The following is a 144,179-nucleotide window of genomic DNA, read 5'->3' as shown; positions in this document are numbered from 1 at the left end:
GGCTGGATCCGCCCCTGGGTTGGTACAGTAGCAAATCAGGAAACCTCTATCCAGAGAAATCAATTCACGAGTTAAACCTGGCAGACCAAAGAGAACGTCTTTGCGAAAACAGTCCAAGTATAAGGATTACTGCGTGTGTTCGGATAGAGACTGAAATGTCGGTCGTCATCGGAAAGAGTCCAAGTATAAGGATTGTTGCGTGTGTTCGGATAGAGAATGATTTGTCGGTCGTCATCGGAAAAAGAGCGAGTGCATAAATTGTTATAAAGGCTTACACAAAGATTGCTTGAATAATCACGAGCGTATTGAATAATATATGTATCATACCATATTTACATTTAGATATATATTATGGTCAATGGGTTTGTTTTCTCTTAACAAATTTAATAACAAAATAAACAATTTGCAGGCTTGCTGAAAATACAATGTACCAAAGGATAATCAATCTCCTATAATTTAAAACAAACTGGCAACACCATAACGAAAAATAAAAAATAAAAAAAAACAATAAAAAGGCAAACAATAAGTCTACACAAACTACCTGAAAACTGAAGACTGAACAAAACCCTACTAAAGCTGAAAAAACATCACAAAGGACAGCAGATACTGCGCCACATGTGCCCAACTTTGCTTTTATTTCTCATAAAATATATATCAGTTGATCAGTTTAACCAGACATAATTAAAAAGTTATTGCACAGGTTTTTCAGATCCGTGTCATGGCTTCAAGCCCTTGCCGGGTCAAACCAATAACTTGAAAACTGGTATTAGCTTTTCCGCTAAACACGTGATATTGTATAAGAAGTAAAAATATAGACTGATCAGCCAGAAGTCAGAATAATCAGTTCGGGTAGAGCAATTGTGTTCCTGATGTCTGTTTGACTGTTTGCCTTGTGAACTAGAACGTAAAATAAACCGACCCAGCGGATCGATCTTTAAATCTTCTCGTCCTAAATATGCATGTATCCTTCTACTTTAGAAATAAATCGTTCCTGTTTATTGTTAAAAGAAAACAATTTCTGAAATCAGTTAAAAAATATGCCCCCGGAAATGCAAACGTAACTGCCAAATAATGATGTCCACAACTTCCAACAAGTGGCAAACACATTCCTTAGTCTTGATTGGGTAAAGGACATAAACGAAAACCAGTAATGAAAGCAAACTAAAATTAATTAAACTCAAGTTTAACTCAAGTTTGAGAATAACATATGTATAAGAGACACACAGCATAACTTGATTTATCATAATGATATGTTATCTTATACGGATAAACTATTCGTCAAATGCGTATTTAGTAAGAAAACTATGATTTACCCGCACCTTTTAAAAAAAAAATACAATATTTTAAGAATTTGGCGCGCTTTGAGCATTTCAATGAAGCACCGACAATGGAACTTTACGAAATAATACATTTCATATCATCAGAGTATAAAAAAACACTGTTCCAAAATCGGCCCCATGTAACTGAACGTCGTATGAAAAAATGACCCAAACGTAATACATGACTGTATAGAATTAAATTTAAACCGATACTCTTTAATTCTAGATGTCTAGTAGTGTATTTGTTGTGTTGTTGGTTTACGTATTTATTTTTATATATACCTTACGTATCCTTGAGTTATACTATCGACCGCTGTATGTCAGAGATGCATACCCTACGCATCTTTAAGTCATACTATCGATAGCTGTACGTCAGATATGTATACACTACGTATCGCTTTAGTCATACTATCGATAGCTGTACGTCAGAGATGTATACCCTACGTATCCCTGTAGTCATACTATCGATAGCTGTACGTCAGAGATGTATACCCTACGCATCTTTAAGTCATACTATCGATAGTTGTACGTCAGATATGTATACATTACGTATCCCTTTAGTCATATTATCGATAGCTGTACGTCAGAGAGGTATATACTACGTATCATTGAGTTATACTATCGACCGTTGTACGTCAGAGATGTATACCCTACGCATCTTTTTAGTCATACTATCGACCTCTGTACCTCAGATATGTATACCCTATGCATGTTTTAAGTCATACTATCGATAGCTGTACGTCAGATATGTATACACTACGTATCCCTTTAGTCATACTATCGATAGCTGTACGTCAGAGATGTATACACTACGTGTCCCTTTAGTTATACTATCGATAGCTGTACGTCAGAGATGTATACCCTACGTATCCCTTTATTTATACTATCGATATATGTACGTCAGAGATGTATACCATACGTATCCCTTTAATTATACATGTACTATCCACAGCTTTACGTCAGAGATGTATACCCTACGTATCCCTTTAGTTATACTATCGACAGCTGTACGTCAGAGATGTATACCAGACGTACGGTGACCTATTGTTGTTAATGTCTGTGTCATTTTGGTGTTTTGTGGACAGTTGTCTTATTGGCAATCATACCACATTTTCTTTTTTATAGTATCCTTTTATTTTACACTATCGATAGCTGTACGTCAGAGATGTATACCATACGTATCCCTTTAGTTATACTATCGATAGCTGTACGTCAGATATGTATATCCTACGTATTCCTTTAGTCATACTATCAATAGCTGTACATCAGAGATGTATACACTACGTATCCCTTTAGTCATACTCTCGATAGCTGTACTTCAGAGATGTATGCACTACGTTTCCCTTTAGTCATACTGTCGATAGCTGTACGCCCGAGATGTATACACTACCTATCCATTTAATTAACTATCGATAGCTGTACGTCAGAGATGTATACACTACGTTTCCCTTTAGTCATATTCTCGATAGCTGTACTTCAGATATGTATACACTACGTTTCCCTTTAGTCATACTCTCGATAGCTGTACTTCAGAGATGTATTCACTACGTTTCCCTTTAGTCATACTGTCGATAGCTGAACGCCCGAGATGTATACACTACCTATCCATTTAATTAACTATCGATAGCTGTACGTCAGAGATGTATACACTACTTATCCCTTTAGTCATACTATCGATAGCTGTACGTCAGATATGAATACACTACGTATCCATTTAGTCACACTATCGACAGCTGTACGCCAGAGATGTATACCCTACGTATCCCTTTTGTCACACTCTTGATACCTGTAAGCCAGAGATGTATGCACTACCTATCCATTTAATTAACTATCGATAGCTGTACGTCAGAGATGTATACCCTACGTATCCCTTTTGTCATACTCTTGATACCTGTAAGCCAGAGATGTATACACTACCTATCCATTTAATTAACTATCGATAGCTGTACGCCCGAGATGTATACACTACCTATCCATTTAATTAACTATTGATAGCTGTACGTCAGAGATGTACAATGTATACACTACGTATCCCTTTAGTCATACTATCGATAGCTGTACGTCAGATATGAATACACTACGTATCCCTTTAGTCATACTATCGACAGCTGTACGCCAGAGATGTATACCCTACGTATCCCTTTTGTCATACTCTTGATACCTGTAAGCCAGAGATGTATACACTACGTATCCCTTTAGGCATACTATCGATAGCTGTACGTCAGATATGAATACACTACGTATCCATTTAATTAACTATCGACAGCTGTACGCCAGAGATGTATACCCTACGTATCCCTTTGGTCACACTATCGATAGCTACATACGAAATGTATACTATTTTCATACTATCGACAGCAGTATGTCATAGTAGATTGAATACAGCTACGTCGTACATAATTCAGGACAAAATAACTATAAAGCACCAACCATCCATCGTGTGTTGTTTGGTTGATATACCAAGAACTGTTTATTTGTCTTATGACAATCATACCTTATCTCCTTATTTTTATACTAAGTACTGTTTATCTGTCTCATTGACAATCATACCACATCTCCTCATTTTTATACTAAGTACTGTTTATCTGTCTCATTGACAATCATACCACATCTCCCAATTTTTAAAACAAAAATTGTTCAAATAGCCTCTCCCGCCGGGTTCGGGGATCTGAACATCTCTTCTTTTAATGTCAATATTGACTTACCATTGAACTTTTACTACAAAAGGAAGTTTGTATTTTATAAGTAGCCAATGACTTACCATTGAACTTTTACTATAAAAGGAAGTTTGTATTTTATAAGTAACCGATGACTTACCATTGAACTTTTACTACAAAAGGAAGTTTGTATTTTATAAGTAACCGAGGACTTACCATTGAACTTTTACTACAAAAGGAAGTTTGTATTTTATAAGTAACCGATTGACTTACCATTGAATTTTTACTACAAAAGGAAGTTTGTATTTTTTTAACTTGAAGTAACCGATTGATGTCAATATTGACTTACCATTGAACTTTTACTGCAAAAGGAAGTAAATGTATTTTATAAGTAGCCAATGACTTACCATTGAACTTTTACTACAAAAGGAAGTTTGTATTTTATAAGTAACCGATTGACTTACCATTGAACTTTTACTACAAAAGGAAGTTTGTATTTTATAAGTAACCGATGACTTACCATTGAACTTTTACTACAAAAGGAAGTTTGTATTTTATAAGTAACCGATTGACTAACCATTGAACTTTTACTATAAAAGGAAGTTTGTATTTTATAAGTAACCGATGACTTACCATTGAACTTTTACTATAAAAGTAAGTTTGTATTTTATAAGTAACCGATGACTTACCATTGAACTTTTACTACAAAAGGAAGTTTGTATTTTATAAGTAACCGAGGACTTACCATTGAACTTTTACTACAAAAGGAAGTTTGTATTTTATAAGTAACCGATTGACTTACCATTGAATTTTTACTACAAAAGGAAGTCTGTATTTTTTTAACTTGAAGTAACCGATTGATGGCAATATTGACTTACCATTGAACTTTTACTGCAAAAGGAAGTAAATGTATTTTATAAGTAGCCAATGACTTACCATTGAACTTTTACTACAAAAGGAAGTTTGTATTTTATAAGTAACCGATGACTTACCATTGAACTTTTACTACAAAAGGAAGTTTGTATTTTATAAGTAACCGAGGACTTACCATTGAACTTTTACTACAAAAGGAAGTTTGTATTTTATAAGTGACCGATGACTTACCATTGAACTTTTACTATAAAAGGAAGTTTGTATTTTATAAGTAACCGATTGACTAACCATTGAACTTTTACTACAAAAGGAAGTTTGTATTTTATAAGTAACCGATGACTTACCATTGAACTTTTACTATGAAAGGAAGTTTGTATTTTATAAGTCACCGATTGACTTACCATTGAACTTTTACTACAAAAGGAAGTTTGTATTTTATAAGTAACCGATGACTTACCATTGAACTTTTACTACAAAAGGAAGTTTGTATTTTATAAGTCACAGATTGACTTACCATTGAACTTTTACTACAAAAGGAAGTTTGTATTTTATAAGTAACCGATGACTTACCATTGAACTTTTACTACAAAAGGAAGTTTGTATTTTATAAGTAACCGATGACTTACCATTGAACTTTTACTATAAAAGGAAGTTTGTATTTTATAAGTAACCGATGACTTACCATTGAATTTTTACTACAAAAGGAAGTTTGTATTTTTTTAACTTGAAGTAACCGATTGATGTCAATATTGACTTATCATTGAACTTTTACTGCAAAAGGAAGTAAATGTATTTTATAAGTAGCCAATGACTTACCATTGAACTTTTACTACAAAAGGAAGTTTGTATTTTATAAGTAACCGATGACTTACCAATGAACTTTTACTACAAAAGAAGTTTGTATTTTATAAGTAACCGAGGACTTACCATTGAACTTTTACTACAAAAGGAAGTTTGTATTTGATAAGTAACCGATGGCTTACCATTGAACTTTTACTACAAAAGGAAGTTTGTATTTTATAAGTAACCGATGGCTTACCATTTAACTTTTACTACAAAAGGAAGTTTGTATTTTATAAGTAAGCGATGGCTTACCATTGAATTTTTACTACAAAAGGAAGTTTGTATTTTATAAGTAACCGATGACTTACCATTGAATTTTTACTACAAAAGGAAGTTTGTATTTTATAAGTAACCGATGACTTACCATTGAACTTTTACTACAAAAGGAAGTTTGTATTTTATAAGTAACCGATTGACTAACCATTGAACTTTTACTACAAAAGGAAGTTTGTATTTTATAAGTAACCGATGACTTACCAGTGAACTTTTACTACAAAAGGAAGTTTGTATTTAATAAGTAACCGATGACTTACCATTGAACTTTTACTACAAAAGGAAGTAAATGTATTTTATAAGTAGCCAATGACTTACCATTGAACTTTTACTATAAAAGGAAGTTTGTATTTTATAAGTTACCGATGACTTACCATTGAACTTTTACTACAAAAGGAAGTAAATGTATTTTATAAGTAGCCAATGACTTACCATTGAACTTTTACTACAAAAGGAAGTTTGTATTTTATAAGTAACCGATGACTTACCATTGAACTTTTACTACAAAAGGAAGTAAATGTATTTTATAAGTAACCGATGACTTACCATTGAACTTTTACTACAAAAGGAAGTTTGTATTTTATAAGTAACCGATGACTTACCATTGAACTTTTACTATAAAAATAAGTTTGTATTTTATAAGTAACCGATGACTTACCATTGAACTTTTACTATAAAAGTAAGTTTGTATTTTATAAGTAACCGATGACTTACCATTGAACTTTTACTATAAAAGGAAGTTTGTATTTTATAAGTAACCGATGACTTACCATTGAACTTTTACTACAAAAGGAAGTTTGTATTTTATAAGTAACCGATGACTTACCATTGAACTTTTACTACAAAAGGAAGTAAATGTATTTTATAAGTAACCGATTGACTTACCATTGAACTTTTACTACAAAAGGAAGTAAATGTATTTTATAAGTAACCGATGACTTACCATTGAACTTTTACTACAAAAGGAAGTTTGTATTTTATAAGTAACCGATGACTTACCATTGAACTTTTACTACAAAAGGAAGTTTGTATTTTATAAGTAACCGATGACTTACCATTGAACTTTTACTACAAAAGGAAGTTTGTATTTTATAAGTAGCCAATGACTTACCATTGAACTTTTACTACAAAAGGAAGTAAATGTATTTTATAAGTAACCGAGTGACTAACCATTGAACTTTTACTACAAAAGGAAGTTTGTATTTTATAAGTAACCGATTGACTTACCATTGAACTTTTACTACAAAAGGAAGTTTGTATTTTATAAGTAACCGAGGACTAACCATTGAACTTTTACTACAAAAGAAAGTTTGTATTTTATAAGTAGCCAATGACTTACCATTGAACTTTTACTACAAAAGGAAGTAAATGTATTTTATAAGTAGCCAATGACTTTCCATTGAAATTTTACTACAAAAGGAAGTAAATGTATTTTATAAGTAACCGATGACTTACCATTGAACTTTTACTACAAAAGGAAGTAAATGTATTTTATAAGTAGCCAATGACTTACCATTGAACTTTTACTACAAAAGGAAGTTTGTATTTTATAAGTAACCGATGACTTACCATTGAACTTTTACTACAAAAGGAAGTTTGTATTTTATAAGTAACCGATGACTTACCATTGAACTTTTACTACAAAAGGAAGTTTGTATTTTATAAGTAACCGATTGACTTACCATTGAACTTTTACTACAAAAGGAAGTTTGTATTTTATAAGTAACCGATGACTTACCATTGAACTTTTACTACAAAAGGAAGTTTGTATTTTATAAGTAACCGATTGACTTACCATTGAACTTTTACTACAAAAGGAAGTTTGTATTTTATAAGTAACCGATTGACTTACCATTGAACTTTTACTACAAAAGGAAGTTTGTATTTTATAAGTAGCCAATGACTTACCATTGAACTTTTACTATAAAAGGAAGTTTGTATTTTATAAGTAACCGATGACTTACCATTGAACTTTTACTACAAAAGGAAGTTTGTATTTTATAAGTAGCCAATGACTTACCATTGAACTTTTACTATAAAAGGAAGTTTGTATTTTATAAATAACCGATGACTTACCATTGAACTTTTACTACAAAAGGAAGTTTGTATTTTATAAGTAACCGATGACTTACCATTGAACTTTTACTGCTAAAGGAAGTAAATGTATTTTATAAGTAGCCAATGACTTACCATTGAACTTTTACTACAAAAGGAAGTTTGTATTTTATAAGTAACCGATTGACTTACCATTGAACTTTTACTACAAAAGGAAGTTTGTATTTTATAAGTAACCGATGACTAACCATTGAACTTTTACTACAAAAGGAAGTTTGTATTTTATAAGTAACCGATTGACTTACCATTGAACTTTTACTACAAAAGGAAGTTTGTATTTTATAAGTAACCGATTGACTTACCATTGAACTTTTACTACAAAAGGAAGTTTGTATTTTATAAGAAACCGATCCTAATCAAGTTACTCCCCTTTTCTTATGAACCAATTTATGGAAAATAAGTTATTTACATCTTAGAAACTAGGGGATGCGTATTTTATATAAATTGGCCTTTTTCATTGTTTCGGACGAAATATTTTGGCCTTTAAGAATGCCTACTTCAGAATTTGTTTTCTATCCCGTTGTAGTACTAACAAGTAGTTATTTTATAAAGCAGAGTCTATAACCCTCAGCCATAAAGAACGGCCGTAGAAATGAGTTGGAAATGTGGTATCACCCAATGAATCTGGCTTTTTTCATTGTTTAGGACGAAAATTGTCGGTCTTTGAGAATGCTTACTCAAGAAATTCGATCCTATCCCATTTTAGTACCATCCAAAAACTATTCATTAAAGCAAGGTTTACATGATTGTATAATGCCTTGCCACAAAGAACTACTTAGACAATGAATTGGAAAGTGGGTACCACCAATGCGTATTTTATAGAATTTTTCTTTGTTCAATGTTTCAGATGAAATGTTTCGGCCTTTTAGGATGCTTAATCAAGAAATTATTTACAATCCCATTGAAGTACATATACTATCAAATAACTGTTTTAAAAAGCAGAGTCTATAATTCATAGCCATAAAGAACGGCAGAGACAATGAGTTGAAAAGTGGGTAACCCCAATGCGTATTTTATAGAATATGGCTTTGTTAAATGTTTCGGACGAAATTTTTCGGCCTTTGAAAATGCTTACTACAGAAATTCGATCTTATCCCATTTTAGTACCATCCAAAAAATATTCATTAAAGCAGAGTTGATAATCCCTTGCCACAAAGAACTACTTAGACAATGCATTGGAAAGTGGGTACCCCCAATGCGTATTTTATAGAATTTGGCTTTGTTCAATGTTTCAGACGAAATATTTCGGCATTTTAGAATGCTTAATCAAGAAGTTATTTGCAATCCCATTGAAGTACTATCAAATAACTGTTTTGAAAAGCAGACTATAATTCCTAGCCATAAAGAACGGTCGAGACCATGAGTTGAAAAGTGGGTCACCCAAATGCGTATTTTATAGAATATGGCATTGTTCAATGCTAGCTTCGGACGAAACTTTACGGCCTTTGAATATGCTGACCCCCGAAATTCTATTAATTACTATCCCGTTGTAATACTATTCAATAGCTTATTGTCAAAGCAGATTCTTTAATGCCTAGCCACAAAGAACGGCAGAGACAATAGTTTGGAAAGTGGGTATCCCAAATGCGTATTTTATAGAATTTAGCCTTTTTCGAGGTTTCGGGCAAACAATTGCGGCCTTGTAGAATGATCATCCCATAAATTCGATACTATCCCGTTGTAGTACTATTCAAAAGCTATTAATTTCAGCAGAGTCTATAAAACCTAGCCATGAAGAACTGCCAAGACAGTGGGTAAATTATAAATGCTAGTTTCAAAACCGTAATTGTGAGTTAGAAATCTATAAATAAAGTCCAATTTGTTTTAATGGGATATTAAAATCTTTCATTTTTTATATAACACTTTTTTCGAACAAAAAAAAAGGCAAAAACCAAGATTTTGAAAAAGATAAAATTGTCGCTCAAGTAGTTTTCCAAACCCAATTACAGAATGACGAATTGTTGGATAGCTTTTTATAAAGAGAATTGCAGGATGACGAATTGTTGGATAGCTTTTTATAAAGAGAATTGTTCGATAGCTTTTTATAAAGAGAATTGCTGGATAGCTTTTTATAAAGAGAATTGCTGGATAGCTTTTTATAAAGAGAATTGCTGGATAGCTTTTTATAAAGAGAATTGCTGGATAGCTTGACACTGGAATCGAGAGGCTGACAAATTTCTTCATCTGAAAAAAGAGAAACAAATGTGATGTGGTCACAGTCTGTCCCAAAATCCTTTCTAACTACTAGTCCATAGACCAATATTCCGGCATTGTGCTTATGTGTAAACAATATTTTGCAAATACTTAATAATCTGAGTAAGAGTCTGGGGCATCGGACTAGTAGCTTAGTCAACTTAGTTGGGGTAAAACATATTGTGTGACAACTCAACCCTCCCCTGTGTTCTCTAGACAATGACAAAACCAAATTGCAGAATGACGAATTGTTCGATAGCTTTTATAAAGAGAATTGCAGGATAGCTTGACACTGGAATCGAGAGGCTGAAAAATGTCTTCATCTGAAAAAAGAGAAACAAATGTGATGTGGTCACAGTCTGTCCCAAAATCCTCTCTAACTACTAGCCCATAGACCAATATTCTGACATTTTGCTTATGTGTAAACAATTTTTATCAAATACTTACTAATCTGAATAAGACTTGACTAGTCTGGGGCATCGGACTAGTAGCCTAGTCAATTTAGCTCTAAAATCACTCAACCTCCAACTAATTGCAACACAAGCTTTTTTTAGTGCAAATTATAATGTGAACTTGTACTTGTTCTGTGACAGCGTAAAATTACATATTTATGTGATAGCAGAAAGTTGCATATTTCTGTGACAGTGTAAAGTTACATATTTCCGTGACAGTGTTAAGTTACATATTTCTGTGACAGCGTAAAATTACACATTTCTGTGACAGCGTACAGTTACATATTTCTGAGACAGCGGAAAGTTACATATATCTGAGACAGCGTAAAATTACACATTTCTGTGACAGGGTAAAGTTACATATTTCTGTGACAGCGTAAAGTAACACATTTCTGTGACAGCGTAAAGTTACATATTTCTGTGACAGCTTTAAGTTACACATTTTTAAAGTTACATATTTATGTGACAGGGTAAAGTAACATATTTCTGTGACAGTGTAAAGTTACATATTTCTGTGACAGCGTAAAATTACATATTTATGTGACAGCAGAAAGTTACATATTTCTGTGACAGCGTAAAGTTACATATTTCTGTGACACCGTAAAGTAATATATTTCTGTGACAGCGTAAAGTTACATATTTCTGTGACAGCATGAAGTTACATATTTCTGTGACAGCGTAAAGTTACATATTTCTGTGACAGGGTAAGTTTTTTGTAACATTGTTTTGTACTGTGTTAGACACCTTAGAATTTACTTACCCGTGCTGAAGCCTGGTCAAATTGGACGTCAAGTTGGTTACTTGTTCCCTATTCCCTATTCGTTACCTATTCCCCATTCCCTATTCGTTACCTATTCGTTACCTATTCCCTATTCGTTACCTATTCGTTACCTATTCCCTATTCCCTATTCGTTACTTTTTCCCTATTCCCTATTCGTTACGTATTCCCTATTCCCTATTCGTTACCTATTCGTTACTTATTCCCTATTCCCTATTCGTTACTTATTCCCTATTCCATATTCGTTACTTATTCCTTATTCGTTTCCTTTTTCGTTACTTATTCCTTATTCCTTATTCGTTACTTATTCGATTTTTGATATCCTTCCCCCTTTTTAATTGTTTTTATCATATACTTAGCATTGATATGATAGCTTTTGCATATGTGTAATGGACGGAAGTGCACAAGCCATATCTTCCCACCCGGGCTGATAACCCATATCAAGTGCATCTCGTGCACAAAACCCATAGCAGTGCCTCTCGTGCAAGTTACTTCCGGTGTTTCCGGTATCGGTTGTTTACTTTTCCATTGTGACGTCAGATGTTTTTTATGACGACGTCATTTACGGGAACTTTTGTGGGGATATTTTAATACTTGCTAACAAATGCCATTGACAATTATGAATCATTTTATAGTAGAACAAACATGGAGTGATAATGATCGTAAAACTCTTCCAAATTTTCAATGTTTCAAAAATCAAAATGCCTCTATAGGAAATGTTACCAGAAATATATAAGGAGTTAATGATGCTGTTGTTGGACAACTATAGTATATTTGATTCATAATTTTAATTTTCTTTATAAAATGTTTGACTGTTTTAGTTATTGCATTAGTTTATTTGCCTTACATAAAACTATTGTCGGAAGTATATGATAAAGCGATTAATACATGGCCTTTCCATATCAGCCTGGGTATCATCCCTCGACCCATATCAGCACCTCGACTCCGTCTCGGGCTGATATGGGGGTCTCGGGATGATACCCAGGCTGATATGGAAAAGACCATGTATTAATCTCTCTATATTCTTATCTCTGGTTATAGTTCTAAATTTGTTGAGGTAAAATGACCTTTTTATGACCTATATATTTATATGTGTTTGTGCTCAACCGATCCTGTTGCTTTATGTTCGATACGTATGTGTATCTTATTTGATTTTTATACGTTCTACCTTTTAAATGTTTTTTATTCGTATGTTTGAAGATCTGGTTCTTGGTTCGAAGAGGTGAAATCACCTTTTAGCGCTTGTATAAAAATGAAGACGTGGTATGATCACCAATGAGACAACTCCCCACAATAGATCAAAATGACACAGAAATTAACAACTATAGGTCACGATACTGCTTTCAACAATAAGCAAAGTCCATACCGCATGGTCAGCTATTAAACATGTTAGCGGGGTGTACATCGTTTCGGAGCTTGACTAATACCTTGTTTATAACAGGCGTATTATACGTTGCACCTTTTAGAAAATGATTTTCAATTGTGTTCTTGTCACTGGTGGTAAATTTGGGTTCTAAGAGGTGATTTAACCATATAAGCGCGTATGTACCTGTTTTAGCGCTCGACTGTTACCCTGTTACTTATTCGTTCCTTATTCGCTTATAAAACGTGTGTTATACGTTCCAATTTTAAAAAGAAATATTTTCGTGTATCTGGTGGTTACTGCCGGTTCTTAGAGGTGAAATAACCATATTAGCGCATATGTACCCGTTTCAGCGCTACACTGATACCCTGTTCTTTATTCGTTCCTTATTCGCTTTTAATACGCGTGGTATACGTTGCACCTTGAAATAAATCGATTATCGATTGCTTACATGTCTCTGGCGGTAATTATGTGTTCTCTCAGGTGAAAAAACCCTATTAGCGCATATGTACCCGTTTCAGCGCTACACTGATACCCTGTCCTTTATTTGTTCCTTATTCGCTTTTAATACACAGGGTTTACGTTGCACCTTGAAATAAAATGATTTTGAATTCTGCTCATGTCTCTGGTGGTAACCATGTGTTCTTACAGATGAAAGAAGTTCAAATAACCCTATTAGCGTGTATGTATCAGTTCCAGTACTCGGTTAATACTCTGTTACCTATTCGTTACTTATTCGCTTATAATACGTTTGTTATACGCTGCACCTTTTAGAAAAGGATTTTCAATTGTGTTCATGTCTCTGGTGGTAATAATATGTTCTTAGAGTTGAAATAACCCTATTAGCGCGTATGTAGCCGTTCCAGCGCTCGGATAATACCCTGTTACTTATTCGTTTCTTATTCGCGTCTCATACGTTTGTTATACGTTGAACCTTTTAGAAAATGATTTTAAATGGTTTTCTTGTCTCTGGCGGTACCTATGTGTTCTAAGAGGGAAAAATCCCTTTTAGCGCCTATGTACCCGTTTCAGCGCTACACTGTTATCCTGTTACTTATTCGTTCCTTATTCGCTTATAAAACGTGTGTTATACGTTCCAATTTTAAAAAGAAATATTTTCGTGTCTCTGGTGGTTACTGCCGGTTCTTAGAGGTGAAATAACCCTAATAGAACATATGTACCCGTTCCAGCGCTCATCTGATACCCTGCTACTTATTCGTTCCTTATTCGCTTTTAATACGCGTGGTATACGTTGCACCTTGAAATAAATCGATTATCGATTGCTTACATGTCTCTGGCGGTAATTATGTGTTCTCTCAGGTGAAAAAAACCTATTAGCGCATATGTACACGTTTCAGCGCTACACTGATACCCTGTTCTTTATTCGTTCCTTATTCGCTTTTAATACACAGGGTTTACGTTGCACCTTGAAATAAAATGATTTTGAATTCTGCTCATGACTCTGGTGGTAATCATGTGTTCTTACAGATGAAATAACCCTATTAGCGTGTATGTATCAGTTACTGCGGTCGGTTAATACCCTGTTACCTATTCCTTACTTATTCGCTTATAATACGTTTGTTATACGTTGCACCTTTTAAAAAAGGATTTTCAATTGTGTTCATGTCTCTGGTGGTAATAATGTGTTCTTAAAGTTGAAATAACCCTATTAGCGCGTATGTACCCGTTCCAGCGCTCGGATATTACACTGTTACTTATTCGTTACTTATTCGCTTTTAATATGCGTGGTATACGTTGCACCTTGAAATAAATAGTTTTTCAATTGTGTTCATGTCTCTAGTGGTAACAATGTGCTCTTACAGATGATATAACCCTGTTAGCACGTATGAATTCGTTCCAGCACTCTGTTAATACCCTGTTACTTATTCGCTTTTAATACGTTTGTTATACGTTGCACCTTTTAGAAAAGGTTTTTCAATTGTGTTTATATCTCTGGTGGTTAAAATGTGTTCTTTGTGTTGAAATAACCCTATTAGCGCGTATGTACCCGTTCCAGCGCTCGGATAATACCATGTTAATTATTCGTTACTTATTCGCTTATAATACGTTGCACCTTTTAGAAAAGGTTTTTCAATTGTGTTCATGTCTCTAGTGGTAACAATATGTTCTTAGAGATGAAATAACCATATTAGCGCATATATTCCCGTTCCAGCGCTCGGTTAATATCCTGTTACTTATTCGTTCCTTATTCATTTTAAATACGTTTGTTATACGTTGCATCTTGAAATAAGTCGTTTTTCAAAAGTGTTCATGTCTCTAGTGGTAACAATGTGCTCTTAGAGATATAATAACCCCTTTTAGCGCGTATGTATTCGTTCAGGCGCTCGGTAAATACCCTGTTACTTATTCGTAACTTATTCGCCTATAATACGTTTGTTATACGTTGCACCTTTTAGAAAAGGATTTTCAATTGTATTCATGTCTCTGGTGGTAATTATGTGTTCTTAGAAATGATATAACCCTGTTAGCGCATATGTACCCGTTCCAGCGCTCGGTAAATACTCTGTTACTTATTTGTTACTTATTCGCTTTTAATACGCGGGGTATACATTGCACCTTGAAATAAATCGTTTTTCAATTGTGTTCATGTCTCTGGTGGTAACAATGTGTTATTAATAATAAAATAATCCTATTAGAGCGCGTGTACCCGTTCCAGCACTCGGATAATACGTGCTGGAACAAGTAAATACGCGTTAATAGGGATGTGTCATCTCTAAGAACACATAGTTAACACCAGAGACATGAAAACAATTGAAAACGATTTATTTCAAGGTGCAATGTATACAATTCATATTAATAGCGAATAAGTAACAGGGTATACTCTGAGCGCTGGAACGGATAGATACGTGCTAATAGGGTTATTTCACCCTTAAGAACACATAGTTACCACCAGAGAAACGACAATATTTCTTTTCAAAAGTACAGAGTAAAACACACCTATTATTAGAGAATTAGCAGGGTATCAGTCAGGCGCTGAAACGGGTTTCATACGTACTAATAGGGTTATTTCATCTATAAGAACACATAATTACCACCAGAAACATGAACACAATTGAAAATCGATTTATTTCAAGGCGCAACGATAAAAGCGATTAAATAAAAAAAAGCGAAAATGTAACAGGGTATTTAATTTAACCGAATGCTTAAACGGGTACATACGCCCTAATAGGGTTATTTCATCTCTAAGAACACATTATTACCACAAGAGACATGAACACAATTGAAAATCCTTTTCTAAAAGGTTCAACGTATAACAAACATATTATAAGCGAATAAGTAACAGGGTATTTACCGAACGCAGGAACGGATACATACGCGCTAACCGAGTTATTTCATCTCTAAGAACACATCGTTACCACTAGAAACATGAACACAAGTGAAAAACGACTTATTTCAAGGTGCAACGTACAACAAACGTAATTAAAGTGAATAAGGAACGAATAAGTAACAGGGTATTAACCGAGCGCCTGAACGGGTACATATGCGCTAATATAGTTATTTCATCTCTAAGAACACATTGTTACCACCAGAGACATGCACACAGTTGAAAATCCTTTTCTTAAAGGTGCAACGTATAACAAACGTATAATAAGCGAATAAGTAACGAATAAGTAACAGGGTACTAACCGAGCGCTGGAACGGGAACATACGCGGAAATAGGATTATTTCATCTCTAAGAACACATTGTTACCACCAGAGACATGCACACAATTGAAAATCCTTTTCTTAAAGGTGCAACGTATAACACACAAATAATAAGCGAATAAGTAACGAATAAGTAACAGGGTACTTACCGAGCGCTTGAACAGTTTCATACGTGGTAAAAGGGTTATTTCATATTTAAGAACACATTATTACCACTAGAGACATGAACACAATTAAAAATCATTTTCTAAAAGGTGCAACGTATAACAAACGTATTATAAGCGACTAAGTAACGAATAAGTAACAGGGTATTAACCGAGCGCTGGAACGGGTACATGCGCGTTTATAGGGTTATTTCATCTCTTAGAACACATTATTACCACCAGAGACATCAACATAATTGAAAATCCTTTTCTAAAGTGCAACGTATAACACATGTATAATAAGCGAATAAGTAACAGGGTACTAACCGAGCGCTGGAACGGATAGATACGTGCTAATAGGGTTATTTCACCCTTAAAAACACATAGTTACCACCAGAGAAACGAAAATATTTCTTTTAAAAAGTACAGAGTAAAACACACCTATTATTAGAGAATAAGCAGGGTATCAGTCAGGCGCTGAAACGGGTTTCATATGTACTAATAGGGTTATTTCATCTATAAGAACACATAATTACCACCAGAAACATGAACACAATTGAAAATCGATTTATTTCAAGGCGCAACGATAAAAGCGATTAAATAAAAAAAAGCGAAAATGTAACAGGGTATTTAATTTAACCGAATGCTTGAACGGGTACATACGCCCTAATAGGGTTATTTCATCTCTAAGAACACATTATTACCACAAGAGACATGAACACAATTGAAAATCCTTTTCTAAAAGGTTCAACGTATAACAAACATATTATAAGCGAATAAGTAACAGGGTATTTACCGAACGCAGGAACGGATACATACGCGCTAACCGGGTTATTTCATCTCTAAGAACACATCGTTACCACTAGAAACATGAACACAATTGAAAAACGACTTATTTCAAGGTGCAACGTACAACAAACGTATTTAAAGTGAATAAGGAACGAATAAGTAACAGGGTATTAACCGAGCGCCTGAACGGGTACATATGCGCTAATATAGTTATTTCATCTCTAAGAACACATTGTTACCACCAGAGACATGCACACAGTTGAAAATCCTTTTCTTAAAGGTGCAACGTATAACAAACGTATAATAAGCGAATAAGTAACGAATAAGGAACAGGGTACTAACCGAGCGCTGGAACAGTTTCATACGTGGTAAAAGGGTTATTTCATATTTAAGAACACATTATTACCACTAGAGACATGAACACAATTGAAAATCATTTTCTAAAAGGTGCAACGTATAACAAACGTATTATAAGCGACTAAGTAACGAATAAGTAACAGGGTATTAACCGAGCGCTGGAACGGGTACATGCGCGTTTATAGGGTTATTTCATCTCTTAGAACACATTATTACCACCAGAGACATCAACATAATTGAAAATCCTTTTCTAAAGTGCAACGTATAACACATGTATAATAAGCGAATAAGTAACAGGGTACTAACCGAGCGCTGGAACAGTTTCATACGTGGTAAAAGGGTTATTTCATATCTAAGAACATATTATTACCACCAGAGACATGAACACAATTGAAAATCAATTTCTAAAAAGTGCAACGTATAACAAACGTATTATAAGCGACTAAGTAACGAATAAGTAACAGGGTACTAACCGAGCGCTGGAACGGGTACATATGTGTTTATAGGGTTATTTCATCTCTTAGAACACTTTATTACCACCAGAGACATCAACATAATTGAAAAAAGATTTATTTCAAGGTGTAACGTATAACAAACGTATTATAAGCGAATAAGGAACGAATAAGTATCAGGATATTATCCGAGCGCTGGAACAGGTACATACGCACTAATAGGGTTATTTCATCTCTAAAAACACGTTGTTACCACCAGAGATATGAACACAATTGAAAATCCTTTCCTAAAGTGCAACGTTTAACACATGTATAATAAGCGAATACGTAACGAATAAGTAACAGGGTACTAACCGAGCGCTGGAACGGGTACATACGCGCTAATAGGGTTATTTCATCTCTAAGAACACATTGTTACCATCAGAGACATGAACACATTGAGAATTTATTTATTTCAAGGTACAACGCATAACACACGTTTTATAAGCGATTAAGGAACGAATAAGTAACAGGGTATCAATGTAGCGCTGAAACAGGTACATATGCGCTAATGGGTTTTTTTCACCTCAGAGAACACATAATTACCGCCAGAGACATGAAAGCAATCGATAATCGATTTATTTCAAGGTTCAACGTTTACCACGCGTATTAAAAGCGAATAAGGAACGAATAAGTAACAGGGTATCAATCGAGCGCTGAAACGGGTACATATGTTCTATTAGGGTTATTTCAACTCTAAGAACCGGTAGTAACCACCAGAGACACGAAAATGATTCTTTTTAAAATTGGAACGTATTAAACACGTTTTATAAGCGAATAAGGAACGAATAAGTAACAGGATAACAGTATAGCGCTGAAACGGGTACATAGGCGCTTATAAGGTTTTCCCCCTCTTAGAACACATAGGTACCACAAGAGACAAGAAAACAAATGAAAATCATTTTCTAAAAGGTGCAACGTATAACAAACGCATGAGACGCGAATAAGAAACGAATAGGTAACAGGGTAACAGTTGAGGGCTGAAACGGGTACATACGCGCTTATAGGGTTACATCACCCGTTAGAACCCAAATTTACTACCAGTGACAAGAAAACAATTGAAAATCATTTTTTTTTAAATGTGCAACGTATAACACGCGTATTATAAGGGAATAAGGAACGAATAAGTAACAGGGTATCAGTAGAGCGCTGAAACTGCTACATACGCGCTGATAGGGGTATATCACCTCTTAGAAACGAAATCTACCACTAGAAACAAGAAAACAATTTAAATCCTTTTTTTAAAAGGTGCAACGTATACCATGCGTATTAAAAGCGATTAAGGAACGAATAAGTAATAGGGTATAAACCGAACGCTGGAACGGGTACATACGCGCTAATAGTGTTATTTCATCTCTAAGAATACATAGTTACCGCCAGAGACAAGAACACAATTGAAAATCATTTTCTAAAACGTGCAACGCATAATACGCGTGTTATAAACAAGGTATTAGTCAAGCTCCGAAACGATGTACACCCCGCTAACATGTTTTATAGCTGACCATGCGGTATATGGACTTTGCTTATTGTTGAAGGCCGTATCGTGAACTATAGTTGTTAATGTCTGTGTCATTTTGGTCTATTGTGGGGAGTTGTCTCATTGGCGATCATACCACATCTTCATTTTTATACAAGCGCTAAAAGGTGATTTCACCTCTTCGAACCAAGAACCAGATCTTCAAACATACGAATATAAAACATTTAAAAGGTAGAACGTATAAAAATCAAATAAGATACACATAAGTAATAGTAATAAGTAAGAATAGGTAACGAATAGGGAATAGGGAATAAGTAACGAATAGGGAATAGGGAATAAGTAACGAATAGGGAATAGGGAATAAGTAACGAATAGGTAACGAATAGGGAATAGGTAACGAATAGGGAATAGGGAATAGGTAACGAATAGGTAACGAATAGGGAATAGGGAATAGGGAATAGGTAACGAATAGGTAACGAATAGGGAATAGGGAATAGGTAACAAATGGGGAATAGGGAATAAGTAACCAACGTCAAGTAACTGTACAGTTTTTGATTTGTTTATCTGTGTCATTATATGAGGGTGTGGATGGGGAGTCCCGGTTCATTTCTGTATTCTTTAATATTTTCGTTCGTTATTCTTTATCTTTAAAAATAATGGCTATCCTGTAATAACTTCTGGACTCTGGACATTTTTCTTTTCTGTAATCATTATATTTTTACCCAATTTATCCATTTGAATGCCTTGAAAAAAATTGCTCGGTGACCCCATTTTTCTTTTAGTAAATCTTTTACATGTATAATGATAAGCTAACTGTTAAAGTCTTATCAAATTTTAATTACTTTTTAACAGTTTTTGAGAACTTTAACTTGTCCATCATAAAGCTATGAAAAGTCAAGAGAGAATATTTTCCCGCCAAAATGTCAATGGCTAATATCTCGAAAACAAGCAAGGTGACCTATAAAATGCTATATATTTGTTTTGCTCTTTGGATTCCTTTATTAACCCCCTATCTATATAAACTAGTGTTTTGAAAAGTTAATTATTTTGAAACTGAGAAGCGAGCTCCCTTAACGAAGCTTTAACCAGGAGATAATTTCTTAGCAAACAAAGGATTTGACATATCAGAAAGCGTTAAGACTTTTGTGTTCGGAAGTGTAAATCCTGCAAAGGATCAGGTCAATATTTTTTTTCTTGAAATATGAAAAGTGCACATGTCTGTGTTCGCATGTATGCATACAAGTTGAAATTGTGCAAAACAAATATACTATTCTACAAAAAACAGCCAATTGACTTCTGAAACTACATGTGTCACTGAGGTGACGAAGGAAAATGTGACTTTCTGTAATTACATATGTCACTGATTGGTCAGTTGTTCAACGACTCCCCCTCTTCTTCTTCTATTCATCTTTCATCTCTTCTTCCGTTTCAGAAAACCATAAAAAACTGATGTTTACTTTCTGGCGCATGTCTGGTAAATGTGTCCAAATTTATAATTTATTTAAAGTATTAGTATTTTTGTTTTGTTTTCCATAATAAATATTTTTGTTATGTTATATATTTGTTATATATATACTATCAATTTTTACAATTTTTCTTTGTTTTTAGATTTTTCGTTTTTATTTAATTTTTCTTATATATTGTTTTTTTATTTAACTTTTGATTTAATATAAAATCATGATTGCCTGTTTACTTCAGGTGTGGATAGGTATCAAGGAGCACATCGTGAGTGAGTATATCCTTGAAGGTTTCTGTAGTGGTTCTTTTAGTTATGTCGGAGGATAATTTGTTCCAGTCTTTATATATAATGGTTTGAAGCTTGGTGCAGTCGTTTTGAGATTTAATTTGTCTGTAAATTATACTGTCATCTGCGAAGAGTCTGATGTTGCTATTTTGGATGTATTCTGGAAGGTCATTTATGTAAATAAGGAAAAGTATAGGTCCTAGCACTGTACCATGTGGGACACCCGATATGACTGGTATTTTTGAAGATGACAAAGTTTTCTAAAAGTACTGTTCGAGTTCTGTTTGAAAGAAATGATTCGACCCAGTTTATGATTTGTTCTGATATACCAAAGTATTTCATTTTGTATAGTAATCTTTTGTGTGGTGCTTTGTCAAAAGCTTTAGCAAAATCCATGATTATGAGATCTGTTTGTATGTTCTTGTCATTTTTTTGTGATAATTCATGAATCAGAAAGATAACTTGGACTCACATGATAGTTTTGCCCTAAATCCATGTTGTAATTTATAAAGTGTGTTATTGATTTCTAGATGTTGCATCATGCTGCTTGTAAGAATATGTTCAAGTAATTTGCAAGCTATGCATGTTAAGGATATAGGTCTGTAGTTATGTTTATCCCCTTTTATAATACAGGTGTGACGCGGTTTGCGTGGTTCCAGTCAGATGATACCGTTTGCCTGTTTCTAATGATCCCCCAATTCCAGACCCTCACTCACGGAGGTGGCAAAGTAAAAGATCCTCATTGACAGTTTTTCAAAATCATTTTAAGACAAGTCGGATTATTTTTTTTAAGACAAATCACACTTGTTTAAAAGACGAATCGGATCAAGGAAACGGTGTGCCGGGTCGTACGTACCGGGTGTTGCTAAACGGCGGAAACGGAAAACGGAACGGAATACGGAACGGAAAACGGAAACAGGAAGAATTAACATCTTTTCTTTTTGGTTATTTTATCTACATAGTCATGTTTTATATAGTATACACATGTTCAAAAGGAAAAAAAAACCAGAGGAATAAATTTAAAATAAAAGATTTTAAAGCAAAAAGTATTGAAATAATTACCAGATGATGAGACTACAGTATGTTTTTGAAATATTTGATAAGGTCATGTGTAATCGTTCGTGCGATTCAGGATAGTCTGTTCGACTTTTTTTTTTTATAAGTTTGATCAATGTCAATAGCAACCCAACAACACAAAAAAAATTTCTATAGGCCTTAACAAAGATTTACACCGGCATCGATTCTTATAGGTTGTAAAGTAATAAACTTTTAAGAAATAAGTAATAAACTTTTAAGAAATAAGAAATAAACTTTTAATAAATAAGCCTAATAAATCCTTTGCATCTTTTTTTTTGTGCTTCTTTTTTAATTGCCTTGATTCAAGATTAGTGATGTGGTGTATCTTGTTGCGTTGTTCTGCAAGTGGCTGCTAGCTTGAGCTGGGTTGTTCTGCACTGGTGATTTTCGTTGAATCTTTTCTTGTATAATGCGGGAAAGGAAACATAAAAGAAACAGGACAATGGTGTATGGAAAAAATCCGATATGGAAACCAGGGAACTAGAATAGAAACTTGTATGTACTTTATTTTTAAGACAAAAATGACAAAATCTCTCACTACACAAAGCCTTTCTCGCTCTTTTACAATACTCAAGGATTTGTATAGTAAATCCTTTCAATTTTGAAGTATGCTGTTTAGTATTTACATAGAAAAGCATTATATCTTCTAGAATTTAAATCAATTAATACGAATTAATGTGCAAAAAGTGGCGAACAATTAGAAGCCTACACTGCATGGATATATACGATTTGCACAGTGCCCTCACCAAGTTAGTCGTAGTAATATCCTAAGGTTTTCAAAATCAAATTGTCCACGCTGCTTTAAATAGCATGCCGCTTAATTCTACTCTGAAAATTCAGTTCCTCTCAAACAGCCGTGACTTTTGTTTCATAATATTACAATTGTAAATAGTGTCCCTTAATCGGTATGCTGTTTTACTATTATAGTAGAAAACATACAAAGATAGGCAAAAAATACGAAAGGGTTATTCAAGCTAAGAAGTCGAAAACAAACCGTCAAAGCCATGACTAAAAACGAAAAAAAGGTCAAAAAGACCAAAAGACAAACAGACAAACAATTAATTGTATACAAAATGCAACATATAAACTAAAGGCTGAGCAACATGAACCCCACCAAAAACTTGGGGTGATCTCAGCTGCTCCGGAAGGGTAAATAGATCCAGCTTCACATGTGACGCCTGTTAACATAGACATGTATTCATATACATTCACACAAAAGTAATATTGAAATTTGAAAAGAACTTTTACGTATATTGGTAGTCTTTAGTGATTTGGTGCTATGTCAAGAAAACTGAAAACTCATTCTGCTCTGTGCTATTTTTATGACGGAAATGATACTTTATTTCACGCTACGCATTTGATCGTTTGGGTGTTTCTACTGGCCATACACACGATTTTCCAAGATATCACTGATACCATTTACTAAATAACACCTGACCCGATTTTCCAAGATATCACTGATAGTATTACTAAATAAGACCTGACCTAGAACAGTTCCTTGAGATCCTCAAGAATCAACGGCATGTTGGACCTGTTTGAGGTTGTTCAATTTACCACGACTCTTTGCCTGCGTACGGCCTTCAACAATGAGCAAAACCCATACCACATAGTCAGCTATAAAAGGTCCCGAAATGACAATTTTAAACAATTCAAACGAGAAAACTAACGGCCTTATTTATGTACAAAAGATAGGCAGCCTGCAGTAATTTAGTGGTTGTCGTTTGTTTAAGCGTTACATATTTGTTTTTCGATCATTTTTTTATGCTTAAGTGAGCTTTTCTCGTCACTTGGCGTTCGTCGTCCGATTTTGCTTTGTTAACTTTTACAAAACTTCGCAGTCTCTGAAACTACTGGGCCAAATGTTATTGCCGCGTCTTTTAGGGAGTCGCCTGATAGTCTCGGTTAAACTTTGCAACAATTACCATTGGTGTATCTAGTTTAAAAACTGTATTGGATAACCCTGCCTGTCAGCCAAGTTAGCCGACATAGCTAAAATTAAAACATAGGGATAACATGCAAGTGCTGTCTTTTAAAAAACGCTATGAATAACGAAAACCTGATGTGAAAAACATGTTTAATCTGACATCGGACTCGGACTTCTTTCAAAATGAGTTTTACTGTGTGTATTGCTTCATATGTAGTTTATTCTACATTGGCTAGAGGTATAGGGGAGGTTGGGGCCCAACAAAACATGTTTAACGCCGCTGCATTTTGCGCCTGTCCCAAGTCAGAAACCTCTGGCCTTTGTTAGTCTTTTGTGTGTTTTTTTATTTTATTTTTATCTCATTTGTATGTTTTGGAGTTTAGTGTGACGCCCATTTCCACTGAACTAGTACACAATTTTATTTAGGGGCCAGCTGATACCACCTCCGGGTGCAGGATTTTCTCGCTGCATTAAAGACCCATCGGTGGCCTTCGGATGTTGTCTGCTCTTTGGTCGGGCTGTTGCCTCTTTGCCAAATTCCCCGTTTTCATTCTCATGACTTCTTATAAATAGGAGATAGGAGTTATCGACCTTCTATGACGAATTTTCTCGCTCGCATGTTCGCCTGTTATATTGAAATAGAGTGCCCTAATGATAAATAGATAGAAACTTTAAATTGCAAAAATTACCAGCAAGACGAGATCTAATGATTTTCATAGTTCTTTATTCAGTTCAGTTTTCCGTTTCCGCCGTTTAGCAACCCCCCCCCCCCTGAATCAACCACTCAGAAGCCGTCACAGTTAAGCCTTCTCAAAATGGACACAATCAGTGTTTCCCATTGCTTCTAGTTGTTTTAGAAAAGGTTAAGAATCACCTTTAAATCGGCCCAATCGGTGTTTCAAACTGGTCCGATTTGTCTGTCAATCTTATCCGAGTTTCTTTAAAGCTGGTCCGAGTTTTCTTGGTCCGACTTGTCCTAATACCGTTATTCAGTGTCTCGTTTTGACAAAAACTTCCTGCTCTTCTCGGAATTTAAACTGCTATCGACAGGCTGCAAACAATTCTTTTTCACCAAGAAGACGTCATTTCAATGGCTTTAAAGGGTAAGTTTTTAATATTTCTGTTATATCTGACTGAATGACACATTTATTTTAGGTGATTTTAAAAATATTTTTGAGTTTGAACACAGTTTGAGTTTGACATATTTCCGGGTTTCCATGATATCTCTCCTTCTTTGTATTAATGTTCTGAACAATGACTGAGAAGACATTTTCAATTGAACATTTAACTGAGTAATTTTATTTTCTTCAAGGTAAAAGTATTTGTGAAACCAAATTTGAAAGTTATAAGTCAGTACAAAACGTGCATTGAACTATTGAATAGTTTTTAGACACCAGGCGGCGCTGATGTTTGTCCACATTTTTGTAAACAAGTATTTTTTTTATAAAAAGCTTGTCTGAACACTTTTTTTTCTATCCATGGGAAGAACCACTATCAATGTATATTTAGGAGAAGGTACCCAACTACTTTTTTTCACCTCTCCTCTTCAAAACCGTATTTTAATGTCAATTCAAGCTCAAATTTCAGGTTCATACCTAGTCCAAATAATTATGACGTGGGTCTCATTGGGGTCTAAGCATGACGTGGGATTGCCTATTTTTTGTAAGCCTGACACCTGAAAGTCAAACTATTGTGTCGTGTAAATGGGAAATGACGTCTAGCGGGACCCGGGAAATGACAACAAAATAAGAATTGCTTACGTACATAGTGTAAGCGGGATACGGGAATCTGACAAAACAATGTGGGATCCAGGATCGGAACCCCCTAATGAGACCCCTATGACTTCTGGCTAGGCTATTTTATTTTTTTCTTGGACGCCTTTCTACGACGTCATAACGCTGAAGCCATTTTTTACGTCTGGAGTTTGAGAGCAAATTTTGGGGGGAACTTTGACACCCAATTTTGAGAAGAAATTTCATTGCTGGTTAGAAATTTTTACGTAGTTACAAAGTCCTACCTTTTTTAGCTCACCTGGCCCCAAGGGCCAAGTGAGCTTTTCCCATCACTTTGAGTCCGGCTTCCGTCGTCGTCCGTCGTTTACAAAAATCTTCTCCTCTGAAACTACTGGGCCAAATTAAATCAAACTTGACCACAATCATCATTGGGGTATCTAGTTTAAAAAAGTTGTCCGGTGACCCAGCCAACCAACCAAGATGGCCGCCATGGCTAGAAATAGAACATAGGGGTAAAATGCAGTTTTTGGCTTATAACTCAAAAATCAAAGCATTTAGAGCAAATCTGACATGGGGTAAAATTGTTTATCAGGTCAAGATGAATTGGACAACTAGTTGTTTGGTTGCTGCCCCTAAATTGGTAATTTTAAGGAAATTTTACTGTTTCTGGTTATTACTTTGAATATTATTATAGATAGAGATAAAGTGTAAACAGCAATAATGTTCAGCAAAGTAAAATTTACAAGTAAGTCAACATGACCGAAATGGTCAGTTGACCCGTTTAGGAGTTGTTGCCCTTTATAGTCAATTTTTAACCATTTTTCGTAAATCTTAGTAATCTTTTTACAAAAATCTTCTCCTCTGAAAATACTGGGCCAAATTAATCCAAACTTGGCCACAATCATCATTGGGGTATCTAGTTTAAAAACTGTGTCCAACCAAGATGGCCGCCATGACTAAAAATAGAACATAGGGGTATAAAACAAAGTAGTATTCTTATCACATGATTGGGGTATAAAACAATGTAGTATTCTTATCACATGATTGGGGTTAAAAATAACAAAGTATTCTTATCACATGATTGGAGTATAAATCAACGTAGTATTCTCATGATTCTTATCACATGATTGGGGTTTAAAACAACGTAGTATTCTTATCACATGATTGGGGTTTAAAACAACATAGTATTCTTATCACATGATTGAGGTTTAAAACAATGTAGTATTCTTATCACATGATTGGGGTTTAAAACAACATAGTATTCTTATCACATGATTGGAGTATAAATCAACGTAGTATTCTTATCACATGATTGGCATGATTGGGGTATAAAACAATGTAGTATTCCTATCACATGATTGGGGTATAAAACAACGTAGTATTCTTATCACATGATTGGGGTTAAAAAAATGTAGTATTCTTATCACATGATTGGGGTATAAAACAACCTAGTATTCTCATGATTCTTATCACATGATTGGAGTATCAGGGGTTAAGAAATTTTGTTAAAGCTCACTAGCCCAGGGCTTAATGTTAGCAGGATTTTACTAGCCCTGTTGGAAGAACTATTAGCCAGGGATCTCCATGACCTGTTTAACGATGGCGCCCCGCCATCGTTCAAATGTCTTGCGCCATCGTCAAATGACTTGCACCATCGTTCAAATGTCTTGAGCCATCGTCAAATGACTTGCGCCATCGTTCAAAACTGTGATCGTTTTTATAGCTAGTTTTAGTGGCGTAGCTAGGCCATTTTTACGTGTACGCCCAAACCTCGATTAGAGTTCTGAAGGAAAAAAGAATCGTACAATAACAATATGTCACACGACCTCAATCAGGGTGACATAACTAATTTCAGCTGATCTATTGATTGTTATCCCTCATATCCAATTTATTATAAATAAATCGAAATATTTATATTTTTCCGTGTTTGTTTTCAATCAGATATTAATCAGAGCTCCAGATAAGCTGCGTATTTGCGTGATCACGCAATAAAAATAATAAAAAACCCAATGCAATTGCCCATTGCAGGGTTCAATAACCCAATTATTTTAAGGAAAACCCAATTATATGCCCAAACCATGAGTTCTCAACCCTTTAATTGGCTACTGTTTGCGTTATTTACCCTTATTTGTTTACAGTCGTCGCGTTAAATCTATGTTTATAATATTTATAATTGGAAATTTCCTTTCGTTCTAAAAATAGATCCCTGCATCAAGTAGCTGAAATGGGTCCCTGTTGGAGTTTTCCGTTGATCTATAGGTACACGTGTTTTTGAAAACATTTCGGTCTTCTCTGCGTTTATCCAATTAGCGTGTGTCATTTAGTCATATTTTTATGCATTGCTCGAGATTTATCATAAGGGAGCTACCATTTGATTTTTATGGGGGGGGGGGGGGGGGGGGGGGGGGGAGGAAAAATTTTGTCCTGCATTTTTTTTTAGCTGTAATCTCTGTCCTGCCTTTTTATTTTTCACTCTGTTCGGTCCTGCCTTTTTTTTTTTAGTTTATCCTGACTTTTTTTACCTAAATTATCGTCCTGACTTTTTTTTTTTGCAAGTGTCTCATCCTGCCTTTTTTTTTACTCAAAACTCCTGTCCTGCCTATTTTTTTCAAATTTCATCCTAGCCCCCCCCCCCCCCCCCCCCCCCCCCCCCCCATAAAAATTAAATGGTAGCTCCCTAACATACATTGAATTAAAACGAAAGTGAATGTCCGGTAAAAATATTTAACAGAAGCATGTTTTCTGCTTCTTTTGAAAAGCTGAGGGAAAGTTATGATAACAAGACTCAGCCAGTGTTTTAGGAAGCGTCCATCGAAAGCACGGGCGTGTGTGCGTACCTTCTAACGAGAACATTGCTAATAAACACGGGGTTTCGTCAAAACGAAATCAGTTGGAAAAAGGCCAAATGATAAAATCAATTATGACATGATAAAGCATGAGAAACCAAAAGTTCAAATAAAGACAACTAAACCCAGATTTATATAAATTGAATAAACCAAAATCAATCAAGTATAATTAGAGTATTTTTTTTTATTATTTAAATTTTTACGGTTAATTAATGAATACACACACAGGCACTGGTCTCAGAATTTATTATATAAAGGTGAATAAACCAAATAAAACAGCTAGCAAATAACCCTAACCCTAACCCTAAACCAAATAAAACAGCTAAACAAATAAAGAAACATATTTAAGATGGAAAAAAATCTGGGGTTGATATTGCCTAAATATTCAATATTGTGTTGATGAAAAAACCCAATACATTCAGGAGCTTGGTGGTGAAAAACCCAATTTGATAATAACATGAGGGGTGAATTGGAATTGATAATGCAATTAAAAAACTTTATCACCCAATTATATAAGAAAATGGTGGGTGAAAACCCAATTTGTGAATTCTTATCTGGAGCTCTGTTAATAAAATTTGATTAATGGTTTCATTTGTGTAGTACAGTGGTAAATTCAAAAGAGACACATAATTTAAAGAATAAGCATATTGCTTACCGAATAGATAAGAATGACCAAAAGAATGACAGAACAAAGAAATATAGAAATGACGACCCCCCCCCAAACTCCCTGTTGCCCCCAATCCAGACCCTCGTATATCAATGTGACAGATAGTTCCGTTTACTTACTCTAGCTGTTTTTGTCTTCAAAAAGAATATTTTTTTGGTGTACAAAGTGTTGTTAATATACCATGCCCTCTCAGCCAAAGTCGTAATCTAATTTCAAAGAAAGAAAGTATTCGAAAGCATGGAAAGCTTGCCTACCTGTGCAATATGTTATTAAACGGTGGCCAGATCGTGTGATTTAAATTGCACAAAAATACGACCGCCTGATGGTATAAAACTAAAAAATGAAAGAACAAAATGTTGCTTCAGAAATTAACCATAAAAAAAATATTTCAAGAAAGTTTAATTAAATTCGACGAATGTTTAAAAAAAGTAATTGATAATCATGATAATGTAACAAATTTTAACTTTAACCTGTAAATTTATGCAAAAAGAAATTCCTTTTATTCATAAAATACGGGAAAACTCATCATATATAATTTCGCCACTTTGCTCTCCATACTTGTTTGACCATAAACAGTTTTTGTCCAACTACCGTAAAACTTGACGAAGGTTTGACAAAGTTATTGATACTTTCAAACTTTAACCGAATAATGAACCTACATGTACATAGTTATATTATTGGCACCGCCGACAAAAGTTTGGACCAAAATGTCTCTTTCGTGACATAAATGTCAATGACTCGACAAAAAATTCAAACCAGATATCGAATCTTAGCACATAAGGCAGCAACCATTTGATTTTCTGGGGAGGGGGGGCTATGGTTTTTTTTCGGAAAAAAAAGTTTGTTTCCAGTTTTTGGAGAAAAAAATAATTTGTTTTTGATTCTGAGAAAAAAAATTGTTTCACCCTCAGCTGCCACTATATGTAATGCTAAAATTGAAAGAAATAAATTGTTTTCGACTTGTCTCGAAAAAAATAGATTGTTTTTCGCCATAGGCGAAAAAAAATATTTGTCCAGAAAAAAAAAACATAGCCCCCCCCCCATGCCCCCCCCGAAAATCAAATGGTTGCTGCCTAATGGATTGCTTTTTAAAAAAAAAAGGAACGTGAATTAGAATTAAGACTTTGACAGAAAATGAACAAATATATACATGTAATACATGTAATATGATACTAATTTTCGTCACTTTTATTCGCAATTACAAGCCATTGAAGAAAGACGTAGAAGGTTGATGTACTGTTAACCAATTCTTTAATTATTACTTTTTTTTACCAAATTCAAGTGTACGCCCGGGCGTTTTGACGTAAACGTAGCTACGCGCATGATAGCCTGACGCCATTTTTTTTAGCAATTATAATCAAATGCATGTAATTGCATAACCTTCAGGCTTTCTTTATAGTGTAATCCAGTTCTAACGCCTGAGGGATATCCGGATTAAGATCGCTAATTACTTGTACCTGAGCTTGTACAGGTAGATCAACAAAGCAGACAGGAGAATATTATCTGAAGATAGACGATTCATTTGTCGAATTATTTAATTAAGTTTCCGCAAATGCTTATGATAATTCAGATTAAATAAATAAATTAATAGTCCAGTTACAAAGTTAAACAAGTATAACACGTGCTTTTATTTTGACTTGCGCAATCAGCATCCCCCTTTTTAAGAAGTACAAAATAAGACGTAAAACAGTAATTATTATTTCATCGCAAATGACTCGAGTACTGCTGTATTGTAACGATAATATAGACATGATAGAATTACTTTAAAAGTTAAAAAGTAAAAACTTTTAATATTTCCTGTAAATAAATATCGTATTGTAATTCCGAATTCATTTCGTAGTTTACAATCAAATTGATACATCCACGTTTCTGGTTCCTATTCAGACTCGAAAGATGCATGTTGCATATGGCTAAGTATTCAGTAAAGTGCTGTTTCAATGGGTGTCCCAGAAAAATGCATTTTTTCATATTTTAAATTTTTTTGAGTTTTAATGCAGGTAGCTAATGACTCCACTGTATGATGAAGCGATAATATGAACAGTTTCATACGAAAAAGTTTATTGTTGAATAAAGTATTTTATAAATGAAGTGTTGAATTCCCTGTTTTTTGCATGCTTATTTTGTGACATGGTCGAATGACCCAAAATCAAAATTGTTTTATAAACCTTTTTAACCGGATTTTTATGACAAAAATGTCGGTTATTGATTTGGGGATGTACGGCGGGAGGGCGGCAATCAAATGTTGTCCGTGCATTAACTCATGAACTGTTCAACCAAAGCTTTTAAAATTTTAATATGTTGTTACTGACAACTAAATGAAGGTTAAGTTCAATAATGGCAATTTTGACTATTACCGTTCAGGAGTTATGGTTCTTGAAAGATTGAAAAATGGAGTTTCCAGTCGTGTCCATGCATTTACGCATGAACTGTTCTACCAAAGCTTCCCAAATTTTAATATGTTGTTACCGATGACAAAATGGAGGTCAAATTCAATAATGACGATGTTGACTTTTACGGATCAGGAGTTATGGTTCTTGAAAGATTGAAAAATGGAGTTTTCAGTCGTGTCCGTGCATTTACGCATGGACTGTTCTACCAAAGCTTCCCAAATTTTAATATATTGTTACTGATGACAAAATGGAGGTCAAGTTCAATAATGACGATTTTGACTTTTACCGTTCAGGAGTTATGGTTCTTGAAAGATTGAAAAATGGTGTTTCCAGTCGTGTCCGTGCATTTTCTCATAAACCATTCAACCAAAGCTTTTGAAATTTTTTTATGTTGTTACTGATGACAAAATAGAGGTCAAGTTCAATAATGACGTTTTGACTTTTACCGTTCAGGATTTATGGTTCTTGAAAGATCATAAAATGGCGTTTCCATTCACGTTGTTGCATTTACTAATGAACCATTCAATCTAAGCTTTTCAAATTTTAATATGTTGATACTGACTACAAAATGGAGGTCAAATTTGATATTGACGATTTTCACTTTCAGCATTCATCAGTTATGGTTCTTGTGATATTGCCAGGACACAAATAAATGTTAATAAATCCTATTTGCTGTCGTTGTGACCTAGGCTTCCAAAACGGTCATATATTCCGGTCATTTGTATAATGTCCGGTAAAAGTCCGGCTGGGCAAAGCATGAAACGGTCATATACTTTTTATTTTTCAAGGCTTTTTCAGTCATTTTTACATAATTCACGATCTTTTTTTGACCCAACCTTTTGCCTTTAACATCAACACATTTCCGGTCATAAATGTGACATGATGATTAATTACTATCAAAACAACACCTACTTCAATACTTTCTAATTTTAATCAAGGCTAATTAGTAGTTGGACAGCTGAAATCTACCTGTTCAGGTGACAGGTGAACTATGTTCAGTACCGGACATCGTATAAATTGATCAGTTTAATCACAATTATTTTCTTACATTTCAGCGGTTTGTATCTAATTGATTTCGTTTAAAAGATTAAAATTATTAGAAATTAATTTATCAACATGATTTGATGAAAAATTTTAGGGTTTTAAATAAAAAATCGTCAGAACTATGTTGTATGAACTAGAACACGTGTGCGCATGTGCACAGGTGGGAAATTTAATAATGCATCCTACATTTCTTCAAAAATGCTAAAATTATCAATGATACCTGTATCTAATGTTCAATTCAAGTATTTTGTTGAAGAAATTATTATTACGTTAATTTTGACATCATGGTTTTTATAGGACCGCAAAAATTTAAATTTTTCGTCGTATATTGCTATCACGTTGGCGTCGTCGTCGTCCTAATACTTTTAGTTTTCGCACTCTAACTTTAGTAAAAGTGAATAGAAATCTATGAAATTTTAACACAAGGTTTATGACCACAAAAGGAAGGTTGGGATTGATTTTGGGAGTTTTGGTCCCAACATTTTAGGAATTAGGGGCCAAAAAGGGCCCAAATAAGCATTTTCTTGGTTTTCGCACTATAACTTTAGTTTAAGTAAATTGAAATCTATGAAATTTTGACACAAGGTTTATGACCACAAAAGGAAGGTTGGGATTGATTTTGGGAGTTTTGGTTTTAACAGTTTAGGAATAAGGGGCCAAAAAAGGGCCCAAATAAGCATTATTCTTGGTTTTCGTACAATAACTTTAGTATAAGTAAATAGAAATCAATGAAATTTAAACACAAGGTTTATGAACACAAAAGGAAGGTTGGGATTGATTTTGGGAGTTTTGGTCCCAACAGTTTAGGAATTAGGGGCCAAAAAGGGGCCCAAATAAGCAGTATTCTTGGTTTTTCGCACCATAACTTTAGTACTACAGTGAAACCTGTCCAAACCGAACACCCACGGGACTTTGCGTTTTGTTCGGTTTTCACAGGTGTTCGGATTGTAGAGGTAAACGGAACTGGACAAAAAAATAAATGTTGCATACACTGACAAGGGATAATAGGTGACACAACAGACGATAGTTTATTTTTGTGCTGATTTAGATGTAAATGTAAAAATAAAAGAAGATGAAGATAGATGTTTTGTTACATTTTTGTTTATAAATCTAACGCCACTCCGTCAATCACGCTCGTCGTTGGGAGGTGTCCGACGTTGATCGATATTGCTATTTAGAATTATTTTCTAATCCGTTAATTCAATGACCAATTCAGATTCACAGTCACTGTCAAATGACGATTCCGTAGTTGAATCAGGAACTTCATTGTACACACGAGTTTTCGGACGCAACTGGTCACCTGCTGGTTGATACCTTGGCACACAATAACAGTGAAAAAACAGCAGGAGTCCAGTGTATTCTCGGACTTTATCGTTGCTGAATAGCTTACGGAATTCTTCCGGAGCATTCGAATCAAATATATAGGGCCTCTAAAGGGAATCCAGCAATCGAAATCCATTGACCTTGTTGTGTTGCACGACTTTTTAATCAAGTGAAAGGCCTTAAAACTATAATTTAATTAAATAGTTTATCTACAGAATGGCAGTAACGATTTTGTGGCCGTAATAATTTGAGTAAAGTGCATTTAATTGATCTGAGGGATAGTTCCTTTCTTGTCCTTATCGGCGATGGGGTAGCTGACCAGTTTAACGTGTCTTTAAAAAAAATCACTTTCTACATGGACACAGACATGCTCATTAGTTTGTAATAACAACTCACAAGTTCATTAAACCTCAAATACCCTCGGGAATACTCTGTCATCCTGTGTTTGTTTAATTGAAACAAGCAAATCATTAAAAATATTTTATTGTTTTGTTTGGTATTGATCGATTTTGACAGGTAATTTTTAGATACAAATTTACTAACGAGCCTTCAAAAAGCGTTCGGAATTCGGTGTTGACAGGGTTCGGTTTTTTCAGGTTAGATTAACGTTAATTGATAGGGAAATTTTGTGGGACTTTGAAAATTGTTCGGTTTAAACTGAAATTCGGTTTTATCAGGGTTCGGTTTACCCAGGTTTCACTGTAGTAAATAGAAATCTATGAAATTTAAACACAAGGTTTATGACCATAAAAGGAAGGTTGGGTTTGATTTTGGGAGGTTTGGTCCCAACAGTTTAGGAATAAGGGGCCCAAAGGGTCCAAAATTGAACTTTGTTTGATTTCATCAAAAATTGAATAAATTGGGGTTCTTTGATATGCCGAATCTAACTGTGTATGTAGATTCTTAATTTTTGGTCCCGTTTTCAAATTGGTCTACATTAAGGTCCAAAGGGTCCAAAATTAAACTTAGTTTGATTTTAACCAAAATTGACTCCTTGGGGTACTTTGATATGCTGAATCTAAAAATGTACTTAGATTTTTTATTATTGGCCCAGTTTTCAAGTTGGTCCAAATCAGGGTCCAAAATTAAACTTTGTTTGATTTCATCAAAAATTGAATAATTGGGGTTCTTTGATATGCCAAATCTAACTGTGTATGTAGATTCTTAATTTTTGGTCCCGTTTTCAAATTGGTCTACATTAAAGTCCAAAGGGTCCAAAATTAAACTAAGTTTGATTTTAACAAAAATTGAATTCTTGGGCTTTTTTGATATGCTGAATCTAAACATATACTTAGATTTTTGATTATGGGCCCAGTTTTCAAGTTGGTTCAAATCAGGATCCAAAATTATTATATCAAGTATTGTGCAATAGCAAGAAATTTTCAATTGCACAGTATTCAGCAATAGCAAGAAATCTTCAATTGCACAGTATTGTGCAATAGCAAGCAATTTTCAATTGCACAGTATTACGCAATAGCAAGAAATCTTCAATTGCAAAGTCTTGTGCAATAGCAAATATTTTCAATTGCACAGTATTGCGCAATAGCAAGAAATATCTAATTGCACAATATTGTGCAATAGCAAGAAATGTTCAATTGATTGGAGTTATCTTTCTTTGTCCAGAATAGTAGTTGAATCAACATAAATCATTGTTTTATACAATATACAATGTATATTCACTTTTACTACCAACTGATAAATTAAAACAATCTTTACCATTCAGTGATAACAAGCACTTTATTTTACATTTTAATATTTTATGATGTATTTAAATGAGTAGTTATTGTTGCAAACTCCATTAGGAATTTGAACTGAGATCAGTTTTGGAAAAAGGGAAAGGGGGATGTGAAAAAAAAGGGGGGGGGGTAAATTTTTCTCATTTCAGATTTCATAAATAAAAAGAAAATTTCTTCAAACATTTTTTTGAGAGGATTAATTTCAACAGCATAGTGAATTGCTCAAAGGCAAACAAAATATTTTAAGTTCATTAGACCACATTCATTCTGTGTCAGAAACCTATGCTGTGTCAACTATTTAATCACAATCCAAATTTAGAGCTGAATCCAGCTTAAATGTTGTGTCCATACTTACCCCAACTGTTCAGGGTTCAACCTCTGAGGTCATATATAGCTGCGCCCTGCGGAGCATCTGGTTCGTAATTGTACTGAACAGTTCGGCCCTAAATATACCGTCCTAGATAGTGACTCCACTTCAGCACTTGTTCATTCACATGACTTTGTACCATATTCCATTTAAAATAAAGATTATTTTTATTATACTTAATAAAAAACTGCATATTATTAATAAATATTTGTTTGCGACATCCTTGATTTATTTTCATAATACCGTTACCGTGACGTATCAACTTTTGGCCGATATAATTTGGGACGATATTGTCACCTCTATGTCATGTATGTGAGCTTACATAATCTGTGCTCTTGGAATATTTCTGTACCTTCCCAATTCAATGCCTAGAGAATGATCACTCAGTCTAAATTTAACTGTCTATGTATAAAATTATTGCAATTTAAATATTCCTCAGACTGACAATTAGTTTTTAATTTCCCATTAAGACAAAGTTTGGATTTTGAAAGTTTATTTAAAGTAGTGTTTTCATATTCCCCTGAAACACACTTTTTAATATTACATTTTAACACGTTTTTGATTGCTTAAAAGTTACATTAATATAAGAGTAATTTTCTGGGTTTATTTTCATATCTTTAAAAATTTTATCTGCAAATGAGTACCAAGAATAAATTCCTGCAGAATGTAAATTTATGTTTCTTTGTAAAGATTCTTTAACCAGGGGATTAATATCATTATAGATAAAGATAAACTGTAAGCCACAATAATGTTCAGCAAAGTAAGATTTACAAATAAATCAACATGACTGAAATGATCAGTTGACCCTTTTAGGAGTTATTGCCCTTTATAGTCAATTTTTAATCATTTTTCGTAAATCTTAGTAATCTTTTACAAAAACTACTGGGCCAAATTAAACCAAACTTGGCCACAATCATCTTTTGGGTATTTAGTTTAAAAAACGTGTCCGGTGACCCGGCCAACCAACCAAGATGGCCGTCATGGCTAAAAATAGAACATAGGGGTAACATGCAGTTTTTGGCTTATAACTCAAAAACCAAAGCATTTAGAGCAAATCTGACAAGGGATAAAATTGTTTATCAGGTCAAGATCTATCAATTTTCAAATGAATCTGACAACCCATTGTTGGGTTGCTGCCCCTTAATTGTTAATTTGAAGGAATTTTTGCTGTTTTTAATTGGTTATTATCTTGAATATTATTATAGATAGAGATAAACTGTAAACAGCAATAATGTCCAGCAAAGTAAGATTTACAAATAAGTCAGCATGACTGAAATGGTCAGTTGACCCCTTTAGGAGTTATTGCCCTTTATAGTAAATTTTTAATCGTTTTTCGTAAATATTAGTAATCTTTTCAAAAATCTTCTCCTCTGAAACAACTGGGCCAAATTAATCAAAACTTGGCCACAATCATCTTTTGGGTATTTAGTTTGAAAAATGTGTCCGGTGACCCGGCCAACCAACCAAGATGGCCGTCATGGCTAAAAATAGAACATAGGGGTAAAATGCAGTTTTTGGCTTATAACTCAAAAACCAAAGCATTTAGAGCAAATTTGACAAGGGATAAATTTGTTTATCAGGTCAAGATCTATCAATTTTCAAATGAATCTGACAACCCATTGTTGGGTTGCTGCCCCTTAATTGTTAATTTGAAGGAAATTTTGCTGTTTTTAATTGGTTATTATCTTGAATATTATTATAGATAGAGATAAACTGTAAACAGCAATAGGAGTTATTGCCCTTTATAGTAAATTTTTAATCGTTTTTCGTAAATCTTAGTAATCTTTTCAAAAATCTTCTCCTCTGAAACTACTGGGCCAAATTAATTAAAACTTGGCCACAATCATCTTTTGGGTATTTAGTTTGAAAAATGTGTCCAGTGACCCGGCCATCAAACTAAGATGGCCGCCATGGTTAAAAATAGAACATAGGGATAAAATGCAGTTTTTGGCTTATAACTCAAAAACCAAAGCATTAAGAGAAAATCTGATGGGGTTAAATTGTTTATCAGGTCAAGATCTATCTGCCCTAAAATTTTCAGATAGATCTGACAACCCTTTGTTGTTGGGTTGCTGTCCCTGAATTGGTAATTTAAAGGAAATTTTGCCTTGTTAGCTCTTCGGGTCAGGAGAGCTTTTCTCATCACTTTGCGTCCGACGTCTGGCGTCGTCGTCGTCCGTCGTCTTTAACTGTGACAAAAATCTGCTCATTCTGCTTGATAACAGCAATAATTTTCAGCAAATTAAGATAGATTTACAAAAAGTTTATATGACCAAATTTGTCAATTGACCCCTTAAGGAGTTATTGCTCTTTAAAGACAATTTTACACAATTTGTTCATCAAGTTTGCTAACATTTAAAAATCTTCTCCTCTGAAACTACTGGGCCAAATACCTGCAAACTTTAATTGAATGTTCCTTTGTTACACTTTACACTATCAACACATGTCAACATTCAATGATAATCAGTAAAGCAGACAAAACAGAATGTGCACTTTTGTTTACAGGTTTTCATCTGTGTATATATTTAACATTTTTTATAAAACTTTATTTGCAGTTTCTTATCATGTTAATTGACTGTTGGCAGAAGGGGTATGTAATATAAAGTGGCATAAAGTCCATGAAGACAGACTTAACATAACATACTGAAGTTGAAATTAGAGTTTAACGAAGGCCCACGTGTAATCCTTTATTGACAGTTGCAGAACTTGGACCAACAGATTTCACTTTGGGTATTTAATAAAATTGATAATTAGCTTAAGACAGGGGCTTTAATACTTTACTTTAAGTTTTTTTTTTAATGATTTATGCTGAAACTGGAGATGTTTTAACAATCATGACAATATAAAAATACTGAGATGCGATATGATTGCGAATGAGACAACTCTCCACCAGAAACCAAAAGTGACATAACTAATTTAGACAAATGGTTGCTACAAAGACTTTTTCTGATTAAGGGCTATTCTCCTTAATTGATTGAAAAATAACTGTTAATGACATTTCTGTGTAATAACTTGCATTCAATTATGAAATTGCCAATTTTCACTTATAAAATATTATACTACTCAGTAGTTATGGCTCTTGATTGTTTTAACGTGACACTAAAATGTAGGCAAAATCTGAAAGTACAGCATCTATTTAAAATAAGAGTGATTTTGTTCTAAAATTATATAATACAATTTTTTTTTATGGTGGTATGTTACATAACACAAATTTGGATGTTAATCATAATTTAGAGAAATAACAGATTTGATCAATTTCAATAATTAAACATATTGGGACAATCTAAATATGACATCATAATTACAGTTTCATTATTCCTCATCAAATAACAACTGAGTACAAATTTGATACAATGTTTTCTCTTTCTTTTACAGGATATAATGGCAAGTTGGGATAAGGTAAGTTTTTCTTCTAAAAAGTCATATGACCTATATTGTGAATACACTGTACAAAAAGATACAGGCATGTAGTATTCTCATAGTCAGACCTATGTTGTCAATAAACTGTACAGAAAAATACAGGCTTGTAGTATTCTCATAGTCGGTCAGTGTCATGTGACCTATGTTGTCAATAAACTATACAGAAAGATACAGGCGTGTAGTATTCTCATAGTCAGTCAGTGTCATGTGACCTATGTTGTCAATAAACTGTACAGAAAGATACAGTTGTGTAGTATTCTCATAGTCAGTCAGTGTCATGTGGCCTATGTCATGTGACCTATGTTGTCAATAAACTGTACAGAAAGATACAGGTGTGTAGTATTCTCATAGTCAGTCAGTGTCATGTGACCTATGTTATCTATAAACTGTACAGAAAGATACAGGCGTGTAGTATTCTCATAGTCAGTCAGTGTCATGTGACCTATGTTGTCAATAAACTGTACAGAAAGATACAGGCGTGTAGTATTCTCATAGTCAGTCAGTGTCATGTGACCTATGTCATGTGACCTATGTTGTCAATAAACTGTACAGAAAGATACAGGTGTGTAGTTTTGTAAGAAGGAGAATAGGAAAAAATCAATATCATTACAGTGAGAAGAATTTCAATATACAAAATTCCAGGGAACAAAAAAAAGAGATGTAAGATATCACAGGATATTCACAACTCTTTTACAATGTAAGTTGAAGAGAAACTGACAACGCCATGGCAAAAAATGAAGAACAAAAACAATTCAAACAACAATCTTCAAAGTATTACATAAAAAACTAAAGATCAAGCAATACAAACCCCAGCAAAAACTGATGCATACTACAGTTGTCTATAAAGTCTTTTCTAAAAAAAACTATAGACAACAATCTTACTTCGGTTTGGTAATCACTGTATTTGATATAAGCTATGGAAACTGTAAACATGTAGCTTATTAAATTCAATTATTATATTTATGATACATTTGTATGTTCTAGAGGAAACTGTTAAAACTTTGTTTTGCTTACAGAAACTTCTTACAGCTGCAGAGGAGGGGAATATAAAAGAGGTAGAATCATGTGTAAAGAATGGAGCTAGTTTGGAATGTAGAGATGATTATTGGGTAGGTGAAGTAAAATGTATTTATTATATATAGTAAACACAATATGAATCAGTTAAACATTGCTCTTGTTAGTGTTCAGTGATTCAATGTTAATTTCTGATTATTGCAAATAGTCTTCAAAATATTAAGAAACATGATTAGACATCCCAAATGTATATAGAACTCTTGTATTCCACAAAAACAGTGCAAAACAATATATCACAACACCAATATAGTCAACTCCAGTATTCAACACAAACAGTGAGAAACATCAGTACGCAACATTAATGTATACAACTCCTATATTCAACACCTATACCCAAGTAAAACAGCGAAAAACACATTAAGTACATGAAGTAGAAAGAGAATGCCATGGCCAGACGAAAAGACAAAAAACAGCTACAAACAATCTAACTTGAAATATTGTGATTTACTTCATTACACTGATGAATACCACTCCAGTTTGTATGTCAAAGGGTTGCTGTCTGATACTTCTTAACCGTATACAACTGACATATTGTGATTTACTTCATTACACTGATGAATACCACTCCAGTTTGTATGTCAAAGGGTTGCTGTCTGATACTTCCTAACTGTATACAACTGAAATATTGTGATTTACTTAATTACACTGATGAATACCACTCCAGTTTGTATGTCAAAGTGTTGCTGTCTGATACTTCCTAACTGTATACAACTGAAATATTGTGATTTACTTCATTACACTGATGAATACCACTTCAGTTTGTATGTCAAAGGGTTGCTGTCTGATACTTCCTAACTGTATACAACTGAAATATTGTGATTGACTTCATTACACTGATGAATACCACTCCTGTTTGTATGTCAAAGGGTTGCTGTCTGATACTTCCTAACTGCATGAACTGTATACAACTGACATATTGTGATTTACTTCATTACACTGATGAATACCACTCTAGTTTGTATGTCAAAGGGTTGCTGTCTAATTATTTGTAAGCATACACAACTGAAACATTGTGATTTATTCATTTCACTGATGAATACCACTCTAGTTTGTATGTCAAAGGGTTGCTGTCTAAAACCTCTTAACTGCATACAACTGAAATATTGTTATTTTTTTTTATTATACTTTAAGACACTTAACATTCACTTTCATGGTATTCTACTAAAAAATTCCTTTGGTTTTACATAAATCTTGCATCATCATGACACAAGACATGACACAGGATCATACAACAATCATTTACCAATTCTGTATTAAACATGACATGTGGCACCTGATTATACAACAGTCATTCACCACTCCTGTACTGAACATGACATGCGACACCTCATCATACAACATTCACTACCACTCCTGTTCTGAACATGACATGTGACACCTGATCATACAACATTCATTAACCACTCCTCTACTGAACATGACACATGACACCTGATCATACAACATTCATTAACCACTCCTGTACTGAACATGACATGTGATACCTGATCATACAACATTCATCCACCACTCCTCTACTGAACATGACATGCGACACCTGATCATACAACATTTGTTACCACTCCTCTACTGAACATGACATGTGACACCACATCAAACTACATTCATTAACCACTCCTGTACTGAACATGACACATGACACCTGATTATACAACATTTATTACCACTCCTGTACTGAACATGACATGTGACATCTGATCATACATCATTCATTAACCACTCATGTACTGAACATGACATGCGACACCTGATCATACAACATTTGTTACCACTCCTGTAATGAACATGACATGTGACACCTGATCATACAACATTTGTTACCACTCCTATACTGAACATGACATGTGACACCAGATCATGCAACATTCATTAACCACTCCTGTACTGAACATGACATGTGACACCTGATCATACAATATTCATTACCACTCCTGTACTGAACATGACATGTGACACCTGATCATACAACGTTCAATTAACACTCCTCTACTGAACATGATATGAGACACCTGATCATACAACATTGATTTACCATTCCTGTACTGAACATGACATGAGACACCTGATCATACAACATTTGTTACCACTCCTCTACTGAACATGACATGTGACACCTGATCAAACAACATTCATTAACCACTCCTGTACTGAACATGACATGAGACACCTGATCATACAACATTTGTTACCACTCCTCTACTGAACATGACATGTGACACATGATCAAACAACATTCATTAACCACTCCTGTACTGAACATGACATGTGACACCACATCATACAACATTCTTTTACAACTCCTGTATTGAACATGACATGTGACACCTGATCATACAACATTCAATTAATACTCCTGTACTGAACATGACATGCAACACCTGATCATACAACATTCGTTACCAGTCCTGTACTGAGCATGATATGTGACACCTGATCATACAATATTCATCCACCACTCCTCTACTTAACATGACATGTGACACCACATTGTACAAAATTCATTTACTACTTCTGTACTGAACATGACATGTGACACCTGATCATACAACATTCATTCACCACTCCTGTACTAAACATGACATGCGACACCTGATCATACAACATTCAATTAACACTCCTGTACTGAACATGACATGCAACACCTGATCATACAACATTCGTTACCACTCCTGTACTGAACATGGCATGTGACACATGATCATACAACATACATTTACCACACCTGTACTGAACATGACATGTGACAACACATCATACAATATATAAATAACACATAGCTGAGAGGGTGATAGAGCAGATTGGTACCCCGAGAAAACATTGTCAACCGCGGCGAAGCCAAGGTTGACAATGCTTTTTCAAGGGGTACCAATCTGCTCTATCACCCTCTCAGCTATGTGTTATTTAATTTATTATACTGAACGTCCTACCATTTTTGTCTTTTACAGATTAATTTTATTTCAAAAGGATTTTCTATGACGTCACGTACATAACAACGTTACGAGTATTAAAAATAAACAACAAGATGTTTTTTATTTTTTATTTTGACAGTTAAATAATAAAATTTGATCCAGAACGTAAGACTTAAGCATTGTATTCATCTACTTGATGTAAATTCAATCCATTGTCCTTTAAATTGTCGATTTTTGATTGGTTTAGACGAGAGGGTAACATTCAAAAAAATTGTCACCCTCTCAGCTATGTGATAGAGTAAAATGACACCCTCGTATTAGCCAATCAAAATATGGCATTTTAACGTGAAGTATAATAACATTCATTAACCACTTCTGTACTTAACATGACATATGACACCTGATCATATAACATTCATTTACCACTCCTGTACTGAACATGACATGCGACACCTGATCATATAACATTCATTTACCACTCCTGTACTGAACATGACATGCGACACCTGATCATACAACATTCGTTACCACTCCTGTACTGAACATGACATGCGACACCTGATCATACAACATTCGTTACCACTCCTGTACTGAACATGACATGTGACACCTGATCATGCAACATTCATCCACCACTCCTCTTCTGAACATGATATGTGACACCTGATCATACAACATTCTTTTACCACTCCTGTACTGAACATGACATATGACACCTGATCATACAACATTCATCCACCACTCCTATACTGAACATGATATGTGACACCTGATCATACAACATTCATTTATCACTTCTGTACTGAGCATGACATGTGACACCTGATCATACATCTTTCATTCATTACTTCTATAATGAACATGACATGTGACACCTGATCATATGACATTCATCCACCACTCCTCTACTGAACATGACATGTGACACAACATTGTACAACATTCATTTACCACTCCTGTACTGAACATGACATGTGTAACCTGATCATACAACATTCATTCACCACTCCTGTACTGAACATGACATGTGACACCTGATCATACAGCATTCAGTTACCAGTCCTGTACTGAACATGACATGTGACACCTGATCATGCAACATTCATTCACCAGTCTTGTACTGAACATGACATGTGACACCTGATCATACATATTCATTTACCACTTTTGTACTGAACATGACATGTGACACCTGATCATACAATATTCATTTACTACTCTTACTGTATACTGAACATGACATGTGACACCTAATAATACAACATTCATTCACCAGTCTTTTACTGAACATGACATGTGAAACCTGATCATACAACATTCATTTACCACTTTTGTACTGAACATGACATATGAGACATGAGCATACTACATATATTTACCACTTCTATACTAAACATAACATGGGTAACCTGGTAACATTTGACATAGTAATCACATACTTACACCAACATGTGAAATTACAAAATCACTCTTATACTCAACACCAACATGTGACATATCAATGACACTTTTATACTCAACACCAACATGTGACATAACCATGACATGCTTATCCTCAGTACCAACATCTGCATAGCATTGACATTGTTTTACTAAACATCATCATTTGACCTACCCATGACACTATTTTCCCTAACACCAACATGTGACATATCACTGACACTCTTATACTCAACACCAATATGCGACATATCACTGACACTCTAAACTCAACACCAACATGTGACATATCACTGACACTCTTATACTCAACACCAATATGCGACATATCACTGACACTCTAAACTCAACACCAACATGTGACATATCAATGACACTCTTATACTCAACACCAACATGTGACATATCACTGACACTCTTATACTCAGCACCAACATGTGACATACCACTGACACTCTTATACTCAACACCAACATGTGACATATCAATGACACTTTTATACTCAGCTCCGACATGTGACATATCACTGACACTTTTATACTTAACACCAACATGTGACATATCACTGACACTCTTATACTCAACACCAACATTTGACATATCACTGACACTCTTATACTCAGCACCAACATGTGACATATCACTGACACTCTTATACTCAACACCAACATGTGACATATCACTGACACTGTTATACTCAGCACCAATATGTGACATATCACTGATACTAGTGTACTCAACACCAAGATGTGACATATCACTGACACTATTATACTCAGCTCCGACAAATGACATATCACTGACACTATTATACTCAGCACTAATATGTGACATATCACTGACACTCTTATACTCAACACCAACATGTGACATATCACTGACACTCTTATACTCAGCAGCAACATGTGACATATCACTGACACTCTTATACTTAACACCAACATGTGACACATCACTGACACTCTTATACTTAACACTAATGTGTGACATAACCATGATATGCTTATCATCAGCACCAACATGTGACATATCACTGACACTTTTATACTCAACACCAATATGTGACATATCACTGACACTATTATACTTAACACCAACATGTGACATATCACTGACACTCTTATACTTAACACTAACATGTGACATAACCATGACATGCTTAACATCAGCACCAACATGTGACATATCACTGACACTCTTATACTCAACACCAACATGTGACATATCACTGACACTCTTATACTCAACACCAACATGTGACATATCACTGACACTCTAAACTCAACACCAACATGTGACATATCACTCACACTCTTATACTCAACACCAATATGCGACATATCACTGACACTCTAATCTCAACACCAACATGTGACATATCAATGACACTCTTATACTCAACACCAACATGTGACATATCACTGACACTCTTATACTCAGCACCAACATGTGACATACCACTGACACTCTTATACTCAACACCAACATGTGACATATCAATGACACTCTTATACTCAGCTCCGACATGTGACATATCACTGACACTTTTATACTTAACACCAACATGTGACATATCACTGACACTCTTATACTCAACACCAACATTTGACATATCACTGACACTCTTATACTCAGCACCAACATGTGACATATCACTGACACTCTTATACTCAACACCAACATGTGACATATCACTGACACTGTTATACTCAGCACCAATATGTGACATATCACTGATACTAGTGTACTCAACACCAAGATGTGACATATCACTGATACTATTATACTCAGCTCCGACATGTGACATATCACTGACACTATTATACTCAGCACTAATATGTGACATATCACTGACACTCTTATACTCAACACCAACATGTGACATATCACTGACACTCTTATACTCAACACCAACATGTGACATATCACTGACACTCTTATACTTAACACCAACATGTGACACATCACTGACACTCTTATACTTAACACTAATGTGTGACATAACCATGATATGCTTATCATCAGCACCAACATGTGACATATCACTGACACTTTTATACTCAACACCAATATGTGACATATCACTGACACTATTATACTTAACACCAACATGTGACATATCACTGACACTCTTATACTTAACACTAACATGTGACATAACCATGACATGCTTAACATCAGCACCAACATGTGACATATCACTGACACTCTTATACTCAACACCAACATGTGACATATCACTGACACTCTTATACTCAACACCAACATGTGACATATCACTGACACTCTTATACTCAGCACCAACATGTGACTTATCACTGACACTCTTATACTCAACACCAACATGTGACATATCACTGACAATCTTATACTCAGCACCAACATGTGACATATCACTGACACTCTTATACTCAACACCAGTATGTGACATATCACTGACACTCTTATACTCAACACCAACATGTGACATATCAATGACACTCTTATACTCAGCTCTGACATGTGACATATCACTGACACTCTTATACTTAACACTAACATGTGACATAACCATGACATGCTTAACATCAGCACCAACATGTGACATATCACTGACACTCTTATACTCAACACCAACATGTGACATATCACTGACAATCTTATACTCAGCACCAACATGTGACATATCACTGACAATCTTATACTCAACACCAACATGTGACATATCACTGACACTCTTATACTCAACACCAACATGTGACATATCACTGACACTCTTATACTCAACACCAGCATGTGACATATCACTGACACTCTTATACTCAACACCAACATGTGACATATCAATGACACTCTTATACTCAGCTCTGACATGTGACATATCACTGACACTCTTATACGTAACACCAACATGTGACATATCACTGACACTCTTATACTCAACACAAACATGTGACATATCACTGACACTCTTATACTCAGCATCAACATGTAACATATCACTGACACTCGTATACTCAGCACCAACATGTGACATATCACTGACACTCTTATACTTAACACCAACATGTGACATATCACTGACACTCTTATACTCAACACCAACATGTGACATATCACTGACACTCTTATACTCAACACCAACATGTGACATATCACTGACACTCTTATACTCAACACAAACATGTGACATATCACTGACACTCTTATACTCAGCCCCAACATGTGACATATCACTGACACTCTTATACTCAGCATCAACATGTAACATATCACTAACACTCGTATACTCAGCATCAACATGTGACATATCAATGACACTCTTATACTGCTCACAAACATGTGACATATCACTGACACTCTTATACTCAGCACCATCATGTGACATATCAATGACACTCTTATACTTAACACCAACATGTGACATATCACTGACACTCTTATACTCAACACCAACATGTGACATATCACTGACACTATTTTACTCAACACCATCAGGTGACCTAGCAATGACACTCTTATACTCAGCTCCGACATGTGACATGGCAATGACACTATTTTACTAAACTCCAACATGTGACATATCACTGACACTCTTATACTCAGCACCGACATGTGACATATCACTGACACTCTTATACTCAGCTCCGACATGTGACATATCACTGACACTCTGATACTCAACACCAACATGTGACATATCACTGACACTCTTATACTCAACACCAACATGTGACATATCACTGACACTCTTATACTCAGCATCAACATGTAACATATCACTGACACTCGTATACTCAGCACCAACATGTGACATATCACTGACACTCTTATACTTAACACCAACATGTGACATATCACTGACACTCTTATACTCAACACAAACATGTGACATATCACTGACACTCTTATACTCAGCTCCAACATGTGACATATCACTGACACTCTTATACTCAGCTCCAACATGTGACATATCACTGACACTTTTATACTCAGCATCAATATGTAACATATCACTGACACTCGTATACTCAGCATCAACATGTGACATATCAATGACACTATTATACTGCTCACAAACATGTGACATATCACTGACACTCTTATACTCAGCACCATCTTGTGACATATTAATGACACTCTTATACTTAACACCAACATGTGACCTAGCAATGACACTCTTTTACTCAACACCATCAGGTGACCTAGCAATGACACTCTTATACTCAGCTCCGACATGTGACATGGCAATGACACTCTTTTACTAAACTCCAACATGTGACATATCACTGACACTCTTATACTCAGCACCAACATGTGACATATCACTGACACTCTTATACTCAACACCAACATGTGACATATCACTGACACTCTTATACTCAACACCAACATGTGACATATCACTGACACTCTTATACTCAGCATCAACATGTAACATATCACTGACACTCGTATACTCAGCACCAACATGTGACATATCACTGACACTCTTATACTTAACACCAACATGTGACATATCACTGACACTCGTATACTCAGCATCAACATGTGACATATCACTGACACTCTTATACTCAACACCAACATGTGACATATCACTGACACTCTTATACTGAACACCAACATGTGACATATCACTGACACTCTTATACTCAACACCAACATGTGACATATCAATGACACTCTTATACTCAGCTCTGACATGTGACATATCACTGACACTCTTATACGTAACACCAACATGTGACATATCACTGACACTCTTATACTCAACACCAACATGTGACATATCACTGACACTCTTGTACTCAACACCAACATGTGACATATCACTGACACTCTTATACTCAGCATCAACATGTAACATATCACTGACATTCGTATACTCAGCACCACTATGTGACATATCACTGACACTCTTATACTGAACACCAACATGTGACATATCACTGACACTCTTATACTCAACACCAACATGTAACATATCACTGACACTCTTATACTCAACACAAACATGTGACATATCACTGACACTCTTATACTCAGCTCCGACATGTGACATGGCAATGACACTCTTTTACTAAACTCCAACATGTGACATATCAATGACACTCTTATACTCAGCACCAACATGTGACATAGCAATGGCACTCTTTTACTCAACACCAACATGTGACATATCACTGACACTCTTATACTCAGCATCGACATGTGATATTACAATGACACTCTTATACTTAGCATCGACATGTGATATAGCAACGACACTATTATACTCAACACCAATATGTGACATAGCAATAACACTCTTATACTCAACACCAATATGTGACATAGCAATAACACTCTTATACTCAACACCAATATGTGACATAGCAATAACACTCTTATACTCAACACCAACATGTGACATACCATTGACACTCTTATACTCAGCATCAACATGTGACATAGCAATAACACTCTTATACTCAACACCAACATGTGACATAGCAATAACACTATTATACTCAACACCAACATGTGACATACCACTGACACTCTTATACTCAGCATCGACATGTGACTTAGCAATGACAACTCTTATACTCAACACCTATATGTGACATAGCAATAACACTTTTACTCAACACCAGCATGTGACATAGCAATAACACTCTTATACTCAACATCAACACGTGACATAGCAATAACACTCTTATACTCAACACCAACATGTGACATATCACTGACACTCTTATACTCAACACCAACATGTGACATATCACTGACACTCTTATACTCAGCATCAACATGTAACATATCACTGACACTCGTATACTCAGCACCAACATGTGACATATCACTGACACTCTTATACTTAACACCAACATGTGACATATCACTGACACTCGTATACTCAGCATCAACATGTGACATATCACTGACACTCTTATACTCAACACCAACATGTGACATATCAATGACACTCTTATACTTAACACCAACATGTGACCTAGCAATGACACTCTTTTACTCAACACCATCAGGTGACCTAGCAATGACACTCTTATACTCAGCTCCGACATGTGACATGGCAATGACACTCTTTTACTAAACTCCAACATGTGACATATCACTGACACTCTTATACTCAGCACCAACATGTTACATATCACTGACACTCTTATACTCAACACCAACATGTGACATATCACTGACACTCTTATACTCAACACCAACATGTGACGTATCACTGACACTCTTATACTCAGCATCAACATGTAACATATCACTGACACTCGTATACTCAGCACCAACATGTGACATATCACTGACACTCTTATACTTAAGACCAACATGTGATATATCACTGACACTCTTATACTCAACACCAACATGTGACATATCACTGACACTCTTATACTCAGCATCAACATGTGACATATCACTGACACTCGTATACTCAGCATCAACATGTGACATATCAATGACACTCTTATACTGCTCACAAACATGTGACATATCACTGACACTCTTATACTCAGCACCATCATGTGACATATCAATGACACTCTTATACTTAACACCAACATGTGACCTAGCAATGACATTCTTTTACTCAACACCATCATGTGACCTAGCAATGACACTCTTATACTCAGCTCCGACATGTGACATGGCAATGACACTCTTTTACTAAACTCCAACATGTGACATATCACTGACACTCTTATACTCAGCACCAACATGTGACATATCACTGACACTCTTATACTCAACACCAACATGTGACATATCACTGACACTCTTATACTCAACACCAACATGTGACATATCACTGACACTCTTATACTCAGCATCAACATGTAACATATCACTGACACTCGTATACTCAGCACCAACATGTGACATATCACTGACACTCTTATACTTAACACCAACATGTGACATATCACTGACACTCGTATACTCAGCATCAACATGTGACATATCACTGACACTCTTATACTCAACACCAACATGTGACATATCACTGACACTCTTATACTGAACACCAACATGTGACATATCACTGACACTCTTATACTCAACACCAACATGTGACATATCAATGACACTCTTATACTCAGCTCTGACATGTGACATATAACTGACACTCTTATACGTAACACCAACATGTGACATATCACTGACACTCTTATACTCAGCATCAACATGTAACATATCACTGACACTCGTATACTCAGCACCACTATGTGACATATCACTGACACTCTTATACTTAACACCAACATGTGACATATCACTGACACTCTTATACTCAACACCAACATGTAACATATCACTGACACTCTTATACTCAACACAAACATGTGACATATCACTGACACTCTTATACTCAGCTCCGACATGTGACATATCACTGACACTCTTATACTCAGCTCCGACATGTGACATGGCAATGACACTCTTTTACTAAACTCCAACATGTGACATATCACTGACACTCTTATACTCAGCACCAACATGTGACATAGCAATGGCACTCTTTTACTCAACACCAACATGTGACATATCACTGACACTCTTATACTCAGCATCGACATGTGATATTACAATGACACTCTTATACTTAGCATCGACATGTGATATAGCAACGACACTATTATACTCAACACCAATATGTGACATAGCAATAACACTCTTATACTCAACACCAATATGTGACATAGCAATAACACTCTTATACTCAACACCAATATGTGACATAGCAATAACACTCTTATACTCAACACCAACATGTGACATACCATTGACACTCTTATACTCAGCATCAACATGTGACATAGCAATAACACTCTTATACTCAACACCAACATGTGACATAGCAATAACACTATTATACTCAACACCAACATGTGACATACCACTGACACTCTTATACTCAGCATCGACATGTGACTTAGCAATGACAACTCTTATACTCAACACCTATATGTGACATAGCAATAACACTTTTACTCAACACCAGCATGTGACATAGCAATAACACTCTTATACTCAACATCAACACGTGACATAGCAATAACACTCTTATACTCAACACCAACATGTGACATAGCAATAACACTCTTAGACTCAACACCAACATGTGACAGCAATTACACTCTTATACTCAACACCAACATGTGACCTAGCAATAACACTCTTATACTCAGCACCAACATGTGACATAGCAATTACACTCTTATACTCAGCACCAACATGTGACAGCAATTACACTCTTATACTCAACACCTATATGGACATAGCAATAACACTCTTATACTAAGCATCAACATGTGACATAGCAATAACACTCTTATACTCAACACCAGCATGTGACATAGCAATGACAACTCTTATACTCAACACCAATATGTGACATAGCAATAACACTTTTACTCAACACCAGCATGTGACATAGCAATAACACTCTTATACTCAACATCAACACGTGACATAGCAATAACACTCTTATACTCAACACCAACATGTGACATAGCAATAACACTCTTATACTCAACACCAACATGTGACAGCAATTACACTCTTATACTCAACACCAACATGTGACCTAGCAATAACACTCTTATACTCAGCACCAACATGTGACAGCAATTACACTCTTATACTCAGCACCAACATGTGACAGCAATAACACTCTTATACTCAACACCAATATGTGACATAGCAATAATACTCTTATACTCAGAACCAACATGTGACATAGCAATTACACTCTTATACTCAACACCAATATGTGAGATAGCAATAACACTCTTATACTCAACACCAATATGTGACATAGCAATAGCACTCTTATACTCAACACCAATATGTGACATAGCAATTACACTCTTATACTCAACACCAATATGTGACATATGCTCACAAACATGTAACCATACCACCCTTATATTTATTAGAAACATGTGACATGCACATTAATTGTAGCAATCACACTCTTATCCTCAACACCAACATGTGACATATCACTGACACTCTTATACTCAACACCAACATGTGGCATACCAATGAAACTTATCCTCAGCACCAACATGTGACATATCACTGACACTCTTATACTCAACATCAACATGTGACCTAGCAATGACACTCTTATACTCAGCACCAACAAGGGACATATCACTGACACTCTTTTACTCAACACCAACTAGTGACATATCAATGACACTCTTATACTCAACACCAACTAGTGACATAGCAATACCACTCTTATACTCAGCACCAACATATGACATAGCAATGACACTCTTATACTCAACACCAACAAGTGACATAGCAATGATACTCTTATACTGCTCACAAACAAGTGACATATCAACATTTATAGGCAACGCAAACAAAAAGTAAAAACACGGCTTTTGAAATTCTTTACTTATACTCAACACAAACATACACCACTGCTATATTACCATAATAAGCAACAGCACATATAATTTGAAGCAACTGTTATACACCACACAAACATTTTACATGGAAATACCTCTGAATTCTTTTTAAGCTTTGATCAATATTCTGAATTAACACAAAATACTGTTAATCGGACAGGTTTAATGGACAACAAAAATTTGTTAGAATTATATAAAGTGGGGCCTCATTTTTCCTGTTTCATTAATTTGAATCAGAAAATATAATTTGTTTTTATTTTTCTTGAAATAATTTTTTTTTAACTTTGTTAATCAGACAGATTTAATAATAATAATAAAAAAACTTGACAGAATTATATAAAGTGGGGCCTCATTTTATTTGTAACACAGAACTGAATCAGATAGTAAAGGTTTTATTTTGTTTCCTGACGAAAAAATATTTTGTAAACATCTGATTTTAATGAGTTGATGAGAACAAGTTGTGAAAACATCTTTAGTCAGATAATGTTAATTCTACAGATCTAATGTAAAACATCTTTTAAAAAGAACAAATACTTGACGGAATTATATATTTTTTTTTAATCTGACAGTTTTGATGGAAGTTCTGACATCTCACAATAAAACATGTTGTTTATTTGTTGTTTATGTAGAATATAAATACAAGTGTGACTGGTCATTTTATTCAGTTTTGACCACTGATTCATGTGATATATATTTTGTTTATATTTATTACACAACATTGTCCAGTTTATGACACAAGTTTTGATGTCTGTTATATGTTGATATTACAGTTTAGAGGAGTGACACCATTAATGGTGGCGGCTCAAAGAGGACACCTGGAGGTAGTGACGTACCTCGTCAGTCAGGGCAGTCAGTTAGAGGCTACATCCACCATGGTAATGATAGATATAATCACCTTACTCTGACAAAACATCACTTTATACAGAATCTACACAAAATCATGTTGTTAATCAGACAGATTTAATGGACAACAAATATTTGTTAGAATTATATAAAGTGGGGTCTCATTTTATTCGTAACACAGAACTGAATCAGATAGGAAAGGTTTTATTTTGTTTCTTGACAAAAAATTATTTTGTAAACATCTGATTTTAATGAGAAGTTGATGAGAACAAGTTGTGTTAACATCTTTAGTCAGATAATGTTAATTCTACAGATCTAATGTAAAACATCTTTTAAAAATAACAAATACTTGACAGAATTATATAAAGTGGGGTCTTATTTTTCTTGTCTCTTCGTACTGAATCAGAAAATATAACTTGTTTTTATGTTCCTTGAAAAAAGTTTATTTTTTAACTTTGATCATTCTACCGAATCATTGTTAATCAGACAGATTTAATGAACAACAAATATTTGTAAGAATTATATAAAGTGGGGTCTTATTTTTCTCGTCTTTTCATACTGAATCAAAAAATATAACTCGTTTCAATGTTTCTTGAAAAAAGTTTTTTTTTAATCTGACAGTTCTGATGGAAGTTCTGACATCTCACAATAAAACATGTTGTTTATTTGTTGTTTATGTAGAATATAAATACAAGTGTGACTGGTCATTTTATTCAGTTTTGACCACTGATTCATGTGATATATATTTTGTTTATATTTATTACACAACATTGTCCAGTTTATGACACAAGTTTTGATGTCTGTTATATGTTGATATTACAGAGTGGACTGACACCATTAATGTGGGCGGCTGGGGGAGGACACCTGGAGGTGGTGACGTTCCTTGTCACTCACGGCAGTCAGTTAGAGGCCACATCCAGGGTAATGATAGATATAATCACTTTACTCTGACAAAACACCACTATATACAGAATCTACACAAAATCATGTTGTTAATCAGACAGATTTAATGGACAACAAATATTTGTTAGAATTATATAAAGTGGGGTCTCATTTTATTCGTAACACAGAACTGAATCAGATAGGAAAGGTTTTATTTTGTTTCCTGACAAAAAATTATTTTGTAAACATCTGATTTTAATGAGAAGTTGATGAGAACATGTTGTGTTAACATCTTTAGTCAGATAATGTTAATTCTACAGATCTAATGTAAAACATCTTTTAAAAATAACAAATACTTGACAGAATTATATAAAGTGGGGTCTTATTTTTCTTGTCTCTTCGTACTGAATCAGAAAATATAACTCGTTTTTATGTTTCTTGAAAAAAGTTTTTTTTTTAATCTGACAGTTCTGATGGAAGTTCTGACATCTCACAATAAAACATGTTGTTTATTTGTTGTTTATGTAGAATATAAATACAAGTGTGACTGGTCATTTTATTCAGTTTTGACCACTGATTCATGTGATATATATTTTGTTTATATTTATTACACAACATTGTCCAGTTTATGACACAAGTTTTGATGTCTGTTATATGTTGATATTACAGAGTGGACTGACACCATTAATGTGGGCGGCTGGGGGAGGACACCTGGAGGTGGTGACGTTCCTTGTCACTCACGGCAGTCAGTTAGAGGCCACATCCAGGGTAATGATAGATATAATCACTTTACTCTGACAAAACACCACTATATACAGAATCTACACAAAATCATGTTGTTAATCAGACAGATTTAATGGACAACAAATATTTGTTAGAATTATATAAAGTGGGGTCTCATTTTATTCGTAACACAGAACTGAATCAGATAGGAAAGGTTTTATTTTGTTTCCTGACAAAAAATTATTTTGTAAACATCTGATTTTAATGAGAAGTTGATGAGAACATGTTGTGTTAACATCTTTAGTCAGATAATGTTAATTCTACAGATCTAATGTAAAACATCTTTTAAAAATAACAAATACTTGACAGAATTATATAAAGTGGGGTCTTATTTTTCTTGTCTCTTCGTACTGAATCAGAAAACATAACTTGTTTCAATGTTTCTTGAATTTTTTTTTTTTTCAACTTTGATTATTCTACAGACATGACAGAATCAACATAAAATCATGTTGTTAATCAGACATGTTAAATGGACAACAAATACTTATTAGACTTATATTAAATAGGGTTTGCTATTATTTTTACCTGTTTTGTAGAACTGAATCAGAAAATATATATTTAGTTTATATATCTTAATCTACCATTTATCAGTTTATACACAATTATAATTGGATATTTTCTTCTCTGATGTTATATTTCTTACATTTTGACACCTCTCTTGATTTATTATCACACACCGTCAGGGTTTCCGCTGGCGGTCGCCATTTTCGCAATTTGCGAAAAAATAATAATTGTGGCGATAAAAATTCGTCATTTGCGAAAGAATTTGGCGAAAGAAATATATAAACCGATTTATTTTCCTCCATCTTGTTTATTTACTTTTTTTCGAGTTTCTCGGACTTTATCCGATCAGACAATACTCGGAATTCACCTTGACCTCATTAAGATTTAGACAGAAAATCAATAATCAGCTGATTGCATTTTATAGCTATCGACAACAAAGGACTAATTAATAAAGGTGTTGATTGAATTGTTTCACAAAAGGATATGGTCAAATGGCTTCCGCTATAAATGTCACATACAGAATTTATTTACATCTTTGCGACGCACGTGTTTGAAGCAAACTTTTGACATCTCTCCCTTTAAAGATAGTTTTGAAAAGAAAGCTGTTGTGACGAAAATTGTTCAAAAGCAAGAAAAATCTCCGATTTAAAACTTTAATCCTTTTATCCTTTGACATTAATAAAGTCGTTTGAGTGACACATGCACGTGTTTCAAGCATAGTTGTACGTCTCAACTTTTTCATTTACGATAGTCAAGAAAAGATAACTGCTGTTATGAAAAAATCTATCCAAAAGGCTGGGAACAACCCCTCAAATGAGAGTAACCCTTCAATGTAATGACTACACATGAAATGAGGGATCAATTTCATGTGATAAAAGCTTTTGTTTTGTTGTAAAAATTACTTCTTAGTACAAAAGGGCACAACAGGAAAAATATATTTATGTTACTTGGCGAAAAAAATAATAAAGTGGCGAAAAACATATTGTTTTGGCAAAAGAGGTGGCGAAAAAAATAATTGACCCAGGGGAAACCCTGCACACCGTTAACATGTTTATATTTTTATATTGTTATAGGTTGGATACACAGCTTTACATCATGCTGCTGGGAATGGACATATTGATGTTACAAAATTGTTATTAGATCAAGGATGCAGTCCTTGGGTGAAAACAGAAAAGGTAATATTCAGTTTTATATACCTATATGGAGTTATTTTCTTTCAGAACGTCAGGTCATTCTTTTTCAGAATCAACCCGGACGATATCAAGTTTCAATGATATATGTTCCAAGGCATACAATAATTACATGTGTAAGGTCATTATTTTCCTTGATAAACATACAGTCTATGATTTACTTCACAACTTTATTCGTCTTATAGTTTTTTGATGCCGATTTAGAAATTTGTTTTTTTAAAGATCAATCGATAATAGGTGTAAAAGAAACTTTCATTGTAGTCCTGCAGTTTAATTATAGAAACAAATAACGTGAAGTTTTGTGGATTTATCGCTACAATAAACATGATAAAGAAACATTTTCATATACATGTGATGAATTTTAATGTAGACTTTCATAAAATAAATCCAGATTTAACATATTCGTGTGTAAGATTTTGAAAATCTAATTGAGTCAAATTGAATAGGTTGATGGATTTTTGGTTGCTTGCTTAACGTCCAGTGGCAAATATTTCATGCATGTTCAGAGCGATACACACTGAATAGGAAATCATACTGTGACCTACATGTATTTATATTCGTCTTCGTGTCAGTTCTTAACTTTTTAAAATTTATGTATACCTTTTACTCTATCAAATGAGCAAATAATAAGATAATCTTACATTCTATTGAATAAAATTAACGTAACTCACGCGAGAGTCGGTTGCGGAGGGTATATAATTATATCCTGATTATCTTTTAATAAAATGTATTTCTATTCAAAAGACAATCTTTTTTTCATTTTTCATTCGATTCAAGTAAAGTTGTTAAAAAAAATAATCACTTTTCCGCGATATAAATAACAAAACAAATAGAAAATAAAACATATCCCACCCTCCTTTTTTTTTGGGGGGGGGGGGAGGGGGTCAGATCATCGTTTCTGTATTTCGATATGTTTTAAGTTTTTTTTACTTTTTAACTTTACTGCCAATTGATCTTTATTATATTCAACCTAAACATGCATCAAATATTTGCCACTGGACGTTTAACAACCATGCAACAATAAAACACTATTTTCTTTATATTTCATCACCTCTATATTCTTTTATCTATATGTTTTGGCCTCACTTCCAGACTTACTTTTTTGCACATTATTCTAATATCTGCAAAACACCTTCATATCTTCATAAATGGTGACCTTTTGCATAGCCTCATACATGTACATGGTAATTGAAACAAGAACAATACAAACAATATAACTGCATGCTTCGGCTTTGAGAGAAATGTGTAAGTCCTAGATTCTGTTACAAACTTAATTTTAACGAAAATCAAATAGCATTTTATTGATGATTATTTAAATGTCAGTTAATTTTTCCTGGACGGGGGAAGGCATTAGGGGAAAGGGGAGGGGGAGTAAAACAAATTGTTGATTTCCCTTGAAAATAAGAGGGGAATGAAATATGACATTCCGTTTAAAAAACATATCTTCTAAGTTATCAAAAAATAAACAGTTTAATTTGTTGCTGAATAAATTCACAAAAACAAAGTTTTGGAAAAAAACGTACATTTACAGGAAATGTTTGTACCTATTCTTCAAATACACAGATCAGAAGTTTCACCTGGTAATCGATCTTAATCGGTATTGTATTATAAACCAATACAAATTTGCACTATTCCAATCAACATGTAAATGTATTTTACATAAAAGCTTTTTCATAAAGACATTACACACAGGTGTCAATATTTACACACCCACCGATAAGTTGTCATAAATCACGCATGGGGACGCTGATATTAATTAAAGGCCACTTTAAGAAGTCTAATCAAGCTGTGACAATTTCCGCACTAGATAAGAAGTTTCAGTAACAATAAAATTATGTTAGAAAAAAAAATTGTTGACCTGAACTGGGGGGGCACGTGCCCCCTGTGCCCCCCCCCCGGTAAATCCGCCACTGTTAGAAGTTACTATTCTTAAAATGTTTAATAAAGGTTATTTAATTTATAATAGCCATGATTTTGGATGTGAAGGAATTTTATTTTTAGATATTACTATTTAATGTTGCTGATGGAGGCTTTTTAATTTTAGGCATGATCATCAGGGGCGTAGCTAGGTATTCATCTAACTGTAGGCACAAATCGGCAGGGGGTCTGGGGGCCGCTCAAGGCCCCCATCAGGTCCAGGACAGAGCCCTGGTAGGGGGTTCAAGGGGGGGACGAAGCCCCCCGACGGAAAACGAATTTCAGCGTTTTGGCTGCAAAGTTTTATGCACAAAAATATTAAATTTTCTGGTTATTTAATCATGGTAATTATAATATACATGATGAAAAGTTCGACGAATTATGAATAATTTACCATAACATCAGAACGGTGAATTAAATAACGCAGTACAATTGGAAAATCAAATATTAAAAAAAAATATTTGTAATATGTACTGCCCAGCATAGATCCGCGTATCCCTTTAATTAAGCAGTACACCCTGTTTGGTATTTTCAAAACTATTCCGTTATGATCGATATATACTTAATTGATAGTACTTATTGACGATCCTTCATTAAAAAAAAAATAGGCACATGCACGTAAACACTCAGTGATATTACTATATAATAACACTATCCTTTTGGCTAGAAAGACATCAACCATCAATCTTTTGACTCTTTTAAAAACCTTCACCCTAGCCACACAAACACATACACACATAGTCGATGCATAATGCAAAAGTTCTGTTCTGTTCATACTAACGTAACAAAATTCAAGAAATTCGTATTTCTTTATATCCCGCTCTACTTGCTTAGGAATTTGAATAATTGTGGTCATTACACGTAGATCTGAGAGTACTCAAAACTACTGGAAGCTAGTTGATAGATTGATTTTTAAACATTCAGTGTAAAATATTTATGCAAGTTTAGAACAAAAAAAACCAAATTGATTATTTACAATAAACACTACAGAGAGCTTAGTCCTGTAATAGGTGTTGTACAGGACGAAGGTCTGGAAATTTTAAAAATGCCAAGCATTGGAAAATGAGGGATTATTGGATAGGAGCAGAAACTTTGCCTTTCAGTAGACCAACTACGAACTCCTCAAAGAGTGGCATTCTCTCTACAACTAGGCATAAGATTAAATGTCCCCATTCTGACCAGACGTGACTACGTATTTATACATCCTACACAGCCAAACGGACGACCAACATTGGCAAGTCGATGAAGACAAAGTGGAAAGCTAGTTGAAAACTAACAACAACTAATTAAAAATTCATGTGTCTAAGTTGAGATTCATTCAAGTTTTTGTTGATAGAATTGAAATGATCTGAACCAAAGTTCTAGTTTCTAGTTTATAGTTTCTATATAAGGTACACACATAAAAAAAACCCATTCAATTCTATCTAATATTCCATTCACTAAGGACGAGAGACTAGTGTACACATGACATTCGATAATTAGAGTTGTGACAACTGCACTGGAGTTCATCTACATATAACGTTGTTTATTTTAAATTTTTTTAATGAAAAAAAAATATTTGTATAAAAATTATGTGTAGGCACGTGCCTAAAGTGCCTAACGGCAGCTACGCCCCTGATCATGATGTCATTTTCTATTTTAAAAAATAATTTATTTTAGCCATGATTATCATGATTATGTATGTGAAGGAATTTTATTTTTAGATATTACTATTTAATGTTGCTGATGGAGGCTTTTTAATTTTAGGCATGATCATGATGTCATTTTCTATTTTAAAAAATAATTTATTTTAGCCATGATTATCATGATTATGTATGTGAAGGAAATTTATTTTTAGATATTACTATTTAATGTTGCTCATGGAGGCTTTTTAATTTTAGGCATGATCATGATGTCATTTTCTATTTTAATACTGTTAATACTGATGTATTTAAAAGGGTTTTTGTGGTTGCAAAGTCCTAGCTGTCAATTTATTTTTAGAAGTTTCTTTTAAATGCTGATGAAAGAAATTAATTTTTTGATATAACTATTAATTGTTGCTGATGAAGTTTTTTGTCGAGCCTGCAACTGTTGTTGCAGAAAGTTTGACTTAGGGATAGTGATGTGGCGGCGGCGGCTACGGCGGATTTAGCTAACTTCTTAAAAGCTTTATGTTTTAGAAGGTAGAAGACCTGGATGCTTCATACTCTGTATTTATGGTTTCATGGTTCAGTGGTAATAGTTAAGTTTTTGTGTTTTGGACTGTTTTTCTTATACTGTATGCAATAGGTCTACTATATTTGGTGTATGGAATAATTGTAAGGTGTACATGTCTAGCTGGCAGGTGTCATTTGACCTTGACTTCATTTTCATGGTTCAGTGGTCAAAGTTAAGTTTTTGAATTTTGGACTTTTTTTTCTAATACTATATGCAATAGGTCAACTATATTAGGTGTATGGAATTATTTTATGATCTATATGTCAGTCGTACAGGTTTTATTTGACCTTGACCTCATTTTCACGGTTCATTGCTCAGTGTTATTTTTTTGTGTTTTGGTCTGTTTATCTTCAACTATAAGCAATAGGTCAACTTTATGTGTTATGCATTTTTCTAATTTCCAGACAGTAACTTGTGATTAAGTGTATGGATCTCTCTAAAATTGTACTAAAACGTTCCATACTTCAAAGGAAAGGCTGCAATTAAGTTTGATGGTTAATGCTAAAAGGGGGATTCAAAAAGTTTGGGGGGAAGTGGGGTTTCCAATTTTTTTTTAAAAGGGTTCATATTTTTTTTCAAAATTTTCAAAATTTCAAATCTTTGAAAAGTTTCAAGAAGAAATTTTCAATTGCACAGTATTGTGCATTAGATTTGTAAAATCTTTAACCACATTTATTTTGTGTCAGAAACCTATATTATGTCAAAAATTTGATCACAATCCAAATTCAGATAGTATCAAGCTTGAATATTGTGTCCAAATTTGCCCCAACTGTTGAGGGTTCGACCACTGTGGTCGTATAAGGCTGTGCTCAGCGAGGCATTTTATTCTCATTGTTGAAGGTCGTACGATTGCCTATAATTGATTACATTTAAATCATATGAACTTTGGTGAATAGTTGTCTGATTGGCAATCATACCACATCTAATTGTTGAGCCTGCGACTTTTGTTGCAGAAAGCTCGATATAGGGATAGTAATCCGGCGGCGGTCTTAGCTAACTTCTTAAAAGCTTTATATTTTAGACGATGGAAGACCTTGATGCTTCATACTTTGTATATAGATGCCTTATGTTACGAAGTTTCCGTCTGTGACATGTCCATTGTCCTCGACCTCATTTTCATGGTTCAGTGACTACTTGAAAAAAAAATAGAAATTTTTTGTAATGTTAGTTTCTCTCTTATTATGAGTAATACGATAACTATATTTCATATGTGCGTACCTTGCAAGGTCCTCATGCCCGTCAAACAGTTTTCCTTTGACCTCGACCTCATTTCAGGGATCAGTAAACAAGGTTAAGTTTTAGTGGTCAAGATCATATCTCAGATACTATAAGCAATAGGTCTAGTATATTTGGTGTATAGAAGGATTGTATCATGTCCAACGATATTCCCGTGCTTGCATTTCATATAATGATTTTCTTGATAAAGGGTTACTGCTCACAAGGAAGCTATTAAACCAAGAGTTCCCTTGGTAAATTTTACGGACGCCATCACGAGTTGGTTGACCGTTATGGAATAACCGTTTCACAAATGATATCAGATATGTTCCTTACGTTTTAACTACAATCCCCTTCCCTTTCATGAATTTGACCTACCGAATTAGACTATTTACCGGATTTGTAATCACATAAGCAACACGACGGGTGCCGCATGTGGAGCAGGATCTGCTTACCCTTCTGGAGCACCTGAGATCACCCCTAGTTTTTGGTGGGGTTCGTGTTGTTTATTCTTTAGTTTTCTATGTTGTGTCATGAGTACTATTGTTTTCTGTTTGTCTTTTTCATTTTTAGCCATGGCGTTGTCAGTTTGTTTTAGATTTACAAGTTTGACTGTCCCTTTGGTATCTTTTGTCCCTCTTTTGTCTTCTGACCTTGGCCTCATTTTCATAGTTCAGTGGTTATAGTTAAGTTTTTGTGTTTTGGTCCGTTTTTCTTATACTTTATGCAATATGTCTACTATATTTGGTGTATGGAATGATTGTAAGGTGTACATGTCCAACTGCCAGGTGTCATCTAACTTTGACCTCATTTTCATGGTTCAGTGGTCTAAGTTAAGTTTTTGAGTTTTGGTCTTTTTTCTAATACTATATGCAGTAAGTCAACTATATTTGGTGTATGGACATATTTTATGATGTACATGTCAGTCTCACAGGTTTTATTTGACCTTGACCTCATTTTCACGGTTCATTGCTCAGTGTTAAGTTTATGTTTTTCGGTCTGTTTTTCTAAAATTATAAGCAATAGGTCAACTTTATTTGTTGTATGGAAGGATTGTAAGCTGTTCATGTCTGCCTGGCATGGTTCATCTGACCTTGACCTCATTTTCACGATTCATTGGTCAATGTTTAGTTTTCGTGGTTATGTCTGTTTCTTAGTAACTATAAGCAATAGGTCAACTATATTTAGTGTATTGAATGATTGTAAGGTGTTCATGTATTTCTTGTTTGGTTTATATGACCTTGACTTCATTTTCTTGGATCATGTTAGGTTTATGTAATAGTTGTAGTAAAGCTTTCATTTTAATGATTTAGGACTATCAACATAATATCAATGGTTAGTAAAGAAGGCGAGACATTTCAGCATGTGCACTCTTGTTTTTATGCTACTATCTGATTCACGCATGCCTGCTATTTATGGTTATTATTTTGTATTTAGGGGTGCATCCAGTTGCATCATTTTATCAAAAAGATATTTACCCGACATAACTTAAAGAGAGTCTTTACTTAACTTTTTTTGTATACAAATTATGAAACATCTTCTCGCAATTTTTACTAAGAGTAATTAATCTTCATATTTAGCAAAATATGGCCTTGAATCTTAACTGTATTATAAATATGAAATAAGCCACAATTTGTTTATTAAAATGCTTCTTAGTCAAACACCCAAATAGTAGGTAAAATCAGTCTCCAGATATAGACTCGATCTAAGGCAGCACATTTTAAAGATTCTGCATTCTGCTTTTGCATTGTTTGGGCATAAAACACAAGTAAATCTAAAAACACATATAAAAATAAGGAGATGTGGTATGATCTCTTGTCAAGAGACCAAATGACACAGAAATTAACAACTAAGCATTCGTGTTGTCAGATTAAAATATCTTTAACACCCCAGTCCAGAGATACATTATACAGAATTTACCATATCCGTACTTATTGTGTAATAAGACATGTGTCCAGGTAAACAGGCTAACAACAAGTACTTGGTATTTCAAGTAGAAATACATTCCTAATGAATAAAATGGACCTATTTGAGTTGGGATAATACTAATTTAGTTTGAATTTTAGGTTTGGATTCCGCCTGGGTTCCTGCTATTTTTAAGCGGAATCCTCCTAATTTTCTCATACGGGAAGTCTGCTACCAATAGTTATGCACACGTTTTAGAATTTCGTTTTTGTACCTTTTTGCATGGACTGGCTCATATATATATGTCTCTTTTTTTGCATGAAATTATTTTAAAAATTTTAATTCGTATCGCTCGACTGTATATTTTCACTTTTAGGGAATTACGTCCCCTTCAAAAATCCTGGATCATCCCTGTGTTGTTCTGCTTTTGGGGCATATTATCAAAATTATAGAATATTGTATTAACCTTAACTCAGGACATGGACCGTGGCAACTTTGGATTTTGTTTGATATCGTCGAATTCAGAAATACTAATTGTTTACCTTTTCTTCTGGACCAAATCACTTCTTTACTTTAAAATTTACCCCAATATATTTACAAAGTAATTTCATCCCCTTTCTAGCTTTTTCAGTCTAAAACATGTAGTTAACGTACGATTTTAATTTTTTCTAAGGGGGAATGGGGGGATGGAATAAGTCTTTATTGTCATATACATGTAAGTATACATTAAAAATCAACCATATATTTGTGACAAATACAACAGGCTTTTTATCTCGCCTTGATGGAAGCAAAAAGCGAGACATAGGTATGCTGTTTCTTGCGGCGGCGGCGTTGCGACGGCGGCGTCAACAATGTATTAGTTTGTGATTAGGTCTAGTTCATGGTGAACCACTAGTGGTAGGTCTATGATATTTGGTATACAGTTGTATTAGCATTGGCACATCTCATTACCATATAGATTATTTGGCCCCGCCCCCTCAGTCAAGGTCTATTGACTTTGAAACTTTTCATAGTTTACATGTATTAGTTTTTGATTAAGTCAATATATGGGGAACCACTAGTGGTAGGTGAATGATATTTGGTATGCAGTTGTGTAAGCATTGGCATATCTCATTTCCATGGAGATTATCTGTCTCCGCCCCCTTAGTCATGGTCTATAGACTTTGCAAATTTTGCTAAGTTAACCATGAAACCAAAATTAAATATATATTTAGAGATGTATGTATGCGAGTGTAATGGTGGTGGGGGAAGGGGTGTCAGTTTCTATAGTATCTTTGAATTTTTTGCCATTTCACTCTATTCTTTATTCTTCTGCCAATTGGTCTCTATTATATTCGTCCTTAACATGCATGACATATTTGCCACTTGACGTGAAGCAACCAACAATCAATCAATCTATTTTTTATATTTCATCACCTCTTTATTCTGTTATTTATTTTTTATCCCATTATTTTCTTTTCAGTAAACCCATTCATATCCTCATAAATGGTGGCGCAATCATAGCCTCATACATGTTCATGTACATGGTAATTGAAACAGGAAAAATATACCATCATATATTATTGTATGCTTGGACTAACGGATAAGTGTTTTAGTCCCAGATTATGTTCTCAAGTATGTCTTATAAAAATAAAATGGCATTTCATTGATGATTATATATTAGACAATGCCAACCCAATCCATTTTTTGTGGGAAAGGGGGGAGGGGAGTTTTTTTTTTTAACATAGCATTTGTTAGTTTCCTTTGAAAATTGGAGGGAAAAGAAAATACGACATTCAGTCTTAAAACAAATCTTGCATGAACAAAATTTTTATTGTTGAATAATTTTGATAATAAAAAATCACAATAAATGGTAATGTTAGAATTTTGTTATGAAGACATATGCCATATATCGATACTAACATTCTTGGCACTAAACAATGTATTTGTAAAGTTCGTATAAAACACGTGCCCCCCTGTGCCCCCGGTAAATCCGCCACTGATAGTATTATTGTTCATCAGTAGAAAGCAATTATGCTTTTCGAAAAAGACAGTTTTGTTGTGTGGGAAGAATCAGAAAAGTGTTATTTTTCTAAATTCTTTTTGTTAACGTGGACTTCGTAGTGAAACTCGGTTTGAATTTTACAATATTGAGTATCCTGAAACATGAACGCGGACTTTGCAAACGTTTCGACCAATGAAATTCATTTGAATATGCAACACGGACTTCAACACCTGGATGAAATATTTTATTTAGATCAGCCAATCAAATAAGTTTTTAGTGATTACCGCTAAAATATAGTTCATTAAAGTTACAGCAACTTTGCGGAAATGTTTAATTTCTATTATTGTTTTAAAATGTTTGTCAACTTTTGGTCTGTATAATTATATCAAATGTCACAAACGTAAAAGTAAGTTATTTAAGTGCATCAAAAGGCGTAAGCCAGGACCGACCGTGTGAGGGCTTAATAGCCATTCAATGTCGTTAAACCCACCATCAATATCACAGACTGAAATTTATCTTATATTTTCCATAATCTATGTTCATTTATTTGCAAGAATTCTTTTACGTGCAGACAGCACGATAATTCCGTAACACAATCGTAACCACGCTTCAATTTTCGTTTTATATTTACTGCTTTTCCACAATTAACGCACGTTTTGCACCATTGACCGGTATTACAATTTACACAGTTTGAAAAGTTCATTGAGCTGTTACTTTATTTACAACTTTTAGCAAGACTAAACTGTTTACTCAATGAATTAAACAAATGTCAACATTATCTATATCAATTTTTATACGATCGCAAAATTTTGCGGTCATATAATGGTATGACGTTGGCGTTGTCGTCGTCGTCGTCCGAAGACACATTGGTTTTCGCACTCTGACTTTAGTAAAAGTGAATGGATCTCTCTGAAATTTCACCATAAGGTTCAATATCACAAAGGAAGGTTGGGATTGATTTTGGGGGTTATGGTACCAACAGTTAATGAATTAGGGGCTAAAAAGGGCCAAAAATAAGCATTTTTGTAACTTCCAGACATAACTTGTGTGTTAGTGTGTGGATCTCTCTGACATTGTACCACAAGGTTCCATATCACAAAGGAAATGCTGGGATTGAATTTGGGGGTTACTGCCTCCAAATTTTAGGAATTGGGGGCAAAAAAAGGGGCAAAAAAACAAGCATTTTTCTAATTTCATGACAATAACTTGTGTGTAAGTGTATGGATCTTTCTGAAATTGTACTACAAGGTTCCATATCACAAAAGGAAAGCTGGAATTGAGTTTGGTGGTAATTGCACAAAACGTTTAGGAAAAAGGGGACAAAAATAAGCATTTTTCTAGTTTCCAGACAATAATATGTGTTCGATTGTATGGATCTCTCTGAAATTGTACTGCAAGGTACCATACCACAAAGGGAAGGCTGGGATTGATTTTGGGGCTAATTGCCTCAAAATTTTAGGAATTTGGGGCCAAAAAGGGGCAAAAAACAAGCATTTTAAGCTCACCTGACCTGAAAGGTCGAGTGAGCTTTTCTCATCACTTGGCGTCCGTCGTCCGGCGTCCGTCGTCCATCGTCCGTAAACTTTTACAATAATCTCCTCTGAAACTACTGGGCCAAATTTAACCAAACTTGGCCACAATCATCCTTGGGGTATCTAGTTTAAAAAATGTGTCCGATGACCTGGCCATCCAACCAAGATGGCCGCCATGGCTAAAAATAGAACACAGGGGTAAAATTTATATTTTGGCTTATATCTTTGAAACAAAAGCATTCAGAGCAAATCTGACATGGGGGTCAAATTGTTGATCAGGTCAAGATTTATCTGCCCTGAAATTTTCAGACGAATCGGACAACCTGTTGTTGGGTTGCTGCCCCTGAATTGGTTATTTTAAGGAAATTGTGTAGGTTTTTGGTTATTATCTTGAATACTGTTATAAATAGAGATAAACTGTAAAAAGCAATAATGTTCAGCAAAGTAAGACCTACAAATAAGTCAAATGATCAAAATTGTCAATCAACCCCTTAAGGAGTTATTGCCCTTTATAGTCAATTTTTAACAACTTTTCGTAATTTTTTGTAACTTGTACACAAATCGTCTTCTCTGAAACTACTTGGCCAAATTTAACCAAACTTGGCCACAATTATCATTGTGGTATATAGTTTAAAAAATGTGTCCGATGACCCTGCCTACCAAACAAAATGGCCGACATGGCTGAAATTAGAACATAGTGGTGAAATGCAGTTTTTGCTTTATATCTTTGAAATTAAGACATTTAGGGCAAATCTTTCAAGATTTAAATGTCCATCAGAATAGGATCTATCCCCTCACACATTTTCAGATGAATCCGACAACCTGTTGTTGGGTTGCTGCCCTAAAATTGGTAATTTCAAGGAAATTTTGCAGTTTTTGGTTATTATCTTGAAATACTATTATAGATAGAGATAAACTGTAAACAGCAATAATGTTCAGCAAAGTAAGATCTACAAATAAGTCAACATGATCAAAATTGTTAGAGGAGGACCCCATAAGGAGTTATTGCCCTTTATAGTCAATATTGAACAACTTTTCGTCATTTTTGTAACTTGTACAAAAATCTTCTTTTCTAAAACTATGGGCCACATTTAACCAAACTTGGCCACAATCATAACTAGGGTATATATATATAAAAAAAGTGTCTAATGACCCCGCCTACCACCCAAGATGGCCGACATCAGTAACAACAGTAACAGGTGAGCGACACAGGCTCTTGAGAGCCTCTAGTTCTAGTTTCACGACAATAACTTGTGTGTAAGTGTATGGATCTTTATGAAATTGTACTGCATGTTCTATGGTAAAGATCGTGTCCACTCTATATCTTGAGAACCGTTATGATTTCAAAGTTTATACTTGACATGTATATTAACCAACACCAGAGGGTGTGTCAAAAGTCAAGGTTAAACACTTTGGTTTCAGTTGACAACTCAATGTCCTATGGTAAAGATACACATTTTTTACCACACATTATTTCAGCGGGGCCCACAGAGATGGCTCCCATCTCAATGATGTCTAGATTATTCATGCTCTTAAACAGTAAAATCTCAAATATTGTTCATGTATCTCTTTATTATGTCACTCCATATTTGTTGTTGGTTTAGGTTGACTGGTTTAATGTCAAGTATTGTATAGGTAAAATTAGTACAACAATTGCCTATTATTTATAGAAGATGTATATTTGTATGATTGATAAAAGAGTTTTTGATTGTATTTCAGGGTGAGACTCCTTATGATATGGTAACAATAGAAAGCGATGATTCTGAAGAGATAAAAAGTAAGAAGAAAGAAGTGATGGACTTCCTAAAGGTAAATATTATGTCTTAAAGGGAAATTCCGCGATTTTTTACTTATCATCTAATTATGTTCATCTTAACATAAAAAACACATTTGCAAAGTTTTAAATTTATATTCCTTCTAATAACGGAGAAAATCAAGTATCTGTAACTTTTTTGGTTGAATTCTCGAGTGGGTCGTGACGTATTAGCCCGATTTATTGAATTCTGGGAAAAAATAAAATCTGTTTAACTCTTATAGCTTATCGACAATATACGTAATTAAAAGCGCACAGCTGACGAATGGTCGTAGTTATTAACCACAATATAATAATGAACGAAAATGAATATGCATATACCATTTTGTATTGATTGAATTAAACTCCTATAAAATTATCTCTAGTAAATGTTTTTGAATAAATTTAATTAATTATTGTTGAGATTTTATTCATAAAATATTTATTGAACATTTTTACTGATATTGAACTGAAAATATTTCAGTTCTATTTATCGTTGTTGTTTTGATAATCATTTCAATGCAACTAATGTGTGAGCAGAGTGTGTATATTATTTTGTAAAGGTCGACTGTATTTTTCTCGGCTTGAGGTCAATTCGTTTACCTTGTAGCTATTTAGCCGCAGGTGTGAGTTCAAGCGTACACCGGTATAAATGTTGTTATTTGGAAAGGATAAACAGAAAGGATTAGAAAGAGTATGATGTCACGATGTTAATACACTTAGATTTAATACACGATGAGAATAAAGATTCAATAATTAAATTGTGTAAATTAATTGAAAATAAAATTCAGATTCGTAAATCCGAAAATGTATAAAAATAAAAGGAAACAATTTTTGATTACTTTCTTAGCGGCAATTGGCGTAAAGATTCAAATATGAAGTAAAAATTAGTAGTTTTAATCTTTAATAAAAACTAAATGCAATATTACCCAATTTGATATACCATTGTACATCTGTTTGATATCATTGACTTTACCGGAATTTCTTAACTTGTATTCAAATGTGGCTGTGTTTAAATGCTAATAAAACTATTGCAATTTTAAAGTTTTTAATTGACAAAAAAATACAACATACATGTTTGTTTTTTTTAGTTTCTTTTTAACATTTTATTCTTACATAATTAAATTCATTAGACAATCATTTACACGAACTTTTTGTGAAAAAATACCAATTATCTAAGCTAAGGCATTATTTTTTTTAAGGATTTTTGAGGATTTTTTTTTAATTCTATGATAATATTTGTGCAATGTTGAACATGATAGCCGTCATTAATCCAAATAAGTCATACAGTAGTTGTAATAAAAGTTATATCTTAGTCATGCATAACTGATATTGACGAATTTAGAATAGTTCGTCCATACATCGTTGTTCTTGAAACAATCATTATTAGTATACACTAGAACACACCCGTGATATCACGGGTCCGTGACTGAATTAAAGTATATAACTATGCGCAAGCCTTATTTTAGTATTAGTATTGTCATCTGATAATTTCATGCCGATTATAAGATACACAGTTTTTCTCTGCTTTCAAGTCTTTCTGTTTGAACCCGTCGAACTGAAACAATAATATTAATTATTTGGAAAAAAAAAAAAGGTCCTGGAATGGCGTATTTTTTAATCAACAGCATTGTCCTATATAAGTTATAAATAAAGTTGAATTCTTTGCTTCGCTGTTTTACGTCATGCCCACTAACAAATTGAAAACTTTACCTATACGCCTTATTTTTAGTCCAGATTTTTAGTATTCGTATTGTTATCTTAGAAAGTCTTACTGATTAAAATACTACAATAGGTAACAATTTGACAATTTAGTAGTGTCAACCCTGTGGTTATGACCCGTGTATATAGCATATTAATCCTGAATACAACGTTTGGTGGTGCGCCTGTCAGATGCGGAACGTACAGATAAGGTAATAGGTAACAGGTAACTATACTATTGGTATCGGTAGCGGACTCGACCCGGAACTTCTTAATTATTGGCAATATTAATTACGTGGAAAACAAAAGGGCCTGGAGTGGTGTAATTTTTAATCTACACCTTTGTACTATATTAGTTATATATAAAGTTGAAATCTGTGGTTCGTCGTTTTTACGTGATGACGGCTGACAAATTGGACCTCGTAATTTTAGTATTATAGATGTAAGTTTCCTGACGTATAAGAGCCATTGAGGATGAGCTCCAGAGAAAGCAGACTAGTAGCGTTTCGTTCGTTTGTTTGTTGGGAAAGGAGAGGAAATGCAACCGCTTGTACAGATAAACGACAGAATTACCATACAAGCATTTATAATCAACACAATCAGAAACAGTTCCCATCGTTAGACGGGGAATATGAAGGCTTTCAAGAATGAACAAGTGACATGTCTAACTCGAACAGTTGGAAAACGGACTATCGACATCGACCGCTTGTTCTTGATATTTGAAATTGTATGCATATATACGTATACGTTTATGATAGTGATGAGTTCTGGTGTCTGACAAAAACTAAATTCCTTCATGGTTATATCTTGCCATACGTTTATATTGGTTTGTAAGGTGATTACTCAAAATCGTTATTTGAAAATCCTGTTTGTGAGATGTATATTCATTTCAATACAGAAATTTCGTCTATATATTTCACAAGTGTATAACACGGAGAAGCTCTGAAGGTTCATTACTCCCATTTTGTTTGGGTGTGAACCATCGATGTTGACAGCAATATCAAAGAATAAGATGATGTATAGAAAGAACTATGGGCGTCATGTGGCAAATATTACATGCATATCGGACAATGAGTTGTCAATCTGTATGAAAAGATTTCCAATACAACCATATTATTGAGAAGGAATGTTTACATGCTATACTCTCGTACTAGTATTACAGGGTTCTTGTGGCGTTCACCTTAGACACACATCTTTTTAACGATGTTTAAAAAAAAGACAGAACCAATTTAATGTCATATTTCTCTATTTTTTAAATATAACTAAAAGTCTTTCATCTGACAAGAATACCCCTATTTAGCGGACAAGTAATTTATTCTTTTTTCTGTTATTGAATACCAAGAAAGAAAAAAAAATCCCGAAATTAATTTGAAATTTTGATACTCAAAAGTTTCCCAGCAAAATATTCACATCCCTTCGGGATAATTAGTGTTCGTCCAGTGGCATATATAACAATTGTGATGACGAATTCCTTCCTTTGTTCGAGAACAATCTTATTTCACTATGTCCACAACTTCAATGAACCAAAGCAAAAGTTATACATCGACCTGTATTTAAATCAAATTGGTTCTCTTCTTCTTCTTCTGGTATATTATTATAATAGTCTATCGACATTCGATGATTACATACTGTTGGCATACGTGGACTAGTCTATTTACAACACTTTTACCCCTATTTATTCAAAATATATATTTTTTTCTTATGTTCAATGTATACATGTATATATTTTAAATTGCGCTATAGTTCCGTTACTTTCTATCCAGTCGTATTAACGAATCGTCGGCAAGTGCGTACATTTTTTTAAATCAATATTTCTGGTATGTTCCAATCTGTCCTTCACTTTTGACAATGAGTATATATTACATTTTCCCAAATTCACCCTTGGAAAAAATATTTAAATAGATTTTAATTTCATCAAATCTTATATTTTGGGTATTATTTATATTTTTATGAATAATATTCTTTACACCAGAAATGTTATTTATAAACAAGCGTATGAGTTTGGTAATGACAAGTAAGACAGAGTTGTATATTATACATCTGATAGTCTAAATGTTATCAGCCGTGTACACTGATCAATACCTGCAGAAGTGAAACGATGCGTGAACTTGCAAGCCCGACAGGAAATCGCTGGAATACCTGGACGTGTCACCTCACACCCCTCACAATACCTTTGGAAGTAATACCTTTAGCCATGCTGGTGATCAGAAGAGGGAAGATCAAAATTTATTTGAAAACAGTTTATTACTTTAAAGAATTATGAACAAATTAGATTTTCGAAAACAATTTTCACGGAACACTTATATATATGATTTCAACTTTGACTTTTTACCTAATTCCAATATTAACAGTTTAAAAACAACAGACCATGTTCATTTAAAAAAAATAAGAACATTTTCCGTATCAAGTTAATTTGTCAGATAAAACAATCGTACGATTGACAAAATATTGACACGCAATTACGACTACATCGGTTACTGTAGTTTTTGTCCTTTGTGGTTTATAGACATATCGGGACTTTTAATCGGGGAAGACGACAAAATGGCGGAATGCAGAGAATTGATACTCTAAATTTAAAATCGATGGTGATCTCTTATCTAACGGAATAAAACTTTAATATCTATAAATTTGAGCATTTCTATATAGAATGGACATAATATCAATTTTTGATTTTTTTGCGAAGTTTCCCTTTAATTAATAAGAGATATTTACAAATATGTTGACAAATTGTTAGAGACACAACAGACTTGGTACATTCAAGTTACAATAAAACGGTTGCCTGTTGTTTTCAATGTCATTGTAGGATTTGTTGTCAGTTAACAATGTACCCGGTAAGTTGACAATTCCAAGCTTGTTGCCTAATATAGATGTTGGCATATGCGAAAGACAAATGTTTGAAATCAGTGTCTCATCTGATGGATGTCTCTTATTTTTTGTGTCATCAGCTGGCTATCTCCTAGGTATATACATCACATCATCTCCTTTTATGTATACATAATGTGTATCTCTGTGCGGAAAAGTTGATTTACATGTTGATGCAAATATGTAATAAACATATACTAAAACAAAAAGCACATCTTAACAAAATGTTGAGTATGCTGTCAACCTGTGTATAGATTTTAAAGCTGTCAGTATGTAGCGGGTAGACAAAGCCACCTACATAGATAAAACTTCTATGAAATGAGTAAACTCAGTAGCGTTAACTCTCCTGCACATATTTTTTAAATTACATACAAAAACAAATAAATCACATCATCATTAAATAGGCCGTGTGCAGTAAATTTTACTCACGTGTGATATGGCTTAGAAGGAAAAACAATTACTGTGGCAATTAAACATGTGGTAAAGATGTCAGACCACCAATTCATTCACTCCAATTTAGAATGTAAAGTTATATACTAAAGTAGTCCTTCCCTAAAAAAAATATAGTGCTTTTGATGTCATTGTTTATAATTACTTAAACTAAACCAACAAATTTGCAGAAATGAAATTTTTTTGTGAAAGAGAAATATATTTAAACCATTTTTAGACATAATTTACTTGCCAATGAGTTTGCATTAAAAATTGAGGATTAACATGATTAAAGGGATAATTCGCGATTTTTTACTTTTCATCTTATTATGTTCATAATACCATAAAAAACATATTCACCAAGTTTTATTTTGATATGAAATCTAATAAAGAAGAAAATTGGGAATTATTAATTTTATTTCTTGAAACTTCCTGACTTATGTGACGTAGTTTAAGTCTTTGATGCATGCCGGGAGTGAAAATATCTCATTTAAGTCTTGATCGTTAACCATTTAATAACGCGATTTAAAGCGCATCGACGACTTTTGGTGTAGCTATTAACCAACGAAAAATAAGTAATAGCCATGCAACTTTTAAAATTAGATCGTGTGGATATTTTAAAACGAATTTTAATAATAAGATTAATTCATACAATAGAACATTTTTATGATTTTTTTTTCTACAAATACTTTAAACAAACATATGAAATTGACATGATCAATAGTGTATTAAAAATACATGTTTGTATTCTGACCTTTTTACTTCATTCCATCAAACATTTTCACTTGCTTGTACGGTGGAAATAAAATGTGTATTGTTTTGTGACACCTAAAGAATGTTGAATGCGTAGGTTAACTCAAGGTAATTAAAAGATAAAGCATAATGTAATTCTAATCCTTTTATCCTCATTCAGTGAAATCTAGGCGTCACGGTTTACTGGCATTGCAGTTGTGAACAACATTTCGTATGAATTGTAAACGGGAGTCAGTCAAAGTTTAAGACACAGAAATGTAAAAAATTAATTAAAATTAATTAACGGGAATAATAAGGTCGCACAATAACTGTATAGCTGTTGTATATTTTTATACTTTGCATAAGCATGGTAAGATCACTTTTAAATGAATTATGACTTTTGATTAATTCAGTAACGATAAAATACTTAATAATTTTAATTGAAGTATAAATTCATAAATAGAAATAGCCTTCTAATCACGAGTGTATGAACTACAAATTATACTATTTTTGATTAGGATCGGCCTTAAATATTTCAAACAGATCATTAACAATTGCAATTATATAATTTAGTCCATCCAAAGTTATGTTTAATTACCTATTTAGGAATTACTGTTCTCATCAAAATATTTCAAATCTCACAACGCTCGAATACTTCAGATATTTGAAAAAAGATGTTTTAAAAAATTGACAGAAAATTTAAGAATCTTTTTGCAATGGAATCGAAATTTACGAACATATATGCTTTTCACGTGTGAAAAACATCAACAAAATTTATACATAATCGGGAATGTCCTTAACAAAATAGTCTTCGTCTCACACCGTAACTATATCGGGCCCAACTATATATAATACTTTAGCTATTTGACCAACGATGTATAAAAAAAACCAGAACGAATTTAATGTCATCTTTTCCTATTGTTTAATGTAATTATAAGTCTGTTTCAACTGGCAAGAATACCCCTAAAGCGGACAAGCAGTTTGTACTTTAAATTGCTGTCACTGAATATCAAGAAAGAAAATAAATCCCGACATCCGTTAGGGATTATTAGTGTACGTCCAGTTGCGTACATATTACATGCATGTCGGAACAATTGTGATTATGACGAATTTCTTCCTTTATTCGAGAACAATCTTATTGATATATAAATGTCCATAACTTCGATGAGCCAAAGAAATTTATATATCGACCTGTATTTAAATCTCTACTTCTTCTTCTTCTTTTGGTATACAATAGTCTTTCGACATTTGATGATTACATACTGTTGGCATACGTGGACTAGTCTATTAACAAAACTTTTACCCCAATTTACACAAAATGTATGTTTCTTTCTTATGTACAATGTATACATGTATATATTTGAATTTGCGCTATAGTTCCGTAACTTATTATCCAGGCGTATTTACGAATGGTCGACAAGTGCGTACATTTTTTTAAATCAATATTGCTGGTATGGTCCGATTTGTCCTTTACCATTGCCAACGAGTATAAATTACATTTTACCAAACTTACCCTTGGAAAAAATATGTATGTAGATTTTTATTTCATCAAATCTGTTGTTTATTTTTAGGTATTATTTATATTTTTATAAATAATTTTCTTTACACCAGAAATGTTTTTCATAAACAAGCGTATGAGTTTAGTAATGACTAGTATATTATATCACTTTCAGACACGCAAGATAGAGATGCATATTATACACCTAATAGTTCAAAATGGAAAGTTATAAGTTATCGGCAGTGTACACTGATCAATACCCTAAGAAGTGAAACGATGCATGAATTTGCAAGCTCGACAGGAAATCGCTTGAATACCTGGACTTGTCACCACACACCCCCCCCTACAATACCTTTGGGAGTAATACCTTAAGCCATGCGGGTGATCAGTGGAGTGAAGATCCTAATATATTTGAATAAAGTTTATTACATAAAGAATTATGAACTAATTAGATTTCCGAAAACAATTCAAGTTTCACGGAACACTTATTTATGATGTGAAATTTTTACTTTTTAACTAATTCCAATATTATCATTATTGTTAAAAATAACAGATCATGACGTCGATCATGGTTATTAAAAAAAAAAGATAAGAACATTTTCCGTATCAACTTAGTTAACTAGTCGGATAAAACAACCGTACGATTGACAAGATATCGGCACACAATTACGACTACATCGGGTTACTGTAGTTTTGGTCCTTAGACATATCGTGGGTGAAAATCGGACAAGGTGACAAAATGGCTGACCACAGAGAATTGATACTCTAAATTTAAAATCGATGGTGAAATCTTATCTAGCAGAATAAAACTTTAATATCTATGAATTTGTGCATTTTTATACAGAATGAACATAATATCATTTTTTGATTTTTTTTGCGAAGTTTCCCTTTAATTCACTCCATACTATATTTATTTAAGATTTCCAGAAAAACCAGGAGCTATGTTTAGTAGTTACCTTCGGTTATTGGTATTTTACTACAAGACATTAAACATGAATTATAATTGGCAGGTAGAAAGATTATACATGTACGATTCAGTATACTAAGAGTAACACCTGCTTTCTATGAAGTTAAAAATATTATAAAGCTGTAAATGTTGAAAAAATTGTTGGAATAGACAGGCTCTGACAGGGATTTCGAATTAATGATCTGACACCTTTAAAGAAATAAACATGGTATCACAAAAATCAGAAAACAGCCTAACACCAGAATTTGTCCTTTCTTTTGCAATTAAACAATGGGAGAAATAAGAACAAATATAGTAACACATACTTTAAGAAATTATGTATTTTCTCCATTATGATTATGGTTGATAAAACTACTGTTTTTAACTTGGCAATAGCTGCTTCTGAACGAAATCGAAATAAATAAATAATCATAAACCTAAATTATTTGAAAAAGAAAGAATATTACAAAATTTTAGTAAAATTTTATTTGTTGTCCCTTATTTTAGTTATTCAGATTGATGATCCCAATCGCCGTAACACAACCATATCTGTGGTCTTTTATTCCCTCTTTCTCCATAAAGACTGGTTGTCAGAATAATTTGTCTGACGTGTGTATTTCTTGATCTTGTGCATTTCCAAACATTATGGGCAAGTTTGAAATTGTTCTTACAATCTTTATTGTCAGTGGCAAAAATAGGACTTTAGGATAGATATAAGATGTGGTATCGATTGGCAATGAGACAACTCTTCACAAGAGAACAAATGACCCAGAAATTAACAATGAAAGGTTACTCTACTAGTTTATTACATGTTTTTCTTTTTTAGACTGCCATGTCAAAGACATCCCCAGAATTGACTCCTGACAACCATTCACAGGAACCTGCAGCACCAGTAGTTGGAGGTAATCATCTAATATTAATTATTCAGATACTGGCTGAAATAATAATTACTTGTTTCTAATTACGGAGACCTTGATGTCTGCTAACAATGGCGGTACTATCATTCCTACTGGTTCATCACACAAGGCAATTGTCTATGTTAATTATTATATAAACTGGCTGGAATGACATGAATGATGTATTGTTACTTATTTCTAATATATAGAAACCTTGATATCTGCATATAACCTGTATAATGTTAAAAAAAAAAAAAAACATTAATAGGAAAAGTAAAGTAGGCTATTGATGAAGATTGATTGATTACAGATCATATTAACCTTAACATAAACTTCTCTCATTCTCATCCAATTTAGGGACTGTGGAATATTTATCTGAGGGTGGGACCGGTTCTTTCCTCAACCTGTTGATTACAGATCACAATAACCTTAAATTCATTCTCACCCGATGTATATAACATTTTCAACCTGTTCAGTTGACAACCAAATTCAGCCATCGGCTCAACTGGATTTTACAGAATAAGTAGTTTTTGGCAAATTAATACATTGACACATAAACGGATAGACACATTGACCAGTTGACCTATTAACAAATGGACATATTAATCAATTGACACATTGGCAGATCAGCATATCAAAATTGAGGTATCAAATTCAAACATTGACACATAAACATATCGACACAATGACCAGTTGACACATTAACAAATTGACATATTGATACATTGACAATTCTAAAGCTTTTTACACATTGACACATTGACAATTCTAAAGCTTTTCACACATTGACACATTGAGAGATCTACACAAAAGCATACTCATACATTGATATATTGCCATGTTGACACACTGACAGATCATATAAAAAACAAGATGTGGTATGATTGCCAATAAAACATCTCTTCATAAGAGACCAAATGACACAGAAATTAACAACTATAGATCACTGTACAACCTTCAACAATAAGCAAAGCCCGTACCGCATAGTCAGGTATAAAAGGCCCTGAAGTGACAAATGTAATTCAATTCAAACGAGAAAACTAACAGCCTAAATTATGTACAAAAAAAATGAACGAAAAACAAATATGTAACACATCAACAAACGACAACCACTGAATTACAGGATCCTGACTTTGGACAGGCATATACATACAGCATATGGTGGGGTTAAACATGTAAGCGGGGTCCCAAACCTCCCCTAACATTGGACAGTTGTGTAACGGTACAACATAAGAACGAACTATAAAAATCAGTTGAAAAAGGCAACACATTACCAGATTTATACATCAACACATTGACATATCGACACACTGACAGATCGACACATAAACAGGCTCATACATCAACACATTAACAGATGGATTCATCAACACATAAACATATCGTCAAATTGACATGTCAACACATAAACAGATTTATATATCAACACATTGACATATTTAAACACTGACAGATTAACACATTAATAGACCGAAACATCATAATTCTGACAGATCAACACATTTACAGACTTCTACATCATAACACTGACAGATCAACACATTAACAGACTTCTACATCATAACACTGACAGATCAACACATCAACCGACTTACACATCATCACACTAACAGAACAACACATTAACAGACTTCTACATCATAACACTGACATATCAACACATTAACAGACTTTTACATTATCACACTGACAGATCAACACATTAACAGAATTCTACATCATAATACTGACAGATCAACATATTAACAGACTTATACATCATAACACTGACAGATCAACATATTAACAGATTTCTACATCATCACACTGACAGATCAACCCATTAACAGACTTCTACATCATAACACTGACAGATCAACACATTAACATACTTCTACATCACCACACTGACAGATCAACACATTAACAGATGTATACATCATTACACTGACAGATCAACACATTAACAGACTTGTACATCATAACACTGACATATCAACACATTAACAGACTTATACATCATCACACTGACAGATCAACACATTAACAGACTTCTACAGCATAACACTGCCAGATTAACACATTAACAGTCTCATACAGCAACACATAGACATATAGATTTAACTTATTGACATATTGAAACACTGACAGATAAACATCAACACATTTTAGGAATAACAGTACTGTAGTTGAAGAGTTGCCACCGTCAATTGTAGATTTGACGGTCGCAAATGCAGTTTTACTGGCGACGCGTAGCAGAGACAGTAAAACAGAGATTTGCGACCGTCAAATCAAAATTGACGGTGGCAACTCTTCAACTACAGTACTGTTTTTCAGATTCTAATGCATTTCAAAAAGAAATAATACGATTAAACTTTGAAAAATGTCTAAAATTGACAAATAAAAAAAAAAACGCAAATCTTCATGAATGATTTTGGCGCAAAGACGTCATGGGTAAACGTGACGTCATACAAATGAAAAATTACAAACTGAAGGTTATTACGTTACCTGTACGTTTCAAAATCGGATAAAAAAAGTTTATAATGACGAATTCAAGGTAGATGTTGTTTTAATTTTGATTATATAGTAGTAATCGAACATTTGTTGATTCAATCATTTCAAAATGGTTGTCCCTCCTTAGTTACGCATGGTCAACTGTAGATTTGACGGCAACTTTTAGCCAATGAAAAAAATTGTTACATACAAATTGCATTAGAATAACATATTGACACACTGACAAATCAACACATTAACAGACTCAAACATCAACAAGTTGACATATCAACACATTGACACATCAACACAATAACAGATTCAACACATGACGTATCGACACACCAACAGATCAACACATTAACAGCCTCAACCATTCACAGATTGACATATAGACACATTTACAGACTCAAACATCAACACATTGACACATCGACACACTGACAAGTCAACATTTTTACTCATACATCGACACACTGAAAGATCCACATATTACCAGACTCATACATAAACACATTGAAATAATTACACATTAACAGATCTATACATTAACAGATCTATACATTAACAGTTCTATACATTAACAGACTCAAAACTCAATGCATTGAAATATTGACACATTAACATATCTATACATTAACAGATCTATACATTAACAGATCTATACATTAACAGATCTATACATTAACCGATCTATAAATTACAGTTCTATACATTAACAGACTCAAAACTCAATACATTGAAATATCGACACTATGACAGATCTACACAATAGTACATTGGCACACTAACATCGACATATTACAAGACTTTAACATTAACACAATGACATATCAACACACTGACAGATCAACACATAAACAGATTCAAACATCAAGGCATTAACACACTGACATATCATAAAAATAAAATTGAGAATGGAAATGGGGAATGTGTCAAAGAGACAACAACCCGAACAATAAAAAAACAACAGCAGAAGTTCACCAACAGGTTTCAATGTAGCGAGATATTCCCTCACCCGGAGGCGTCCTTCAGCTGGCCCCTAAACAAATATATACTAGTTCAGTGATAATAAACGCCATACTTATTTCCAAATTGTACACAAGAAACTAAAATTAAAATAATACAAGACTAACAAAGGCCAGAGGCTGCTGACTTGGGACAGGCGCAAAAATGCGGCGGGGTTAAACATGTTTGTGAGATCTCAACCCTCCCATATACCTCTAACCAATGTGGAAAAGAACGCACATTAAAATTCAGTTCAAGAGAAGTCCGAGTCTGATGTCAAAAGATGTCACCAAAGAAAATAAACAAAATTACAATAATACATAAATAACAACAGACTACTAGCAGTTAACTGACATCAACACATTCACAGATTCAAACACCAAGGCATTAACACACTGACATATCAACACATTAACAGATTCAAACATCAAGGCATTAACACACTGACATATCAACACATTAACAAACGTATACATTAACACATGGACATATCAAAACATTTATAGACTGATAAATCAACACATTGACATATCGACACTTTGACGGATCAAAACATTAACATACTCATTTATTATTTTAATGACAGAGAGAGCGTTGGCAGCAAACTTCTAATTAAGGATATTTAAAGACCACTGTGACTTTATAGGAAATATGTCAGAAGTCATTGCTGTAAATAACACATCTCCAGCATCATAAGAAACATATATCCTTGTCTAATAGTATTATTTACGATAAATTTATTGAAACATTGTCCAGTGTCAGAGACAAAAAGTGGAGAAATTATCTTTGAGTGTGTGTATGCATACATTTTTTTCACAAACACGATGAAATTTAAACTTTCAAACTTTTTTTTTTTTCAGATCCCATCGGAAAAGGGCAACAGTCTGCCATGTTAAATCGTTTATTAGGCAAGGGCAGCTATGAATCATTTGATATGAGATGCATGGTAACCGGCCAGTTTTCCGTTGGGAAGTCTACTCTTGTGAAGCTGTTAGCTGGTGATATTCTACTAGATGGTCGACAGCCGACTGACGGCATTTCTCTCGTAGAAGGTCGCTGTGGCCTCGACATTGAGACGAAAGAGTGGATTCTAATTGATCCAGGTGAGAAAATACACAATTAGAAATATCTTACCACATGCTGTTGTGTGGACCTCCCTATCAGCAGACATGCTATAGCACTGATTTTAATCACATTACATTGTAGCCATATGTTTTGTGAGTTCTATTCAGGCACCAAGTTAATTCAAATTGAATTTTAATGTTAAAATTATGGAATAATTTGACATTTATTTTCGATAATCAATAATGTCATCAATCCATCAGTTAAAACATGACTCTCTTTAGAATACATTAATAGCATTATGTGAATGTTACACTTGATAAGATTGAATTTTGATCTTAATTATGATTTTTTTCGAGCCTTCGACTTTAGTCGAAAAAGCGAGACATAGCGATCCTACATTCCGTCGGCGTCGTCGTCGGCGGCGTCCACAAATATTCACTCTGTGGTTAAAGTTTTTGAAATTTTAATAACTTTCTTAAACTATCCTTGAATTGTAGGAAACTTGGACAGAAGCTTGTTTATGTTCATAAGATAGTATCCAGAAGTAAATTTTGTAAAAATAAAATTCCATTTTTTCCGTATTTTACTTATAAATGGACTTAGTTTTTTTCTGCCAGGAAACATTACATTCACTCTGTGGTTAAAGATTTTAAAATTTTAATAACTATCTTAAACTATCCTGGAAATGTACAAAACTTGGCCAGAAGCTTGTTTATGATCAGGAGATAGTATCCAAAAGTTAATTTTGTAAAAATAAAATTCCATTTTTTCCGCATTTTACTTTTAAATGGACTTTTTTTTTTCTGCCAGGAAACTTTACATTCACTCTGTGGTTAAAGTTTTTAAAATTTTAATAACTTTCTTAAGCTATCCTGGAATTGTAAAAAACTTGGACAGAAGCTTGTTTATGATCAGAAGATAGTATCCAGGAGTAAATTTGAAAAAAAATAATTCCATTTTTCCCATATTTTACTTATAAATGGACTTAGTTTTTCTTCCAGTTAACATTACATAGTCTGCAGTTAAAGTATTTTAAACATTTTTAAGATTCTTAAACTAGCCTGGATTTTTACCAAACTTGGCCAGAAGCTTCTGACAATCAAAAGATAGTATCTAGAGGAATAATTTTATTGATTTTTTCATCATTTTTGATGAGTGTGTGATTAACAGCAAAAGTAGGCGAGACACTGGGTTCCGCGGAACCCTTACAAATTTTTCTTATATTCTTCACTTGGTTTTGACATCCTGTAGCTGTTTTGGATTTGATTTGCCTGATGTATTAAATTTAATTTCAGACTCTTATAACGCCCTGGATGTTGTATACAACAAAGTGTTAATGACCTCCCTCAAAGAAGAGGAGAGTGAACTCACTGAAAAGTTCAATCAGGCTTCAGATACAAGTCCAACTGGTTATGCCAAAGCCACACTGTCCTCTATGCCCTCAGAAAAGTCGGCAGCAGCACAATCTCTACCACCTGAGAAATCCTCCAATGTGCCTCTCACGGTAAAACAGATGGGAAAGAAAATGAGAACAAGAATGACTAAAGAGGAAATAAGAAGGAAAATGGAAAAAGTCCTCAAAAGTGGGAAGTATAAGATGAAAGTTGGGCGTCTTATCTTCTGGGACTTTGGTGGACAATATGTTTATCTAACAACACATCAGACCTTCATGACGTTCCGGGCGTTGTTTCTTGTAGTATTTGATGGGAGCAAAGATTTGCATGAACAGGTCCCTGATGTGATGTGTTTTCCAGGGCAGCACATGACACCAACGCCAGCAGGTAATATGCATATTAATTACACACAGATAATGCAAACAGGATACATTTTTATAACAGCAAGGTGATATCTTTTCTAAATATTTAAGCAAACCTCAATGTTTACATAATTTATTTACATTGTCACTTTTAGCTTGTCACAAACTACAATATTAACCTCAGTATGTTTCGCATCTTGCAGCATTGATATGAAGTACTGTGGATTCATTCTTATTTGTGATTCACCAATTTTCGTGGCTTTTGTGGGGTCACAGCGAACCTTGAATTTAAGAATTCAACGAAAAATTATCACGTGAAATGTGTTTGGATTCGGATGCTTATTTCCGGTTATATTGTGCAGTTCTCTTATAGTGTTGACTAGCGATAAACATTTCAAATTAACACGTGTTTTATTGAAAGAAGATAAAGGTATTTTGTTCAATTATATATTATGAAAATAAATGCAAGTTGTTAATTACCGTGTCATAGATTGGTTTACTTTGATTAAAAGTTTACAGGATTAATTACGATAAAATTGTTTATTTTCACACCTTTTACTTATATGATTGTTCATTATACCGTGATGAGGGGAAATAAGCGTTCAATCATATATCAATCATACAGTTGAATGCCTCATAAAATTCTGACAAAAATTTGTAAATTGTAAGACAAACAAACTATTAGTTGTCTCTGTCCACGATTGTAATTGAAGTTTTCAAGGAACACAATCACTTAGAATGGCCAAGTGAGGATTTTGACAATTCAAAACCTTTTCAATGATTTTTTTTAATCATTGATCAAACAAAGGAGATTATATGATCTCCTAAATCAAAAGGGATATCACGAATGAAGTCTCTGTTTTTATTTTAATCAGTGATCTGCGAATTTACGTATACCACGAATTGTCTTTTTTTCTTTTCAATCCACGAAAATTGATACCCATGAAAATAAATGAATCCCCAGAAAGCAATAATATTTATTAAATATACCAAGTTTAAATTCTTTTCGGAAATTAAAGCATAGACAAAAAAAATAAGTGAATTCTCACAAAAAAGGAGCTGATGATTTTATTATATGAAGTATAGATTTTATCATAAGCATGAACGGAGTGCTGCACTTATTGTCAGACAACATCATATTTTTTAAAATTCAATCTTGAATTTGTTCTGGGAGAAATTATATTAAACAATTTTGTCGAGCCTGCAACGTTTGTCGATGAAAGTTCAACATAGGGTTAGTGATCCGGCGGGGGCGGCGTTAACTTACTTCTTAAAAGCTTTATATTTTAGAAGGTGGTAGCCTCGGATGAGTCACACATTTTATATAGATGCCTTATGTTACAAAGTTTCCTTCTGTCACATGTCTATTGTCCTTGACCTAATTTTCATGGTTCAGTGACAACTCAAAGAAGAGTGGAGATTTTTTTGTATTGTTAATTTCTCTCTTATTAAAAGTAATAGGATAACTATATTTAGTATGTGCGTACCTTGCAAAATCATCATGCCCGTCAGAAAGTTTTCACTTGATCTCGACCTCATTTCATGGATCAATGAACAAGGTTAAGTTTTGGTGGTCAAGTCCATATCTCAGATACTGTAAGCAATAGGTCTAGTATATTTGGTGTATTGAAGGATCTCCAACTGACAGGTGTCATCTGACCTTGACCTCATTTTCATGGTTCAGTTGTTATAGTTAAGTTTTTGTGTTTTGGTCTAATTTTCTTATACTGTATTCCATAGGTCTACTATATTTAGTGTATGGAATGATTGTAAGGTGTACATGTCCAACTGGCAGGTGTAATCTGACCTTTGCCTCATTTTTATGGTTCAGTGGTCAAAGTTATTTTTTTTAGTTTTGGTCTTTTTTTTCTAATAGGTCAACTATATTTGGTGTATAGAAATATTTTATGATGTACATGTCAGTAATTAATCAATAGGTGAACTATATTTGTTGCATGGAAGGATTGTAGGGTTTATATGTCTGACTGGCAGGTATCATCTGACATTGACCTCATTTTCTTGTAACATTGGTCAATGTTAAGTTTTCATGGTTAAGTTTGTTTCTTAGATACTATAATCAATAGGTCAATTATATTTAATGCATAGATTGATTGTAAGGTGTACATGTCTGCAAAGCATGGTTCATCTGACCTTGACCTCGTTTCATGGTTCATTGGTCAATGTTTATTTTTTGTTTGTTAAGTCTGTTTCTTAGAAACTATAAGCAATAGGTCAACTATATTTAGTGTATTGAATGATTGTAAGCTGTACATGTATTTCTGTTAGTTTATCTGACCTTGACCTCATTTTCTTGGATCATGTTAAGGTTATTTAATAGTTGTAGTAAAACTTTATATTTAGGACTATCAACATAATATAAATGGTTTGTAAAGAAGGCGAGAAATTTCAGTGTGTGCACTCTTGTTGTTATTTCTTAAATCTAATTTTGTTAACACTTTGTATTAAAATAGCAGCAAAACAAATGTTATCCTTAATTGTGTCAAAATATGTTCTTTTGTTGTAAAAGTAAGTTAAGCAATGTAAAATTCACATTAATGGCTTAGTCATCAAGCAATGTTAAAACAAATGTTTTCCTATAGAAATTCAGATTGTTTTAAATGAGTAAACCTGAAAACATATTTAATGTTAGAATGTTTACATACTGATTCCTCAAAATATCTATTCAAAGACTAAACATAGTAGTTTTTTGATGAGAAGGATTTATGACGTTGGTATTTTGAAGGTGTTGTTTTGTTTAAACTAAAACTGAACACATTTATAAAAACAAAATAAATAGCATATGATATATTGTAGTTTGTCCGTCTATCCATCAACATTTGATACAAAAATTAAAAATTTTCTTTTTATCAGTTCTTACTTTAACGCACGTTTTAATTGAAGGAATAAAGCTTCTTTTAGCTTTATATGATTTTCAAATGATGTAATTCGAGAGTTACAGATCTTTTTTCACTACATAATTTTAGTATGATTGAATCTGTATTGAATGACATACATCGTTAGAAACCCACTTATCCACATCCCCATTTATTGCATTGAGTTAAACATTTCTATATAATGTAACCTTCTTAGAACTGATTGAAATTAGTCCTAGTTTATATTGAATATTTCATTAACATCAATTTTGGAAAAATGAGGATTTCCTTAGTTTTCAGTTTTGACTTCTTAAAAAAACTGATTTTGAAAATAAATCTTAGGAAATGTGGACTACTTTTCAACAATATTACCTGGTTTTAAATGTCTGTTGCAAGGTTCGGGGACACAGTTATCGTCCTTTGATTTTCCTTGTCTACAAATAGAGTCCCTCATGTGACAGTGTATAACTTGCAATTTCTTTTCAAAACACCATCCAGATTTATTTCTTTATAATTTATGCCTAAAATAGTAAGTAGGGGGATGGAATTACTTTTCAAATTGGGACATGAATTTGTATACGACCGCACACATTTTTATACGACCGCAAAAAATTAAAATTTTGTGGTTGTATATTGGTATCACGTTGGCGTCGTCGTCGTCCGTCGTCGTCGTCCGAAGACATTTGGTTTTCGCACTCTAACTTTAGTAAAAGTAAATAGAAATCTATGAAATTAAAACACAAGGTTTATGACTGCAAGAGGAAAGTTGGGATCGATTTTAGGTGTTTTGGTCGCAGCAGTTTAGGAAGCAGGGGCCAAAAAGGGCCCAAATAAGCATTTTTCTTGGTTTTCGCAGATTAACTTTTGTATAAGTAAACGGAAATCTATGAAATTTTAACATAAGGTATATGACCACAAAAGGAAGGTTGGGATTGATTTTGTGAGTTTTAGTCCCAACAGTTTAGGAATTAGTGGCAAAAAACAGGTCCAAAATAAGCATTTTTCTTGGTTTTTGCACAATAACTTTAGTATTAGTTTATAGAAATCTGTGAAATTTTAACACAAGGTTTATGACCACAAAAGGAAGGTTTGGATTGATTTTGGGATTTTTGATTCCAACGAATTATGGGCCAAAAGGGTCCAAAATTAAACTTTGTTTGATTTCATCGAAAAATGAATGATTGGGGTTCTTTGATATGCCATATCTAACCGTGTATTCAGATTCTTAATTTTTGGTCCTGTTTTCAAATTGGTCTACATTAAGGTCCAATGGGTCCAAAATTAATCTTAGCTTGATTTTAACAAAAATGATTTCTTGGTGTTCTTTGATATGCTGAATCTAAACATGTACTGAGATTTTTGATTATGGGCCCAGTTTTCATGTTGGTCCAAATCAGGTCCAACATTATTATATTAAGTATTGTGCAATAGCAAGAAATCTTCAATTGCACAGTATTGTGCAATAGCAAGAAATTTTCAATTCCACAGTATTGCGCAATAGCAAGAAATCTTCAATTGCACAGTATTGTGCAATAGCAAGAAATTTTCAATTCCACAGATTTTATGAAATATTCTTTGAAAATTGGAGTTATCTTTCTTTGTACAGAATAGTAATTGAATCAACTTAAATCATTTTGTTATACAATATACAATGTATATTCACTTTTACTACCAACTAATAAATTAAAACAATCTTTACCATTCAGTGATTACAAGCACTTTTTTTTACATTTTAATATTTTATGATGTATTTAAATAAGAAGTTATTCTTGCAAACTCCATTAGAAATTTGAATTGAGATCAGTTTTGGAATAAGGGAAAGGGGGGGGGTGTGAGAGAAAAAAAATTGGGGGGGGGGGGTAAATTTTTCTCATTTCAGATTTCATAAATAAAAAGAAAATTTCTTCAAACATTTTTTTGAGAGGATTAATATTCAACAGCATAGTGAATTGCTCAAAGGCAAAAAAAATATTTTAATTTCATTAGACCACATTCATTCTGTGTCAGAAACCTATGCTGTGTTAATAACTATTTAATCACAATCCAAATTTAGAGCTGAATCCAGCTTGAATGTTCATACTTGCCCCAACTGTTCAGGGTTCAACCTCTGCGGTAGTATAAAGCTGTGCCCTGCGCAGCATCTGTTTCGGGATTCGTATAATGCTATTATTTCGTCGTCGGACAACATATTTGGTTTCCGGACAATAACTTTAGTTTAAATGAATGGATCTCTATGAAATTTTACAAGAAGATTCAATACCACAAAAGGAAGGATGATTTTGGGGTTTGTGGTACCAACAGTTTAGGAAATAGAGGCCAAAAAGGGGCCAAAAACAACCATGTTTGTAGTTTCAGGAAAAAATAACTTGTGTGTAAGTGTAGGAATCTCTCTTGCATTGTACCACAAGGTTCCATATCACAAAGGGAAGGCTGGGATTGAGTTTTGGTATAATTGCCCAAAACATGCAGGAATCAGGTGCAAAAAAGTAGCCAAAAACAAGCATTTTTTGTAGTTTCTAGACAATAACTTGTGTTTAAGTGTATGGATCTCTCTAAAATTGTACTAAGAGGTTCCATACTACAAAGGGAAGACTGGGATTGTGTTTGGGGATATTTTTCCAAATTATAGGGGGGCAACATTTGGAGGGGGGATTTTTTTCCCCAATTTTTATTGTCGAGCTTGCGACGTCGCAAAAAAAGTTTGACATAGGGATATTGATCCGGCGGCGGTGGTGTCAGCTAACTTCTTAAAAGCTTTATATTTTAGAAGGTGAAAGACCTCGATGATTCATACTTTGTATATGGATGCCTCATGTTACGAAGTTTTCGTCAGTCTCATGTCCAATGTCCTTGACCTCATTTTCATGGTTCAGTGACTACTTGAAAAAAAGTTAAAAAATTTTATAATGTTAAATTCTCTCTTATTATAAGTAATATTTGGTATGTGCGTTCCTTGCAAGTTCCTCATGCCCGTCAGACAGTTTTCACTTGATCTCGACCTCATTTCATGGATCAGTGAACAAGGTTAAGTTTTGGTGGTCAAGTCCATATATCAGATACTATAAGCAATAGGTCTTGTATATTCGGTGTATTGAAGGACACTAAGGTGTACAAGTCCAACTGGCAGGTATCATCTGACCTTGACCTCATTTTCATGGTTCAGTGGTTATAGTTAAGTTTTTGTGTTTTGGTCTGTTTTTCTTATACTGTATGCAATAGGTTTACTATATATGATGTATGGTATGATTGTAAGGTCTACATGTCTAGCTGGCAGGTGTCATCTGACCTTGACCTCATTTTCATGGTTAGGTGGTCCAAGTTAAGTTTAGATTTATTTTCTAATACTATATGCAATAGGTCAACTATATTCGGTGTACGGAAATATTTTATGATCTATATGTCAGTCGCGCATGTTTTATTTGACCTTGACCTCATTTTCATGGTTCATTGCTCAGTGTTAAGTTTTTTGGGTTTTGGTCTGTTTTTCTTAAACTATAAGCAATAGGTTGACTATATTTGTTGTATGGAAGAATTGTTAGCTGTACATGCCTGTCTGGCATGGTTTATCTTACCTTGACATCATTTTCATGGTTCATTGGTCAATGTTTAGTTTTCTTGGTTAATGTTAAGTTTATGTGACAGTTGAAATAAAGCTTTATGTTTAGGACTATCAACATAATATCAATGATTAGTAAAGAAGGCGAGACATTTCAGCGTGTGCACTATGGTTCATATTTAATTCTTTTTCAAAATTTTTCAAATTCCAAATTTTTTGAAAAGTTTTAAGAATAGATTTTTAAGATCTTTTTAAATTTATTTTGTGTCAGAAACCTATATTATTTCAAAAAATTGATCACAATCGAAATTCAGACAGCATCAAGTTTGAATAGTGTGTCCAAATTTGCCCCAACTGTTCACGGTTCGACCTCTGCGGTCGTATCAGACTGTGCCTAGCAAGCATTTACTTTGGTAAAAAAGGGATTTGGTCCATTTTGAAAAAGCCAATAATTAGTATATATAAAGCTGTCACACTGGATTATAGATCCTCTTAACCTTTAATTGTCCACAGTTTGAGTTAGAACTGATGGATATTTCTATAATTTTTACATAATTTGTCGCAAAAGTGGTACACTATATATACTATACAAATCTATTTGGATAGAGCAGGTGTGATTTTTTTAATTTTTAATTTTTTTGTTTAAAAGAAATGCACTACGGAATTCCTGTGTTCTTGGCCATAAATGATAATTAAAAAAAGCAAGATAGCGATTAGAACAAACACAAAAATCCAAGGGCTGTTCCATAAAATCTTAAACAGGACCGCAACTTGAACTGGCCATTATTTTGGTTGTGTGAAATATTAGTTTGTATACGTTTTTATTGTATGCAGGTCTTAAGCGTTGTTACCTTTTTATAATATGCATTCCTTAAACTATGTGTTAATAAAACAGTCTGAAGAACAAATACAACAATATAGAATATACATATACACTGAAATAGTTGTCACCTTTTGACAGAGAATCCAACTTAAGCTGTTTAAATAAATGAGGTTGACTAAGTATTCAGTTTTTTTTTTTTTTTTTAAATAATGGGTTAACAAGACAAAAGACAATGAAAAACTTTTAAAAGTGTAGTATCACAACTATGAAAAATGCAGAATATATATACCTTTTTATACTTCTTTTATGACAGATTTTGATTTTATTTTGTAGTATTTTTGCAATATTGGGTCAATTCCATCCTGACCTATTGTAAGCTTGTTTATGCAGGCATCCCAAAGATCTTGTTTGTTGCCACTCACAAGGACAAAGTACCATTGGTGAGTGATCTAGTGTAAGCTATATGGTAGTAAGTTATTGTCATTTTGAAAACTTAGAAATGTGTACAAATTGCCCCAATTGCTAGCATAAAAACCAGGTTTAATCCTCCATTTTCGACATTAGAAAAGGCCTGTACAAAGTCAGGAATATTACAGTTGATTGTGTGAGCGTTTGATTTTGCCATTTGATTATTTTGATTTTTTTTTTTAACTTTCCAAGGAGTTCAATATTTAAATAAGAGCTTGTATTCTTATAATGATGTTTTGTCTATAAATCTTAACTTGACCAAAAATTTTGTTAAACTACACTTTTAAAAAAACAAGATCCTTTTTGAATTGTGGGTAATTCCCTTAAAATCAGATTACGGGGCCTATAAATAAAGTAGAAGATATGAAGTACTACTTATGGATAAGGAAACAATATTTGGTATGTAATTGTATCAATATTCCATTGGATAGTCATCTCATTTCCATGGAGATAAGTTGGCTCTGCCACTCTTAGTCATGTTTTTTTTACGTAAAATACAATTTATCAGTTTACATGCTAAAGTTTACACGCTAAAGTTTAACTAAACTTATTTTTATTTCAACAATCATGTTGTCAATATGAAGCTTTATTATTAAGAATAGTAGTACTGCACCAGATGCACTTCTCAACAATTAATATTTTCTCGGTCATGTGTCAGGCCAAACCATAATACCATTGTTAAACAGATGATGAAATAAAATATGATATACAACACATCTGGAGAAGAAATGCATGATTACGATACATACTTTATTTTAAAAGAAGATCATTTTTGTTTAACTGCAAATTCAAATAAAACATTTTCCGTATTTTCACGCAAATCCTGAAGTACTCTATACTAAACTATTGATACCTTCTTGGCTTGTTTGAAGTGTATTGCCAATCTATTAAATGTTACTTATTTTTTTTTACAAGTGGTATCTTTTAAATTATAGAAGCAAGGTTAAAAGTGTAATAATTTACCTGTAAGAGTAGATATATCTACTTTGCAGATTTAAGATAAATCTAGCTATTTTCTTGTTGGAATGTTCCATCATTGAAGATACACAAACATTATGTTCCCGACATATGCTCTTTACAGCCTCAAGTTTATTTATCCGGAACATTTTTATGTTTTAATAGGAGAATGTTGAGACACGACGGGAAGAGCTTTACAGTGGAATTGAGGAGTTGTTTAAAGACCATGAGGGAAAACATCATCTGGTCCTAAGACCTCTAATATTTGTCAATGCCAAAGATCAAGCTGACCCAGAAATAGAAGTTCTGAAGAAAACAATAACAGAACTTACATTCGACCACCCATGTTGGGGTGAAAGGATGCCGAATGCATGTGTTCCACTGGAGCTCGAGATCGCTGAATTGGTGGCAGAAGGGAAACAAATTCTGTCTTTGGTTGAAGTTAAAGAATTAAATGCCATCAGTGAGGTGTCTGTCCTGTCTCCTGAGCAGCTGACCGATTTTCTACATTATCAACATTCTCTAGGGAAAATTGTGTATTTTGACACCCCACAACTGAGAGATAATGTTATCATCAGTCCCCTTCTTATGGTGGAAGTTATGAGATCTTTTATTACTGGTGTGTAAATACTTTCAATGTGATATAATAAAGATTAGTAGTAAAACAACAACATACTCAAATATTGTTTACCAGACATTTAGAGCACTAAGTATTGTTAACTGGTGACCTTCACTTATCTGTTAAACTTTGTAAGAACTTTTTATTATACAATTAGTCAAAATTAATCTTTTCTTTAGGTATTCATAGCGTCACTTATTCTTGTTAGATTATGGCTAACTATTTTATTATGTATATATCCTCTGGATAGGATGGAGGTTTTAACTTACGTTTTGTAAAACATGATTGCAAATTTTAAAGTCAAAACTGAAACTGATATTTCATAGTTATTAACGTGTAGGTATAACTAGAGAACTACATGGTTTCTAAATAAAATATTTGTAATGGGGTAATTATGTTCTTCAAAATGAGAAAGGATTCTATTTTGATCATGGAATACCTTTTATAAAGAAAGTTTAAATACTCCTAAAATAGGACATTATTTTGAATAGTGTTACTTTCATGCACTGACCTAGGTGAGCAGTATAACTTTCGTAGTACCTTTTAATATAAGTAAATTTTGTATTAGCTCACCTGGCCCGTAGTGCCAAGTGAGCTTTTCTCATCACTTGGCGTCCCTCATCCGTCGTCCGTCGTCGTTAACTTTTACAAAAATCTTCTCCTCTATAACTACTCAGCCAAATTTAACAAAACTTAGCCACAATCATCATTTGGGTATCTAGTTTAAAAAATATGTCCGGTGACCGGGCGAACCAACCAAGATGGCCGCCATGGCTAAAAATAGAACATAGGGGTAAAATGTAGTTTTTGGCTTATAACTCAAAAACCAGAGCACTGAGAGCAAATCTGACATGGGTAAAATTGTTTATCAGGTCAAGATCTATCTGCCGTAAAATTTTCAGATGAATTGGACAACCCCTTGTTAGGTTGCTGCCCCTGAATTGGTAATTTTAAGGAAATTTTGCTGTTTTTAGTTATTATCTTGAGTATTATTATAGATAGAGATAAACTGTAAACAGCAATAATGTTCAACAAAGTAAGATTCACAAATAAGTCAACATGACCAAAATGGTCATTTGACCCCTTTAGGAGTTATTGCCCTTTATAGTCAATTTTTAACCATTTTTCGTAAATCTTAGTAATCTTTTAGAAAAACCTTCTCCTCTGAAACTACTGGGCCGAATTAAACCAAACTTGGCCATAATCAGCATTGGGGTATCTAGTTCAAAAAATGTGTCCAGTAACTCGGCCAATTATTCAAGATGGCCGCCATGGCTAAAAATAGAACATATGGGTAAAATGCAGTTTTTGGCTTATAACTCAAAAACCAAAGCATTTAGAGCAAATCTGACAGGAAGTGAAACTGTTTATCAGGTAAAGATATATCTGCCCTGGAATTAATAGATGAATCGACTAACCAATTGTTAGGTTGCTGTCCCTGAATTGGTAATTGTAAGGAATTTTGCTGTTTTTGGTTATTACCTTGAATACTATAATAGATAGAGATAAACTGTAAACAGCAATAATGTACAGCAAAGTCAGACCTAAAAAAAAGTGAACACAACCAAAATGGTCATTTGACCCCCTAAGGAGTTATTGCCCTTCATAGTCAATTTTTAACAATTTTCACTCATATTTTCCACTGAAACTACTGGGCCAAGTTCAATATAAATAGAGATAATTGTAAGCAGGAAGAATGTTAAGTGAAGTAAGATCTAAAAACACAATCTATCTCTAAAACACAATTTTGTCATGAATCCATCTGTGTCCTGTGTTGACCAAGGTGAGTGACACAGGCTCTTCAGAGCCTCTAGTTTTGATTTGAAGTCATAAGATTGATTTTTTTTCTTCATTTTCATAGATGTTGAATTCTGGCCTAAAGAAGATAAAACAAGAAAAACCTTCAAGAAGATGTCAAAAAATGGAATGATACAAAAAGTAGACCTCTACCAGATTTGGGAACAAAAAGAATTTTGTCAGATTTTACCATTTAAAGAGTACATATTCGATATGCTGATACACCTTGATATCGTATCTGAACAGCGTAGATATGATACAAAAACAGGAAACCGGCTACCAGTAGAACACTTCTTTGTACCCTGTATGCTTACCCAAAGAAATGATACAGATTTCTTGTTACAAGAATGTACACCAGAGAGGACTGTTAGTTTGGCCTTCGTTTTTAAAGGAACCATCATACCTCCAGCCTTACCAAACCGTCTAATATGCGCATGTCTCAGTATGTGGACATTAAAACAATACAGAGGAAGAAAACTTATGTTTTCGGGGTTTGTTGGGTTATCAGTTGATAAAGAGCATGATATTGTTGTCTGTGTAGAAGGAAATAAGATCTTATTGCATCTAGTCCACAAGCGCTCCAAGGGTTTGATAATACCTGATATAGCCACCAGTGTCCGGGATTGTTTGTTTGTTACTTTAGAGAGAATTTCCGAATTTTATCAGTCTTCCATCCATTGTAAAGCTAGCAGCAAGTTACCTTTCCACACCGAGTATTCCTGCTCGAAACTAAACTGTTTCACATCAGAACACAAGATGGTTTCAGAAGCTGAGGAATGTTTTTGTGAACACGGTGAAAACATTAAAACTAACTGGAGTATTTGGAACAAGAAAAGGGTATTTATATACTTTTATTGGTACATACATGAGAGATATTTAGAATTGTATGTCTAAGCCTCCGCATATGTCGCCAAGTTCTCTTATTGCAGAACATTGGTATTATATTTGCATTATACATGTATGTTAGACATTCAATTTTTCAGCTCTATATAAGAAATAATATATGGTATATGATTTTCAACATGACAATTCTTCATCATAAACCAAATGACGTAAAATTCAGCACCTAAGGCCTTCAACAAGTAGCAAACTATATGCCATATACCAAGCTATTTTAAGTTGTTATGTAAACATGTTCATACATTCAGAGACAAATTTATATCTGTACCAACTTGCTGATGTTGGTATGATAGTAACTAAACATAAAATGTATCAGACAGAGGGACAAAGGATGATATTGTTGATATGACATCTTTTTACCTTTTTTTGTAAGGTAGATGAGCAGATTGATATTGATAATATTTACTTGACTTTGCTTGTAGTAACTATTAGCATTTGCCAATATTGTATATTTTTTTATTATATGTGTTTGTGTCATTAGTTTCACACATTTTACAAAGTGAAATGTATTTTTGTGGACCGATGAGCAAGTAGGTTGCTTACAGGAGTTATACGAATACTTGTAAAGTTATTTTCTATTTTGCAGGAACAAAAGCAGTGTGATGCTAATTGTCCAGGTAAATGTATCATTTATCTCTCTGCAATAGCAGATTATTGACAAGGTTTAACATTTAACATTTAGCATTTAACTTACTGGTATGAAAATATCCAATTTCATATTTCATGTCATAAACCTTGCTATTAAGTTGCTAATGGTGTGCTTTCGTGCTGATACCGATTACACAACATCCGTGGAAAAGCAATACATTTTTACCTTTTGAGATAACAACTACATAAAATACATGTACTTCATATTTCATGTCATAAACCTTGCGAATTGTGTGCTTTCGTGCTGATAACGATTACACAATATTTGAACATCCGTGGAAAAGCAATACATTTTTACCTTTTGAGATAACAACTACATAAGATACATGTACTTTATATTTCATGTTATAAACCTTGCTAATGGTGTGCTTTCGTGCTGATAACGATTACACAATATTTGAACATCCGTGGAAAAGCAATACATTTGTACCCTTTGAGTTAACAACTACATAGAATACATGTACTTCATATTTCATTTCATAAACTTGCTAATGGTGTGCTTTCGTGCTGATAACGATTACACAATATTTGAACATAAGTAGAAAAACAATACATTTGTACCCTTTGAGTTAACAACTACATAAAATACATGTACTTAATATTTCATTTCATAAACTTGCTAATGGTGTGCTTTCGTGCTGATAACGATTACACAATATTTGAACATAAGTAGAAAAGCAATACATGTTTACCTTTTGAATTAACAACTACATAAAATACATGTACTGGAACCTTACATTTAAAGTATATGATTTGGTGAAGTTCATGTTGCTTAGTCTTTAGTTATTGAAGTTGTGTCTTCTGTACTAATATTTGTCTATTGGTCTTTTTTATTTTAGCGATGGAGTTGGTCACTTTATTTTCAATCTATGAGTTTGACTGTTCCTCTAGTATCTTACATTCTTCTGTTTTGCAAGTTTAGTTTAGATTGATTGCTGTAAACTACTTTCATATATCCTATATATCTTAATAGTCAATGTGTATGATAGATATCAATAGATTAAAGTATATGCTATATATCAGATAACACTTGTTGTGTATTTTGTGAACATAAGTTCAAAGTAATTATGATAAGATTACTACATATGTTGCTAATATTGCGTACTGAATAACTTCCAATGTTGAATAGTTATAACTTATCTCAGTGTATATATTAACGTACTTTATTGACAAAGCTTATGTGTTCTTGATTTAATATTAGGTTTGAGTGAAGATGCATTATCTCAGATTCCAAGTGACAAAGAATTGTTCCGGCTGTCTGTTAATTGTGAGACACGCATGCTTCACGATTTGGCTCTCCATCTTGGAATGGAAGAGATGGTATGGAATGATATGGAATACAATTACCCAGGAAATGCACAGCTTGTTAAGTTTTTCACACTGATGCATTTGAAAGAGAATGATGAAATACGATTCACAGAAGTGGACAACGGATTGAGAGAAATGGAAATAACACAACATAAATTATGTGTGGTAAGTTATTACTGCAGTGGACTGGTGCAGTTGTATTTATCTTTTTTATATATTGTGTATATAACTATATTTGATATACGGTGTGGTCAGTTGTATGTATCGTACTTTATATATACAACTCGTCTAAACATAAACCTAACAATGTTAGATCTGTAAATTTGCTTTCTTACTGTATATATACAGATTTATCCATCGCATCACCAGCATTGATTGTGATACATGGCTGTGTACATTATGTATCTACAACTCTTCTAAACATCAACCCAACAATGTTAGATCTGTTAATTTGCTTTCGCAAATTTTTTGTTTTTCCCTTTGCTGGGATTTTAACCCATGCTACTGAGATATCGTGACACCAAATCGCCTGCACTGTATCCGGTGCGCTAGCCCAAACGACCACCTTGGCTTCACGTAAATAAAACGTTGGTGGCCAGGTGTTACCTTTCCTCGTCAGTTTTAATCTAGCGTCGTAATACAGTACATGATATATAAGGCATGGAGATGTTATTGTTACAGATCAGCTCAATTATCTATATTAAAGGATCTTACAAATTAATGCAAGATACAGTCACAGAAATAATTATATTTATAAGTACGTCTGAGTCAGTGACAACTCTACAACAGATTTATCCATATAACTGGTTTTAAGGTGTACATTTCTGTCCTGCAGTATTCGCCTGACCTTGACATCAAAAAGTTCATTTGAAAATACCAAAACCTTATAGATACATATTTAGTGTCTACTTCACAAATAATAATGGATGGTCTCAAAAGAGGGACGAAAGATACCAGAGGGACGATCAATCTCATAAATCAAAAATAAACTGACAATGCCATGGCTAAAAATGAAAAAAAAGACAAACGGACAAACAATAGTACACATGACACAAAATATAAAACGATAGAATAAGCAACACGAACACCACCAAAAACTGGGGGTAATCTCGTTGGCTCCATAATGGTAAGCTGATCCTGCTCCACATGTGGCAACCGCCAGGTTGCTTATGCTTTAACAAATCCAGTAAATAGTCATATTCATGAAAGGGAAGGGGATTGTAGTTATGACATAAGGAACATATCTGATATCATTTTTGAAACGGTTATTCCATAACGGTCAACCAACTCGTGATTGGTACGTAAAATTTACGAAGGGATGACTGTATCAATAAATTCTGCCATCAGTTTTTTATGCTGCCTCTACGCCCCCGCCGTAGCGGAGGTTGCATGAAGTTTTACTCCCGTTCGTTTGTCCGTACGTCCCAAAATTGATTTCCAGATTCTAAATTTAGTTTTCCTCAACCATTTAATTTTTAGCTCACCTGGCCCACAGGGCCAAGTGAGCTTTCCCATCACTTTGCTTCCGTCGTCCGTCGGCGTCCGTCGTCGTCCTCCGTCGTCTGTCGTCGTTAACTTGTACAAAAATCTTCTCCTCTGAAACTACTGGGCCAAATTAATCCAAACTCGGCCACAATCATCATTGGGGTATCTAGTTTACAAAATGTTTCCGGTGACCAACCAAGATGGCCGCCATGGCTAAAAATAGAACATAGGGGTAAAATGCAGTTTTTGGCTTATAAATCAATAACCAAAGCATTTAGAGCAAATCTGACATGGGGGTAAAAATGTTTATCAGGTCAAGATATATCTGCCCTGAAATATTCAGATGAATCGGACAACACGTTGTTGGGTTGCTGCCCCTAAATTGGTAATTTTAATGAAATTTTACTGTTTTTGGTTATTATCTTGAATATTTTATAGATAGAGATAAAGTGTTAACAGCAATAATGTTCAGCAAAGTAAGATTTACAAATAAGTCAACTTGACCGAAATGGTCAGTTGACCCCTTTAGGAGTTATTGCCCTTTATAGTCAATTTTTAACCATTTTTCGTAAATCTTAGTAATCTTTTACACAAATCTTCTCCTCTGAAACTACTGGGCCAAAATAATCCAAACTTGGCCACAATCATCTTTGGGGTATCTAGTTTAAAAAATGTGTCCGGTGACCCGGCCATCGAACCAAGATGGCCGCCACAGCTAAAAATAGAACATAGGGGTAAAATGCAGTTTTTGACTTATAACTCAAAAATCAAAGCATTTAGAGCAAATCTGACATGGGGTAAAAACGTTTATCAGGTCAAGATATATCTGCCCTGAAATTTTCAGATGAATCGGACAACCCGTTGTTGGGTTGCTGCCCCTAAATTGGTAATTTTAAGGAAATTTTACTGTTTTTGGTTATTATCTTGAATATTATTATAGATAGAGATAAAGTATTAACAGCAATAATGTTCAGCAAAGTAAGATTTACAAATAAGTCAACATGACCGAAATGGTCAGTTGACCCCTTTAGGAGTTATTACCCTTTATAGTCAATTTTTAACCATTTTTCGTAAATCTTAGTTATCTTTTACAAAAATCTTCTCCTCTGAAACTACTGGGCCAAATTATTCCAAACTTGGCCACAATCATCATTGGGGTATTTAGTTTAAAAAATGTTTCCGGTGACCCGGCCAACCAACCAAGATGGCCGCCATGGCAAAAAAATAGAACATAGGGGTAAAATGCAGTTTTTGGCTTATAAATCAATAACCAAGCATTTAGAGCAAATCTGACATAGGGGGTAAAATTGTTTATCAGGTCAAGATATATCTGCCCTGAAATTTTCAGACGAATCGAACAACCCGTTGTTGGGTTGCTGCCCCTAAATTGGTAATTTTAAGGAAATTTTACTGTTTTGGGTTATTATCTTGAATATTATTATAGATAGAGATAAACTTTAAACAGCAATAATGTACAGCAAAGTAAGATTTACAAATAAGTCAACTTGACTGAAATGGTCAATTGACCCCCTAAGGAGTTATTGTCCTTTATAGTCAATTTTTAACAATTTTTATAAAAATTTGTAAATTTTTACTAACATTTTCCACTGAAACTACTTGGCCAAGTTCATTATAGATAGAGATAACTGTAAGCAGCAAGAATGTTCGGTAAAGTAAGACGTACAAACACATCACCATCACTAAAACACAATTTTGTCATGAATTCATCTGCTTCCTTTGTTTAATATTCACATAGACCAAGGTGAGCGACACAAGCGTTTTAGAGCCTCTAGCTAGTTCTGTTTGAAGTTATGCTCATTTACAAATGGAAAATTACAGAATTTGTGATTTCCATTCCCTTATTTAAGTTAGCTTCAACCAATTGTTATGAAACTTATACACAATTCTAAATACTTTAAAACACAGATCAACTTATAATTTTTGGAGTGTCACTTTAACTGATCATGTAGAGTAATACTCCTTTACAAATTGAAATTGCTGATTTTGTTTGTTTTAGTCCTCTTACTTAAATTTGCCCCATCCAATTTTTATGAAACTTGCAACAATACTTATTACCACAAAACTCATATTATTCATCATTGTCAGACAACTTTTTATAGGAGTAATTGCCCTTACATGACAAATTTTATCTTCTTTTCCATGTTTGCCTTTTATTTTAAGACTAAGATATATAGAGAACATCTTTGATTTGCCGAAATGATCAGCAAGACAATTAAGCTATACAGATAAGTTCAACGGTCGAAATCGTCAGTTAATTCCTTATAGGGTGATTGTCCTTTGATGAAAATGTTTACCAGTTATGCGTTTTTGCTTGATATCTAAACACTAAAATAAGTAGATAGAAAAGAAAGGAAAATTATATATAGCCAAGATCTGCAATGAAGAAAATTTGGATGATATTGCCTGATGACTACTTAGATTAAGCTATTGTCCTTAATAATTTATAGCTTTTTTTTGTCATAATAGAAAATATTATGATTTAGTACATGTAGTACTTAATATGTTTCAACAACTTCTTGAGTTTTAGGTTTAGCCAATCTATTAAGGAAGGTGTGATTTCAATACGACAAGTCTATAGAACGGATGTTGAATAGAGAAGCAAAATATTTGACGTACATTTTATAACAAAACAATCATGCAAATAGAGGGTTGTAATATTGACCATAAATTTAGAATGTTATTCTTTTGAAACGTCCATTTTAAAAAGGGACGTCGATTAGAGACCGGACGTTGATATGAGTCTTACACTGAAAATAGACTACCAACCTTAGCAAGAACATTTGCCTTTAAATTAGGATTTTGTTGATCTTGTTTTGAGTTTGAGCAAAAACTAAAAAATATAGAGAAACTTAACAGACTAAATGATCAGCAATATAAGATCAACAAAACAGCTTTTTGTAATGAATTTTATTCTCGTCTACAATGTTGGAAAGTTGTCAAATCATTTCTGCGTGTTGTATTATGCTTGGGAAGATGTAGTTATTCTCAAGAGGACATTATCTGTCAAATTTTTGTTCACTGACTTGACCCAAGCTGTGCATTTGATTTACATCGTACTACATTGTAAAATGTATATAGAAATTACAAACAGTTTTGTAAAAAGAATTAACAATGCAGACTTGACACTACATGTACAAACTAGTGAAAGTTTAAAATGGCGTATATCAACTCAACTGTACTGATTTTTATTGACCAGTCCGAATTGGTCTGATATTTACTGAATAATATTCGACTGTAGCCTGCATAATATTTAACAGGCAGAACTTGTACTCAACCTTTACCCGACCAGAAATCAACATTTTGTATGCGTCTGAGCGCTCGACCTAGTCGGAACCATACTCGTACTAGTCTGAACCGTATTCGACCTTGTTTGAACATACTTGACGACGTGTTAACCTACCTAGACATATATTTCGCTCACTTGGTCCACAGAGCCAAGTCTGTGAGTTAAGTGAGCTTTTCTCAATACTTGGCGTCCGTCGCCGTCCGTCGTTATCTTTTACCTAAATTTTCTTCTCTGATACACATGGAATAAATATAAGAAAAACTTGGCCACAGTCATAATTGTAGTATTTAAAAGAAAGAAAAATGCATATGTTTGATGTCCCTGCCTGCCAACCAACATAGCCGACATAGGTAAACATAGAACATAGGGCGGATTGCAGTTTTTGGATTATGTCTATGAAACAAAAGCATTTAGAACACATCTTTCAGAGGGCTAACATGTTCATTAGGTTTAGAGTTATCTGTTCTAAAATTTCAGACAGCCTGTTGATTGGTTGTTGTCCCAGAATATTATTAAATATATTATCAAAGCTGTAAATAGCAATAATGTTTACCAAAATATCATTCTAAAATAAGTCAATATGACTAAATTTGTCAAAAAAAACCTGGAGAGGTTATAGTAGATTTTTATACGACCGCAAAAATTGAAATTTTTTGATTGTATATTGGTATGACGTTGGCGTCGTCGTCGTCGTCTGAAGACATTTGGTTTTCGCACTTTAACTTTAGTAAAGAAAATAGAAATCTATGAAATCTAAACAGAAGGTTTATGACAATAAAAGGAAGTTTGGGATTGATTTTGGGAGTTTTGGTCTCAACAGTTTAGGAATTAGGGCCAAAAAGGGCACGAATAAGCATTTTTCTTGATTTTTGCACAATAACTTTAGTATAAGTAAACAGAAATCTATGAAATTTAAAAATAAGGTTTATGACCACAAAAGGAAAGTTTGGATTGATTTTGGGAGTAAGTCCAAACAGTTTAGGAATTAGGGGCCAAAAGGGTCCAAAATTAAACGTTGTTTGATTTCATCAAAAAATGAACTATTGGGGTTCTTTGATATGCCAAATCTAACCGTGTATTTAGATTTGCAGTACATCTAACATCAGGTGGACATGTTCATCAGGATTAGATTTATCTACCCTGAAATGTTCAGACAATCCATTGTTGATTTGCTGTCCGTCGATTAGTAATTTTAAGGAAATTTTACGTTTTATTGTTATTATTTTAACCATTTTAATAGGTTCTAATAATATATAACATCTAATAATCTATAATATGTAATACTATAAATTATAACCTTATTTTACTTGATTTCTTAAAACTACAGTAGATACAGGTTGGCAACACAAACTCTTGAGAACCTCTACTTTGATATTATTATATTTGCAGGTAAGGCGGATAAAACAAGTTAAATCTAGTAAGTACTGTAATATATTAAGGTCTGTATATGATATTATAATAAAGACTTTCTGTTTCGCCTACCTATATGTCGCCTTCGACTGCATTTCATGGATCAGTGATTAAGGTTAACATGATAAGGTCCGTTTCTCAAATACTTTAAGCAGTTGTGTATGGAATATCTGTAATAAATTGATGCCAGTCTGGTTGGTTTGAGTTGACCTCGTTTCCGTGGTTCATTGGTCAACTGTTTCGTTATTGTGTTTTAGTCATATCAGAGAGGTAATAAGTGCAATAATTGAATGCTCATATTTTGTAGTCCTCCTCTCATATTCTTATACCTTCCTATAACCGATGAGAGCAATTGTTACCAGTTTGTGTCATTTTCACGTCTGTCATCTAAAATCAGCATTATATATTTTCTTCTTCTTTTCAAACATCAGCTGCATCTAGTCGACACCAAACAATGGGAACACAGACATTTTTGTTTTTAAAATGTTAAGGTTCAGATGTATCAGACATGTGGAAGTTCCCTAAGTTGATCTGAAATGACTTCCATATCTAGTCTATGATATAAGGGTCAAAAGTATGTTCAATCTGACAAATCATCTAAGATATGAGACTAGGGTGTGCAGTTCATGGATCCGTGTTTAAAAATTGTTGAATTCTCATCATCAAAAACCGGTTGACATTGACTGAGAAACAAAGCATTTTTCGCATTTTTTTGTAATTTGATAGTTCAGTGGAAATGTTGATAATTGCAATATTAAACGACGTAAACTATGCGAAAGATTATCTCTGTCAACAGTTTATTGATACACTATCCTGTTTTCGTCGATTTTTAAAACAAACTTCTACAAGACAAACTATTGAACCAATTTCAACAAAACTTCTAGTGAGTATTCCTTGATGTTTGCAGCATAATTGCTCCACCATCAAACATGACTGCAAGACCAAAACACTATCATGACTATATCAAGTTCTCACAACATAACACACATTTAACTTTAATATTGATATTGCATTGCTGTACAAAAAAGCAATCAGGGTAGCACTAACTATTAAGTCTTTGATTAAGTTTTGGAAAATTCACTGTAGATTATCTTATTTTTTTTATTTTACATAGGTATTCCTGACGATATTTTAGATTGTATTCCATCAGATGAGATTTTAGATAGATTAACACCACTGATTGGCAAGATAGTATTTCAACTAGGAATAGAACTTGGACTGTCTGTAGAAGAGATAGAGAGTATCAAAGAGAAATATGATTGTGATTTGACAGCACAGAATAAGGAAGTGTTGTTTACATGGAGGAAAGACAGAACAGTGAAGCCTACAATACGGGTACTTGAGCAAGCTTTTGTAAATATTGGTAAAGGAGTAAGGTGTTTAAAGGAGGTTGTAAAGGATGTTGATCCCAATACACTTAAAGCAGTAGAAATTGTTACAGGTAATACTTTATGAACGGTCTGAGTTAATAAAAAAAACCCACTACATGCTGTATTATTTAAATCAGGTATTCAGTACAGGAAATATGTATATCATAGATTCATAACAGAAATATATATAATCAGTGCTAACATAGTCTTATTATACAATGCCACTGACGTTATGTTTGTTGAATGAAATTAAATACAATCAAGGAAATATATAAAACAAAGTGTGTCTATTGTACTTCACCATATGGTTAAGCACACATCTCTCCTCTACCGCTTTTGTCTGACATATTATTTAAACGCTTAACCAGACCTTGTTCACTTTTTAACTAAAACTTGCTAAAAAACGCCAAGTGATGACAGCTCGGAAAACACTTGCTGCAGAAAAAACAGAAAAATACACAAACTGGAAGGGGTGTTTTTTGTCAACCGTCCATTCCATACTGAATATTTTGCATGATGATTCTTTCTGAACTGCTTGACATCAATATAATATACTGACATTTGTTTTGTTTTTCCTCTCATGCAATACTAATGAGAATGGAAATAAGGAATGTGCCAAAAAGACAACAAACCGACCACAGAGCAGACACCTTACTTTAAATTTCGAAAGACACTGAAATGAATTTCAAATTTGTATACATTTAATGACATTTTTTCTGATAAATAATCCTGTTTTTCGGGCAACAACAGTTGATGCATTAAAATAATGTAGGATAATTGTAAGCATTGCTTTACTTGATGATCCACTATTTATTTTTTGTTAATAAACCGATATATTCATTTACAGATAGAATCAGAGAAAACAAGAACAGAATCATACATGACATACAAATCACCCAGATTTTAGACCATATGATGACTAATTTGGTGTTATCAATAGATGACAGACACCGTATTGAACAACATGCTGGACAAGATGATCAGAACAAAGCGTTGCTTGATATTGTGATTAAAAGGAGAGAACCTGCGTATGGTGTACTTGTTGATGGATTAAATACCTATGGATATGAAGAGCTTGCAAATGATTTGAAATGTGATTCACAAGAAATTAGCCAAAATGCAGCATTAGTTCCCGTTGAGAATGAAGGTATAATCTTGATAATTTCTGCATGCTTAGGGTAGGGTTACTTCATTGGTAAAACAATAAATGTTCATACTTTATAACTTACTTTGAGGTATTTTCAGTCACTTGAGAATGAACGGGACAGGATACTGTGTTAGCTACCTTTGATAAGGTCAATGGAACATCGTGGTCAGAACAATCGCCAGTATCAACATCAGTGTAATCCCCATAAAATAAATAATCGATATCCCCATGTACTACACATAAGATATATCAACCTTCCATACTTTGTTTCCTTAGCGATCAAGTAAAGCGCCGCCATTTTGACCATATTTGTTTTCAACTACACTAATTGACTACTTCTATATATTTTTTTAATAAGATAGAACGTAGTTAACTTTCAAAAGAACTTTGATGATTATGTTAAAATATTGAAGATCTTAACTTGAAATTCTTACTTTTAAATCTGCATTACTACTATTAGTTCACCCCCTTATAAAATCATTTTTTTCTAGTAAATATATTTAGTTATTTAAAATAATTAAATAATTCATATGTTTTAAATTGTTTGCTCCTATAATTATATATTTTTTTTAATTTAAATCCACACGAACAGCTACAGCTGATATAATATTGTAACAGTATACACATGCTAACATGTTTATGTGCTGAAATCAATTGTTTACATGTACGAATCTAATCAACCACGTGACACGATAATCTCTCAATCAAAACAAAAAATCACCAATCCGCTATTGGGACAATAAAATCTGAACAGACCGATCAGTTTCCAGTCACGTTAGTAAAATGGTCCTAGTATTCACCAAGCCTGATTATTGTTTATATTTTAAGTCACTTTTGAGAAACATAGCTTTTTATATTTTGTAGGTTTATCAGACTGGAATATTCCGTTGTATAAAGTTCGTCTACAGAAGAATTACCTCAAGATTATCACTAGTATACATCATAAGAACATAGTAGATCATCTAATATCAAGAGAGGTGGTGTCAATTGATGAAGGGGAAAAGATAGAAACTGGTAAAACCACACAGGAAAAGAACAGGACGTTAATGACATTATTGTTTCGTAAACATGAACAGGGATATATTGAATTTCTCACAGCTTTACGAAAAGACTCTGTGTATGCAGATCTTGCAGATGAAATAGAAAACACAGCAGTTACAAGTAGAGATATGTCAACTCTTCATACATGCTATAAATAAAATAGTTTAAGAATGCATACTGTTTTTGATTTTTTTGTTGTACATGGTGTTTATCAAACAACTCCTTTTAAATGTACATTTGTAAATACAAATATCTCTTCATAAATAGTTTTAAACATAAATGCAACAATATGCTCTTATTATGTAAATGTAGTTGTTGCTACATAACATGGTTTTCCACAACTAGTGTTTCTGACATAATGCATCTGATCTGTGTAATGTTCTTATCTTTCATCCATAAGAAACAGGATTTTTAATCCAAACAGATCAGTGGTAAATATTTTATTATATTATGTTCACAAATATTTAAAAGTGTTACAGAAGAAATTAAACGTCATAAAACATTTATTGATCTCTAGCCAAAAGGAATGTTTTATGAGTTGTTCTTTTTTCTGTTTTGAACATCTTGTTTTATTAAGGAGAAGTCGAGTTTGTAAATTGAAATTGAATTGTTTAAAAAAAAAACTGTTCATTTCATCACCAATATCAAAATTGGTATAGTTAGTATTTTTTCTGAACTCATTCGTTCGTTCATTGATAAGATATTTCTATTGGTACAATATGAACATGTTAATGTCTATATATTGTAGAATCTTTTCCGAAAAGGTTTTGCGACAATTATAAGAAACCCATAATATTAATTTCACATAATATATTTCTCCTTGTATTCAATCATCTTAGATGTGTATATAAAAGTCCTTAGCATATTTTGTGACTTGATCATGTTTATTCATCTCTTGTAAAATTAAGATTTACATTGTGTTTTTGATGTGGTTATTTTATCACTGTTTGTGTGTTTAAGTAGTGTCTTTTTCTTGTTTATATATGTATAAACTTTTGATGAGTCCTTATCATGCTTATGGAACAAAAATAAATTAAAAAATGTTCTTGTTTTGATCAATTGAACCCCCACCCCCCAAACAAAACAAACAAAAAACAAAACATCGACAGTTTGAACCTAACAGGCCAACCTATCTAAAAGCATCGTATTCGTACATCTAAAGTAAAGAGTAAAATGTAAAATAACAAAACCACCAAACTCAAAGAAAAAGTTTATTCGGATAATTTCTTAACAAATGGCAGAACTCAAAGGTCAAACACATCAAACGAATCAAAACAATTGTCATATAGTCATGTACTTACATTGTACAGGAATGGCCTTATGTAGAATAAAAAAACAATTGTCATATATTCATGTACTTACATTGTACAGGAATGGCCTTATGTAGAATAAAAACAATTGTCATATATCTGTCACCAAGGTCCACTCGAGAGCACTGTTAGATAAGGGGGAGCTAACTCGTATGTGCTGGAACCAAGGGACAGGGGGTCAGTCTATCGCTAGACTTAATGTTCTGATAGGCATAGCTAAAACGCAAGGAAGGTTTTCATAATTTAATTAACGATAACGATTTAAATGAATGATAACAAATCAATCAATAAACAATGCCAAATAATAATAATCTAATTAAAGTACAAAGTATCAATTCAAAATAACAAATCCAAAGTAAAACTATTTCTCTTTAAAATGTAAAATATAAAATAAATGCCAAAATTACTAAATCATAAAATGTACTTAATCTCAATTTCAGAATGTAAAAGTCTCAAAATAAAAGTTTCTCAAAAGTATAATTTTCTAAAGTTAAATTATGAGTCAGAGATAAATTTTGTCTCACACTACACAGTCAACTGATAGACTGGTAGACAGTCTTATAGGTCCAGTATGATGACATGAGTAGTGTGAGGTTACGCTTCCGAAACACTGACTGCCTTTCCAAAATTTACCAACGATATTTATACTAAATTGCAAAATGAATAAATATGTCTCGACATACTCTCATTAGAAAAAATAGACGTTAATTAACAAAGCCTAATCCTATAATGTTTTTATAAAATTTTAAACTTTCAAAGTGACATATGCTAATTACAATTAATATTTCAAAATAAAGTGCTTTGAGCAAACTGTGACATTTCGAGTACTAATGCCACAGCACAGGTAAAATTAAATAAACACATTAATTAAAATTTTACTAAATACAAACATAAAATGTTATCCAAAATAACACTAACACAAATTTAAGCCAAATAACACACCATGACATATTCCCCCCTACTCTTATATGTTTGTCCCCAAACATGATATATACATTCACACATTCACACCTAAAATAATCTTCATACACTACAATAAACTATACATAACCTGGCGCCAGTAGGAAAAATATATATACAATAATTGTCAGCTAGCTAGCTTCTCTCAACCTTTATATTTTTGTGTAAATCTCCAAAAAAAACAAGACACTTTAACCAAAATCAAAAGATGTAGTAATAAGAAATAGTATGCGTGCACTCACACTAAGTCCTAGAACTACCTACCCCGAAAAAAAATGTTTTAGAAAAACTAAATAGATTTACATGCTACTAAAATATTATTTTCAAGTCTCAAACATTGTCCTAACGAGTCACAAATTGTTTAAAACAAATCACCATGGATTTATCTCACTTTGGAACTCTCTAGTTAACTCTTTCAAGAAAGTGTCAATGCACCCATTCGGCACTTCATCAAAAGTCTGCCATTCTGGAGGCATATTTGGGTTCATCCAACTTAACAAAAATTCCATTTTTCCACTATTGTCAACTCTTGCTTCATGTAATTCATATCCCTGACCACAGCTACTAAAGTCTTGTTTCAATGTTCCCTGATGTTTTTCCTTAAGATAGCTCAATTTCTCTTGCAGCAATCTCTCCTCAAATATTGTTGTAAAGTATTTGATAAAATTATGAGCATGGTTTCGAACAGATGTAATTGAATGCCACCTCTGAATGATTCCAGTTTGAATAAGAAAATAAGCCCTCTGATTTATAAAACGCACTGCCAGTAATTTTTCAGGTTGTAAATATTCCAAAGAAGGGTTGTTGTTGGTTGATAGCACATTTATAGATTCCTCTTGAGAATTGTCACTAGTTTTGTTGTTTTCATTATTTCCTTGTCTGTTGGATTTATTAAAGAATTTGTGATTACTTTGATTGAGAGGTCTTTTTCTCTTTTTCCCGCTCATAGTTCTGTCTGCATGAAATTGGCGCACAATATTTGTTGGAATTTTGCATGGAAAATGCCACTCGGTTTGTCCTGTTTTAAATCTTATTTTGTAATAAAGTGTACCATTACCTCGATTTGAAGCCATTAGACGGTCAATGTTTTCTTCCCTAAATGGAGTACAATTTCCACGTTTAGAATCTTGACACGATGGTTTGGTGTTGCCAACAGGTGGATTGCGTGGTTGGTTCTGGTTGTTGTTACCAATTCTCTGGTCTCTGTTTGGTTGTTCTGTTGTTGTCTGTCATTGTCTCCATTTTGCTGTCCCCTGTTCTGTTGTTGTCTGTCATTGTTGTCTCCATTTTGCTGTCCTCTGTTCTGTTGTTGTCTGTCATTGTTGTCCCCATTTTGTTGTCTTCGATTTTGTTGTCCGTCATTGTTATCTTGTCGACCTATTTCGTCTGGATCTAACTCGTCTTCATCATTTTCATGTTCTTGAGGTGGATTAGTTAGGCGAGTGTTAGGATCATAGTATGGTTTCAACCTATGAGCAGTAACTAGTGACTTCACTTCTTTGTTGTTCGCACAATTTCTGATTCTATATGTTTGGTTTGATCTGTTCACAAGAGTTATATAATATGGACCTACCCATTTACGATGCAATTTTGGAGCCTTTCCTACAGGAACTTTAGTACAGTATAGCCAAACTCTTTGGGTAGGTCTAAATTCTGGTTCCTGTGTATTCTTGTCGTATTGGCGTTTATTTCTCTCTTGGGCTACTTCTATGTTCTCTGACGCAATTTTCCTGGTTCTCTCTAAATTTTGTAGAATTCTTCCCAAGAATATCCTGTGATCTTGGGCCAAATGTTCCTTAGGTATTAAAGAAGTGTCTATCGGTAGACACATCTCTCGTCCAAACAACAAGAAAAATTGTGAGAAATCAGTTGGCTGAGTTGCTGGAGTGGCTCGGTATGCCATCATGATTCCTGGTAATAAATGAACCCAGTCATCTTGCTGATCTTTAGCAGAACTGCGAATAGATTGGAGAATAACGGAGTTCATTCTTTCTACAGATCCATTGGTTTGCGGATGATAGGAGCTCGTTAAATGTCTTGTAATCTGAAACATTTCAGATAATGCTTTTACAAGGTTCGAGGTAAAATTCCTGCCGCGATCTGATATGAGAACTCTAGGTGCTCCGTATCGTGAGATAATCTCCCTGTACAGTATTCCTGCTATCTCACCAGCTTCTTGTGTTTTTAAAGGGAATATTTCACTCCACTTTGAATAGCTAATAGTACATGTTTGAATTTTTCTGGAGTTGTAGGTAGACCACTAAGTATGTCCATATGCCACCTACTAAATATGTCATCACTTATTTGAGGTTTAAGAGGTGGACGTTTAGCACCATAATTCCGTTTTGACTGCTGGCACACTTCACATGTTTTAACGTATTGTCTAATATCCTCATACATTGAAGGCCAAAAGTACTTATTAAGAAGTGCTGAGTACGTTCTGTCGAAACCTTGATGACCACCGCCTAGAATACAGTCATGGTAAGACCTTAATACGTCATCACGTAAAATTCTAGGAACAGCTATCTGTTTCACTAAACGCTCATGTCTTGGTACTTGTTTACACCTCTTTGAATAAAAATGTTTTAAAATTCTGTCCTCTATTTCAAAATTGTACGATTCGGCCACTATTGTTCTCGATAAAATTGCATCATTTGGTAATTCTCTATTAAACTTATATTGGTATATTTCTACAAAGTCACGACACTCTTTCTGATGTTTGGATAAATTCCTAAGTTCAGGTTCTTGAATTTCAGTTTCTTGTATGTTCGCGATTACATTTTCCTCACTTTCTCCTTTATAAAAAAACACAGTTTCAGTGTACTCCTTTTCATTTATATTGTACAAATGTTCTGCCAAATCGGTTGAATCTTGTGCTGTTGAATTTGTGTACTGTTGTCTGGATAGACAATCGGCAGTATTCTTAGAGCCTTCACGGTGTATAATCTTGAAGTTGTATCCCTGAAGTAGCAAACTCCATCTTCCTAGACGACCTTGACAGTCTTTGATTTTCTGCAGATACTTCACAGATACATTATCGGTATACACAGTGAATTCTTGATTTGCCAAATAATGTTTGAAGTGCTGTATACCATCAACTAACGCTAAAGCTTCTTTTTCTGTGATATGCCACCTAAGTTCAGAGCCACGCAAAGATCTTCCACCATAAGCAATGGAATGCTCAACTCCATTCTGAATCTGACTCAGCACATATCCCATTGAATATTCTGAAGCATCTGTTGATAGAATAAATGGTTTGTCAAATTCTGGAAACACAAGGATAGGAGCAGATACTAGTGCATTTTTCAAAGTATCAAATGCCCTCTGACATTCCAATGTCCAGTTAAATTTCATATTTTTCTTTAAAAGTGATGTTAACGGTGTGGCAATACACGCATAGTCCTTAACAAATTTCCTGTAATAGTTTGCCATTCCTAAAAAACTTTTCACTTGTTTCGCATTCTTAGGAGTTTGAAAATTGTTCACTTTTTCTGTATTTTCCGGTTTACTTTAATTCCATTTTTTGAAATAATATGTACTATATTTGACTTCTTTCTTTGCAAATTTACATTTTGAAGGATGTAATTTTAAGTTAGCGCTGCGTAAATTTGTAAACACTAAATTTAAATGTTGTAAATGTTCCTCAAAATTCTTGGAAAAAATTAAAAATTCATCGATGTATACTAAGGCAATCTTGAAATTTAGATTGTTTAGCACTTTGGTCATTAAACACTGGAATGTCATTGGTGAATTCATCATACCAAATGCTAGTCTGTTGAATTCATACACTCCCTTGTGTGTGATGAAGGCACTTTTGTATTTTGTGGCAGGGTCTAACGGTTCCTGCCAGAATCCTGAACGAAGGTCGATGGTTGAATACAGCTCCGGTTTGGCATCAGCTAAAGTATCCAAAATGTCAGACATGTGTGGAATCCCAAATGAAAGTGGCTCAGTTATTTTGTTTAGCACACGGAAGTCCACACAAAAACGAAATTCACCATTTTGCTTCTTTACAAGAACTACAGGGCTGTGGAATGGCGATGTAGACTCTTCGATGATACCATGTCTCTCCATCTCATCTAGTTGTCGCTCAATTTCTGCACGCATCTGTGGCGATTGACGATAAGGTGCTAAACTAACCACCTTATCGCCCTTTGTATGAATGGTATGGTAGTGCATCTCAGTTTTTCCAAGTTCAGATAAATCCTTGGCAAATATGTCTCTGTTCTGGCTTAAAAATTTATAAAGTTTCTGTTGCTGAGTTAAACTTAAGTCTGTATCACTTAAATTAATCCCTAAATCAGCTTATATATCATCACTGTTATTGTTTGAATATTTCTCACTTTCTAAAACACTGCACAAAAATCCTTCATCTTGTTCTTTGAAAGCATGAATATTTCTAAAGTCAACTAGTTGTGCAACAGCAATTTGTATTTTCGAGTCCAAATAGATAGTCTGATTTGTTGGATTTAAAAGTCTGTAAATTCCGATGTTGTTATCATCAATATTTGAAACTGTTTTTCCCCCAGCTATAGAAAAGCGAGATTGAAGCTTACGGCACGGTTCTAAAATTACTGTACTTCCCATATGAAATTTTGGAATTTTAACTGGTATAATTGTTTCTGATTGAGGTTCTAAAATCACTGTATTCCCGGTTTCTGCCAAAGCTATAACTGCACTATTATCTTGAAAGGTTGCTATGGTAACATGAGCAACACTATTTTGATGTTCAATGTTCTTTGCTGAATTCTTCTGAGTTGGTATCGTTAAAGTCATGTTTTCAAAATCTGTTTTCACTTTATTGTCTCTCAAAAAATCTAATCCTAATATAGCTTTTGCATGTAGTGTTTCAAATATACGGAATTTCTGGTTATTTTTGTATTGTCCAAAAGATAGCTGTAGCACTATTTCACCAATTATTGCATGCACTTCTCCACAGACACCTATTGCACTATTGATCGTTGATCTCTGTATCGCTGTAGTGGTGTTTAGACGGTACAGCTGATGTTGACTGATACAGCTAAAATACGCCCCACTGTCAACTAAACATCTCACTTGAAGGTTCTCTATTCCAATTTCGACAAAGTTCCTCTCCATGGTTGTAGTAAACTTGAAACCTGCTGTTCCTGGTATTACACTGGATAGCCTGGCACATCTGTCTTTTTGGCAGCACCATCCTTTCGAAATTCTCTTTCTACCCATGATGATATAGATTCCAATAACCAAACTGAAACTAAAAGTAATTTATGTCAGTATATTGTTTATGTTATATTCTCTCTACTATGAGTCAAATTTCCAAATCGCATAAAATTATTTGCACAAGTACAGTTTCTCCTGAACTGAATGTTTACTTCTGTAAAGTTTTTGCACAAACAAATATTTATTTAAAGTTAACAGATTCACACCAAGAATCAACATACATCTATACTTTTCACTAAAAAATATTAAAGTGTAATATAATAAGCAAGATGTACTTATCTTTTAGTTGTGTATTGTTGAATCTGCAACTTGTCTCTCCTGCTACTGGTTCTCTCTTCCTCTCATTGTTTCTCCTGCTGTTGTCTCAATTTTGAAATTTAAGTTTTAAATAATTTTGAATGAATTTTGCCAACCTACATTCTAGCTATGCAGTTTCAGAATCTCTTTTGTATCATGCCTCGGGTCAACACCAAGGTCCACTCGAGAGCACTGTTAGATAAGGGGGAGCTAACTCGTATGTGCTGGAACCAAGGGACAGGGGTCAGTCTATCGCTAGACTTAATGTTCTGATAGGCATAGCTAAAACGCAAGGAAGGTTTTCATAATTTAATTAACGATAACGATTTAAATGAATGATAACAAATCAATCAATAAACAATGCCAAATAATAATAATCTAATTAAAGTACAAAGTATCAATTCAAAATAACAAATCCAAAGTAAAACTATTTCTCTTAAAAATGTAAAATATAAAATAAATGCCAAAATTACTAAATCATAAAATGTACTTAATCTCAATTTCAGAATGTAAAAGTCTCAAAATAAAAGTTTCTCAAAAGTATAATTTTCTAAAGTTAAATTATGAGTCAGAGATAAATTTTGTCTCACACTACACAGTCAACTGGTAGACTGGTAGACAGTCTTATAGGTCCAGTATGATGACATGAGTAGTGTGAGGTTACGCTTCCGAAACACTGACTGCCTTTCCAAAATTTACCAACGATATTTATACTAAATTCCAAAATGAATAAATATGTCTCGACATGTTAATAGTACTCTCATTAGAAAAAATAGACGTTAATTAACAAAGCCTAATCCTATAATGTTTTTATAAAATTTTAAACTTTCAAAGTGACATATGCTAATTACAATTAATATTTCAAAATAAAGTGCTTTGAGCAAACTGTGACATTTCGAGTACTAATGCCACAGCACAGGTAAAATTAAATAAACACATTAATTAAAATTTTACTAAATACAAACATAAAATTTTCTTTCTTAAAATAAAACATATTTTTTTATCCAAAATAACACTAACACAAATTTAAGCCAAATAACACACCATGACATATTCTTACTTGTCATTAATTGTCATATATTCATGTACTTACTTGGTACAGGAATGGCCTTATGTAGAATTAAGTATTAAGCCTGTATTTATAGCCAGCTAAACCTATCATGTGTATGACAGTAGTATAATATTCCATTATACTGATAAAAATGTGTGAACAAAACAAACAAACATAATACATAAATATGTCAAAAATAGGGGAACAACAGTCAACAATATGTCATTTGTTGTGTTCACCATAAATACAAAAATGCCAAAAACGACACACTAAAAAGTGTCTTTGCAAATGATCGATTTCAAGAAAAACAGAGGTAAAAGATATTCACATTCATAAACTCAGAGCCAGGCAAAACAAAGACGACAAAAAATTAAACAATAATCTGCACAGACTGGGTACAATGTAGCACAAAATAAAGCCTACCAAATGCAGAAAGGTCGAAGTGTTGTTTCGAACAGTGATATGCAATAAACTTTGGTTTAATACCTCTCTTTTTTATGTAAGGTTAAATTGCAATTTTAGAGCAGTTTTTTCAAAGGTGGTTGAAAAGTGGTACTTTAGCTATTTCACAATTGACAAACATGCCCCACATGGAATAACATTAGCAAGTCCGTAACTCACATATATCATGTTTTTCAGTATGATTTCAATCATCGAATTGATCTGGGGTTTTGATGAATTCACTTTTAATAATGATCATACAAGACAACGTAACGATATATCCCGGCTTCAAGAAATAACAGGTCTCCCCTGTTGGAGTTACAAACATGACACATGCATAGACATTTACAAGTATTTCTCCAAAAATTGGCTTTCTTTGGCCTACCTTCATTATTTAAAATCACAGTTCCACACCCCATCCACTTGCTTGCTTTCATATCATGTATATCAATGAATTCAATATCTAGGAATTCAAATTTTAGCAAAGTGTATCGAAAATGTCGTGATTTTCTGCGTTCTATTCACAGACTTATACAGATGATTTTCAATTAATATCTATATAAATGTTAACATATCTTAAAGACCAAATAGCCTATTCATTTCTACCAGTGATTTTTCCTTAAAATTTTGATTAAAGATATTTCATGATTTGAGGAACAAAATATGATGAACAAAATTGGGGGTCACCGAATTAGTTTTGTCACTATAGCAACCTCAGTTTCGTGTTTTCCCGAATATTAACATAATATTTGCTTGCTATCTAAACTCTAAAAAAAAATCATTATTAATATCAAACTTACAAGCATAATTCTTGTTTCACGTTAAACAATAGATTTGTATCCATCAAATACAGATCCAAGGGTTTAAGACTCATGTTGCTTTGATCTTTAAAAAAATGATTTATTTCATTCCAGCCAAAAATGAAAAACGTTTCCAGAATAAAAAAAAAATATCAACCAGTGATTTCTTCATTAAAATGTCAAGAAGGAAGGTGCCATGTGTACTCTTTAAAATAAAGCCAAAAAAGGTGTATGTCACCGACCTTTTAAAAAAGTAATGAGCAATTTTCATGGGTTTTTTTTTGGTTCGTTTTTGAAGAAAAGAGTTGTCTTTCTACAGAGCATTGCATCTGACGTCATAGTACCAACTTTTCTTGCTGGCGCCTTATTTGAAAAATAATCACAAATTGGACGTTTGAAACCCACATTTAAATTTCCAAGAATAACAACTATATTCACCTACTTTATTATCCAGTAATACAAGAGATTAAATGCATTCCAGTCCGCTTTTGTTATGAAAATCTGATTTTGTTCTCTGTTCCTCATTAGCAAAAAAAAAAGATGGCCTTGGTTAACAGAGAATTTGACTATATCAGACTAGATGCATGTGTGGTTTTTTTTTCGCGTCAATTTCAAAAGTTTACCGCAACGTACTCATTCGCTACTGTTGACAGACGGATACACAAAAGCATGGGCGGATTTCTTGGTACTTTTATTTTTCCCGATTAAGACGAACGTATAGAAATTATTGCATTCAGTTTGTGAATTCATTATTTTCTGAATATTTAAGATAGAAGGAAATTAATATTATATTTAAAGTATAATATATAAATTAAAGTTTTTGGTTCCAAAACGTTGCGCATCTATCATAAAATACAATCCCTGTTATTATTACTTTGCGTGTTTTGAATAAAAGAACAGTAAATACAAAATACAAAAATGTTTTTAATTCCAAAATTAATTTAGAAATAATTGTAGGTTGAAAAGTACAAAGTAAGGTTTCTCCAACAGGATAAAAATTATAAATCTAAATTGCTAATTTTGGAAATTAAAACAGAGAAAAGGTTGTTGCCGGCATTGAAAATCGAAATTTGTTTTCAATCTTTCAGGTCATAGTTGTAGCTAAATGAAAGGGAGAGATTTTGATGTTTGATATTATTGCCAATTGTTTTTGTCATAAGTTAAATTTACAAAAAATATGTTTTAAACACCGTAAATTTTAATTTAATTCACATTCGCTGAGTATTATTTTTTTTTAATATGTGTTACCATACAGCTTATTTCCTACTGCATGTAGGGTAAAACTTTGGTTGGCGTTCTTGTTTTGTTTGTATAAATGTTTATTCAAGCTTTGTAATTAAGATTGACATCTTCATATATAGGTATGTAAACCTGTATATATGATATTTAAATTCAATTGGACGTTATCAAAATATAATAATACAAAATATACAAAAAAGCAAGCAAGCTAACCAAAGTGTTGATCTACATACAGTAGGAAATTATCTGTAAGCTTCAGTGAGATCAGGCGAAATGTTTATCATTTCTCCTGAAGACAATTTGAAATGAAACACATGACAAACGACAACGACCCTTTGTCATAATTTTATTTTTACTATTAGATTTTGTCAAATAAGCAGTATAGATATATTTTAACTTCATTGCAAGATCGGACATTACTCTACGAGAATCATCAAATCATCAGTTACATGCATACGTTGTCAGTATGTCAAAACTTCTAGGAATAATTGTTTATAGGCGTAACTTTCTGAATACTGAATTTTAGAAACTTTTCAATAAATTGACATTAAAATTAGAAGGATCACATAAGGACTATGTGTACCAATTTTTAAGTTGATAGGACTTCAACTCCATCAAAAATTTTAACTTAAACTTTAACCTGAAGCGGGACAGACGGACGAATAGACGTACAGACCAGAACACATAATGCTCATAAATGTGGCATTAACATAACTTTCGTCTATCTAATAAACCTGTACACAATCGGCGAAAACGAAAGACAAAATCTACGCAAGTGAAAGATAAAAAATTGAAATGCCGATTGGCACAAATATAAGACAAAATCTACGCATGTGAAAGATAAAAAAAAACGAGATGCAGATCGGAGTTAATGCAAAAATTCGAGATCAAAAATTTATATTTTATTATTTTTATTAGAACGAAGGTTAAATATACAATGATATATAGTAGTTTCGTTTGTGTCCGTTTGTGTCAAATTTCCTCAAGATATCAGCGCGGCGCTTAATACATCTTTTCTTGGTAGACGTAAACCATATTGGAATCCATGAAAAAACGCGAAGCAGGACGTTATAGTTTGACGTTTTTTTTCATTGCTACATGTAGAAACAACGTCATAGAACTTTTATGTCACTACCAAGTTGCGTTAGTTGGTGTACATAAACAATAGGCTGTTTGGTCTTTAATTGATTGGATCCATTCGTGCTTGTTTACATTGTCATTGTTAAACGTATTCTTGCTATTGACAGAGATATATTAACAACGTTAAAAACAAATCTATATTATCCGAATGCGTTAACGTATCTTACATGATTGGTTACAGTAAAAGACGGACACCGGTGTGCTTCTTTCGGAACGATTGCTTCACCATAGTAATGAGAAAGAACGACAAGCGTCGATACAGCTTCTGTTGTGTACGTAAATCTTCACGAATTCATAGAGCAAGTGTGTCAACGGACCAGCCAAACTCTTTCTGTATCTTTGATCAACAGTTGCCAAAACAATTGGCATCGGATAATGTGAATCGCCGATATTTTTTCGTTGTGAATTTTCCATTATAAATTGTAAATTGTCTTTTAATAACGTGTCTAATTATTCAATGTTTTGGGTGTTCTGTTATTGCTTTGGGCCGACGATGACGTCAACGGTTTGTATAAAGAAAATATTGCCATTTCATAAAACAAGATTTTTTGACAGTTTTGTTCTTATAAAGACACTTAGGTTTCAACTTTTTCAGGCAAAGTTGGCTTTAGATGAATTTGGCTATTTATTTTAGCTATTTTTGACATGTAGCTCTTCAACGGTTTCGGTACTTATACATCTTCGAATTTCAAATGTTTGGCTTTGAGCGTTCCTGATGAAGGTTAATCCAGAAAAGCGCTTTCGGACCAAAGAAATTATTAAACGTGTTTTTTTTTATAACGGAACCACCAATACAATACGGATGCATTATTTTGACATACATGCATAATATAACTACCAAACCACACTTGTGTAGTGGTAGTACAGATATAAAGAATATATTTAATTTTAGTCAGTCACATCTGCAAATATACTTACAGCAACTGCGATACTTAAATCATATCTTTCAATTTCATTTAATCCCGAAAATGATATTTTATGAGGAACTGTTGTACAACATGAACAAAGAAATAACAATAACCCTTCTTGCTAATTTCAGTAGGAATTTCACAAAAATATAAAATTACCTTGTTGTTTAAAACATTTGTTGACGGAAATATTCGATATGTTTTGATTTGATATATATTTAAGATACATAAATGCATGAAAAATGCTGAAATGTCTCGACTTCTTTAGTAACCATTGACATTTTGTTGATAGTCCTGATTACATAGCCTTACTTCAACTATCACATCAATTTAACATGATCTATGAAAATAAGGACAAGATCAGATAACCCAACTGGAAATTTCCAATCATTCCATACACCAACTTTACTCTAAATATAGTTGACATATTGCAAATCGAAGGCCAAGGTCAAATAAACGCTGCTAGACAGACATTTACATCTTAAAATCATTACATATTTAATATATTGTTGACCTTTTGCATATAGTATCTAAGAGACACACTCAACCATGAAAACATAAGATTGACCAATGAATCCTGAACATTAGGTCATAGTCAGATGATAATTTCAAGACAGACATATACACATTACAACCATTCTATATACCAAATAAAGTTGACCTATTGCAAATAGTATAAGAAAAACAAACAATTAACGTTGAGCAATGAACCGTAAAAATGAGGTTAAGGTAAAAAAAAAAAAGCATACCAGACTGACATGTACATTATAAAATATAAATTGTTTAGAAGGTTTCAGAGTTTACCATATTGGCAATATTTTCCATCAAAAATCTGTACAAAAAACTATACCTGATTACTTCAAAAATAAAGCTACACCTATTATTTCTTATACTTACACCAAGTCTATTGCATCAAAGATTTTCAACCACAAGAGAGTTTTAGAGGCTTTTAACCTCAAAGATACAAAATCCAAGCCTCCGGATTGCTCATGTGCATCTTCTCAATACAATTATAGTCCAGCTGGTCATATTATTACTGGTGACCTTGGTATTGTTACCAATGAACAACTAAGAGAGTTGCTAGCCAAGGGACCAAAGTATAGAATCCCCCAGCCCATCAACTGGAAAAAGAATTTCAAGTTACTGATGGATGCAGTTGAGGACTATGCAAGAAAATGGATAAAGCGCGAACCAGACGAACCCGACCTGGACACTCTGTCTGAATGGATCAAAGCTATTCGATCATGCATTCAGAGGCGCATACAAAAACTAAGATGTAATATGAGTACTAGAGTTTCTAACCCTTTCAAGAATCCGGAGGTTGTGGATGCTTTATCCTCTTTGCATGACAAATATGTCGTTGTTCCGGCAGATAAAGCCTCCAATAATATTGTCTTCATATGTAAAAAACATTATTTGCAATGTCTCACTACAGAGCTTGGAATTGATAAAACTACTGGTAATCCTACATATTCTTTAACATCATTATACTGGATACCTAAATTACACAAAACTCCATATAAAGAACGATACATAGCTGGGTCTTCAAAATGTTCGACTAAACATCTTTCTAAAGTATTGACTACTATTCTTTCTACAGTTAAAGATGGGCTTCAAAACTATTGTGAGGAGATATATTCTACCAGTGGTGTTAACCAGATGTGGATTCTCAAAAAATCGAAAGATCTACTGCTTAACCTTCGATCACAATTTTTGCAATTTTGCAGCAACATAAAAACTTTAGATTTTTCTACGCTATATACTACTATTCCCCATGCTCAGTTGAAAGATCGACTTCACCATCTCATAAAACAGAGCTTTTTCTTTAAAAATGGGAATCGTAGATACACATTTCTTGTTTTGGGATACAATAATTCATCTTTTGTGAAGAATCACACTTTTTGATCGACAATATATTTGTTGAGTTTGGAGGATTTATATTTCAACAGACAGTCGGTATTCCAATGGGTACTAATTGTGCACCCCTGCTGGCTGATTTGTTTTTGTATTCGTATGAAGCAGAATTTATTCAGAACCTTCTAAAAGACAAAAAGAAAAAGCACCTTGCGAAATTCTTTAATTTTACTTTCCGATATATTGATGATGTTTTATCATTGAACAACCCATACTTCAGCCAATACTTACATCTCATATATCCCAGTGAACTTGAAATTAAGGATACTACTGATACTAGAAGGACTGCTTCATACCTTGATCTTTTCCTCAATATTGACGTAAATGGACGACTTCACACGAAAATCTATGATAAACGGGACGATTTCAACTTCCCAATTATCAATTTCCCATTTCTAAGCAGTAACATACCCTCTGCCCCTTCGTATGGTGTTTATATATCACAATTGATACGTTATTCACGTGCTTGTTCACACTATACGGACTTCATATACAGGAGTGTGCTCCTTACGCAGAAACTGCTCCAACAAAATTATGAGGAGGACAGATTAAAATTGACACTCCGTAAATTTTATGGACACCATCACGAATTGGTGGATCCATATGATGTCTCTTTAACCAAACTAGCTAAGGACATTTTTATCACATGGTAGATTGTGGTTTGTCATTATGTCGTCTAATCTTTTAATTACCAAACGTGACTTATTCCCGATTGTGACTTTTTTGCTTGACGTGAATTCGCATTACTATAAGACGTGTTTCTGTACTTGTTTATCCCAAATTCATGTATTTAGTTTACATGTTTAATGTTATATTTGTAATTCTCATCGGATTTTGTCAAATGTGTTGACGTCTTTTTATTATATTTAGGTGTTACGGATAGAAAAATTAATCACCGCCTTTATTAATTATATTAAATTTTGTACGATTATTTACGTTTGAAGTTGGATTCATAACAAACTGGACATATATATATTACAGTTAATTGCTATTAATAAGTATTGCAATATGCATTTTGTTTAAATGAATTATCAGTATTTAGTTCTAATATAATCTTAAATCAATCCTAATTCTATCTCAATTTGATAGTTTTTCATATGTGACGTCATGCTGTTTCTAAATTTCATAAATTCAAATGTGGCATAACGTTTGTGCCTTTTCGCCATCGTATGTGACGTCAAATTTTTTAATTACGTTGACGCCTGGACTGATTCGGGTGTGTCTATTCTGTGCTTTACATTAATAGCATTATGTATTCGGGTTTAGTTTTCTGTAATTAGTTAATACTTCAGTTTCATTATGTATATCTCTTTCATATTCATTTGTTAAAATTTACTGTTTGCAATAGCATGAATTGTTCCATATAATAAGGATGTTCTTATCCCGGGCATAAAAACAATGCCGTATTTGGCAAAACCTTTTCAACTTTTGATCTTCAGTGCTGTACAACTTTGTACCTTTTTCACTTTCGATCTTTTATATCTGGGCGTTATGTATTCGGGTTTAGTTTTCTGTAATTAGTTAATACTTCAGTTTCTTTATGTATATCTCTTTCATATTCATTTGATAAAATTTACTGTTTGCAGTAGCATGAATTGTTCTATATAATAAGAATGTTCTTATCCCGGGCATAAAAACAATGCCGTATTTGGCGAAACCTTTTAAACTTTTGATCTTCAGTGCTGTACAACTTTGTACTTTTTTCACTTTCGATCTTTTATATATGGGCGTCACTTGTAAGTCTTGTGTGGACAAGGCGCGTTTTTGGCGTATTGAATTTTAAACTGATGCTTTTTGTTATCTATTAATCATGTTTTTCTTTGTCTAATATGTTCTCCTATTAATTTGTATTGTAGTCCTGTAATATTATGTTGTCATTTCAATGTTATAATTAACTTTGCCATTAAAGTGCGAGGTTTGGCATGCCACAAAACCAGGTTCAACCCACCACTTTTATTCCCCTTTAAAAGTGTCCTGTACCAAGTCAGGAAGATGGCCATTGTTATATTATTGTTCGTTTCTGTGTGTGTTGCATTTTAACGTTGAGTCGTTTGTGTTTTCTCTTATTTTTGTGATATTGAGATAAGACGTGGCACGGTACTTGTCTATCCCAAATTCATGTATTTGGTTTTCATGTTATATTTATTATTCTCGTGGTGTTTTGTCTGATGCTTGGTCCGTTTCTGTGTGTGTTACGTTTCGTTGTTATGTCGTTGTTCTCCTCTTATATTTAATGCGTTTCCCTCGGTTTTAGTTTGTTACCCCGATTTTGTTTTTTGTCCATGGATTTATGAGTTTTGAACAGCGGTATACTACTGTTGCCTTTATTTACATCATTTGATACATTGCACCAACCAACATGTAATAAAATAAACCGATTGATCTTGATGTCTGTCTCAATGACGTCTCCTACTGACACAACATATCCTATAAAAAATCCTGTGATTGATTATGCTGTATGTTTCAATAACGCCAGACAACATATAACATAGTTCTCCGATTTATTATGATATATGTCTTAATGACACGAGGTAACACATACTATAATCCTCTGATTGATTATGCTGTTTGTCTCAAAGACACCAGACAATATGTTTTATATAATCCCCCAATTGATTACCAAGACTGTCTCAATGACACCAGACAAAATGTAATACAATCCATCGATTGGTGGACATGTGTGTCTCAATGTCTCAATGACACCATACAATATGCAATAAAATCCACCAATTGATTATGCTGTCTGTTTCAATGACACCAGACGTCAAATAATATAATCGTCCGATTTATTATGATGTCTGTCCCACTGACACCAGGCAACATACAATATAATCCACCGTTTGATTATGCTCTATGTCTCAATAACACGAAAATATGTCATATAATCCCTGGATCAACTAAAATGTCCGTCTCAATGACACCAGACAATATGTAATAAAAACCAACTATGAATAAACATGTTTGTCCCAATGACACCAGACAACATATAATATAATCCCCCAAATTTGTTTTGCTGTCTGTCTCAATGACACCAGAAAACATACACTATATTTTACCGATTGATTAGCATGGATGTCTCAATGACGTCAGGCAACATGCAATACATTCCTCGGACTGATTAACATATATGTCTCAATGACACCAGACAATGTGTAATTAAATACACATTTTGGGGAAGACGTTACTAGGTCTGATACGCTTGTCATTTTTCAACAATAAATGATGTGTAAGCTTATAACATACATCAATTGATGATCATGTATGTTTTAATGACGTCAGACAACCTATAATAGAACAATGAGTTTTGAAAACAACTGATAGAGGGCACCACTACTGTTGCACATTCTAATGACAAAATGTTATACAGAACCAAGAAAAAAACAAAAAAAAAAATAACTGAGATAATGCTTAAATGTTTAAAGTAAATAATTAAAATACATGCAAACGAATGGCGATACAATTCATTGAACACATGCAATTACTCGACTCAACACTCTTGTGTTATTAGCATATAACATCTGTTAATAGCTTTTTTTATTTTCATATTAACTCTGAACATTCTAAATATTCCCCTTAATATACAAATTATTACCCCTTAATATACTTAAAGTGACCCCTTACTATAGTAAATGTTACCCCATGTACACTGAATATTTACTACACTCATAATAAAATGTATTGAAAAGTAAAATATATAAGGCTAAAATCAGCTTATGTAGAGAATATAACGTGTCTACTTAAAACCTACGGATGATGTCAATTGTAAATCATTATATTTACAAAAGAGGAACGAAAGATACAAGAGGGACAGCCAAATTCATAAATCGAAAATAAACTGACAACGCCATGGCTAAAATTGAAAAAAGTCAAACTGACAAACAATAGTACACATGACACAACATAGAAAACTAACGAATAAGCAACACTAACCCCACCAAAAACTAGGGGTGATCTCAGGTGCTACGGCAGGGTAAGCAGATCCTGCTCCACATGTGGCACCCGTCGTGTTGCTTATGTAATAACAAATCTGGTAAATAGTCTAATTCGTTAGGTCACATCCATGAAAGGGAAGGGGATTGTAGTTACGACGTAAGGAACATATCCGATATCATTTGTGAAACGGTTATTCCATAAGGTCAACCAACTCGTAATGGCGTCCGTAAAATTTACGAAGGGATGATTTCAACTTCACAATTTGAAAATCTTGGTTTAATAGCTTCCTTGTGAGCAGCAACCCTCTATCCAGAAAATCATGATAGTAAATGCAAGCACGGAAATATCATATCAATTGGAAGATATATACCCCGTATGATGTGCTACTGGAATGTTGCTACTTAGAAATGGAAACATCACAATTGGAAAGCTGAAATCATATCTTTTGTCGTAAAGTTTTGTTTTCAACCGACCCTCATTGTCAATTTCTAGATGTAAGTCAAGATGTGAGGCCGACGTAACTGTATCTGTATCTATATATATAAATATCTTCCTGTTTTGTTGAGTCAACATTCAACTTATAATGATATCACGTAGTACTTATCCTGTTTATATCTGAAACCCTGTTTTCAAGGTCGAACTTAATGTAATATGACAGAATATACAATGGCCAGAAATAACTTATACAGTACTTGCAACCTTAGGCGTTACTATTTCAGCGATCAGTCAGCGGTCATCGATCAGTCACCGATCAGTCAAGTTCACGTCAAATTCACGTCAGCAATCCGTCAGACTTATAGTGAAAGTAATTGACTGATCGGACTGATCGGACGGATAGTACCGATCGACCTTGATGACGGATTGAACTTTAATACGTCACATGATAAACTAATACAAATTACGGAATCTTAGTTTCGTTTAATCTAATTAAAATGGCGACTCTTGAAAATCGAACGTTTAATGATACATTTTGTTTATTAATTATTTAGCAAAGTTTTATGAATTGAAATGAAAAGAAATGTACAGATAAAACCTAAATTAAAATATCATCATTAAAGAATGGTCTTTTTCGTTTTATTTAGGTTGTATATATCAAAACCGGCGAGTTCTAAAACGGTGTCTACATCGCGATTTTTATTTTATTATTTTCCAAACATTCTCGGGAAAAACAAAATGAAAGAATCAGTTATTGAAAAATGTAGTCTATTTTTTTCAATATTTTAAATTTGTGTATCCTTATCATCATAAAATTCTTAAAACCAACTTATCATAATCACGGACTTTCTATATTCTCGTCACAATCGAAGCATTTAAAATAACAAATTACAAAAATAACTGCGTATTTTTAACAAGAAATAGAAATAATTTTAAACAATGCAAACAACATTACATCATATTTTTCTGATAGTCTTTTTTTAATAAAAAAGATAACTACTCCTAAACAATAAAAAGTACAAAAATCCAATGGTGGTAAGCATAAATATATTTCTTAAAAAGAAAGAAATTCTTGAATAATTCACATTTTCTACAAAAAACATATGAAAATCATTTATAACAACTCAATGCAATTGAAATTACAATATTTTCCAATATGAGAAGAAATATTTGCATTTTTGCCAACACGCAAATAAATAATATCTCTTTCCTTAAAGTAAACATAATTTATGAAGAACAACCAATCCTGATGGACAAAAAGTAATGCAATCATTTATTTTAATAATTTTAATTCTCATTACATCTCAATTCTAATAAGCAGACTTGTCTCAAGATGGTAAAATAACTGATTTCAAATAAAATAGTATCATCTTTAATAAAAAGAAGAATAATTTTGCTTATTTTAAACAATGCAAATAAAATTTAAGTATGATTTCTCTGACATTCCTTTAATTTTATGAACAAAAAAAATATTTTAAACTATAAAAAGTACAAGTTCCAATGGCGGTCATTAATTTTCAGTAAAATCAAGAAATATTTGCATTTTAGGCAACGCGTACAAAAATTTAATATCTTTTTCCATAAAGTAAGCATACATTATGAAGAACAGCCAATCATGATGTACAAAAAGTACTGAAATCATGTGACGGTTATTATTTGTATCAAAATAAATCAATAACTACATTCTTATTCCACAAAAACAAAAGTTTAAGTATTTTAATTCTCATTATATCTCAATTCTGATTAGAAGACTTGTCTCAAGATGGTAAAAATAACTGATTTCAAATAAAATAGTATCATTTTTGATAAAAAGAAGAATAATTTTGATTATTTTAAACAATGCCAACAAAATGTTAGTATGATTTTTCTGATATTTTCTTAATTTTATGAAAAAATTTCCCAAGTGGTCTTTTGTAGTTTAGCCAAGTGTCATTCTCTATATTTTCCCTTGTTGTTATTTGTATATTAACCTAAAGTTATCGTTTATAACATGTATGTTATACGAGTGTTCGTGTTTTTTATTGGAAGAGTTTTAAAAACTATACAACACGAGTGGTCATTCCGTTGATTAACAAATAGTTATCTCATATTACTCGAGTAGTATTGTTTGTATATTTGCCGAGTGTTATCTGATTTATTTTCCGAGTGGTTATTTTGTATATTGATCTAGTGTCATTTATTATATTACCGAACTGGTCGTTTTGTTAGATTGACTACTCCTTATCTAACGTATTACCTAAGTGGACATTGTGTAGATTGTCCGATTGTCATTTTTGTAGATTTGCCGAGTTTGAACTAAAATATTTACATTTTTGAAGATGGGCATAATGTTATCTTAAATATTGTACGACTGTGTTTTTTTTTTTTGTATTTTGGCAGTTGTCTTATATATTACCTAGTACGTAGTCGTGTTGCAGATGACAACATGTTACCGTATACCAAGCGGTCATTTTGGAAAATTGGCCGATAGTTATATAAAATATAACCGCATTGGTCGTCTTGTAGATTGAACGTTTGTGACCATATACACCACTCTAAAATGTGTATTGCATGATTGTTCATTTTGTTGATAAGTCAAATGTAATCACCTATTAATCAAAAGGAAATTTAGTTTAAATGATCGACTTTCTCTAATTTATTACCCGATTGGCATCGATGCAGACTAACCGAGTGTTACCTTGCATGATTTTGTAGTTTGATCTAGTGTAAAATTAGATATCCCCCAGTAGTCATTTGGTAGTTAAGTTTAATATAATTAACCAAAGTAACCTAGCTGTATGTTTTGTATTTTAGTCGAATGCTATTAAATGTATAAACCGAGTTTATTCTTTTTTTCACATTTTAACTGTTAAATGTCGTATATTCGTCTGTAATTTGATGCGTAATGTTGCGTTAATATCTATTCAGTTCAGTTAAAGAATTAACTCGCAATCATTCTCTACATGTTCGCTATTATTACATGTACACATGTTTTTTTAAAAAGTTATCGATGTAAGCACATGTATTTAAGTTATTAGATGTACACGCATGTGTTAAAAGTTGTTACATGTACACATTTGTTTTAAAATTACAGACATCTTACTGACCATAATTGTTTGTTATGACATTAGAATCAAAACTGGCGGTAAAATCTTCTAATACAGTTTTCATCTCGACTTTCTTTCTGTGAATTAGTTAACAGAAATGTGTTGCATCATGATCTTGAAAATGTCTATGACATATTTGCTTCGGATGAAGCGAATCTGCATATGAGGGGTTCAATGAATAAATTAATTTAAATATTGAGAATCTTTGTCAATGGCGTCGTTATTAATTTTTCACCAATGAACCCAATTCGGTTTTTAAAGCGTGTGTTTGTTTTACTCATGCATATTTACTCGAAAAGATAAGTCATATCTGGAAACCGTATACCCTGATCAACAATTTCTTATTCTTGTAGTTCTGAGACAAGTTAGCAGTTTTATTGATATTTAGGCTTATTGGCCCTTTCTGAATGAACTGCTCCAGTTCGAAAGCAGTTACTTTATACCTGCAAGCATATGGTCCTAAAACTGTGTTGGTCTATGTTTTTCAATAGCCGTGACGCTTTAACAAAAGCAATTAGACACCAGAAGTGAACAGATAAAAGGCAGAAACATGAAAGTCGTCTTTAAATTTCAAGCATTCCCAAATCAACAGAAATGAAAAATGAAAAGACTAACGTGAAATAATATCGAAATACAAAAAGTTCAATATTTGAATAGGTATAAAAAGATTAGACCTTTGTTTTTCCATTTTACATTGTGTTATACTAGCAAGTGTGGGCCCTTTATAGATTGCGGTTCGGTGTAAGCCAAAGCTCCGTGTTGAAGGCCGTACCTTGACGTTTAATTGTTACTTTCATAAATTGTTACTTAGATGGTGATTTGTCTCATTGACACTCATACCACATCTTCCTATATCTATAAAACATCATCAAAACACTTTCGTTACTCCTTTTTTCCATGTAAATGAATGGTGAATCGATAAAGTCAAGTTTCCCCATTCATTCACTGTATGTACCCATACCAAGGCAATCTCATGTCAATCAATGTTTAAGGAGTATTTCTAAATAATTCATTTTACGAGTACTACCTTTACCCGATATGACTATAAAAAGAAACGAGAATGACAGTGTTTTATACTCGTGTGAAAGGTCTAATACTAGTTTTTGTGTGGGTTCCTTAATAGCTTGCTGTTTGGTGCGAGCCAAGGCTTCGTGTTGAAGACCGTACATTGACCTACAATGGTTACTTTTATAAATTGTGAATTGGATGGAGAGATGTTTCATTGGCACTCATACCACATGCTCCTTATTGAACTTTTGATTTTGCTTTTTAATAAATCACTTTATGATTTGAATTTTCGTTTTAGTTCGTTATTTTTGTTATTCTACTTTCTACATAACATTGGAATTTTTTCAACAACGATTTAATAAGACATCTAAGTAGCTTTATTGGTATTTTTGGACAGTGTTATATAATTTATAGGTTTATATGCGTTTACACGTGATGACTGCAAGAATACCAAGTAAAATAAAACCCTTCTAACAACCGCTAGGAATAATAATATTAAAAAACAACACTGCATGCAGTACGTTTTAAGTGGTTTTCGGTTATAATCCACCTATTTAGCAAAACATCAAGCTTAAAGAATGTCAATCTTCCGGGGAAAATATTTCAGGGACAGAATTTTCAGCTCATCGTTGACACCATTTTCGAGTATGGTCTTGAGAAACCATGATAATCCGTCGTAAGGGGACGATAAATGGCTGACCCGTGATAAGAGAGAGCCATATATCTTGTACGTTAAAGTCACCCTTGTATATTTCGAAACAAAACCAGCCAGCTTATGCCACTACAGGGCAGCCCTTGCACCCGCAAAAAGAAAAGGAATTAATATACATGTAAGTTGCAATAAGTTGCAATAACTTGTTTTCCAATTCACTATTAATAAATATGTTGAACCTAACCTTACTGTTAACCCACCAACATAACTGTTCAATACAAAATATGTCATGATAAAATGAAATGTACTAATAGCATCATGTTGTGTCACATTCAATTACTTTCCTGTATGTACGATGCGATTGAATTGAAAGCAACTGGCTACATTTTCAATTCGCCCAACTAAGGGAAATAGTGTATCTGCTGCTGAATAAAGATGTGTCAGCTCACCCATAAAATTTATAGGAGTGTAATCTGGTTCTGAGAAAAACCCTTCTACAAACAAAACAGTTTAATCTATATATGTAAAGACATAAAAACACGCTGGACAAATGAAATATGACTAAAGATTGCATCTATAGATAAAAGAAATTAACCATAATTAATAAGATCCAGAACTTGATTAAGTTATGAAACGCATGTGCAACCCTTGCTTTTTTCAATATTTCGAAACATGTGGTGTTTATGCATTGAGTGATAACTGTTATTACTTTAGATTAAAAAGTAAAATCACAAAAATATTGATCTCAGAGGAAAATCGATTTGGAAAGTCCATACTCACATGCCAAAATCAAATAACAAAACGCATCAAAAACGAATGGACAAGAACTGTCGTATTCCTGACTTGATACAGGCATTTTCAAATGTAGAAAATGGTGGATTGAACCTGGTTTTAAAGCTCACTAAACCTCTCACTTGTATGACAGTCCGAGTGTGGTCTCTTTATTGGGCGACTGGACGTCTTTATATGTTTAAACATTTCTTGTATTTGTCTGTGATTCGAAATCAAAGTGTGTTTTCCCTGATAAGACATTTCAGATTGCTGGTGGCTGATGCTTCCTATTGAACACTTTGATATGCAATTTAGTTAAATGAAATAAATCGGTATTATTACATTATCATGATAATTACAAGCACACACTTGACATAAAGAGATCCCATCCCCAACCCCCTCCCCTCCAACATAAGTATGTGTGTAGTAAAATATGGAGGACACATACTTTACAAAAATCATAATTCTAAACATGCTTAAATATGCTAAATAATCTTAGAAGATAGCTATAAGTTTATATTATGTACCAAACTAGTTTAAAAGGTAATTATGCAGTCACTTGTTGATATTTTTTGTCTACGGCAAGGTTTTATTAAATAAGAACGTATTAACGTATTGTAAGTGTGATTATGATGTTAACTCGTATATAACGGATTGCATGTTCTGACTGGAATCATTAATAATAATTGGTGTCAGAAGCAGGTTGATAACTAGGAGAATAACTGTAACTGGTATTTACGACAACCAAATCACTAATTGTTGGTATTGGCGCTTAAAATAAAATACAGCTATCTCCATTCTAACGAAAAGGACAGAGAACAACGTCAAACCATACATTTTAAATCTATTATACGTTGTCCTAGCTTGGACGTACGTGTTCATAGCATACATTGTGAGTTGATGCCATGAACATTGGTGACAGTATCCAATCAAACTGAACGTTACACATGATGTTGCATTAACATACTAGTATTTGATATACGTGTATTTGTTATTTATTCCTACATTTAATCTCTATATACCTACCTGTAAATATTGCAATCTAAACTGTAGATATTTTGTCTCGAATTACAATTCAGATCATGATACCTCATTGATAGACTGCATTGTGAAAAAAATCAAGGACAAACTCAGCGAATGTTAAAAATATCACGGTTCTACTTGTAACGGAAGATTTCAAGTTCAAATCGTTTATATTTACAATTTATATCTTCCTGTTATGATGAGTCAACCTGCAAGTTATAATGTTATAACATAGAACATGTAGTATTTATTTAAAATATGTTTTCAAAATTGTAATTACTTGTTTTTAATATAAATTTATAATCTTCTTCAATGTTATTTTTCTGGTCAGATAGGTTGCTATATATATAACTGTATGTTGATGCGCCCTGTTGATCTTTTTAATACGCAACTGCACCAAATAAATAAATTCGATATTATGGTCCACATTTTCATAATTTTTACATGCACTAATATTTTTTTAGAAGTTGTGTACATTCTATAATTAATTTTTATGTTCTACCTTTTCAACTTTATCACATGTTAGAAACACTCCTTTTATACCGTTTCATCCAACCGCGTTGTAAATTATCCCGTCCTAAGTCAGAAGGCTGTATTTTATGTGGTGTAGACGATTCCTGTTGGTTACAGGTGTTTTTTCTTGAATTGTTTTGTTATAGATTAAGACAGTGTGTTAATGTTTCATGTAGATGCCTGTTATGTTTATGTTCCTTAACAAAGGAAAAATGAGCACGTGTAAGACATGTAATATGAAGATTGTACTAGTAATTTAACATCTAAAACATATTATACTAAATCTTTCGAGCCTCTGGACTGTTCCACGGACAATGTTGTGTACGGAATCGAATGTACTTCGTGAGTTACATTTTAATGTTGTGTCGTTGTTCTGCTCTTATATTTATGCGTTCCCCTCAGTTTTAGTTTGTTACCCCGATTTTGTTTTTTGTCCCTGGAATTATGAGTTTGAACAGCGGTATACTACTGTTGCCTTTATTTATGTTGGTGAAATTCGTCAAGTTTTCCGTAAAAGAATGAATCAACACCGGTCTGATAATAAAGATCCTCAATTTATGGTTCTTTATAACCATTCTAATCAAAAGGACCGTGATCCTTCTTTATCTATGAAAGTACGCATCATCGAGAAAATTTATCACCAAACAAATTGGCCTGTACTAAGTACTCCTTTCTGCAAAGATAGATAAAATATAAGGGAATTAGGAACTGCAATGCCATATGGAGTAGGAAATTTGTCAAGTGCTGCCTGCAGTGATGTTAATGTAATGAGTTTATTTAATACTACCATACGACATCAACGAAGTCATGGGCAAAACATTACCATCGGCCTAATGTAAAAAAAGTCTTCCAAATCTAGATCACCCTCTGGGAGCTTTGATTACCTTCTTTCACATATCCATCATCCAGTAGGATTACAGTACATAAGAACTATTCTCTTCTCACTGCCAGTTAATTTTCTAAAACGTTTGAGAGATTATGCATTTGACAAAAGTGGCACCAATACATGTTCTTCAATATACAGACTAGTCAGTATTATTTGTAAATAAATGTAGTTTTTCCCGTCTTTTAAAACCAGTAAGATCGGAACCTTTACATGAGGAAAAGAGGAAATTCCTTTCTGTTGACTTTGCTAATAGAGGAATTGATGCATTCAATATCTGCAATGTTCTACATCACAAGGAGGTAATTACATCTGAAACCTATTTATTTTCAATATCAGTCTGTTTCTATTGTATCCTACAGATACACCAAAACCATTGCACCTAAAATATGTAACTATAAACAAGCATTGCAGTACCTTGACTAAGAACAATACATAAAAAAAAACCTCTCACATGTGACTGTTCCCACACGCCTAATAATTACAGCCTCTCTGGTCATGTTATTACTGGGGATCTAAACATAATTCAACATGAAAATCTCCGAAAGGTGATTTCTAATGGTCCTAAGTTTAGAAAACCCAACACATCAATTGGAACCATAACTGCGAACGATCGACCAAAGTCCGTTTTCAGAGACAAAGAGGCCATGAAATGTCTATCATCTCTTCATGATAAGTATGTTGTTGTTCCTGCAGACAAAGCTTTAAATAATATTGCCTTTGCATGTAAATCGTATTACTACGAACGTCTTGTAAAAGAATTAGGTATAAATGAGCACTCAGCAACTCCCACATACAAAGACATATCATTTGAAAAAGATGAGATTTTAGCAAATCATAAGTCCTACATGGCTTCAATAAACATTTCATTGAACACCAAATCAGAGGACTAACCTTGTTTGTATTAGATATCAAAGCTTCATTAAGTTCCGTACAAACAACGGTATATTGCTGACTCATCTTCATGTTCCACTAACGAATTGTCCATTAGATTGACTAACATTCTGTCCGCAGTTAAAGAGGCTCTTCAGAAATACTTTGAAACTGTTTACACGCGTAGTGGTATTAGTGCGGTGAAAGAATAGGAAAAAGACCATTATCAAAAGAGTCTAATTTCACTTCATGTTACACGGCTAAAATTGGCACAGTCCTTGAAAATGATTTTGCTTGAATTTAAGATTGGTGTCAAAAAGTCGTATGATGCATTTTTTTTTATTTAAGCTTCTAGTCAGCAAATTTGACATTAATAGCAGATCATTAATGACATGCAATTTGGCTTTAACTCAAAAGCTGCCATCGAATATCTTTCCTATCTGTTTTATTCAAACATCAGACATAATGTTTTATGCATTAGGCGAAAAGGGTAGTCATCAAAGCCTTTTGATGACAAATTATGAAGGTAAAAACTACTGTTAACGGGGACATTTTGTGTTTTACCTAATTTCAACATAATACAATAAAGCGCTGGCAAATGGATTATATCGTATCTACATTTTTCTTTTCATGTACACATGTTTTTATGAGGTAAGATTGTTTTTATATTTCAAAAATCTCTGCTATTCAATCGTTAACTTTAAAAAAATCCAAATAGTTGTGTTCTGTCCATTAGTAGGCTGAATACTTAGTTTTCCTGTAATATTTTGGATATTATATTATTTGTTTTTGTTGATGTTTTATTGTTTCGTTGAATTTTTTTGGTGCCCGTTATTCTTTTTTAAGGTTGTGTTAATTTGATTATATTTTTATAAGAGAAAAAATAAGTTTTTCAGTGGATTATTTTGGAAATAGAGATCTGACAAAATCTCAAAAAGATAACAAAACCTGAAAGTCCAGTGAAACTTGGCTTTAACATTTCAAAGAAGCAAGCATTCATTTTAATCCCTTAAATAGTGTAATTTTATTATTGCGGAAGTGTAATGATTGATTTATTTTTTCAACATACAGTAAATTGAGGTATTTTGACAGAGTTATGATGAAATATACCAGAAATTGCCCGAATGATTTTCAGTGACTTTAATTCATAGATGTACATGTATCATTGGGTTCATTCTATTCGCTTGAAAATTGTTTATAATAAAAATGGATTCGAATGATGCATAAGTCTACATGACAAAGTGATATCTACAGTTCGCACTGCAATTTGAAATGTAGAACCTTTTACAGACCTAAAGTAAAACCATTTTGCTTAGTTCTTTGATTTCAAAATTAGATATATTGAAGATTTCCTGTCTCTCTTTTACCTACACGTCAGTCAGTCAGAACTTACATTTCCCAGTTAGCTTGTGATAAAAGATAATACAGAAACTAGAATGTTCGCTTCATATCTTGACCTTTTCATTGATATTGAGACGGATTGACGACTACAAACAAAAATCTATGACAAACTTGGGAGGGCGATTTTAACTTTCCAATTGTCAATTTCCCATGTCTCAATGTAGTACACTCTTCTTCGCGATCGTATAATGTGCACATATCTCAAATGATACCTTACGCTGGTGCATGTTGAGTAAATACAGACTTCACGAACAGCAGTACATCCCTGACAAATTAACAGGCCGCAGAATTTAAAGGTTTTATTCAAACATTTAAAGTCGACGATAATATGAAAACGGCATCGTATAATTCAGGAACGACGTAAATGACAAATGAAATTTTGCAAAACTCTACATAGGCCACCAAAGATAAAGACGAAATAGACTGAAAACCAGGGGTTATCTCGTATGCCCCCGGAAGGTTTTGAAGATTCTGTTTCAATTATGACACCTGATTGTCGAACGTGGAAATTAAATTTTTGTGACATGTACTTTTATGAAGAGCTGGCGACTGAAATAGACACAAAACAAGTGTTTATATCACCGTATCAAGAATAATTTTACCTTTAAGACCTGTCGTGGCCCAGCTCACTAGCAACATCTTTTTGCAGTTTACAATTTTTGATACTAAGTAACAGATCAGATCGGAAAATGTTCAATTAATTTGTGTTCCATTCCTGTTTGTAACATTTTGATACTTTTGATTCGCATGCCACGGGTTACATGTTGTTGACACAACCGAACTTAACTATTTTTTAAATTTTTGATTTTTTGGGGGGAATTCCCCTAGCTTTGTTTAAAATATAACCATCGGTAACTTACGTACTGTTGCCTCTACTGTTTGAGACATACAGACAAAGTAGCAGCCGGCTCAAGTTAAGAAATCGAAGTCACGGCTATCAAAGGTTGTGCTATATGTACTATTGTTCGTCTGTGTGTGTTTTCCTTTTTTTGGCCATGGCGTTGTCAGTTTGTTTTCGACTTGTAACCTTTTTATGTCCCTCTGGTATCTTTCGTCTCTCTTTCATATGCTTGCATCTATTGTAAAATTAATTACAACCAAGACGAGGAATTTCATTTTCTAAAACAGAACATTTAAGCCAAGGCTGTTTCATGCTTATTTGTCATACAGCCACTTTAAACCTTTACTGGGAGTCGAACTGTATTCTGAATTACAAGAACAGTCACAGAAGAAAGTTATTTTACCATCAGCAGTGTGATATAAATGCTATCCCTAGTTCAGATATCAAATCACGTATACAGACCAGACCGTAGGTCATAACGACTACGACAATCGGAAACATTCCAAACTACAGTCATGTGATCATGGCTAGTGTATACTGTCGATGCGGATCACAGATGTTGGTTTTTTTCTTGACTTTTGTTTAGAGATATTTTGAATTGCAAGCAGCAGGACAAGACGTTCAATACAGGGTTCGTTTGACATTTCTAGTGAGATTTTTCAGATTTCTTGTGACTGATGCATTCTGTTGCAAATGCAATGCAATGCAGTTGAATAAAATAATTCGATATAATTACATAATTATGATAATACAAACACATACATTTCATGATGAGATAATTATTGATAAAGACAATCCATCATCATAATTGTTTTTGCAGTGAAATCTGGAAGACACACACTTTCTAAAAATTACATTATTTTAAAGGAATTTATAATATGAAAAAAGTAGATTCCTATATGATAGCTGTAAGTTTGAACTGAATATAATTACACCTTATGTAAGAATGCTGGATTCTGATTGGCTGTCAGCCAGTGCATTTTTTTGCATATTCAAACCTTTTTTCCTCATTGCAAACGAATGTGTCTGTGTTTTATCATGCCAGTGCATATGCCCTAACTTCCCCTCTATGCCGTGAATTTGTTATGATGAATATTCTTTTTTTACCCTCGCGAGCCTCTTCCCGCCAACATTATTCGGATATGATGTTAAACAAAGACAGTGCAAACGCATGCTAGTACATAAAATTCAGATCATAATATATAGCTCATGATAGACTGCATTGGAAAAAAAATCAGGAAAAAACCAAGCAAATGTTAAAAATATCACGTTGCTACTTGTTACGGAAGATCTCAAGTTCAAATCGTTTATATTTACAATCTATATCATACTATGGAACGCCACAGCTGCCTTATGATAAGAATAACCATGTCATTAAGGTTAGAGATATATCATCAAGCAAATGTTCTATACTATAAGGACATTTGCTATAATACTCTGTCAATTCGCTATCTCACTAAGATACATTTATATACTATGTAGACATATATCTCAACTTGTACGATTCGCTCGTGTATGTAACAATGTTTTAGATTTTAACGAGAGAAATTTATGTATTACTGAAAAATTATTACACCAGGATTTTCGATATCACAAACTAGTCAAAACATTTACTAAATTTTATCATCGGTATAAAGACATCATTCATAAATATAGCTCAACATGCAGACTTCTAATACGTTCAGGTATTTCACATCCAATTTTTTATGGAAATATTCTTTATAAAGCACAAAGGTGTCAGTATTCACCTCAGAAACTTACAAAACCTTTGAATAGACTTATTAAGAAAGGATATAATTACGATACTGTTGTCAAGTCATTAAAGATTGCATATTTTGGCGTTAATATTGAGTCACTGATAAGGTCTTTGCATCGGAACTAAACACATTTATTCTAAAAACAGTTATTGGCATGACACGGGTTATGTTCTTCTCATATATGTTATGATGGTATGATACTAAACCCCTAACAGGAAAGATTGTGCCTGATGTTCATATGATGAAATCATAATCTTTCAGTCAGTTTAATTGAAGTCTGGAGCTGGCATGTCAGTTAACTGCTAGTAGTCTGTTGTTATTTATGTATTATTGTCATTTTGTTTATTTTCTTTGGTTACATCTTCAACATCAGACTCGGACTTCTCTTGAACTGAATTTTAATGTGCGTATTGTTATGCGTTTACTTTTCTACATTGGTTAGAGGTATAGGGGGAGGGTTGAGATCTCACAAACATGTTTAACCCCGCCGCATTTTTGCGCCTGTCCCAAGTCAGGAGCCTCTGGCCTTTGTTAGTCTTGTATTATTCTAATTTTAGTTTCTTGTGTACAATTTGGAAATTAGTATGGCGTTCATTATCACTGGACTAGTATATATTTGTTTAGGGGCCAGCTGAGGGACGCCTCCGGGTGCGGGAATTTCTCGCTAAATTGAAGACCTGTTGGTGACCCTCTTCTGTTGTTTTTTATTTGGTCGGGTTGTTGTCTCTTTAACACATTCCCCACTTCGCTATATCACTAAGATACATTTGTATACTAATATACTATAAAGACATTTGACTATAACATGTATAATACTCTGTCAATTCGCTATATCACTAAGATACATTTATAAACTATAAAGACATTTGACTATAATACTCTGTCAATTCGCTATATATATACTCTATAAATGTCTTTATAGTATATAAATGTATCTCAGTGATATTGCGAATTGACAGAGTATTATAGTCAAATGTCTTTATAGTTTATAAATATATCTCAGTGATATAGCGAATTGACAGAGT

At 33.5% G+C, this 144,179-nt stretch overlaps 1 protein-coding gene across 1 annotated transcript; it reads left to right on the top strand.

Annotated features, from left to right (window-relative positions):
• Positions 1-25,527: 25,527 nt before the first annotated feature.
• On the top strand, positions 25,528-110,885 carry LOC139482709 (uncharacterized). The gene is made up of 20 exons (XM_071266775.1): positions 25,528-25,637; positions 39,196-39,370; positions 40,016-40,039; positions 41,077-41,169; positions 56,568-56,666; positions 57,297-57,395; positions 58,988-59,089; positions 71,573-71,662; positions 80,640-80,715; positions 85,050-85,292; positions 86,550-87,035; positions 94,596-94,702; positions 95,853-96,306; positions 98,168-98,940; positions 99,590-99,620; positions 100,853-101,124; positions 107,141-107,168; positions 108,276-108,602; positions 109,379-109,678; positions 110,543-110,885. Exons 3-20 carry the CDS (start codon positions 40,022-40,024, stop codon positions 110,875-110,877), a joined length of 3,933 nt encoding a protein of 1,310 aa, XP_071122876.1. The 5' UTR covers positions 25,528-25,637; positions 39,196-39,370; positions 40,016-40,021; the 3' UTR covers positions 110,878-110,885.
• The last annotated feature ends 33,294 nt before the right edge of the window (positions 110,886-144,179 follow it).

Source organism: Mytilus edulis, chromosome 7 (genome assembly GCF_963676685.1).
Source record: "Mytilus edulis chromosome 7, xbMytEdul2.2, whole genome shotgun sequence".
Lineage (NCBI taxonomy): Eukaryota > Metazoa > Mollusca > Bivalvia > Mytilida > Mytilidae > Mytilus > Mytilus edulis.
This window is presented reverse-complemented; position numbering and strand designations above follow the sequence as displayed.

Bases quoted from the DNA above. Each gene is read 5' to 3' on its own strand.
- LOC139482709 (XM_071266775.1), top strand. The intron at 57,396-58,987 runs GTAATGATAGAT...ATATTGTTATAG, and splicing joins AGTTAGAGGCCACATCCAGG to GTTGGATACACAGCTTTACA. The intron at 85,293-86,549 runs GTGAGAAAATAC...ATTTAATTTCAG, and splicing joins GTGGATTCTAATTGATCCAG to ACTCTTATAACGCCCTGGAT.